This window comes from Staurois parvus, unplaced genomic scaffold, assembly GCF_062004578.1.
Source record: "Staurois parvus isolate SC_StPar_1 unplaced genomic scaffold, SC_StPar_1.0 ptg001133l, whole genome shotgun sequence".
In the NCBI taxonomy this organism is placed as follows: Eukaryota; Metazoa; Chordata; class Amphibia; order Anura; family Ranidae; genus Staurois; species Staurois parvus.
In genome coordinates this window covers 1,022,886-1,167,064 of record NW_028318929.1, presented here as the reverse complement: position 1 = coordinate 1,167,064, position 144,179 = coordinate 1,022,886, and the positions used below count along the sequence as shown (strand labels likewise).

The following is a 144,179-nucleotide window of genomic DNA, read 5'->3' as shown; positions in this document are numbered from 1 at the left end:
ACCACCGGCACATGCCCCTATACAGCCGCATCTTGGAATTGCAATCTAAGGGTGTATGTACACAGCAGCTGTGGGTCCCGGTGAAGTTTTCTTTATGGAGGCTCTGGATGCTGTATGGCTCTCATGCGGCTGTGTGTGTAAGCCAAACTGCAAAGGTAAGGCTGGTCTATGGGCAGGCTGGTTGCACTGAAGTTGATCCATCGATTGAATTCAGTACAACCAGCCTGTCTTTTTTTTTTTTTTTTTTTTTTCTCCTTTCTTTTCTTTGTACAATCACTGCCGGTGGCTGTAGCTGCCAGCAGTGATCATTGTATTCTGACGGCTGGAAAACCTCCCGCTGTCATAATACAATAGCATTGTGGGAGGGTTTCCCCCATCAAGCTATTTTCTTTCCTTCAACCTATTTTTGAAGGAAAGAAAAGTGTATAATGTATGGCCTATGCTGTGCCCCAGCAGACTTAGTTTATGATCTTGCACAGCACCACTTTACTGTAATGTCTTCTCTAATATCTCTGCCATTATCAGTTTTTATCTTTGTGATTTTTGAAGTGAGGACTCTAAAACCCCACACCCTATTCAATAGGGATTTTAGTTTATCATTGCATTGCACACCTATACTATTTTAACGATTCCATGTTTCGTTGTGTTAATATACAGTACTTTTGTTTTCATGGCTTTGTTAGCCAAACCTATTTCGGGTAGAACATGAAACGTGGTTACGCTCTGCAGCCCCTCCCCCCACCCCAACCTTAAACTTGGGTTCTTCTCTCCACAGCATCCTGCAGTTATTCATATTAGGCATGGCTGTACATGGCTCTGCACACACAGCCACATCATTTTAAGCTATAGACGAGCTGTAAATCAAATGAAAATTTGTGTTGTTCGTCAGGTCATTCGGTTTTTGCATCATTATTGTGACAGCTGCGATGTGCGATTTTCATGCCGCAATCAAAAGTGCTTGATCCAACATGCATTCTCTCTCTCTTTTCTCTCTCTTCTCTCTTCCCTTGCTCTCTCTCCCTTCCCTCGCCGCCCCCCCCCCCTCTCTCTCTCTCTCTCTCTCTCTCTCTCTCTCTCTCTCTCTCTCTCTCTCTCTCTCTCTCTCTCTCTCTCTCTCTCTCTCTCTCGTTTTGCACCTGTGAGGCACTGATTGAGGATGCAATGCTTTGCAGGTTCCAAAATTGCAAAAAAAAATCATGAATTTTATCAATTTAAATATTGGTGCAAATATTTTTTGCTAAAGGTAGATTTGGCATTTTATAAAATAATGAAAACTGCTATGAAACCACTTGAAAAGAAATAAATAAGTGTATAGAATACATGAAACCAGTGTAGGTGTACTGTATAGAGAAGCACTATTCTGATAAACGCCAAGCGAAAAAAAACAGTGCCTAGCATGCCAGGTCTCCTAGTATGCTTAGAACAGCAAGAGGGGTTGGTTACCAGATTACTGGTTCTCTTTAAAGAGTCCACAGTAGATAAGTAGTCATTTTGTGATTAAAGTCAAAACTGCTTTTATTTTTATGTATTTCCGACTATTCCGTGAAAGCACAATGCATTAAGACATTGTAATGTGTATGATACTGTATGTAACCTGATGTTTTTTGTTTTTATTTTGTACAATAATAATAATAAAAAAACAAAACTTGCATAATGTGTTGATGCCAGCTCTTGTGTCACTATTTTAAGTACACTGCTCAAAAAAATTAAAGGAACACTTTTTAATCAGTATAGCATCAGGTCAATTAAACTCCTGGGCTATTGATCTGGTCAGTTAAGTAGTAGAGGGGGTTGTTAATCAGTTTCGGCTGCTTTGGTGATAAATTAACAGGTGCACTAGATGGGCAACAATCAGATTGACATTTTTTTCCCCTTACTCCTCTTTCTTGACTGTTTTTTTCACTAGTTTTGCATTTGGCTAGGGTCAGTGTCACTACTGGTAACATGAGGCGAAACCTGGACCCTACAGAGGTTACACAGGCAGTCCAACACCTCCAGGATGGCACATCAATACGTGTCATTGCCAGAAGGTTTGCTGTGCCTCCCAGCACAGTCTCAAGAGCATGGAGGAGATTCCAGGAGACAGGAAGTTACTCTAGGAGAGCTGGACCGGGCCATAGAAGGTCCTTAACCCATCAGCAGGACCGGTATCGGCTCCTTTGTGCAAGGGGGAACAGGATAAGCACTGCCAGAGCCCTACAAAATTTCCTCCAGTAGGCCACTGGTGTGAATGTCTCTGACCAAACAATCAGAAACAGACTTCATGAGGGTGCCCTGAAGACCCGACATCCTCTAGTGGGCCCTGTGCTCACTGCCCGGCAGCATAGAGCTCAATTGGCGTTTGCCATTGAACACCAGAAATGGCAGGTCCACCACTGGTGCCCTGAGCTTTTCACAGAAGAGAGCACGTTCACCCTGAGCACATGTGACAAATGTGAAAGGGTCTGGAAAGCTGGGGAGAATGTTATGCTGCCTGTAACATCATTCAGCATGACTGTTTTGGTGGTGGGTCAGTGATGGTCTGGGGAGGCATATCCATGGAGGGACGCACAGACCTCTACAGGCTAGACAATGGCACCCAGACTGCCATTAGGTATCGGGATGAGATCCTTGGATCCATTGTCAGACCCTACGCTGGTGCAGTGGGTCTGGGTTCCTCCTAGTGCACAACAATGCCCGGCCTCATGTGGTGAGAGTATGCAGGTAGTTCCTGGAGAATGAAGGAATTGATACCATTGAATGGCCCCCATGCTTGTCTGACCTAAATCCAAAATAACACCTCTGGGATATCATGTTTTGGTCCATGCGCCACCAGGTTGCCCCTCAGACTGTCCAGGAGCTCACTGATGCCCTGGTCCAGATCTGGGAGGAAATCCCCCCAGGACACCATCCGTGGTCTCATTAGGAGCATGCCCCGACTTTGTCAGGCATACATACAAACACGTGCGGGTCGTACAAACTACTGAGTACCATTTTGAGTTGCTGCAATGGAATTTCAGCAAAATAGACTCACGTGCTGCATCATTTTTTTCACTTTGATTTTCGGGCTGTCTTTGAATTCAGCCCTCTGTAGGTTGATAATTTTCATTTCCATCAAACGATGGGGCATCCTTACTTTCCTGACACATTGCCCAATCCATATCAGTATAGATATCTAGCATGAGATTTTTCCCCATTGAGATCTGATGTGTTTTCAAAGCGTTCCTTTCATTTTTTTTGAGCAGAATATATCTAAACCCAAGAACAAAAATCAATTATATTGCAGCGTACGAGTCCTTAGAGGAGGTGGCCTCATTATGTTTTCAGGGCTAATTCACTTTGTATGTGTTGACAGATGTTTTACTGCATGGTAAAGCATCTGTCACAGCAAGGACACACAGGAAACAGTTGTTTCCTATACTGTCCCATTCACACTGCAACACAACCTACACAAGTGTACATTTTGTATAGTTCAAATAAAGCTTGTACAAAAAAAAGGGAGCCATGTAATGCGCTGGATTGTGCATCGCATCAAGGAGCCGGCAACACAGCGGCCAGAGCAGTAAATCGCCCCAGCTGCTCTGCGATTCAATGAGTATAACATGTGAGTCTAAAGGTTAAAGCTCCCCACTAGAGTTTTTTGTTTGTTGTGGGTTTTGTTTTGTTTTTTTAGTCCAAAAAGTAGGATTTTGTACCAAGCATATTAAATGTAATATCCAACGCATTTTGGGTGCCATACAACTGCTTCATCAGGGCTGCAATGTGTTTGAGTCCTAGAGTAGGATTTAATTCCAAACTCTAGTGTGATGTTTTGACTTACAGACTCAAACATTGCATTCACATCCTCAGGCTTCTGTGGCAGTTCCTTGGTGGATGGAAGCAGCCCGCATATCACTTTGTTGCCCCATCAATTAACCATTAGCACAACTATGATGGAATCCATTTCAAACATGAAAGCTCTATTCACTTAGCATTCTAGTGCCATCAATCGCCACTTTAAGCAGGCCATAGACTGGTTGAAAATCGCCCGATTTTTCGGCTGAAAAAAAATCAGCCGATTTTCGCACCGTTAGTGGGTTAATTGGTCGGCCGTTTTTTTCGGGATTTTGGCACATTTTTTCTATCGGTAGAGTTGGAAAAAAAATCGGCCGATTTTTGCGGCAATGATGGGCCGATCTTTTTACCGATTAAAAAATCTGCGCATGAGCCGTTACCAAAGAAAAAGAACATCTGTATCCATTTGTAGCCATTTCGGATACAGATGTTTCTATTCGGATACAAATAGATACAATGTTTGCAACCACAATTCTTATAAATGTCAAATCTAATAGCGGTGTCCCTGCAGAGAGCTCCGCTATTATATTTGACATGAAAAAGTATTGCGGTTGCAACAATGTATCTATGTGTATCTAAATAGAAACATCTGTATCCGAAATAGAAACAAATAGATAACATGTTGCAACCGCTATACTTTTTCATGTCAAATATAATATAAGCTCTCTGCAGGGACTCAGCTATTATATTTGCCGGCTGTAGACGGGACGAAAATCGTCCGTGTTTTTTTTTTTTTACCGTTGGTGGTAACGTCGGCCGATTGAACGACCGATTTTTCATTTTGTTTTTAAAAAACAGCTGGTTTTTCACCCGTCTATGGCCTGCATAAGCCATCATTTTTTCCAGGCATGTTCCCCCCTTTATGGTTACTTGGTTATCCTGCAGCTAACAAACTTCCTGTCTTAAGCCTAGTATACACGATCAGAAAATTGTACGAAAAATAGCGCTTTTGAAGCGATCATACAGTAATCTCATTGTTGGTACACAGCTTTCATCGGAAATTATTTGCGGGGACAAGCACGAAAATTTTTCTCATACGATACCAAATTGTTTAATCGGTACAGTTTTCATCAGAATATACAAGTAGATTACATCTGTTCTGAATTTTCTTTGTCATACAAGAATTTTTGTAACATTAGTAACATCTTCACTTTCTATATGAGACTAGCATGGAAAAAAAAAATGGACGATTACTCATCCAATATTCTCATTGTGTGGACTGGTCTTGAGGGTGACAACGCTCACTGTGCTGTATCTATGAAGGAGCAGCGTTGTCATCGTAGAACAGCGGAGGGTTGATTTACTAAACCTGGAGAGTGCAAAATCTTGGTTCAGCCAGATTTTAGAAACCTATCAGCTTCCAGGTTTTATTGTCAAAGCTTAAAATGTTACTAAACCCAGGATCCTGCATTCACTATATTTGGTCTCCCTGGGCCCTGCATTCACTATATCTGGTCTCCCCGGGCCCTGCATTCACTATATCTGGCCTCCCCGGACCCTGCATTCACTGTATCCGGTCTCCCCGGACCCTGCATTCACTGTATCCGGTCTCCCCGGACCCTGCATTCACTGTATCCGGTCTCCCCGGACCCTGCATTCACTGTATCCGGTCTCCCCGGACCCTGCATTCACTGTATCCGGTCTCCCCAGACCCTGCATTCACTGTATCCGGTCTCCCCGGACCCTGCATTCACTATACCTGGCCTCCCCGGACCCTGCATTCACTATACCTGGCCTCCCCGGACCCTGCATTCACTATATCTGGTCTCCCAGCATCCTGCATTCACTATATCTGGTCTCCCCGGACCCTGCATTCACTATATCCGGTCTCCCCGGACCCTGAATTCACTATACCTGGCCTCCCCAGACCCTGCATTCACTATATCCGGTCTCCCCAGACCCTGCATTCACTATACCTGGCCTCCCCAGACCCTGCATTCACTATATCCGGTCTCCCCCAGACCCTGCATTCACTATACCTGGCCTCCCCAGACCCTGCATTCACTATATCTGGTCTCCCAGGACCCTGCATTCACTATATCCGGTCTCCCAGGACCCTGCATTCACTATATCTGGTCTCCCCCAGTACACAGAACATGGAAGTGCAATTATTTTGGTAAATATAAACTGCTAAATACCTTTTCTCATCAGCAGTTAGAGCAGTCTGGTGACTTCTATCAGCGTCCAGCAGAGCACTTTTTAAAGCTTGTAGGAAGAGTTTTCATTTTGTTCTAGGAGGATGCAGAACCCCTGACTTCTGTCTGAACAGTGCTGATTGGCCTTGTGCTGATCACATGCACTCTCCCAAGAAACAGAAAAAATACCCTCTCTAGCAATACACATCAAACTGAGCATGTGCATAGTGTCTCCACACAGTGTCTTATCAGGAGATAAGGGGGGGATAATGGAAGAAGGGGAGGATCAGAGAAGACAGGATCAAACAGCACTTTTACACAATGCAGAGGATTAACCCGTTAGGTTCCACAGTGAGTATAACAAGCATGCTTTACTGCATATACAGACTGATTTTACTGTTGTAGGTTTAGTAACACTTTAATTGAACATGCTGAAGTTAGAAGCTGATTGGCTCCCATGCACAGCTGCACCAGATTTTGCACTCTCCAGTTTTAGTAAATCAATCCCCAAGTGCACCTTTTCCGTAACATAAAGAAGGGGGTGTTCTATAGTTCAGTGCGTGAACTGGTAGGGCTACTGACACTGGTTGAGATTTCAGTACAAGACAGGAAAAGTGAAGTTAGGCGTTCATTGGCTTTCTGGCAGGATCAACCGTTTTTTTTGTTTTGCTCTTGAACATGTATAACAAAATGCTTTCCATGGTATGTTTAACCTCCCTGGCGGTATTCCCGAGTGTAGCTCGGGGTATAGTTTCAGTACCAAAAGCGGTAACCCCGAGCTATACTCAGGCTTACCATGCGGCTTTGCTCCGGGATCCCTCGGTCACTTACCTTGTCCTGCGCTCCCACGATGTCCCTCCTGTAGTGTACTCCGGAGGAGTACTCCATCTGTCATCTGGATTCAGTTCCCTGCGAGCGTCGGGACGCACTGGGGACGGAACGGCGGGAAATTTGAAAATGACATATTGTGACATTCACTAAATACACTAAAATAATATAGTAAAATATTACTGTATCAAACCATTTCACATACATTTTGTCCCGAGTGCTTTGTCCGGCGCCCTGCCTGCATTTTGTCTGTTCTTTCTGCCTGGAAACTGAGAAATGTCCATGGCGTCCAAAAAGTGTCCCTTTAGGTCAAAAGCGGTTTAGATCAGCTAGAGAACAGCGATAGTAAATCAGAACCACTTGCAGAATTGAGTGATAATGATTCGTGGGGGAAATTCGTCATCAGACACTGAAAACAATTTTGCGACTTTGCTCAGTGATGTGCGAACTTGGCGCTATATTTCAAATTTCAGTGTTTTTGGTTTGATTATATTATTGAAATAAATGTATTATTATATTATTATTTTTTATGATTTTTTATTAAATTATAATTTATGATTTCGTGTTTTAAATTTTAACATACCCGGGATGTTTACTAGACTCTTGTTCGGACAGATTTCAGTGAGTTATTCCTAAAAATTACAGACCTACAATAAAAAAAAATACATATTTCTGTGCAAGAAAATGTACCGCTTTGAGCACAGAAATACGGACAAAATCAGACCGCTAGAGAGGTTAACAGACTAGAGAGGAGTAATCAGGACAAGTTCATTGTAAGGATTTACATACACTTTAATCTTTGCATGACAAACTACTCACATCTACTGGAGAAAAATACAGTACATACAAGCAGTAAGAGAACAGCGACACCCAGTACTAGTTATCTGTAGGCATCACCTAGCATCCAGTGTAACACCCAGCGTGCACTGCCCTATACCGATCCTTCAGAAGGTGCATGCACATACCACCCCCAGAACCATGATGTTTCCCACTGTGGCCAAAATAGCAATCCACAACCAGACCGTATCACTTGTCCGATGTCCCCTGTCTGCCTGATCTGTCCTCTGTTCTGGTCCTGTGCTGAGAGTAGACAACGAAGTCTGGAAGGACAGGTCCCCATTGTAGGAAGCATACAAAAATATCCCGCTCATTGTCGATAACTGCTGGGGACAAGAAGAAAAGGAAATACCAAGATAAGAAATACCAAAAACACCAATCAAAATATTACATTTAACAAATATAAAGGTCAATGGTCAGTGTACTCTAAAATAGTCAGTTTCTATGTGGTTGGTCCTTATTTCTACTAGTGTCCCCATTGAGGAGGAAGACCACACACTTTGCAATTTTTTTCTCTTTGGGGTCTGTTGGCTGCTCCATGAACCTGCCTGGAATCTCCCAGTGACTGAAACACAACACTGTGGTACAGAGCCTGCAGAAAGGAATTTGCTCTCTCCATTCTATTGTTAGGGGTTACTAAATGAACTTCCATCATGATGAGCTGAATTTTGAGAAAATATACCATCTCTTGACTTGTGGTTGTGTCACGGTCAGGGGCGGACTGACCATTTGAAAACTAGGGCACTGCCCGAGGGCCCGAGGTCAGTAGGGGGCCCCATGAGATGCCCCTGGTACCTTTTTCATAGGCTTTTTTGAGTTTGGGCAAGGACACAGGGGCCCCATGATCCCCTATTGCCCGGGGGGCCCCATGAGTTGTCAGTCCGCCCCTGGTCACGGTATTTCAATGCAAAATTCCCATTCAGCTGGAATGAAGAAAACACATTCAGGAGGCAGTAGTATCACCTTCTACACTAAAAGTGGGAGAGTCCTAAAAAGGCATTAACCACTTCTTGACCACGCTAAAGTCGAATGATGTCTACAGCACAATTGTCCAGTTCTGATAGGGCATCATATGATGTCCTCCCAGGTTGAGTCCACAGCGGCGAACATCCGGTGCTCTCTGTGATCGCTGTGTTCTCTGGACACTGCGTATCACATGACATGGTAAAAGGCCAATCACAGCGGCCTTTTACCATGTGATCAGCTGTGTCCAGTCATATCTGATCACCATGTAAATATACTAACCAGTTATCGACTGTATTTTCCTGAGGACAGTAATGGCAATAATCGGCAACTGTCAAAGGAGACAATATCAGTGCAACCCTAAAAGTGCCCACCAGTGCCCAAGAGTGCTGCCCATCAGTGTCACCAATCTGTGCCCGTTAGTGCCCTTCAGTGCTGCCTATTAATGTCAATCAGTGCCACATATCAGTGCAGCCTCATCAATGCACATCAGTGCGGGGAAAAATGTTTGCAAAATTTTATAATAGAAAGAAAGAAAATCATTTTTTTTTTAAATTTCAGTCTTTTTTCGTTTATAGTGCAAAAAATAAAAACCTCAGTTGTGATTAAATACCACCAATAGTAAGCTCTATTTGTGTGAAAAAATGTCATATGGGTACAGTGTTGCATGACCACGTAATTGTTATTCAAAGTGCGACAACACTGAAAGCTGAAAATTTGCCTGGGCAGGAAGGGGGTAAAAGTGCCTGGTAGGCAAATGGTTAAATATAAGTGTGCATTAAGTACAGAGTGCAGGGTTCATGTGTGCGCTACATACAGAGTGCAGTTTTTAGGTGTGCACTGCATGCAGAGTGCCGGTTTTAGGTGTGCACTGCATACAGAGTGCAGATTTTAGGTGTGTGCTGCTTACAGAGTGCAGATTTTAGGTGTGTGCTGCTTACAGAGTGGAGGTTTTAGGTGTGTGCTGCGTACAGAGTGCAGGTTTCAGGTGTGTGCTGCATACAGAGTTCAGGTGTGCACTGCGTACAGAGTGCAAGTTTAAGGTGTGCGCTGCGTACAGAGTGCAGGTTTCAGGTGTGCACTGCATATAGAGTGCAAGGTTCAGGTGTGCGCTGCGTAGAGTGCAGGTTTTAGGTGTGCGCTGTGTACAGAGTGCAGGGTTCAGGTGTGCGCTGCATATAGAGTGCAGGTTTCAGGTGTGTGCTGCGTACAGAGTGCAGGTTTCAGGTGTGCGCTGCGTACAGAGTGCAGGGTTCAGGTGTGCGCTACATATAGAGTGCAGGGTTCAGGTGTACGCTGTGTACAAAGTGCAGGTTTCAGGTGTGCGCTGCGTACAGAGTGCAGGTTTCAGGTGTGCGCTGCGTACAGAGTGCAGGTTTCAGGTGTGCGCTGCGTACAGAGTGCAGGGTTCAGGTGTACGCTGTGTACAAAGTGCAGGTTTCAGGTGTGCGCTGCGTACAGAGTGCAGGGTTCAGGTGTGCGCTACATATAGAGTGCAGGGTTCAGGTGTACGCTGTGTACAAAGTGCAGGTTTCAGGTGTGCGCTGCGTACAGAGTGCAGGTTTCAGGTGTGTGCTGCGTACAGAGTGCAGGTTTCAGGTGTGCGCTGCGTACAGAGTGCAGGGTTCAGGTGTGTGCTGCGTACAGAGTGCAGGTTTCAGGTGTGCGCTGCGTACAGAGTGCAGGGTTCAGGTGTACGCTGTGTACAAAGTGCAGGTTTCAGGTGTGCGCTGCGTACAGCATGCAGGGTTCACGTGTGCACTACATACAGAGTGCAGGGTTCATGTGTGCGCTACATAGAGTGCAGGTTTCAGGGTGCACAGTGTATAGAGTGCAGGTTCAGGGGTTCCCCCTTCTCCCCCAAATCACCCCCTCCCCCAATACAGTGCTCTACTCCCACCCCCAAATCCCTTTCCTTGACAGTACTGGATAGAGAACTGCGCCTGCAGAAGAGCAGGATAGGTTACTGAGGAGGAGAGTATAGTGGAGCTGTGGGGCCATGGGCAAAGGCTTCAGGAACTGTTACCACCAGACAAGCATTGCTTTCCAACTACCTATCTATGCAGAGAAGCGGCAGGTGGAGCACAATTGAGATCATTCTGTAGCCGGAATTAGAGGAGTGGGATCGGCAAATGCAGCCGCTTGCTCCTTCCGCCACCAACTTCAGCCTGTTTCTATTCCAAAATAATCCAAACTGGCTTCAAACTCCGCCTGGGTAAGTGGCTGCTGGAGCTGCATCAAATGTCCCAGGGTTGTTTCTTACACTTACCAAACCAACACTAACCTGCCTGAAAAATAGGATTGATTTTTACTGGCATAATCAGTCGGTCGCCGGGTCCCGGCCGATGATTCCCCACCACCACCCGGCGATCGCCAAGTATCATTGATGGGAGAAAGGTCTGTTTGTAAACAATACAGATCTTTCCCCTGTCAGCTCCTGCACACTGCTTTGTATGGCTCTGCATAGCAATGTACTTACACAGTAAAACACACACAGCACACAGTTAACCCTTTGATTGCCCCACATGTTAACCCCTTCCTGCCCAGTGTCATTAGTACAGTGTCAGTGCTTTTTATTAGCACTGATCACTGTATTGGTGTCACTGGGGATCTCAGTGACAGTCAGTTCCCCCCCAGTGTCAGAATGCCCACCGCAGTCCCGCAATAAGTCGCTGATAGCCGCCATTACTAGTAGGAAAAAAAAAAAAATAAAAACCCAGTATATATACCGCCATTTGTGGACACTATAACTTTCACGTAAACCAATTAATTTACACGTATTGGGATTTTTTTTTTTTTTTTTAGCCAAGACATGTAGCAGAATACATTTTGCCCTAAATTTATGACAAAATTAGATTTTTAACTGGATTTGTTTTATAGCAAAAAGTAAAAAATATATATTTTTTTTCAAAATTGTTTTAATTTGTTTATAGCACAAAAAATTAAAAAACCGCACAGGCGATCAAATACCACCGAAAGAAAGTTCAATTTGTGGGAAAAAATTACAAAAATTTCATTTGGGTGCAGAGTTGCATGACCGCGCAATTGTCAGGTAAAGTAACGCAGTGCAGTATCTAAAAAAAAATGGCCTGGTCAGGAAGGGGGGTAAATCCTCTGGAGGGCAAGTGGTTAATAAAAACCCCATTAACCAAACAAATGCTTTCCTTTGGCTGTGACCTCCTCCATAGATCCCCTGTACCTGCTCATCCACCAGAGAGAAGTCCATTATGGTTTCCACTGTATGGGATCTCGGGCACGGGTGAAGCGAGCGTTCATCAATCCACAATGGGTGAATGTGTGTCCATGATATCTCTCTCACATGAAGGGAATCCTCTGGCTGCAGTGTAATCGTAGTCTGTGTCAGCGGGGAGCGAGAGGCTCTTTAATTTGTTAAATCTCTCCAGATGTTCAGGGGCTGATTGCATTTGGCTTGTCAATAGGATTAGATGGAATATTTCTGGCCCTGGCACAGAGTCCAAACCAGAGAGGGCACAACCCAGAGGACATGCAGGCCGCCCAGGAGCTCACACAGTGACAGTGACATCTTATTTTCACACGGCATTCATAGCCGAGGGAACCATGGGGGCTGCTCAAAATATTGTTACCTGGCTCTCTGGTGTCCAGACTTCCCGAGTCATTGGCCAAGAATGAGAAAGCAGATGAGAGTCCATGTCTCCAAGTATTAAAGCCTTTGGATCGGTATGACAGCCATGAACTTAGCATTTTTCTAAAGGAGAAGACCGTTTTGGCCTAGTTATTTTATCAGAACTGGCAGGAGGTTGCCTAGGTTAACTGCCGCTTTTGCCACCCCTCCTCCTTTGGTTGCTAGAACAAAGACACAGCAGCCAACAATGCTATGGCCCAGCCAACAGTGTGCTAGCAACCAATGATGCTGTGTAGCTGTACATTATTGGTTGCTAGGAAGCTGGTGTCTGGGCTGCACAGCATCACTGGTTGCTAGGACGCAGGCAGTTGGGCTGCACAGCGTCACTGCTTGTTATGGAGCAGACAGTCCCAGCAAACAGCTCAGTAAAGCTGCTGTCCTAGCAAACAATGATGCTGTGTAGCTGTACATCATTGGTTGCTAGGAAGCTGGCGGTTGGGCTGCACAGCATCACTGGTTGCTAGGAAGCAGGCAGTTGGGCTGCACAGCGTCACTGTTTGTTATGGAGCAGACAATCCCAGAAAACATCTCAGTAAAGCTGCTGTCCTTGCAACCAATTATACTGTGTAGCTGTACATCATTGGTTGCAAGGAAGCTGGTGGCTGGACTGCACAGCATCACTGGTTGCCAGGACGCAGGCAGTTGGGCTGCACAGCATCACTGCTTGTTATGGAGCAGACAGTCCCAGCAAACAGCTCAGTAAAGCTGCTGTCCTAGGAACCAATGATGCTGTGTAACTGTACATCATTGGTTGCTAGGAAGCTAGCGGCTGGGCTGCACAGCATCACTGGTTGCTAGGACGCAGGCAGCTGGGCTGCACAGCGTCACTGCTTGTTATGGAGCAGACAGTCCCAGCAAATAGTTCAGTAAAGCTGCCCCGTCTGTACAAGGCAATATAGGAGTTGCAATAAGGATGAGGTGTTTGCTATGAAGGGCAATTCAGTGTATCACATGGCTCCTCTTTTTTTTTTACAAACTTTATTTGAAGTGTACAAAACATACACTTCATTCACAGCATTGTACAGCAGCAGGACGCGATGTGCGGCAATAAAGTGCCATCCAATTCTGTACAGTGCGCTGCAATAATATGCATTTCTGCATTTTAGCGCAGCCCTAGGCTGCACTGCAGTGTGAATGTGACATAAAGGGAACAATTGTTTCCTGTGTGTCCTTGCAGTGAGAGCCATTTTACAATGCAGTAAAATGTCTGTCACTGCACACTGTTTGAATTCAGCCTTAACATTATTATACAGTATTTATATAACGCCAAAGGGTTTGCACAGCGCTGTACAATGGCAAGGGGGACAGAACATGAGACAAGACAGAAAAAATACAAAACACAAGGGGTTCGAGGGCCCTGCTCTTTCGAGCTTACAATCTAGGAAGAGATTATTTTTTTCCCCACAATGCTTATAGCTACAGAGGTGAATGAGTTTCTGCTGCTTTTTCATCAGTTTTTTAACAGAACAAAAATAGGGCTTTGATCTATTGAAAAAAAATGGATGTTGACGGATGCAGATGTAAACGGATGATCATCTGTTTACATCCGTTTTGATGCATTGATGTTTGTTTTTCATCCATCAACAGATGGTTGAAAAACAAACGGAATGCCTTTAGAACCATTTCACAGGGGTGCACCGATGGGGTCCGTTTGTCTGTTTTTCAGACAGACTCGATCGTACCATGCATTGCCCTCTATGGAGCGGCGGATGCAAACGGGCATCTGTTTCCCATCCGTCTGGCAGATCAGATTGGATGACAGTTGGATGTAAATGGACTGGCAGTTCGTTTACATCCAAACCACCCATAGAGGAAAGCGGGCTGTGTCTGTGTCCGCTCTGCACAAGACCTGTCATCTGCCTGCTCAGCAGGAATCAGTGGACAGTACCCCCGCTGAGCAGGCGGATCTTCTTGGCCAAGTCCACCAGTGTGAAAGGGGCCTTACACAGGTATGTACAGCATGGTGATGATGTTACTGCTACTTTTGATAGATAATATCTGGGTTTGTAAAGGCATTTGGTGCATGCAAAGTGAATTTCTATCCTTTGTGGCTATTGAGGAATGGATTTCGAATAAAAATGTTGTGTCTGGAGTTCAGCTTTAAATACAGTCATAAACCCTAATACTTATTCCAATCAATACGAAAAAGAAAAAAAAAATTTGATGCAGTGTGCTTACCTCAGATTTAGTTCCCATATCAATAAATCATTTATGCGTCCTCTATCCTCCCCCTTCCTTTAGATTGTAAGCTCCATGAGCAGGGCCCTCCTATTCCTTCTGTATTGAACTGTATTACATAGTTACATAGTTAGTCTGGCTGAAGTTCATTAAAAAAAAAAAAGTTATAATCCTACACCCACAGTTGATCCAGAGGAAGGCAAAACAACCCAGCAAAGCATGATCCAATTTGCTCCTGCAGGGGAAAAAATTCCTTCCTGATCCCCCGAGAGGCAATCGGATATTCCCTGGACCAACTTTACCTATAAATGTTAGTATCCAGTTATATTCTGTGTATCTAAGAAACAATCCAGGACTTTTTTAACTGCTTACCCGCCGCCGTATAGTAGATATGCTGCTACACGGCAGCATGGGTGCGCAAAATCACATACATATACGTGATCTTGCATTTCTGGGTAGGGGGTACGCACGAGGCAGGCTATTCCACATTTTCACAGCTTTTACTATGAAGAAACCTTTCCGTGTTTGGAGATTACATTTCTTTTCCTCCAGACGTAAAGAGTGCCCCCTTGTCGTCTGTGATGACCTCAGGGTGAATAGCTCTACACCGAGTTCACTATATGGACCACTAATGTATTTATACATGGAGATCATATCCCCCTTATGTATTATACATGGAGATCATATCCCCCTTATGTATTATACATGGTGATCATATCCCCCCTTATGTATTATACATGGAGATCATATCCCCCCTTATGTATTATACATGGAGATCATATCCCCCCCTATGTATTATACATGGAGATCATATCCCCCCTTATGTATTATACATGGTGATCATATCCCCCCTTATGTATTATACATGGTGATCATATCCCCCTTATGTATTATACATGGAGATCATATCCCCCCTTATGTATTACACATGGAGATCATACCCCCCTTATGTATTACACATGGAGATCATACCCCCCTTATGTATTATACATGGAGATCACATACCCCTTATGTAATATACATGGCGATCATATCCCCCCTTATGTATTATACATGGAGATTATATCCCCCTTATGTAATATACATGGAGATCATATCCCCCCTTATGTATTATATATGGAGATCATATCCCCCTTATGTATTATACATGGAGATCATATCCCCCCTTATGTATTATACATGGAGATCACATACCCCTTATGTAATATACATGGCGATCATATCCCCCCTTATGTATTATACATGGAGATTATATCCCCCTTATGTAATATACATGGCGATCATATCCCCCCTTATGTATTATACATGGAGATTATATCCCCCTTATGTAATATACATGGAGATCATATCCCCCCTTATGTATTATATATGGAGATCATATCCCCCTTATGTATTATACATGGAGATCATATCCCCCCTTATGTATTATACATGGAGATCATACCCCCTTATGTATTATACATGTTGATCATATCCCCCTTATGTATTATACATGGAGATCATATCCCCCCTTATGTATTATACATGGAGATCATATCCCCCCTTATGTATTATACATGGAGATCATATCCCCCTTATGTATTATACATGGAGATCATATCCCCCCTTATGTATTATACATGGTGATCATATCCCCCCTTATGTATTATACATGGAGATCATATCCCCCCTTATGTATTATACATGGTGATCATATCCCCCCTTATGTATTATACATGGAGATCATATCCCCCTTAATCTCCTCTTCTCAAGAGAGAATAAATTCAGTTCCTCTAATCTTTCCTCATAGCTGAGCTCCTCCATGCCTCTTAATGTAATTTTACTGCCCCCCCCTTTATATTGTAAAGCTCTGAGCAAACTGTTGGCGCTATACGAATCCTGTATTATGATAATAATTATATGTTGTTGTTGTGCATTCCTTTGTTGAAGTACCATTTATCCACTTGTAATTAAGACAATGTCCACAGGGTGGCAGAGCCTGCACTATAACTTGTGTGTAGGAAGATCAGAGCTGGTCCTTGTGTGGATTTCATTTGCGGGAACATCTGTTGGAAGGTTGATTTGTGGCACGACTACAAAAATATTACATGGGTACATCAGGGGCGGACTGACAACTCATGGGGCCCCCGGGCAATAGGGGATCATGGGGCCCCTGTGTCCTTGCCCAAACTCAAAAAAGCCTATGAAAAAGGTACCAGGGGCATCTCATGGGGCCACCTACTGACCCCGGGCCCTCGGGCAGTGCCCGAGTTTCCAAATGGTCAGTCCGCCCCTGGGGTACATTATACATGTTCACAATTGCTTCGGTCTCTGAAGAGCAATCCATGTTCAGATTGCTCTTCAGAGAGCATTTGATGGGGTTGTATCGCCTCCTCACTGCCTGCTGTAGCCCCTTGAACCCCGGACTAGCATACACAACCCCGCACATTGCACACAGAGACAAGGCGCTTGCAGAGCAGCCTCATTCATTCCGAATTTTCGTGCATTTTGTAATCCGATGGTGCCACCATTGATTTTGAAATTTGTCCAACCAAGCCTTCAACTTCACCTCATGTTCGGCTGGCCATACATTATACAATTTTCTTGAGCATTTTGCTTTAGATTTACCAAAAACCATATAATAGGAGGTCAATTTTCCCTTAAGCCAGCCATACACGGGTCAAATTCCAAAAGAATTTTCTTTCGAAAATCATTTCTAAGAATTTTTGTTCGAATTGTGCACCATTAGTTGGCCACAGAAATGTCCATTTTTCGAGCGACCATCGCATTTGAATGATCGGGCATATTGGAAATTTTTTGAGAAACGAACAAATTTCTAACCCATGATGCGAGAATTGCGTGAGAAATATAATCGAAAAGGAACAAGCGTGAGCTGTGACCTGGAAAGGAAAGGAAAATTTTGGCCACGAAAATTCTTTTCTGTAGCAACATGAGGTGAAATTGAATGCTTGGTTGGTAAAATTTCAAAATCAATGGTGGCCCCATCGGATCACAAAATGCACGAAAATTTGTTTGGAATTCGACCCATGCATGGCCTGCATTAGATTTACCAAAAACCATATAATAGGAGGTCAAAACTAAACAACACTTTCAATTGTATCCAATTAGGCAGGCCCTTGCACTATATACAGTAGTTGATGGTAAATCTAAAGGAAATTGGGCAGAACATTGTAAGAAAATGGTATAGTGTATGGCCAACCTTACTACAGAAAATAATTTTCGTGGCCAAGAATTTTCTTTTCTTTCCAGGTCACAGCTCATGCACATTCCTTTTTTGATTGCATTTCTCACACAATTCTCCCATCATTGATCAGAAATTCCTTTGTTTTTCAAAACAGTTTCCAACATGCTCGATCACTGAAATTCGATGGTCGTTCAAAAATCGGCTGTTGCTGTGGCCCACTATTAGTGTGAAATTCGAACGAAAATCCTTAGGCTGGCCATACACTATACAATTTTCTGTCCAATTTCTGCCCAATTTCCGTTAGATTTACCTTCAACCTTGTAGTGCAAGGGCCTGCCTAAGGATTTCCTGTGCGAATCACATGCGATATGCCGCACCGCACAAGTGTGAACCCGGGCTGAATGTCCTGACAAACTGATTTTCTATTCCTGCTGGAATGGAAATTCTGCTGGTGAATGGGCAGTTTATGTCCCTCAGGGTGCCTTATGTGATGGGCCGGCGCTGTGCTCCTCAGAGGATAGTGGGGTGGTTGGTGTGACATCATTGGATAGTGTGACATCACGTACATTGGAAGCTCCCTTTTGCGATTGAGTTTTTCCTACTTCTAATCAACATTTATGCAGGCCATAGACGGGGAGAAAACCGGCCGTTTTTTAACAAAAAATAGACCGTTGTTACCACCAACAGTAAAAAAAATTGGCCAATTTTCTTCCCGTCTACGGCCGGCATTTAATTACTTCTGTCACTGCAGAGAGCCCCGCTATTATATTTGACATGAAAAAGTATAGCGGTTGCAATATTGTATCTATTTGTATCCATTTCGGATACAGATGGGTTTTTTTCAGATACAAATAGATACATTGTTGCAACCACAATACTTTTTCATGTCAAATATAATAGCGGACTGGAATTCTTCTCTCTCTTCTTCTTTCTCTTCTTTTTCTTTCTCTTCTTCTTCTTTCTCTTCTACTTCTTCTCTTCTTCTTTCTCTTCTACTTCTTCTCTTCTTCTTTCTCTTCTTCTTTCTCTTCTTTCTCTTCTTCTTCTTCTCTTCTTCCTCTTCTCCTCTTCTTTCTCTTCTTCTTCTTCTCTTCTTCTTTCTCTTCTTCTTCTCTTCTTCTCTTCTTCTTCTTCTTCTCTTTTCTTCTTCTTCTCTTCTTCTTTCTCTTCTACTTCTTCTCTTCTTCTTTCTCTTCTACTTCTTCTCTTCTTCTTTCTCTTCTTTCTCTTCTTCTTCTTCTCTTCTTCCTCTTCTCCTCTTCTTTCTCTTCTTCTTCTTCTCCTCTTTTCTTCTTCTTCTCTTCTTCTTTTTTCTCTTCTGCTTTTTCCTCTTCTTATTAATTTTTCTTCTTCTTCTTTTTAAAAAAAAAAATTTCTTGTTGCTAAACAGATTTCAAACGCATCAAAAACACAATACATGCTTTTCTGCAGTGTTTCCATTGAAGTCTATAGAACCAAAAAAAAAAAAAGTCCCTGACCCTTTCCCAAAAATACACGGGGTGAAAACGCGGAGCCTGTCCCATAGGAAATCATGTTAAATGGACTGTACTGCGTTTCTGCAAAACACAAAATGCTGCAGATAACGCTTATGTGTGAACCTAGGGTTATATTTATTCATGAACAGGTGGCCCCCCATGCCGCTCAGGAATAGGAAACATCGTGGTATTATTCCCGGCCACTCACAGCTCAGTATCCATCGCTCTCCAGCTCCAGTAATGATTAGCGCCTGGCCTAACGATCTCTGCTAATTAACAAACACATCATCTTCATTTGGGGTCTTCGATTTTCTATCAGTTTTCACTCGGATTCTTAATGCTTGGCTCTCCCCCACCCTCTGTTACATTGTTCTGCTCTGGGCCCTTGTGTTCCCCTAATGTCTTATTTTATTCACATGGCCAATAATCCAGATGCTTGTAAAACACACTTTTTTAAATGATCTACAAAAATAACCTGCCAACAAGTACAATAAATACAGCTTTCTTCATACAGAATTCACGCATAAGTCACCGGTCACACTGCTGCGATTTGTGTGTGATTTCTGAAGACTTTATTGCAACTTGTGAAGATGTTCAACGATTTCTTGCATTTTGCAGTGCGATTTCCAATACTGTATATTCTATGTAGGTGAAATCGCAATAAACTTCAAAAAAAGTAATGCAAGTACTACTTTAGAAATCGCACTGCAGCAAATCGCATGTTATGACACTGACATTCACACTAAAGCAGTTGTAAAGGCTGAAAGTTTATTACCTTCATACATTCTATGCATTACGGTAAAAAACCTTCTGTGTACAACAGTGCCCCCAGCCCTCTCAACACTTACCTGAGCCCCAGCAATGTGAATGACAGCCTCGGCTGTCCAGGATCTCTGCCTCCTCATTGGCTGAGACAGCAAGCGGGAGCCATTGGTTCCTGCTGCTGTCAAACACAGTCAGTCAGCCAATGAGTGGGCGGGGCCAAGCCGAAACTCATGTGTGAATGGACACAAGGACCAGCGGGCGCCCCCATAGCAAGCAGCTTGTTGTGGGGGCACCTGACAAAAAGGAGGAGCTAAGAGAGCCTGCGGGGGACTCAAGAAGAGGAGGATCCAGGCTGCTCTGAGAAAAAAATTTGATACAAAGGGAATGACAGGCACATAAATAGTGCAGGCCATGTAGTAAGTTAGTAGATAAATAATGCTGCAGATCAGGCAAGGGGCAATCCAGTAGGCACTGGGGCAGGCTGTGATAGAGTGAAGCAGTACTCTAGAGTGGGAGAACAAAGACAAAAAACACACCTCTACGAGTAGACTGTTATTTTTGTTGCTAATTTCCGTATATTCCCCCTCTTTATTCATCCTTTTCTGAGTTATTTTTGTTGCTAATTTCTGTATATTCCCCCTCTTTATTCATCCTTTTCTCAGTTATTTGTGTTGCTAATTTCTGTATATTCCCCCTCTTTATTCATCCTTTTCTGAGTTATTTTTGTTACTAATTTCTGTATATTCCCCCTCTTTATTCATCCTTTTCTGAGTTATTTTTGTTACTAATTTCCATATATTCCCCCTCTTTATTCATCCTTTTATGAGTTATTTTTGTTACTAATTTCCATATATTCACCCTCTTTATTCATCCTTTTATGAGTTATTTTTGTTACTAATTAAGTATTCTTGCACGGCAAGACCACTTACTGTTATCTCACATATATATTCTTATTATAGTCAAATTTACCACCCTAACTCCTCCCACAGTTTTTACACTACATAGACAGTAATATAGCGAAACGTGCGGATTGTTCCCAATTGGTGTGCTATTACTTTGTGGAACGTTTCACGGAATGGTTCACAAAATATCGGCATTTTTGTGGTGAAATTGGTCCCATAGGAATGAATGGCGGAATGTTCAAAACTAGAGTGGGAGCTGACAAAAGCTAGCGTGTGAGCTGAAAAATCAGGACATGATTTCTAAACTGCCATCACTCCCTCATTTTCAAGCCACTCCACCCAGTTACTCCGCCCACTCCAGTTGTAGACTACTGGTGGAGGCAAGAACACTTCACACAATTTCCCCAGAAATTGTAGCTTTTCTAGTTTACGTATATTCCCCCTCTTTATCCTTTTATGAGTTATTTTTGTTACTGCTTTATATTCATGTGTCTCATGATGATCTGTTGTTATTGTCTTTTATTATTTTTATCCTGATTTTTTTGAACATTTACATGTAATTTGTTACCATTCGATTCATCATGATCCCCAGACATTGTTCCTCTGTCTCATTGTAAACTGTTCCCCTTTGTTTTCCCCTCCCCATGGTCCTGTCCGTCATCCTCCTTCGCTCTATTTAGAGCTCTCTTTCCCCTCTCTGTCCCTATGCTCGATCTATGCCTGATGAAAGAGCGCAGCGGTCCCTGCGCATGCTCAGAAACGCGTCGCATCCCGATGACGCTAGGCACCAACGCCACCAGCTCTGGACATACCAGGGACCCAGCCAGGTTTTACCATCCATGCCTCTCCTCTTGCAGCGCCTCCTGATGATTGGCCGGGATCCTTTTTCCCAGAGGAGTCCTTACATCTGGTGACAGGTGTACCGCACCTTATTCCTATGAGCCTGTTTTACTATACTAAGCTGGGAGTTGTTAAACTTACTTTTTAACAAATAAACTGTCATAGCAGTCTGCACTGAGGCCAGGTTCACACTTATGCAGTGTGGTATATCGCATGTGATTCGCACAGGAACCGCACCGCATTCCTGTACAAATCACATGCGATTTGTGAGCGGTGCGATTGGAGCCAAATATTTTGTATGGCTCTAATCACACCGCACCCACACCAAAAATATGCAGGACCCTTTTTTTTGGCCGCACTAGAATTGGTTCGCATGGGTATTCATACCTATGGGATCCGATTCTGCACATCGCACCGCGTTTTGCAGACTGATTTCAGGGTGCTGGTAACTTAACACACACACCCGCAGTTGTTCGCATGCGATTGTGATGCGGTGTGGGATTTGCACAGAAAACATTGCAAATTCCACACCACATCAGTGTGAACCCGGGCTCAGAGGCGTTGTGCATTTTACCTTTGCTCCATGAAAAAACACTACACACAGCAGGTAAATATAGACGTTTGTTATTTAAAAAAAAACACTTTAATATTGGGCAGCACAGTGGCTAAATGGTTAGCACTTCCGCCTGCCAGTACTCAGGTCGTTGGTTCAAATCCCAGCCATGGCACCTCCTGCCTGTAGTTTACAAGTTCTCCCTGTGCCTGTGTGGGTTTCCTCCCACACTCCAAAGACATGCTGGTAGGTTAATTGGATCCTGTCTAAATTGGCCCTTGTATATGAATATGAGTTAGGGACTGATGTGAAGGTACAATATATATGTAAAGTGCTGTGTAAAATTGACAGTGCTATACAAGTACCTCAAATAACTAAAATATCATTTTAATTAGATCTGATTTCAATCTGCAAATCGCACCTGAAATCACACCGGTATGACCGGGCACCAACTAATGTTTCAGATATAGGTTGTAACAGTTGAGCTGATTCACCAACTGGCTTGTTCATGAATTTATCTCAAAATTCAGAGTCGCAGTCCTCTTGCTGCATTCTCCATAGTCTACAATTACTGTAATAGAAGACCCAAGCAACTTAACCACTTGACCTCCAGAAAGGTTTTACCCCCTTCATGACCAGGCCTTTTTTTGCTATTCAGCACTGCACTAATTTAACTGGCAATTGCACGGTCATGCAACGCTGTACCCTAATGAAATGTATAATTTTTTCACACAAATAGAGCTTTATTTTGGTGGTATTTGATCACCACTGGGTTTTTTTTTTGGAATGCAAAAATCAGCAGTTTTGTTACAATAGAGTTCAACAGAGAATCTGCTGAAATGCATGTAGTCACATTTTTGCCGCATTTTACCGCTTTTTACGTTTTTTTTCTGCTCAGCAACAAAAAAAAATCCACTTTAATAAAAAAAAAAAGGCAAACAAAACGCAAAGCACAATGCAAAAAGCATTTAAAAACTGGCTCAAAAGCAAAAAGCATAGGTTTGAACCAAGCCCAAGTGTACACTATATTGCCAAAAGTATTGGTCGGCCTGCCTTTACACACACATGAACTTTAATGACATCCCAGTCTTAGTCCGTAGGGTTCAATATTGAGTTGGCCCCGCCCTTTGCAGCTATAACAGCTTCAACTCTTCTGGGAAGGCCGTCTACAAGGTTTAGGAGGGTGTCTATGGGAAGGTTTGACCATTCTTCCAGAAGCACATTTGTGAGGTCAGGTACTGATGTCGGACAAGAAGGCCTGGCTCACAGTCTCCGCTCTAATTCATCCCAAAGGTGTTCTATCTGGTTGAGGTCAGGACTCTGTGCAGGCCAGTCAAGTTCCTCCACCCCAAACTCACTCATCCATGTCTTTATGGACCTTGCTTTGTGCACTGGTGTGCAGTCCTGTTGGAACAGGAAGGGGCCATCCCCAAACTGTTCCCACAATGTTGGAAGCATGAAATTGTCCAAAATGTCTTGGTAGGCTGACAACTTCACTTCACTGGAACTAGGGGGCCAAGCCCAACCCCTGAAAAACAACCCCACACCATAATCCCCCCTCCACCAAACTTTATACATGGCACAATGAAGTCAGGCAAGTACCGTTCTCCTGGCAACCTTCAAACCCAGACACGTCCATCAGATTGCCAGACAAGAAGTGTGATTGGTCACTCGACAGAACAGGTCTCCACTGCTCTAGAGTCCAGTGGCGGCGTGCTTTACACCACTACATCTGATGCTTTGCATCGCACTTGGTGATATAAGGCTTGGATGCAGCTGCTCGGCCATGGAAACCTGGTCCATGAAGCTCTCTATGCACTGTTGTTGTGCTAATCTGAAGGCCACATCACGTTTTGAGGTCTTTAGCTATTGACTCTGCAGACAGTTGGCAACTTCTGCGCACTGTGCGCTTCAGCATGTGCTGACCCCACTCTGTCATTTTACGTGACCTACCACTTGGTGGCCGAGTTGCTGTTGTTCCCAATTGTTTCCACTTTGTTATAATACCACTAACAGTTTACTGTGGAATATTTAGTAGCCAGGAAATGTCACGGATGGACTTATTGCACAGGTAACAACCTATCACGGGACCACGCTTGGAGTCACTGAGCTCCTGAGAGTGACCCATTCTTTCACAAATGTTTGTAGAAGCAGTCTGCATGCCTAGGTGATGATATTATACACCTGTGGTCATGGAGAGGATTGGAACACCTGAATCCAATGATTTGGAGGGGAGTCCCAATACGTTTGGCAATATAGTGTATGTTGATTGGTTTGTGTGAATGTTATAGCGTCTACAAACGTTGGTATAGTTTTGCAGGCCTGCTCTGCAGGCAGAAGAAACACAGAGATCATTCCCTCTGTACAGATCCCTGTGTTTGTCAACACAGGACAGGGTTGCAGTTACGTCCAGCCCCATGCTGCAGGGGGTCCATGTGGCCCCCCTGTATGCCTGGATAGGAGGAGCAGCAGAAGTGGCATGCAGGGAGGGAGAGGAGGAGAAACAGGCATTCAGTGGCTGCAAAAAAAAACAAAATGGAAAAAAATCTGCCCTGCCACTCCTCCTATCAGGCTTTTTTCTGCTGTCCCCATGTGCTCTCCGCCCCCCCCTCCTTTGCTTTTTCCCAGGCCCCCACAGCACTGTCAGGTTCCCCCCTCCCCTATCTCCCGCTACAGCGGGCACTCTGTCAAGGAAGGGGCCAGTTAATGTGTCATTTACAGGCCCTTTCCTTTTCTGAATGGACAGAGTCAGTGATCTGTACCGATCACTGACTCTGTCCATTCTTAACTGAAACATAGTATTTATTATGCTTCAGTTTGTGAATGGAGGGGAGGCTCTATACAACGCTATTCCTGTCCATCCATTCTGTGCAGCTGAGGAGATGTCCTCAATCTCCTTTCTCTGTCTCAAAGGTGAAACATCAGAGGTCTGTTTAGACACCTCATATCTCACCAAAGTCCCTCCAACTTGACTCCTAAAAAAAATTGTAAAAAAATAATTTTCAAATAAATTGTAAAAATATTTTTTTAAATGGTAAAACAAAATTAAAATAAACAAAAAAAAACGACTTACACTGATTGGTGGAACTACCAGGGTCACAAAGGTAACACTTGTGACTGGGCCTTGGCGCTCCACCACTGGGCTCGAAGGGAAGAGCTCCAACCGGGGGTCATGGGGGCCCTTCATGGTTTCTTGCACCGGGGAACATGAATCAACTGCCAGGACCTGCTAAGTCCCGCTGTATTCAATCACAGCAGAGCCAGCAGGCAGGGGCACGTGCCCTGAACCCGGAAAAAAGCCATGATGCACAGGTACGTTATTGTGCCTATGCGAGCCTTCCATCTGCAATATCCCATCCATGGGTCAGCAAGCTGTTAAAGGGTAGCTTCGCATTTGTGGGGAAAAAAAATGCAAATAAAAACAGAAATTGAACATATATAATTGATACACAAGTCACATTGTAATGTAAAAGGTAACTCCACTTTCGTGGGAAAAAATAGCAATGAAAAAAATAATACAGCATATACAATTGCAACGTAAGTCATATTTTAAATGGAATGTAAAAAAAATTTGCAACAAAGTTTGTTAAAATCTTTGCAGTGTACATTATTTCTCAACAAAAATGGAATTACTCTTCAATGTTATTAAGACTGACCTTTCCTTTTCAATCTGCAGCGCTGTGATTTTCTGTAAAATGCAATGCAATATGGCAACCTGATGGTGTACAGAACGCCCGCCCCAGAAATGTAATTTTCTGCTTGTGTGATTGGCTCACTTTTTTCCCTGAAGTCTGTACTAAGACACAAGTCAGCTTTTGGGCATTGCCTGCAACAAAAATATAATATTTGGTGTGATACTCCTAAAAGGAAATCACATCTAAAGGGATGCAGACCCTGACACTTTCCTCAGTAGAGCCCTGCAGGTGCAGCAGCTGTTTGATAATTATAAAGTCACTCCTATTCACATTCACTTTGCACAAGGACACAGACAAACATGCAATATGGCTACCTGATGGTGTACAGAAAGTCCCCAGAAATGTAATTTCCTGCTTGTGTAATTGGCTCACTGATTTACCCAGAAGTCTGCACTAAGATACAAGTCAGATTTTAGGCATCCCCTGCAGCAGGAATTCCAGTTTTGGTGAGCTACTCCCCAAAGATTAAACATCTAAAGGGATGTAGACCCTGCAGCTTTTGGGTGCATCATGTGATTATAATGAACCAGACCCTCCCATTTAAAATCAGTCTGCAATAGGTCTGGTGAAACAAACAGTTATTTCTTCACAGCAACAATAGGCGGGAATCTGCTACAAAGTTTGTTAAAATCCCAGCAATGTACATAGATCACCAGGTGGGGAATGTTTTTTCTTAACAAAATTGTTAATTCTGATGAGAAATTTGAAGCTTCAGCAGAAGCAATTCAGCACTTTACAGTGGGATTTCCATTATATTCAGTGATGTCCATTCACACCTCAGTGTAGTGTCACATGAAGCTTGAAGAAGTACATCAGCTTCTTTTAGGGCAGAGTCTCATGGTTTGGCTCCAACAGACTTCAAAGGAAGTGCCTGAGGAACAAATTTTTCACCTGTTTACTTGCCTAGTAATTAGTTTTTGATTGGCTAAAAAATTTTTTAAAACCTTTTAAGCCTGATACCTGTGCAAAAATGCCTACAAACATTGAAAAATGCCCCCAGTGAAAATGAGGACTTTGGAATCTAATTTGTCCATCTAAACGTCATGTAAATCTGCTATTTGCAATGACTCAAAATCCAGGCTATTCTCTGCAATTCAAATATATTGCATCATGGCCACTAGGTAGTGCTGACTATCAAAGGAAATACATTCGCTCATCAGTGCCACCTAGAGGTCATGATGCGCTATTTTCTGCATTCACGTATTTGACCTGCAGGGACTATAGTCTGAGAACATTTGACTTTGCCCCATTTGCACAGAACAAATTTCTATGCAGTTTTGATAGACCAACAGCTTTAAATAGCCATTACCATTCATGTGTGTTATGTGGAAACCAGATGTATTTAACTGTAGCCTTTTGTTTCTCTGTGTATTGTGGTTTTTAGAACCAGTTTTGTCAAATGCTTGTTGAAAAAAACTCAACCTGTTTTTGAGAGCTTACAAAAATATTTCAGCATGCTCAAAATTTCTGGAAGATTGGTTCATAAAAAAGCTTTCACAAATAGAATAGGTTTGGTGATGACAAGAACTTCCAAAATTTGCAATCTTTATAAGAATACAGTAAGCTAGAACCACCAGTTAGACAACACCTCTTAAATGAAATGTGGTTGTTGTGAGTTGTACCTCATCAATGCTCTTTGAACTGGCATGGTGAAGAGGACAACATCCACCCAAGACAGTTTGGACCACACCAATGGAGAAGGTCTCTGACTAATCTAAGGTAAGTAGAACGAAGTATCTACATTTTAGAGTTGTCATAAGAGTAAAAGGTGAAAGGAAATCTCTAAATGGTGACATATATGTTCTGGTGACAACTGTGTAAGATGGGAATACCCCTCACTAAGGGGAGATTTTCTCTCACTTCTTGTTGTATCTCGAAGACAGGATGTAGAGCCACCCAAGACAGTTTGGGCCACACCAATGGAGAAGGTCTCTGACTGATCTAAGCTAAGTAGAATGAAGTATCTATGGGATAAGAATAGTAAAGAGGCAACTGTGGTAAAAGTACTCTAAATTGCAAATTTTGACGTCTCTTCACCTCTTGAGGTTCTACTTTGCTCCATAAAGGCTGTCAATTACATTCATTTACCAATAGGGAGCTTTGAGGTGTGATCAAACTTGACTTGTATGAAAGAAGTCAAGATTTGCATACCATTTCAGCTGCCCATATCTCAGGATCTACAGTCAAATGTATCATGCAGGTAATATCTACTTTTACGTTTTTTCACCACGTGCTTAGTTTTAAACGTCTGGGATCATGACAGGCTTACCTTAATTTTTAATAAAGACAAATTTCAAACACTCTGAAAAATATTCTGGAAGTTACTTTGGAGGTGGAAATATAGTAAATCAAATTCCTTAAAAGCTAAATTCATATAAAAGGAAATTTGCCATGATTGGTTGATAATAGAGATGAGCTTGGGCATGTGTGGACGCTCTTCAGAACCGTAGTAGCTGAGCTCCCCAGAAAGCTGTCACCTGTACTGGGACAATTATCTGCAGCGGGGTCGCTCCCCGCCCTACAACAAGAGGTGCCATTGCGTGCCGCTGCAAGGCCTTGGCCACAAATGACTGGCCCATTACAGGTGACAGATTTCTGGTGGGCTTGGCCAAGTGGGTTTGGAAGAGCATCCAAACACTCCCAAGCTCATCTTTAGTTGAGTATTATTACAAAGTTCATTTTCTCTATTCTGCTCTCCAATTACTTCTATGGTCATTGTTAGACTGTCAGCTGTTGCTCCAAATTGGCCACACATGGATGCAATGCAGCAGTCATATACAATGAACTCAAACAATAGTTCGCAGCCTGTATAGTTTGGGATCACAGCTGAACTCCAGGAACTAGATAGGGTTGCCACCTCATCCTTTTAAAACTGAACACATATTAATTATACAGGTTCTGCGGCTAATTTATGCAGATAAGTTCTTCCGTGAGTTTAATTACCACCTTAATAAGCCACAGAACCTGTGCAATTAATATGTGTTCAGTTTTGAAGGGATGAGGTGGCAACAATATCTACCCTTGCAGTGCTCCCCATGCAGTGCAAGGGTAAATGATCATTTAGTCTAGAGGTGTAGGGATAACCTGTATTGCTTACTTTACACCTGGTTTCAACACAGGCCCTCCAGCTATGTGCTCAGTCCAATACAGTGTCCTCACTTACTTTGGGCTGCAGTTGCATGCTCATGTCCATACAGGGTTGATAGCCCTGCACTATACTTGATGATACCAAGGCACCACCCACGACCCGGAGCTTGGGGGCAGCACTGAAGCTTGCAAAAGCAAGGGATAGGGTAATAAATATACCATACACCTGCACTCCTAAATTAAATGAGCATTTGACCCTTGCAGTGTGAGGGAAGGGGGGGGGGGTGAGTGCCAGGGAAGGTTTTGTCTAATTCCTGGAGTTCATCTTTAAAATTAAATTGCGTCCAAGCTATGGAATTCATTTGTTTCAATCAATTAATCTGCACACCTGGTAAATTAGGACATGTGGCTGTGTTTGTACAGCTGCTGCGTCCCCATAGAGGAAAAGGTGGCTCCAGGCACATGAACTGCTAATTCACACTGTATGGGCCAAGAGGCCCCTAATTTTTATTGTTAAATATTTTTACGTTTTCATGCGCCAAGTCATGGGGGGGGGCTGTTTATCCATGTTTTTTTGTACCCAGCCCCTTTGTGACGCAGCATGTCCATGTCACCATGAGACTGCTGAACAATTTGGAAGAGGCAGCCAGCCCCCTGTTGATGTCCAAAGAAGATGATGGATATGAGGCAGCATAGAGGTGGATCTCTATGCAACATTTCTGAATCACCAGGCTTGTGAGTATGCTTTTGTTGAGTGACCCGGGTATACAGGTAAAAGAGGAGGGAGAATAAATAGGGAGAGGGGAGCTGAGTTCCAATTTAAAAATGTGTGAGACAGAAGATCAGATTATGCTTTTTCAAGGAATATAATATTTATATATTATAAATGTTATTATTGTCTGCTTACACAATGGAGATCTCACAATACAACACACATTTGTACAGCTTTCATTATGTGTTTGTGGCAGCAGCTGAAATCTAGTCTTCGTGGGCTACCGTCCTCTCAAAAAAAGACTGACAGCACTATGTTCTGTGAACTAATCTACATTTGGATGTTGGGGAACGAGCATGTGGTCACTTCCTGGAAGTAAATCATTATCTACAGTGTGCTCCTTGTATGTAGACTATATTGTCCAGACAATGGCCCATCACAGCCCTAGCACCAGCCCAACAGCAGATCTCCAAATGTTACCAATGGCTGAAGATTCAATCATCAGACTACGCTGTAAAATCCCAATGGCCATGGGCATCTATTTAGAGTTTGTGAAAAGACACCTGGTTATTTCCATTCTTGGTACATACAGAAGCTGCTATACAGTGTCCAGATATTTATGGTTCATGGCTCATCCATTGGGGCTCCTGTACAGTAGATGGAGCTCCATCAGTCACATCTTGGCCTCCAACATTTCCAGGAAAAGTTTGTGCATCGGGATTCTCCCCTCCAGTCTCATCTGGCAGAAAGTGCGCACAGCTTCATTTGCCGTCTGGCGGAGTAGCGGCAAGGTCATGAGGAGTTTACCAGAACGGTGTGGATCCTCGGCATGGTGCTCCCTCTCATAGTCCTGAAGGGCCTCGTGAAGACGATCTTGTAGGTTCAGGACAGCCTCCACATTCTCGATGCTGCTGGAATCTGGAAAACACAAGGAAAACCAATGTTATGGATTTGAGCACACAAGAAAATTCAGACCAGAACAAATCTAGTTTTAGACTGGGTTCACACTTCTGCGGTGCAGCATATCGCATGTGATTCGCACAGGAACCGCACCACATTCCTGTGCAAATCCCATGCGAATTCTGTGCGGTGCAATTTGAGCCATACTTTTTGTATTTTTCTTTGGTCTGCCCCAGAACTGAATCGCATGAGTGTTCACACCCATGAGATCCGATTCTGTACATCGCACCGCGTTTTGCGGACCGATTTCGAGGTGTTGTTAGCTTAACATACACACCCGCAGCGGTTTGCATGAATGGGGCGAGATTGTGATGGGGTGTGGAATTTGCACAGAAACCACTGCGAATTCCGCACCGCATCAGTGTGAACCCGGACTTAGTTCCACTGCTACAGGCATGTTGTTAAATATTTCTTATTCTTTTTAAATATTTTCAGTAATAACCAGTGTCAGACTTTCCCTCTGTGCAGGAGCTTCCTATAATAAAGACCTCACTGCTGCTCTCTAAACCCCCTACTGTAGTTTTCTGCAGGCAGCCTATAGTGGGTGGAGATACTGGGCTCCTCTCAGTGATCTGTACAGCAGAGTTTAGCTGGGAAAGGAAGAAGCAGCTCAAGGAACCATCCAGGTGGTTTGCAGTGCTCATATGTTAATAATCAGCATACTGATAGAAGGAGAGAGCAGAGTGAAAGAGAGATGAGCTAATCAGTCATCGTGTTTGCAATACTGCCAGACATACATGACCTGTTTTATAATTTTTGCTGTGCAATGTGTCCCACTCGCTCCAGCAGTGTTAGGTTAAGAAGGGCAGTACAAATATGAATCAACTGCCTGTTTATACCATTCACCCTGCCCCAAGTGTAAAGGAGGCGTTACTGCTGGTCAATGGTGGACAAGACATGTGGTAAATAAAATCAGGTCCCCTACACTTTCAGCCAGAACTGTGCTGTGTGGCAGTGCTGTGTAAATCTTAGAACTGTATAGACAGAAAAAAAAATGTAATTAGTTGTAGAAACTGAAGGACCTGTGTGCTGCACCTTAACCCCCCCCCCAGCCCCCCTAATACCTGAGCTCAATCTTGATCCAGCAATGTGCACAGGAGCCTCGGCTCTCCTTGGTCTCTCTCTCCTCATTGGCTGAGACCCTATTGAATCCCACTGCTGTCAATCACAGCCAGTAAGGAGTGAGCGAGGGGGGCAGGGCTGAGCGGCCCTCTGTGTGTCTCATAGACACACAGAGGCTGCTCGGGAGCGAGCACATGCGAGTGCCCCCAAAGCAAGCAGCTTGCTATGGGGGCACTCAGCAGGAAGGGGCGGTATCAGGAGTGTCGGCAGGGGGACCCCTAGAAGAAGAGGATATGTTTAATATTAAAAGTAAAAAAAACAGAAGCTTTAATATCACCTTAGGCAATGCACGTTGACAGGTGACACAAAGCACATTCACGCAACACACAGGAACAGAGAACGACTGAACTATAAAAAAAATGTTTTTCCATTCTCTGGATCCATTATAGTTAATGAAGGGATATTTTTTTTTAAATTGATGCAAAACCATTACACAGAGCAGATAAGTTTAACGTGTTTGTTATGTAAAAAAACCCCCAAGAAACGAGTCTTTCATATTAGTTTCATTGGCAGGTACAACAGCTCTCACATACAGGATATATTTCATCGAAGTGTTTAGCTGTGTGCCTGGAGTTGGGCTTTAAGGTTTGATTTTCAGTTTTGATTGGAGTGTACTGTTAAAGAGTAAGGCATTAGAATTTCCCCGATCAATACAAGTGATGGATTATTTAATAATGAGATGATCAGTCTTGTGGCTGTACAAGCAGTAATCACTTCTGCAGCAGGACAGACGCAGAGGTCTATTGTAACATGACCACAAATCTCTCCCAGATTTTCCCATTCAACCCACAAATCCTACATTCAGACAAGCTGTGTACAATGTTACATCAATTATGTCTTATTAATTGAGGAAACCTGGCCATGCAAAGCACATCAGCTATGCCGGGAAGATGCTTTCATCTCTGCTTGCCACAATTAACATGATGATGAAACTTTTCAAGGCTGTGTTGTGAGTGAGAGGTAAGTGGTCCTACAACATTGAAAATGAATAAGTACTCTTCCTGCCCCGTGATAAGATGATGGAGATTGTGGCTATTCTCCGTAGCCATCACCAGGAGGGATGTGCTGGAACTGGAGAAAGTCCAGAGAAGGACAATGAAGCCAATAAGGAGTCTGGAGTACCTTAGGTATGAGGAATGGCTGCAAACATTAAACGTATTCTCCCCGGAGAAGAGACGCTCAAGAGGAGACATGATAGCAACAAACAAATATCTTAATAGTGGTTCTAGCATAGAGAGGAAACTATTCAATCTCAGGTTGCTTAAGAGGACACAGGGCCACACACTGAGATTGGAGAAGTGGTTTAACCTTAAACTGTGTAAGGGGTTCTTTACTGTCAGAGTGGTAAGGATGTTACATAGTTAGTCTGGCTGAAAAAAGACAAAAGTCCATCCAGTTCAACCATTAAAAAAAAGTTATAATCCTACATCCACAGTTGATCAAGAAGAAGGCAAAAAACCCAGCAAAGCATGATTCAATTTGCTCCTGCAGGGGAAGAAAAATTCCTTTGTGATCCCCCGAGAGGCAATCTGATATTTCCTGGATCAACTTTACCTATAAATATTAGTATCCAGTTATATTCTGTGTATCTAGGAAATAATCCAGGCCTTTTTTTAAAGCAATCCACTGAGGTGGCCAGAATTCCCTTCCACAATTGGTTGTATCTGCAGGGAGTGTCGATAATTTAAAAAAACTCTTAGATGGGCATCTTAGCACTCACAATATACAGGGATATGGGAAATGGTATTTAGTTCTAAAGGCTCAAGGTTTTTTTTACCTTCATGCATGAAGGTTAAAAAACCTCTGTGCAGCATTCCCCCCATCCCCCCCAATACTCATCTAAGCCCCCTCTCAATCCAGCGATGTGCACTGGAGTCTCGGCTATCCTGGGACTCCCTCTCCTTATTGGCTGAGACAGAAGCGCGAGCCATTGGCTCCCACTGCTGTTAATCACAGCCAATGAGCAAATGAGAAGAGGGGGGTGGGGGCAGAGCCGTGGTTCCATGTGTGAATGGACACACGGATCAGCATAGCAAGCTGATTGCTGTGGGAGTACCTGACAGGAGGGAGGGGCCAGGAGCATCAGCGGGGGACCCGAGAAGAGGCAGAACCGGGCTGCTCTGTGCAAAACCACTGCACACAGCAAGTAAATATAGACATGTTTGTTATTAAAAAAAACAAAACACACGCACACATACATTGAATTGGATGGACTGGTGTCTTTATTCAACCTAACCAACTACGTAACTATGTAACACAATAAAACAGGCCTAGATATTTCAGATATATCAGCATGACCATGACACACGACAAGGGGCGGACTGACCATTTGGAAACTCGGGCATTGCCCGAGGGCCCGGGGTCAGTAGGGGGCCCCATGAGATGCCCATGGTACCTTTTTCATAGGCTTTTTTGAGTTTGGGCACACAACTATGTACTATGAACTTGAGGAACCCCAAACAAAGTAAAACAAACTAATTGGGGGTCAATGGGAAAAATTCTCCTTACATTGGTGATCATTGGTGGCCAGTAGAAAGAATGCAACCATTACAGTGGTGGTCAGAATGCCTCCCTTTTGGCTTGTTTTCATGAGTTTTGCCCTCACTTCTTAAAGGACTTTTGTAAGGCAGTGAGATGGCATTATGTTGCCTCCCCACTACTTCCTTTAATGGGTTGTGTTTGGTGGGCTGTAATGCCTGCCAAATGTGATGGGGGGGATAATGTTTGATGCTCTGTGTTGCAAAGCACTGCGGCTGTGGCATATGTATACTCTCGTCCACTGCCTTTGCAGCTTAAAAGAGGAGTGATTGGAGGGTGGTAAAAATGTGATTCAACCTCATGTTTTTACTTTCCCCCCCCCCCCCCATTTCAAGTGTAAACATAACCTTATAGAAAGTGAAAAGGGCCAATGTTCGCTAAGATGCAAAAGATCTTTTGGTTCACACATGTCCCATCTGTCAGTACTAGAACACAAGAATCCAGCTACAAATTCCTGTCTGGGTGGTATAAATATAAGAATCCTTCTCAACTGACATTGTGTTCTTGGGCAATTCCCTGCTGGAGGGGATGGATACACGATGGCATGTTTCTCCGAATTTGGTGGACACAAGGGCATTGTTAGGAATGTGAAAGACTCTAGACACCTTTGGGCACTTTGAAGGAAGCAAGAATTCTATGTGCCTAGTGTGACGTGGTCACATTGTGCCAACAGTGGGAGGGATTTAAAGAAGTATGGATGAATAGAACCTAAGCCTGCTACCACACATGCTACAGTCCTTGTACCCACCAAAAACTTAAAATATGTAATATCCAGGGGTCAAGAGTAAGTAATGTACAACATGCAGGGGTCAGGAGTATGTAATGCACAGGGGTCAGGAGATTGTATCGTACAAATTCCAGGGGTCAGGAGTATGTAATGCACAGGGGTCAGGAGATTGTATCGTACAAATTCCAGGGTTCAGGAGTATGTAATGCATAGGGGTCAGGAGATTGTATTGTAAAAATTTCAGGGGTCAGTAGCAGGGGCGGACTGACCATTTGGGAACTCGGGCACTGCCCGAGGGCCCGGGGTCAGTAGGGGGCCCCATGAGATGCCCCTGGTACGTTTTATAGGCTTTTTTGGGTGTGGTTTGAGTGTGGGCGAGGACACAGGGGCCCCATGATCCCCTATTGCCCAGGGGCCCCATGAGTTGTCAGTCCGCCCCTGGTCAGTAGTATGTAACACACAGAATGCAGGGGTCAAGGTATGTAACACGCAGCATGCAGAAATCAGGAATACACAACACACAGAGGGTAGAGATCAGTAGTATGTAGGTGCAGAGTGCAGCATGTAATGTACCGAGGTCAGTAGTCTGTAAAGCGAAGAGTGCAGGGGTTAGTAGTAGATAATGCATCAAAATACCAGCAACCCAGACTAGAAATTCATCATCCCCAAAACTAAAATTGCCAGTCTCACAGCACTGATATCCCCAATCCCCAGCACAGAAATCACCCCCTAGCATCAAGCTGCCCACTTCTTCTCTGCTGTATTATATGACATGTCAAGGCTAAGGAGGACCCCAGGTCTGCATTTCTTTGAAGTTTGACAGATAACAGGGCACAGCTGAAGGTGCATTTTACTGTACCCCCCTCTGCTCCACAGCAGTGTGTAATGAGGGGGCAGGGTTTTGCATTCCTCGTTCCCCCTCACTGGCTACGGGTAGCTGGCCGGTGAGGCAAACTAAAACTACCATGCTGTGCCCTCTCTCCTACCGGGAATAGAAGACAGGTATTTTGAAAATCCAAATCCTCAGCAAGTGGCTGGAAATTTGGATTTTTTGCCCACCCCCATCCTGGCATTCTAAGGCTGCCGCCTGAGCAGCCTTATGCTGGCGCTGGCCTTTGAGCAGGGTACTTTGCTATTATGCGTTAGTGCCTGTATAACAGCAGGTGACATAAACCATGGCTGTGAAGTGAAAGGCATCAACAACGTGGGGCCAGTCGTGGGAAAAGTCCATCCAGCACCCAAGGCAAGGATGCAGATTTGAACCCCCTCCCCCACTACTAATGCCCTTCTTGCTCTGCTGTGCCCAGGGCAGCTGTCCCTCCTGCCCAACCCTTGTCTCAGCCCTGCCTGGGGCATTCAGGAGTAGACTCAAGGGCTTGGGTGCAAGTATAGGTAAGTGTTGGGTCAGGGCATGTGGAGAGAGCATTTCTTTTGCAAAACCCCATACCAATATAAACTGTGCTGGGTTCCAATTGGTAAAATCCATGATCAGGGGCGGACTGACAACTCATGGGGCCCCCGGGCAATAGGGGATCATGGGGCCCCTGTGTCCTTGCCCAAACTCAAAAAAGCCTATGAAAAAGGTACCAGGGGCATCTCATGGGGCCCCCTACTGACCCCTAGCCCTCGGGCAGTGCCCGAATTTCCAAATGGTCAGTCCGCCCCTGTCCATGATGTGTCTATGCCTGGACCTCCACATCATCCTCCTGAATAATAGATTTTATTTGTTTTTTCATGTGGACAGTTTAGACTCAGGAGGAACACAGCAGAGATTTTATTTGATCAGACTCTAATAAAAACTCTAAATCGACCATCTTTTTTCAGAACATGTCAGGGCATGTTTTATGCAAGTCTATGTACAAGAAAGAGGTTCACAGCAATGATGTGTATTTATAAAAATGATGAACTGCAAAATAGAACCTATTCTTTATCTGTAGCTCAGATCTACAGTGCCACAAACGGAAAAGCCAACTTATATGAAAAGTGTCTATAGCCAAATAAAGCACTGACACATATCTAAATTAAGCAAGTCTATTTAGTGCATGGATTGCCGGAGGCTTCAAAACCTTTGATTACTCTGCGAGGAAAGAACTCCTCCCCCAACGCTTTCTTTTGTTCCAAACCATGCCACACACAAAACACCTCAGGACATTATTGATTGGTTGTGCCAAACTCCAAGAGGCAGCCATCGATAACACAGAGCTGTCTAGTTGTTAAGGCCAGTGGCAGCTGTCACTGTGGTCATCCCCTGGCTGAAATCTTATATCAAGATCGGTACTGGATGGAATTGGTCAGAGTGGTAGATAAACTAAAGGGAGATACCTATGGCTATAATTATCCAAAGAATTCGATGACCATTGGTCAATTCTGGATGAATTGATAAATGACTGATGTCCATGGAAACATTGGTGCACCGGTACACCCTAGTCTAATGCTTTTGAGGGAAAATTGGAAAGTATTGTTCCACAAAGATAAAAGAGTATGTGTGGTTCTCTGTATAGTGCATAGCCATGTATAAAAAAGAAAAAGACAGAAATTGGTCAGTAGTGATGGGTCGAACACCCTCCCTGTTCAGTACGCGGTTGAACATTTGAACCCACTGAAAATTCAACCGCGAACTTCAAACAGGGACAATTCACTAAGTGGTATCTTACTGCATCTAAGAATGCAGTAAGATACAGCACAGCTACTAAAATACTGAATGAGTTATATTATTATAGTATTGTGAAAACAATACTACAATACTACAATACTACATTCAGCTGACAGCTGAATGTGAAAATAATTTTTTTATTAAACGGCATGGGGTTTTACCCCCCCTCCCCCCGTACATGCCAAGCCCGTCGGGTCTGGTATGGATTTTGAGGGAAATCGCCCATGCCAAAATGTTCATAAAGCCAAACCCCATTGGTCAGTAGTCAGATCCCGTATGTGCATATCAAACTGCCAACTTATGTGTACTACCAACCTAAAAGGCGTGGTTCACCTTTTTCCAGAAATTAGTCTATACGGTCAAGGGACCCTGGTGGTTATTAAAAATCTGTGCAGCTTTGTAAAATAATCATTGATTTTATTGTTCTACCTGAAGGCCATTTGGGTCCGCTCAGAAGACTAGCTAAAAAACTCTTCGTTAGCAACCCTCACATTCTGCCTTGTTACTAGGATGTAAAAACCGTTGGTTTTCTCTTCTGCAGTGCTGGGAGTGAGCGTTCATGTTCTAACAACAAGTCAGGACATGGGGGATGCTATCTAGGAGTTTTTTAGCCATACTTCTGACTGGACCCAAATGGCCCCCTGTGATGGCATAGACTATTTTCTGGAAAAGGTGAACTTAGCCTTTTTAAGTTAACCTGTCCCTTTGCTTGTTTAGAGACAAGTAGCAGGTCCTGCTGATAGTCTATATCTTTTACTGCGCATAAATCTCTAAATTGTGAGCTATATGTAGCGCTGTGAATCATACATTTTTTATATACAGTCACGTCCATAAATATTGGGACATCGACACAATTCTAACATTTTTGGCTCTATACACCACCACAATGGATTTGAAATGAAACAAACAAGATGTAATTTAACTGCAGACTGTCAGCTTTAATTTGAGGGTATTTACATCCAAATCAGGTGAACGGTGTAGGAATTACAACAGTTTGCATATGTGCCTCCCACTTATTAAGGGACCAAAAGTAATGGGAAAATTGGCTTCTTAGCTGTTCCATGGCCAGGTGTGTGTTATTCCCTCATTATCCCAATTACAATGAGCAGATAAAAGGTCCAGAGTTCATTTCAAGTGTGCTATTTGCATTTGGAATCTGTTGCTGTCAACTCTCAAGATGAGATCCAAAGTGCTGTCACCATCAGTGAAGCAAGCCATCATTAGGCTGAAAAAACAAAACAAACCCATCAGAGAGATAGCAAAAACATTGGGCGTGGCCAAAACAACTGTTTGGAACATTCTTAAAAAGAAGGAATGCACCGGTGAGCTCAGCAACACCAAAAGACCCGGAAGACCACGGAAAACAACTGTGGTGGATGACCGAAGAATTCTTTCCCTGGTGAAGAAAACACCCTTCACAACAGTTGGCCAGATCAAGAACACTCTCCAGGAGGTAGGTGTATGTGTGTCAAAGTCAACAATCAAGAGAAGACTTCACCAGAGTGAATACAGAGGGTTCACCACAAGATGGAAACCATTGGTGAGCCTCAAAAACAGGAAGGCCAGATTAGAGTTTGCCAAACGACATCTAAAAAAGCTTCACAGTTCTGGAACAACATCCTATGGACAGATGAGACCAAGATCAACTTGTACCAGAGTGATGGGAAGAGAAGAGTATGGAGAAGGAAAGGAACTGCTCATGATCCTAAGCATACCACTTCATCAGTGAAGCATGGTGGTGGTAGTGTCATGGTGTGGGCATGTATGGCTGCCAATGGAACTGGTTCTCTTGTATTTATTGATGATGTGACTGCTGACAAAAGCAGCAGGATGAATTCTGAAGTGTTCCGGGCAATATTATCTGCTCATATTCAGCCAAATGCTTCAGAACTCATTGGACGCCGCTTCACAGTGCAGATGGACAATGACCCAAAGCATACTGCAAAAGCAACCAAAGAGTTTTTTAAGGGAAAGAAGTGGAATGTTATGCAATGGCCAAGTCAATCACCTGACCTGAATCTGATTGAGCATGCATTTCACTTGCTGAAGACAAAACTGAAGGAAAAATTCCCCAAGAACAAGCAGTAACTGAAGACAGTTGCAGTAGAGGCCTGGCAGAGCATCACCAGGGATGAAACCCAGCGTCTGCTGATGTCTATGCGTTCCAGACTTCAGGCTGTAATTGACTGCAAAGGATTTGCAACCAAGTATTAAAAAGTGAAAGTTTGATTTATGATTATTATTCTGTCCCATTACTTTTGGTCCCTTAAGAAGTGGGAGGCACACATGCAAAGTGTTGTAATTCCAACACCGTTCACCTGATTTGGATGTAAATACCCTCAAATTAAAGCTGCCAGTCTGCAGTTAAAGCACATCTTGTTTGTTTCATTTCAAATCCATTGTGGTGGTGTATAGAGCCAAAAATGTTAGAATTGTGTCGATGTCCCAATATTTATGGACGTGACTGTGTGTGTATATATATATATATATATATATATATATATATATATACCCATATGGAAGAAAAATATATTGAAAAATATTCTTCCCAAATATATTAACATATATTTGAAACACTAAAATTTTTGGCCATATTCAAAATATTTAAAAAAAAGTCTGAAGAATATATTTAAAAAATATATATTTTTAAAAAAATATATTTTTTTAAATATATTCTTAAGATTTTTTTAACATATAAAAAAGTAATTTTAACATATATTTTTACATATATTTGTACATGCAATCCAAAAATGTAGATCTTTATATTTAAATACATACAGTATATTTGAAATGTATTTTTAAAAATATTTTTCATATATTTTGTAATAAAAACGCATTTCAACATGCAGCGTGTATTTGTGTGTGAGTGTGTGTGTATATATATGTGTGTGTGTGTGTGTGTTTATGTATGTATTATGTATATATATGTACAGTATATATGTGTGTGTATATATGTGTGCGTGTGTGTGTGTGTATATATATATATAAATTTTAGTGAAATATATTTTAAAATATACTGAATATAGCCAAAATTGTAGTATTTCAAATATTTGTCAATATATTTGGGAAGAATATTTTTAAAATATATTTAAATTATATTTTTCATCCATGTGGTTATAGCCATATAGGAATCATATAAAAACCCTACAAACATCCAGAATGCTTATTTAAAAGTCCACCTTGTGTGTCAAAAATGTAGATAAGTTTGAAGGACAAAAAGCGTTGGGGCATGGCTGTACGGCAACCGGAAGCGACGCAAAAACCTGTGACTTATCATTTGCGTTAGAAGTGATGGGCGGAGAGCAGGTGAGATATTGATACTCCCGGTTTGAGCTTCTGACGCTGGCGGTTTGGGTGAAACTGCAGTCCTTCACATTATGTTGATGAGCATTGTACTTGATTTTATTTGTGAGTAGATATACTTTTTTAATAAAGTGGATGTTTTTTATGGAATTATGCTATCAGAGCCTTTTTTCTTATATCCCATGTGATTGAGTTGGGTAGTGGAAGAGAGATTGAACCACATTGTTCCTGTCACAACTGGAGATCTACTATCAGATACAAGCACACTATGCTGATCATTATTATGAGATTATGAGAGGCATGTTGATTTGATGAGTCTCAGTCTGTAGGGAGTGGTGTATCACTTGATCATGAGGTGTGAAAATGAAAGTTAGGTTTTTTCCTATTTGGCATTGAAGTTCTGTTCTGTGGAAGACACGTTTCATCTTTCCAACATATCTACATTTTTGACGCACAAGGTGGACTTTTAAATATATATTCTGGATGTTGGTAGATGAATCTAACATTTGCCCTGAAAGGCTGATCACATTTTAGATGATATATCAGGTGAGCAGGGTCGGACTGACCATTTGGAAACTTGGGCACTGCCCAAGGGCCCGGGGTCAGTAGGGGGCCCCATGAGATGCCCCTGGTACCTTTTTCATAGGCTTTTTTGAGTTTGGGCAAGGACACAGAGGCCCCATGATCCCCTATTGCCCAGGGGCCCCATGAGTTGTCAGTCCACCCCTGCAGGTAAGATATATAGCCATTATTGCTCAGATGCCATCGGCACCAGACTCACCACAATCCCACACCATATGGTGTGCATAGTGATGGGTTCTTTCAATTCTCAAAGGGAAAAATATATATTTTCATGAATTAAACAAAGCTTTTCAATGTGTTCAAGCGTACTTGTTATTATTTGCAATGGGGCATCTCTATGCAACCAGATTACTATGGTACTGTTCCTCTACAAAATAGGGGACAGTGAACAGGCTGAAAATGTAGAAATCAGATGTAATTATTTTTGAAAATAGACATCACTATCTCAGCACCTGAATTGGCGAGAGCCATGGCTTTTAGTGTGACAAATTCTTCTTTGTCTAACTTTGTCTTCCGATATTTCCTGACTAGCTGGAGAAGTACAGAATGAAGGTTCAAGAGGCCAGAGCTACGGCATTCTTCCCTACTCAACAAGAAGTTCTCCGCAACTGCCAGCTCATTGTCCAGCTCTAGAGAGCGATAGACGATGCCCAGGATCAAGACTTCCATCCAAGCGCTCTGCAGAAGAGCCATTTGATCTACCAGGGAAAGGACAGAGAAACCTAAGAGGAAGAAAAATTGAGGAAAAGACATTAGAATAGAAGATTTACTTAGTTTTGTAGAGCATTGTAAGGACACAATATTCCTTAAGAAGAATTTGAGGAATGGAAACTAAAAAACAATAGAAAGAAGTTAAAAGCAGGCCTCATTTAAAGTAATGAGAGGGGATTAAACAGTAACTTTTGTGTCACCAATTTAAACAAGACACAGTTGCTTCCAGCATGGCATTTTCAGCACTAAAACCAAGTGTACCCTCACCGTTACCTGACCCTTACCCCTAAAGTTTACCCTAACACTTAACCATCTCCTCAACAGATAACTTGATGCTAGCAAATGATAATCTTACAGTCCTGTTCACACGTTGTGCTTGGTTTGCTTTGTTTCAAATATTATACTCCATGTTGCTTTCTTGGTGCTTTAAAGCATCTCAAAAGCCTCTATAGAAGAAGTCTATGAGAAAGCTCACTAGCAGCACCTGCAGGTTTTGAGATGCTTTTATTCAGTTTTAGCTTTGCTTTGTTTTGGTGGTATTGCAGGTATGAGATACCCCAGGATGCACTGTGAAACCAACAAGTGAACTGGAAAGACATAATCAACAGCCACTTCTGGTTCATGTGTATATATTCTGGAAGTGTCTGGTGCAGACATCACATCTGGTGTGCAGTGGGGAGCAGCAGGAAGGTGGGCAGGGAACGCTACAGCAAAAGGTAAGCGGGGACTGGAGAGAGAGGACTGAGTGGAAAAGGATCAGCAGAGCTGGGGGACCAGAGCAGGAGAAACTAGCAATGTCACACATAGTGCTCAATATAGCGAGAAGGGATCGGTGACAAGAGAAAGAGGAGAATCTGCAAACCAGAGGATCAGCAGAGCTGGGGATTACTACTGAGTGAGGGATCAGCAGAGCTGGAGGTTTCTACTGAGCGATGGATTAGCAGAACTGGAGGTTACTACTGAGTGGGGGATCAGCAGAGCTGGGGGTTACTACTGCACAGGGGATCAGCAGTGCTGGGGGTTATTACTGCGCAGGAGATCAGCAGAGCTGGGGGGTTACTACTGAGCAGGGGATCTGCTGAACAAAGGTGCTAATAAGCTGGGGATTTGCTGAACAGGGTTACTAATGAGCTGGGAATCTGCTGAGTGGGGGTACTACTGAGCCAGGGTTCTACTGCGCATCTTTAATACAAATAGAAAATCAACACACATACACGGCATTTGCCAACCATCATTAAAGCTTTAAAAAAGCATCATCAAAGCATCACTGAAGCATCAAAAACACATAAAAAAGCATGATGAATAGGTAGGAGCTTTAATTTGTGTTAAAGTCGAAGCAAGTGTAAATGGGCCCTTACTCTATGAAATCATTAATAGGTTAATACTTAATACTTAACCTAAAATGACAGGGAAACATAACTTATTCCTAAAACGTAAAAGAGAAGTATGGCCAAAGCTTTTTCAGTTATAGTTCTCTTGTGGGTCAAAGAAGTACATTTACTTATGTCTCTCCTGTGACCCAGAGTCAGCTGATACAGCTGATAGCGGACTATTGCTGATATGGAGCAGATGTTGCAGCATGGAGGGGAGTATGTTTGTTTGTTTGCTTTTTTAAGAGCCCATACTTTTGTCACGTTCTGTCAGCTGACAGAGGAGGAGGAGCTGACAGAACGTGACGTCACTGCTGCTGGAGCCACGAGGAAGCCCAGTGACCATCTTTAATAGGGTCAGCGCTGCTTAACTCTGCATTAATCTTGACGTTATTGTGCAATACTACCCTGTAATTTTTTATATTTACTGGAATAAACGTTCTATAAAATACTACACTATGGGCACCTGTTTTTTGGCTCCCACTTGGAGCTATTAAACTTGCAGATCACCCCCATTGAATTTCAACATCCAGAGGAAGGGAGCCCTGTATCCAGGCAAAGCACCCATCCATCCTTAAGGGGACCTCTGGACCCAGCAGATTTCCACACTATCCCAAGACTTGATGACCAATCCATAGATGGAAACTCACCTATATATTCTGCCTACTTAAAGAGATCCTGGTGGTTATAAATTATATGCACATTACCTATGCGCTTCCGGTGAGTGCGCACTTTTACGATCGGTTCCTGTCACAAGCCTGTTTGAAATCTGCTGCTGAGTTGATCATCTATTTAATATACTACATGAACTTTCTGAGTTCGAATATGCAACCTAGTCTTAACCCCTTAATATTCAACCTAACCTTCACTTTTAAACCAATCCCCCAAGTACGATCCTATGCTAATTCAGCATTTAAAGAGTGAACTCAATAAACAAAGATTTGCTAGGTTATAGGACAACATCTAGAAGTGTTAATTGTGCCTAGTTAGTATTCTGAAAAATGTACCTTTTGTCTTGAATTCCTCCTACAAAATAGTGCACTTCCTGGTATGTGAGTGTGCCTAGGCACTCCTTTGTCTACATCCCCATAGCTGTATAGCTGCAATGTGAGATCCAAGTCACTGCTGCCAAAGACTGATGGTCTCAGGAGAAATGGAGTGAGATTTGGTGAGGTCACCACTGTGCTGCTCATTGTTCTCCTTGCTGGAGGCTCTGATATGTGAAGGGAAATCCCTACCTGACATGGTAAGTCCGTAAAGGGCGAAAAATTATCTGCAGTGAGAGGCAATACTGGTGACTGGTTCTTTACCCTTTGCAGCACTTCAGTTCCTCTTTAACATTCTCTCTACACGTGTACAGTCCCTGTGCCAATTACACAGCGATGAAAAACATGAAATATTCCATTTACACTGCTATGACTTTGGCTAAGCATGCTTGTAGACACATTAATGGACGCGGGGAACCTCTTGGCACCCAGACAAACAAGCTAATGGCAGATGGGAGATGGACTTTAGATTTTGGGGCATGGCGGTGAACTCTTCAGATCGCTCCATAAACTTGTAAGCTCAGATATGTCGAGTTTACAAGTTATTTTTTAAAAACAAAGATAGGGTAGGGTTTGGAAAGAAGGACTTTACTGCCAACATTCTGAGGGGAACAACAGTAACTTGTCCAACCACTCATTCTACCTGAAGAAGTTGACCAGTAGTGTTAAGGATCTTTCTTATAAATGGGATAACTGCCCAACTGTCATATTATGTCTCTGAGTACTTTTAATAGCATGGGCTAAGGACTAGTGCCCCTAACTCTAAACTTGGTGCTGATCAGATAGTCACTGTGCTGCCCTTGTTTATACGAATTACCTAGCAAGGCAGAAACCTAGGTTCTGTATGATATTCCACCTCCCCCAATAACCTCTACTGCTGCGAGGTTGGGTTTTTCTGAGGATATCAGCCTGAACCTCCCTTGGCCTGTCACACTCTGCTTTGCTTTTCAATTAGTTGCTCTTTGTAGTGTCAACCTCCATTACTTGCCTCTTTCAAACCGTGGCCATACAATTGTTTCTTTATAAACCTGAGTGCCGAGTTTAATTGGGAAATATTGGAGATTGCTATCACAGGAGAGGGCTCTGCCATGTCACACATGCTGAAGAGACCCTGAATACTATTAACTCGGAGATGATAATCTGTGTCCTTTTCTGAGGCACTCAATAGATCCTGCAGGATGATAGTGCAGAACCCGACCTAGAGGGGAACCATCACCCGCCACAATGCGTCTTGTTAACCCAACGTGTGGGGAAGGTAGAGTGGAGCAAAACTCAATTTACCCTGATGACAGAAGCCAGTCTGATTTTACGGCTACAAAATTATTTATTGCTTGAAAACTACTGTATCTCTGAAAGTTTTTAATTTCTAATCGTATGCTGTCTCTCTGGCACTGATTTATAACAAGCTAAAGGATTGAACTTTGGAACCTATTTATACTTTTTTCCAGTTCCCAACATATCAGACTTTGGTTTATTTTCCTTGACATAGTTGATCATTTTAATTCCTTCATTCACCATTTTTAGCCATTTTCTTTTGTGCTTTGACCAACACTCACTGGCCACTTTAATAGGTACACCTGATCAATTGCTTGGTAACACAAATTGCTAATCATTCAATCACATGGCAGAAACTCAATGCATTTAAGCATCTAGGTGTGGTGAAGACTACTTTCTGATGTTCAAACAGAGTATCAGAATGGAGAAAAAAGGGGATTTAGGTGACTGAACGTGGCATGGTTGTTGATGCCAGACGGGCTGGTCTGAATATTTTAAAAATTGCTGATGTATTGGGATTTTCACACACAACCATCTCTGGGGTTTACAGAGAATGGTCTGAAGAAAAGAAAATATCCAGTGAGCGGCAGTTGTGTGGACAAAAATGCTTTGTTGATATCAGAGATCAGAGGAGAATGGGCAGACTGGTTCGAGATGATAGAAAGGCAACAGTAACTCATGCCAATATGGACCAAAATCTCTGAGGAATGTTTCCAACATCTTGTTGAATCTATCTCACGAAGAATTAAGGCAGTTATGAAGGCAAAAGGGGGTCCAACATGGTACTAGCAAGGTGTACCTAATAAAGTTTCCGGTGAGTGTATATATATTACACACAGCACAGAGAAAAAAGAAATGTAAAAACATTAACACAAGTTGATGAGATTATTTGAATTAATGTGATCACTGATTACATTTATCTCTAAAAAAAACAATTTTAGAAAAACTATAGGATCCCTTTAATTCATTAGGTATTTTTTTTCTTAGCATTAATATTTAATGATCCCTCAGAGCTCATGTGAGCAGCACAGTGGCTAAATATTTAGCACTTCCGCCTGGCAGTACTAGGGTCGTTGGTTTGAATCCCAACCACAGCACCACCTGCCTGGAGTTTGCATGTTCTCCCTGTGCCTGCGTGGGTTTCCTCCATGTGCTCCGGTTTCCTCTCACACTCCAAAGACATGCTGGTAGGTGAATTGGCTCCTGTCTAAATTGGCCCTAGTATGTGTATGTATGAATGTAAGTTAGGGACCTTAGATTGTACACCCCTTGAGGGCAGGGACTGATGTGAATGTACAATATATATGTAAAGTGCTGCGTAAATTGACGGCGCTATATAAGTACCTGAAATAAATAAACGTGTCAATGGTGCCTTTTACCTGGAACATGCTTGGCCCAGCCAATGGTGACAAGAAGCTCGCGATTGATTAGCTCACACAGTGTAGTCAGTGTTCGCAGGTCGCTGTCTGGAAGGTTGAGGTCAGGGCTGGCAAATATTTCTCCGGGTTCGACCAAAACCAAATGTGACACCACTTTATTTGCTGTAAGAGATCATAGAGAAGGACTGTTAATTGAAAAGCTAGCACAGCCCAGCAGCATTAGAGTGCTGGTCTACTGATCAAGGTGTTGCGTTTTACATTAAGAGGTTTCAGTAAAAGTTCCTGAGCATACTGATCCTACTGTAGAGCTGCTGACCCAGGGGGGCTTAGATAAGCCACTCTCTGCTTTATATGGGGCACTTTTGTGTGTTAACTCCTCCAAGATTGAGTGCATGTGGCAGGGGTGGACTGACCATTTGGAAACTCGGGCACTGCCCAAGGGCCCGGGGTCAGTAGGGGGCCCCATGAGATGCCCCTGGTACCTTTTTCATAGGCTTTTTAGAGTTTGGGCAAGGACACAGGGGCCTCATGATCCCTTATTGCCCAGGGGCCCCATGAGTTGTCAGTCCACCCATGGCATGTGGGACCTCTGGAGGGGTGATATTCCATCCCTGGATAGGGAAGTTTGGTAAGATTGTCTGGAACAATGCCCTAAGTTTGTTATTTCCTGCAAGGATAAACTTATACAAGCTAGGTTTTTGCACAGAGTGAATTATACCCCCCCTGAAGTTCCATAGAATGTATCCAAACCGTGACCCTGTATGCCCCCACTGTTGACTCTACCCGAGGTCCTATTTCCATATGTTCTGGGATTGCTCTAAGCTTACTGCCTTACTGGTCTGAGGTTTTTGAGGTGATTAATTTTTGGCAGCAATTGTCTATACCAATTAGCCCTACTGGGGACTCATGAGGATGCTCAGCGTTCTCACCATACAAAATTGTTGATCTCCTATCTTTCATATCTATCATATACTATACGAAAAAGGAAATCTTTAGGAAGTTGACCTCTGCCGCCCTTTCTGTGGTGTCATCCTGGGAGGATATGTTTGATACAGCCCTACCCATGTATACATTAACCTATATAAATTGGGGCTGCCCCTGGAAGTACGATAAGGAGTGTTCCCTTTGGACATCAAGTTATGTATGTGTACACTACCTCGTTTAGTACACTGTGGGGAAAGTATGAATCTCTGTCTGGTGGCCATGTTTGCTTCCCCCCTCTTTCCCTTTTTTTTTTACCCACCCACTGCCCCTAGGGATGGTCTGGTGCTTTTACTGTGCATGTTACAACCTTGGTATGCATCACTGTGCTCTATATCACACTGGTAAGCTGACACTGCTTTGTCTCGTTGGACCTTCTTACTCTTTGATAAAATTGTCCTTTTAGATTTGTACAGCACTTAAGCATGTCATATTGTTGTGTTGTATACTTTATTATACTCATGACTGCAATAAAAAAATCCTGTTTTGTAAAAAAAAAAAAGTTCTTGAACATGAAGTAGTGTGTGTTTCTTAGATCCAGTGGAAGTGAAGAGAGTGCTGGTTAGGGAATAGACAGTGAATTGGAAGCAAGGTGTGCACCAGCCATACAAAAGTGGCTACACTGCGAGGAAAGTATGAATTTCAGTCTGGTGGTCATGTGAGGCATCAGAATGGAGTACACTCCCAGAGAATGATGTAAGAACCTTCTCATGATAATGAGGAAGCTGGTCCATTTCTGAAAGGGCTGGGACTAAGTCTCAGTTCTCCGTGCTCAGCAAATCTATGGATTGTTGCAGGACATAGCCTGAGGCACTGGCTAATTGTGCAGCCTGGAAGCTCCCAGTATAGTTCAAGAGATGAGACAGCATGTAAGTAAATGTGTAGCAATCCCCTCTTCACTTCATATAAGGCCCTCTGTGCTTGACATGAAAGTCTTCCACACTCCATGAATAGGGTCTTACATGCTAATACTTTTAGATGCTCCTTGATACCTACTTGTCTTCTTTCCAGATAGTGAGTGATGGGTGTTGAGAAAGCTGCAGGGGTCTGGAGCTTCAGCTTCCACTGGTCGTCTGTACTTTTGTCTCCCACCTCGAACCCGATCCAACCTCACCCCTAGGACCAAAAGTTTCATATCTTTAATTAAAAGTCATACTCAACACTGCATCTTTTTTACATCACTAGTTTTCATATCTGCAGTTGTGTGGTTTCCAGGGGCGGACTGACCATTTGGAAACTCAGGCATTGCCCGAGGGCTCGGGGTCAGTAGGGGGCCCCATGAGATGCCCCTGGTACCTTTTTCATATGCTTTTTTGAGTTTGGGCAAGAACACAGGGGCCCCATGATCCCCTATTGCCCGGGGGCCCCATGATCCCCTATTGCCCGGGGGCCCCATGAGTTGTCAGTCCGCCCCTGGTGGTTTCCCCTGTGTGCACTGAATATGGTGCTGGTGGATAAGGTGGAAACGCGTTTTTCTACCCGGCTTTCCATGTCGCTCAGTCGTGAATTCAGCCTAAGATACTCTTGCAGTCTGACATCTTGTACTGTTAAGGACATTACAGTACGGGTTAATTTATGTCGTAAACCTGATATAAAGGTCTAGCATAGTTCCTCTGCCAATCTCCCTCCCTTTCTACTATCCCTGTTGTTGCTGTCAAATTGGATATCACCCGCATTGATCGCAACAGATCTTTATATTGTGACTACAAAACTAGATACATTTTTACCTAAAATATACCTGTCATAAGACATTACGTAGGCTGCCATTGCTGACCTCTCTTTCTAAGAATGTTAGTTGTCAATCTTCATATTAGCTTTTTATTATTTTTACAGAAAGGGTGCCCTATCATCATCCACCCAAACACAATTAACGTTTTAAACAACGCCCCTATATCTTCATGTGACCTTAATTCATTTACATATTGCAGTACATTTCTAGCACACTGATAAACCTTCTACTTCCTAAACTCAGCTTTTGCCTCTATAGTAATCAATAGAGTCAATAGAGCTGTAAAGTGTTTGATCAAAGGTAATACTCTGGAGACTTTGAGAGCAGAGCTCTTCCACATTCTCTGTTGCATTACTAGTATTTACTAAGGGTCTAAAGGTGTTTGTGTTGAAGCCAACATTTTTGTACTTGTAATTCAAACCCAAATATCTATAGGAGACCCAAAGTCTTCTAATGCGCCTACCTTCCTTCATCATCCCAACTTTCAGGCACTTGCGATAGCGACAGGCTTGACAAGACTTCCTCCGTCGCTTGGTAATTTCACAGTCATTAACCACAGGACAACTGTATTCTATGTTACCTGAAGAACAGATAGGTACACAGTAAATACATAGAGTTTAAAGAGTTATGTGGATGAAGAGTAAATAATACCAAAATACAGTATCTCACAGAAGTGAGTACACCCTTCACATTTTTGTAAATATTTTATTCTCTCTTTTCATGTGACAACACTGAAGCAATTACACTTTGCTACAATGTAACATAGGGTGGCACAGTGGCTTAGTGGTTAGCATGTCTGCTGTGCAGTAAATGGATCATGGGTTCAATTCCCAACCATGGAGCCTCCTGCATGGCGTTTGCATGTTCTCCCTGTGCTTGTGTGGGTTTTCTGGTTTCCTCCCACACTCCAAAGACATGCTGGTAGGTTAATTGGCCTCTGTCTAAATTGTCCTAGTTTCATCTCTGGCCATGCAGGATCTCCTGCATGGTAGGGGTTGGGGAAAGACCTGGCAACCTACCCTGTAAAATAATTGCTAAGAGAATTCATGGAAAAGTTGCTTACAAGTGACAGTCCATGCAATTGCCAAGGGTCGGATACAACTGAATGGATAGATAGATAGACAATGTAAAGTAGTGAGTGTACAGCTTGTATAACAGAGGAACCTGTCCTGTTAACCTCTTGCCGTCCGCCTGCTGTTTATAAACGGCAGGGCGGTGGCAGTCCAGGGTCGGGTTGCCGTCCATAAACGGCACCCGCCTTTTCTAGCTGTGCGCGCTCCCTGGGAGCGCGCACCACCGCGATCCGGTGCCCGCTGTGTCCTCCGGACACAGTGAAACACCGATCGTCGGACGGGACCTCTGAACGAGGTCCCGATCATGTGATCACTGATTGGCCAATCAGTGATCACATGCAAAGTAGTAAGCAAGATGTCACTTGTGACATCATTGCTTACTATGTGTGAAATCTGTGAATGATCACAGAGGTCACATGGTACAAGGCTATTCACAACAGCCTTGTACCATGTGACAAGCTGTGACCAATCACAGCTCACTCAGTAATTCTCAATGACTGCAGGAATTCAGACAGAGAGAAAGAGAAATGATTGCTTTTACATCCTATATGGGTGTAAAAGCAATCAGTGTAAAAAAAAAAAAAAAAAATCTTCATCACCCTCCACAAGTAGTACAGTGTCACCATGGTGACAGTGTACTGCTAGGGTGACAGTATGTAAAAAAAAAAAAAAATAAAATAAAAAATAATAATATAAAAAAATAAAATAAAATGTAAAAAAAATGTTTAAAAATTATAATTTTTGGTTATAAACTAATTTGGATTTTTTTTTTACTAAAAAAATAACGGAATAAATTTTGGCTAAGATTTATGATGAAATATTTTTTATTTGCAAAATTTTATTTAAAAAAACACTTTTTTTCAAAATTTTTGAACATTTTCATTTACATAGTAAAAAAAATTAAAATCCCAGTGGTGAATAAATACCACCAAAATAAAGCTTTATCTGTCTCAAAAAAATGGTAAAAAATTCATATGGGTACAGTATTGCATAACCGCGCAATTGTCATTCAAAGTGTGATAGCGCTGAAAGCTAAAAATTGCCCTGGACAGGAAGGGGTAAAAGTGTCCGGACAGGAAGTGGTTAAACTGCTGTATGGTCTTGGCCACCATGCTGCTGCTCAGTTTCAGGGTCTTGGCAATCTTCTTATAGCCTAGGTCATCTTTGCCATGAGGTGCCATGTTGAACTTCCAGTGACCAATATGAGAGAGTGAGAGCGATAACACCAAATTTAACACACCTGCTCCCCATTCACACTTGAGACCTTGTAACACTAAAGAGTCACATGACACCAGGGAGGGAAAATGGCTAATTGGACCCAATTTGGACATTGTCACTTAGGGGTGTACTCACTTTTGTTGCCAGCGGTTTAGACATTAATGGCTGTGTGTTGAGTTATTTTGAGGGGACAGCAAATTTACACTGTTATACAAGCTGTACACTCACTACGTCACATTGTAGCAAAGTGTCATTTCTTCAGAATTATCACATGAAAAGATATAATAAAATTATTACAAAAATGTGAGGGGTGTACTCACTTCTGTGAGATACTGTATGTTGTGCTGTAACTTTAAATTATAGTCCAACAGGAAGGTCCATAAATCATGTGTAAATCCCCTTGAAAACGTTGTCTATGACGAAATGCGTCAAGGTGGAGCTTATGCTGACATCTTCATGCTGGTGTACCGATCTGCAGTCCATTTGTGTTGTCGCTCTTTTATTCTATAACGTGAGTACCTTTCTTTTCATAAACAAGCACACAATGCAGTTTTACAGTATGGAGCATTTGTCATTTATATCTTTGCTGGTACTAAATTACGTCCTGGCTGATGAGTCCTGTAGTTTGCATTTTCCTGAGATTGTGGCTGACAGACCTTTTGCTTCTTTGAGAGCTACAAGACCTCCTATAATGTAGACTCTTGTCTTTTGGTAAGAGGCTGGTCTTTTTGTATAGTGGTGGAATTCACTGGGAAGTCACAGGAAATCTTTGAGCCTCATTGGTTGACTTTATTCATTATCATTTTTGCATGATTTGCACAGTTTGTGGGATTTACACATGGTTTATGGGTGTTCCTGTTGGGTTATAATTTAAAGTTTCAACACAACATATTTTGGTAAAAGTTATTATTCGCGTTTGTATTTGGATGTGTTTTTGAGTGCTGCTGTAATATTTATGTTGTTTGCACCAAGTGTAGTTTATATAGTTACATGGATGAAGAGGAAGTGTGTAGTCGGTCACTATGCTACCAAAGTAGCCCATCCAGTCTAAACTAAGAGGCTGCTGTGAGCAGGGGCACACTGACCATTTGGAAACTCGGGCACTGCCCGAGGTCAGTACGGGGCCCCATGAGATGCCCCTGGTACCTTTTTCATAGGCTTTTTTGAGTTTGGGCAAGAACACAGGGGCCCCATTATCCCCTATTGCCCGGGGGCCCCATGAGTTGTCAGTCCGCCCCTGGCTGTGAGCAACACTACAAGAAGCTGAGGGCCTTATGTGACCACATGCCAGAATTTAAACATCACTAATTCAACGTATAGGACTAATGGCAAGCTTTTAAAGTGCTGACTGTAGTGCTTAGTGCTTGGACCTTGGAAGATGGGGTAGGCCCCATAACTTGTCCTGTTAGTGCAAATTAAAAACTATCATGAACTGTGTTGTTAAAGTGGAATTACAGTCAGGTTTTTGTATTGTTTTGAACAGTGGGAGAGATTTAGAACCTTCATCTGGTGTTTACTGTTGTCTGTGTTCCCAGCGATGAAATTTTCCCTCACTTCCTGTTCTAGTAGGGTTATTAATGGGTCAGAAAGTGGGGAGAAATTCTAATATTGAAAGCTGTCACCAGGGCAGAAGACAATGAGCTCCTAACAGGCAGTACAGTGGCTAAATGGTTAGCACTTCTGCCTGGCATCACTAGGGTCATTGGTTCAAATCCCAGCCACAACACAACCTGCCTGGAGTTTGCATGTTCTCCCTGTGCCTGTGTGGGTTTCCTCCAGGTAATCTGGTTTCCTCTCACACTCCAAAAGACATGCTGGTAGGTTAATTGGCTCCTGTCTAAATTGTCCCTAGTATGTGTATGTATGAATGTAAGTTAGGGACCTTAGATTGTACACTCCTTGAGGGTTAGGGACTGATGTGAATGTACAAAATAAATGTAACGCACTGCATAAATTGACAGCACTATATAAGTTCCTGAAATAAAATAACTAACTTCTCATTTTTAGAAGACCTTATTGGGTTTACTGCTATTTCCACCACTGCCTTTTACTCCAAATTTAGCCTGTCTTTGAACAGCTCTACATATACAGTACACATCCTAATAATGTTCAAATACCATTAGATGTGATCAGGGGTGGACTGACCATTTGGAAACTCGGGCAATGTCCGGGGTCAGTAGGGGCCCCATGAGATGCCCCTGGTACCTTTTTCATAGGCTTTTTTGAGTCTGGGCAAGGACACAGGGGCCCCATGAGTTGTCAGTCCACCCCTGGATGTGATTGTTGGGTAATTCAATTTTTCAATAGTCAAACTGTATCAAAGAAAAATGCAAATTGTGGGTTTTTTTCATAGCTTACAAATTAGATCAAATTGAGAAGTATGATGTGTTACAATCTTTTTTTTTTTCATTTTGGTTATGTAGCGTCCTCATAGTTAGGTTGCTGGTATGATTAAGGCAATTTAGTTTTTGGCTCCTCTGTAGCCAGTGGAGCAAAGTTTGGCTGTTCTGGGTTCTGCTGCTACTTCCCCCCGTTATAGTTCTATAATTGAGTTCTATAATTTAGTGGGTTAAAAGAGGCAATCCCTGGATTTGCATAGTCATACAGCCTGAGCAAATCCCTGGGGGAAAGAATGACCAGTAGGGGGCTGAGGTGTGTATAAATAGGCTGGGGCCTGAAACTGCATGGTCCTTGTCCTGGACAAGAAGACTCAGCCTAGAGGGCTACTGCTCTTCTGGGTATCTCAGCTGAAATCAACAGGAGATCATTGAGGTCCCAGCTCAGGGAGAGCTCATCTCTAATGCTTCTGTGAACAGTTTGGAAGATGTTCACTGGGGATCTGGCCTGGAGGCTCACAGTACAGTGTCTGACTGGCATTGGAAGGAGGCATCCATGTACACAGAAACACAGTAGAGGCCTGAGAGACAGAGAGATCCTAGTGCTATTTTTCCCTTGGAGATACTGCTCCAGAGTTGCTGGCTTAGGGCTTCTTCTATAATTGGAGTCCCCTGAGCTGTATGTCCACCTACTACTAGTCCAGGGGCGGACTGACCATTTGGAAACTCGGGCACTGCCCGAGGGCCCGGGGTCAGTAGGGGGCCCCATGAGATGCCCCTGGTACCTTTTTCATAGGCTTTTTTGAGTTTGGGCAAGGACACAGGGGCCCCATGATCCCCTATTGCCAGGGGGCCCTATGAGTTGTCAGTCCGCCCCTGTACTAGTCATAAGGGATGTTCACCCCGAAGAGTTTAGTGTCCTCTGTTGCACTTTGCACTCAATATGGAGCATCCAAAGTTCATCCTACACCCTAACCAAGTTTAACCAGCATTAAACTTCAAAAAGACACTCGTTGCCCAGTTATTGTATTGTGAGACTGTGGAACTGCTGTGTGCCTGGCGGCCATGCACCCAATAGGAAATAGAACCTAGGACAAAACAGCAACGGTCTGGGGACTCTGCTACAGTTGGATCTTTTAAAAGCAAATAGTAAATTGCACAACACATATGAATGAAAAGGGTTGTTATTTGGGATCATACTTGCAATTATAATTTAGATAAAAACACAGAACACTTCTGGCAGCATTGAAAGAAAATGTTCACGGCAATTACAAATTTCTGATCAAATCTAAAAAGAAAAATGCAAAATTGATTTGGGGGGGAGGAGTGCTAGTATAAGACAACTTTGTTCTCCAAAGTGATAATTCCTATAGTGTTGTCACAGGTTAAACAAAACAGGCAACTGGCCCATGGCCCTGTGTATGTCTATCCCCAACCCTAATTTACCCATTCTAGTCTGTCTGCTGAAGAATCATTTCCATGTGTTATGAACAAGAGGCTTTCCTAATCAGAACTTTAACAACATATGTTGTATGAAGTATTGTTTACATGGTGGGGGTTTCAGTTTATAAGGATATACTGTACAGTTGTGCTCAAAAGGTTGAATAACCTGACAGAAATCATGGAATGTTGGCATTTATATTGAAAATATGACTGATAATGCCAAAAAACTGGCTATTTAAAATTAGTGTCTTTCTATAAATAGTCAATGAGTTTGTTAGTTCTCACGTGGATGCATTGAGCAGGCTAGATACTGAGCCATGGCGAGCAGAAAAGAACTGTCAAAAGACCTGCATAACAAAGTAATGGAACTTTAGAAAGATGGAAAAGGATATAAAAAGATATTCAAAGCCTTCAATATGCCAGTCAGTACTCTTCAATCCCTTACTAAGAGGTGGAAAATTTGGGTATCTCTTGATACTAAGCCAAGTACAGATAGAGCAAGAAAGATTGCAGCCGCAACTGCCAGGAGAGTTGTTTGGGATACAAAGAAAAACCTACAGGTAACCTCAGGAGAAATACAGGCTGCTCTGGAAAAAGCAAGTGTGGATGTTTTGCTTTGGGTCGACTTCAGTACAACCAGCATGCCCATAGATTCACTGAATCTCAGTCCCTGCTGAACCGGCCAAGATTTGCTCCTTCTATAGTTGGCTTTAGGGACCTCAGATTGTAAGCTCCTTGAGGACAGGGACTGATGTGAATTTACTATATATACTATATGTAAAGAGCTGCATAAATTGTCGGTGCTGTATAAGTACCTGTAATAAATAAATTGATTGAACATATGAGCATGTACAGTGAAGGAAATAAGTATTTGACTTACACAGCCTTGTGTACGTCTACAATCTTGTCCCTGACATCCTTGGACAGCTCTTTGGTCTTTGCCATGGCGGAGAGTTTGGAATCTGATTGTTTAATTGCCCCTGTGGACAGGTGTCTTTTATACAAGTAACAAAATGAGATTAGCTGCACTCCCATTAAGAGACTGCATCTAATCTCAGCTTGTTACCTGTATGAAAGACACCTGGTAGTCAGAAATCCTGCTGAATGATAGGGGATCAAATACTTATTTCCCTCATGAACATGCAAATCAGTGCATCTTTTGTTAGACATGCATTTCTTTTGAATTTTTTGTTGCTCTTTTGTCCCTCAGTGTTACAATACACCTACCATTCGATATTTAGACTGAACATTTCTTTGTGAGTAGGCAATCATTCAAAATCAGCAGGGGATCAAATACTTACTTCCTTCACTGTAAATTAGATAAAATAATCTTGACACTTGAATAATGTGCTCACATACAACTACTATCCCGTGTTCTTGGTGCCTAAACACTACACAGATGCACGAGACCCTCTTCAGATGTAAGCCTGATATTCCGGTTCATCTCTCTCCTCCCAGATCTTCCCCCCTCATTCCTTTGGGGTATCTGCAGCTTATTTAATTACAAATGAGAATAAACAGAGAGAAAGTGGAGGAGAGGCAGAGCCTGGTGTATAACGGCAGCATGTCCCCTGGGGGGGCCGCGTGTTAGGATGTAAAGGGCCGCTCTGCCACTCAAATCTCACACACACTAATGAATATTGACTGCTCTCTTTTGCCTGACGGATGCCTCCTCGGGTTCCTGTGTCAGGATGGAACAGCATCCAGCCCTGTGGAAACTTGGCACAGCCTACCATCAATACTTCAATTAGGGGTAGTGGCCTCAATTGCAGCTCGGCAGTCGGGGGTTAAACCAGAAATTGTTATGAATGAATGAACAGAACCTAGACATATAAGGGGATGAATCAAATATGCCTCTTATAAAGACTTGTGTTTATTATAATCATTATTAGTGTCAATATCAGAATTCAGACCTTTTTAGAATAGCATAAATAGGGCCCATCCACCCTGAACCTCTTCACGCCGAATGTACGCAAATATGCGGCTTCTCAGTGGCTGGGCCTTGACGCTCCCAGCACATGGGTCAGCATCCCACGGAATTGTCCTGATCTCTCCTTCCGATCGGGACCTTTCCTCTCATGTGAAGGCCGTGACAGCCAATCATGACCCTAAACCCCGCCCCACCTCCCGGCGTCAGAAACCCCTTAAAGGCGCCAGCGCGAAGGGGTTAACTGATATTCCAGTTCAGGGTGGATGTCGGCAAGTTGAATCATTCACCAGAATTTTACAATAGTTGTACAAAACGTATACACCAAGTGGTTCAGGGGCTTAGGCTCCGTTCACACCTATGCAGTTTTCTTTTCATCCATTTTGCTGTACTTTTCGCAGTTCGTTTTGCGTTTTTGTACATGCATTTTTGGTGCGTTTTGTTCAGCTTTTTTTTATTGCTAAAGTGGGATTTATTTTGTTGCTGGACAGAATAAAAATGCAAACTTCGGCAAAAACGCACTGTCATGCATTTCAGTAAATTCTCCATTGAACTCTATTGTAGCAAAAACACTGCTTTTTGCTTTTAAAAAGTCCCCGACCCTTTCCAAAAACACAGCAGCTCAAAAAAGCATAGATGTGAACATGTTCCATAGGAAACCATGTTAAATGGACAGTAGTGTGTTTCGGAAAAAAACACTAAAAAAAACGAATTGGGGTGACCAGAGCCTTACAGCGGATGTAAATCCTTACATATACCCAGTCAAGTGACTATCCTCAGGTGATACAAAATGATGAAACAAATCCTGCTACATAAGTTGTACCTGTTTAGTCTTCTCTTCTCTCCATCCGTTCAAAGTGCCAAATTTATATAGCTTGCCTGAGCTGTCAGAAAGCAGGGGGTGGGGAGCTGAATTTACACACTGCAGAACTCAGTGAGAAGAGCTCTGAATGTTGATTGAAAGGGAAGAGACACGCCCTCTTCACAGAGCACACAGGAACAGAGCTGAGGCTGCGAATCACAGGCTGTGTGCTGTAAATCCCTCCCCATCACCTATTTTCTCTTGGTGTCAGGAAAAACTTGTCAGAAATGACTCATGTAGATAGCAGTTGAGGAAAATGGAAAGATAGTGATGGATCCGTATGTTTATTTTACTGGTCTTGTAATCTTAAGGTATTAATGTTGGTGTTAAATGTTCTGGCTCCTGTGCAAGCAGCTTCTACACCCCGGAGAATCTCCACAGTCTCCTTGGCTTGCAGTGTGATGTAAAAAGAGTTGGCTACACCACTACGAAGAGATCCAGATACAACTTTATTCCATTAAAGGTCCGGGATACAATTCAAAAAGTTGCCAATGAGTTTCTGGGCTCTAAGTGTCCCCTTCATCAAGGATTCATTGGCAACAAATTGAACAAACCAAAAGTGAATTGGACCCAGGGGCGGACTGACCATTTGGAAACTCATGCACTGCCCGAGGGCCCGGGCTCAGTAGGGGGCCCCATGAGATGCCCCTGGTACCTTTTTTCATAGGCTTTTTTGAGTTTGGGCAAGGACACAGGGGCTCCATGATCCCCTATTGCCCGGGGGCCCCATGAATTGTCAGTCCGCCCCTGACTGGACCTACAATGGTATCATGTCCAGTGTGAATTAAAAGCACAGGCCTAATCAGCAGTTTGTTTGGCCAAACAAATTAAGCAAGTCAAGCCCTGATGAAGGGGCACTTAGACCCCGGAAACGAGTTGACCACTTTCTGAATTGTATCCCTGACCTTTAATGGAATAAACTTGTAACTGGACCTCTTAGTGGTGTGGCACTTTAATTTCAACTCTTTTTACATCATACAAATAGCAGAGAAATGAGGCATCAGGGAGAAATGACAGAGTACTCTGGATTGAGACAAGTACACACTATAGAGGGATATACTTTGCTCATATTTCAGCAACCACTTTAAATGTCCTGTTTTCAAAGTTCACAGGTTACATTTACAAAGGCTTTTCATTCAACAGGAAGCCACATAGTTTCAGGGTTCTAGAAAATGTAACCTGTCCCTTATCCCCAACCCTAAACACTTAACTACCCAATATTTAATTCATAAAATGAAATCGTAACATGTAACATCTTAAGGGAAGCTTTTGTACTTATCTATTCCTGAAACATGCAACCCCTAAGGCTTCGTTCGCCGGGCGATTTGGCACAGAGCGAATGACAGTGGCAGGAATCTGCTGCGTCCAGGGGCGGACTGACCATTTGGAAACTCGGGCACTGCCCGAGGGCCCGGGTCAGTAGGGGGCCCCATGAGATGCCCCTGGTACCTTTTTCATAGGCTTTTTTGAGTTTGGGCAAGAACACAGGGGCCCCATGATCCCCTATTGCCCGGGGGCCCCATGAGTTGTCAGTCCGCCCCTGGCTGCGTCCAGCTGTCTGCTCACAGTTGACAAAAACAGCTGCAGGAATCAGCTGTTGTCACTCACACGGAGCCATGCAAATGTAGCCTAAAACACCTACATCCCAAACCTAACACTAACCTAAAGAGGTATTACAGCTCAAAAACAAAAATGGAACATATTGCAGCTTACAAATCCCTAAATGTGCTGGCTGCATTCATTTTCTTTTCTATTTTTTTTTTTGGCTTTTTTTCTTTATTTTTACCTGGTTATCCAGCCACTAACACATATCCTGTATTAGCCCAGGATCACACCAATGCGGTGCAGGAAACGCTGCTAATCCTGTGCGTTTCCCGCACCGCATTGCAGTGCATCACGTTCATGCGATCTGGTGCAGGTGTGAATGATAAATTAATGACACCCTGAAACAGATCACAAAATGCAATGCGATTGCCAGAAATCTCATTGCATGTGTGAGAACACCCATGCGATGTTATTCAGGTGCGGATTTAAAAAAAGGGTCCTGCACCTTTTTGGTGCGGATGCAATGCGATTTGAGCCATACAAAATGTATGGCTCAAATCGTACTGCACAGACATTTGCACGTAATTTGCACAGGAATATGATTTCTGTGCGAATTACATGCAGTGTCCCAGATTTAGAGGGACTTGACTAACAAATTAAAGCTGAACTCTTGAACATTTTATAGGCACTTACAGCAGCCATTATTTTTCTGTTTTGTGATATAGGTTTTACATACTGTAAGCGGAAAAAAGCTGAATATTGTAAGAACCCCTGTCAGTTGTAAATGGTTTCTCTCAACGCTCTAACTGCTACTTGCAGTGGATAGCTTGGTTTATTAAAGGAAGTTGAAAATTAACAGACTTACTGGCAGGATCACCAGGTGAAAATAAAGGGGAAAAAAGCCTGAAAAGAGAAATCAAATGCAGCCACCACATCTTGGAATTGATAAGCTGCAATAAAATAATATTTTTTGTTTTTGGGTTTGATACCATTTTAAGCTAACCTTCAAACTAGGCTATAAAATGAATTAACTAGTATACTGCATACTTGACTAATTCTGTGCCAGGAGCCTCTGTGCTGAGAGTATGCAGATCTGGTACCAAATGCTTTGAGATCCTAGCACCAGAATGAACTGATTCACGTCCACCATAACTGAGTTGAGAGTTTTAGCTGGACTGGACTGGACCTTTAACCATTGAGTCAAATGGCTACTTCTAGTTGCCTGATCATGTAAATGATCATTATACTGTTCAGAGTTATAAAATGAAACAAATAGGCAGCACAGTGGCTAAGTAGTTAGCACCTCTGTCTTGCAGCACTGGTTCGAATCCCAACCAAGGAACTACCTGCCTGGGTTTCCTCCAGGTACTCCAGTTTCCTCCCACACTCCAAAGACATGCTTGGTAGATTAATTGGCTCCTGTCTCAATTGAACCTAGTATTAATGTGAGTTAGGGACCTTAGATTGTACATTCCTTGAGGGTTAGGGACTGATGTAAATGTACTGTATGTAAAGTGCTGTGTAAATTGACGGCGCTATATAAGTACCTGTAATAAATAAAATACTTTAAAAATTGTAGTGACCCATTATTTTGGTGTTCAGTATAGGTAAGAGATCAATCTGCCACTGCTCTCTTCTCAATGAACTCCTAGCATCTGATTGAAAAACTCTGGGGTTCCACTGATTCGTGGTTGAGAAACAGTGACATACAGGGGTTTATTTACTAAAGCTGGAGAGTCCAAAATCAGACTCCCTTCTGCATAGAAACCAATCAGCTTCTAACCTCAGCTTGTTCAATGAAGCTTTGGCAATGAAACCTGGAAGCTGATTGGTTTCTATGCAGAAGGGAGTATGATTTTGGACTCTCCAGCTTTAGTAAATAAACCCCACAGTGACATCATGTTATAATTTAGCTCATTCATTAAACATGCCATAGGGAGTTGTACTAGCAGCCCACTAAAAAAGACTTCCTTTGGTCCAATCACAGATTCAAACTTCCTGGAAGATTTTAAAGAGCCACCTTGGTCAGCTAGGATGTATGTAGGTCTAGATGCCAAAGCCAATAGTGACCAATCAGATCTCTCACATTACTGATCACCAGAGCATTAAAAAATTGAGTTCAGATTGGATAAAACAGGTTTCTTCACTGCTCTAGTATATACAATAAGCTCAGCATCTCCTATAAAGAAAACCAGCAACCCCCTTTACACAAAAATTACAAAAGGACCTTGAACCTAGACAGAAGAGTAGATCCAATAGATCTTTAAGGAGGGGTGGGCTCTCTCTAGTCATACCTGCCCTTAATCTATCCATTTTATATGTGCACCTACTATGGAGGCACTGGAAATTTAAAGTTAGGACTGCTGTATATACAGAGGTCCCTTGGCGTGGGCACTGCAGCTTATGCATATATTTTCAAAAATGTGCAAACAAAACCCTTTGTTTTTAACCTAAACTGTTAGACAGGGCCAATTTGGTCGTTTTGCTGGCTGGCTGGGAGGTGTGCTGGGAAATCCTTTGCTCGTTTGTGATGTGCATTATCTTTCCATGTGCACCTTGCTGCAAAGGTCAGTTATAAGTTGGGGTGCTTGCCACTTTTTTGTACGGTAGGAGGAATTGGGTGCAGGGACACACTGTATACCATCGCTGCCATTGTGCTCTTGCTAGGCATCACATGTATCCCTTTGCCTTTAGGGAGGGGTACAGTCTCCAGTCATACCTTCCCTTAATCCATCCATTCTTATACTTGCTCCTACTATGGAGGTTCTGGAAATTTAGAGTTAGGACCACACATTATATAATACATATATACAGAGGTCCCTTGGTGTGAGCACTGTGACTTACACATATATTTGCAACGTGTGCAAACAAAACCCTCTGTTTTTAATGTAAACTGTTAGGCAGGACAATTTGGTTGTTTTACAGGCAGGCTTGTAAGTGTGCTGGGAAATCCTTTGTTTGTTTGTGAGATAGATTCAGATAATCCCTTGTTATCCATGTGCAACATAATATTATTCACAATAAATGGTCCATATTTGACCGTAGTATTGTGTACATATTGATCCTGTCTATCTTCGCCTTAGGAATGAGAGAGCTATGTCCAGTCACTTCATAACCAACAGTTAGATCACTTTTTCTTCTGTATATGTCTCATCTTTCACGATCGCTCTCATGTAAAACATTTTTACCCGTCAGTTTGATCTCCACTCTATTAGCAAGATTCCATTACCAACAAAGGAAGGTGGTACCTAAGGGGTTAACAGCTAATGGACAGGATACAACAGGAAGCAAACTATTGCCTTATCCCTTTCACTGGCCATATTGAGCCTTCACATGCAGATCAATGAGATTATTCCACCAATTTAAGGCCTCAGCTCACTTGCCATGCAAAGATCCATAACCTCCTGAGAGAGGAACACAACGTGAGAAATGGGAAAGTGTCACTGTACAGGAAGAGAATACACCATAGGAATACCTCCACTAGGTTGTGTCACCCACAGGAGGCACCGCCACCTAAATCTGTCTTCTCAACAATGAACAGAGATGGTGCCTGAAGTGTCGCAAGCCGTAACAGAGATGATCTTTGACTACAGTCAATTGAAATTTTACTATCCGCTTTGGAAACTTCACTTTAAAAAGCGATACTGATCTTTGGTTTGCCCTACTGAACTAAAACTCTTGAGCAGGGGTCTCCAAAATTTCTAAAGAAAGGTCCAGGTTATTGTCCCTCAGACTTTAGGAGTGCTGGACTGTGGCCAGTGAGAGCAGAAAATGCCCCAGCATCAGTGGGAGTATACAATGTCTCAGGCTTGGTGACCAATGGGAGTTAAAAAAATTACAAAAGCACACAGAGTCATTGATTGCAGAAAATAATGTATTGCAAAACTAGAAAAACAGTACAACAGGCCCGGTGAGGAAGCTCACCCAACCAGGACAACAGTTTGAAAAAAGGAGTCAGCAGTGTGTAGGCCCAAGCTGAAGTCAGCGTCTGACAAGGAGGGCAGAGTGCAGCCTGGCCAGTCTGACCAACAGGGGAGCTTCCTGAATATGAAGACATAGGCCCTATGCTTTTCCTACTCCTCCAGAACCTCTCCCTGCCGCTAGTGCTGTTCCTGGCAGACAGGTATCCTGTCCCTATTCTAGCCACCCACAAAATGTGCTCCAAATCCTGGGGATAGGGACTTAAAAAGACTCTGCGTGACCCAAGATGGCCACCAGGGTCACCTAGATCCAGTGTAACCAACTGGACAGAGGAAACTATGGAGAAACTCAGTTTCTCTTGACTTTCCTACTCCAACTGCATTGCTGCTACAGACAAGCACCACCTGCAGTGGAGACTGTAGACTGCCCCTGCCTGCATACAGAGTGCCTGTGGTTAGTAGAGGAATATTAACCCATCATTAGTATTAGTTGGAGGAATAGTGCCCTACCATTTGTGTCAATTGAACGAATAGTGCCCAATTGTTTATATCAGTAGGAGGATATATGCACCATTGTTGGTGTCATTGGAAGGAATAATGCCCCATCATTGGCATCAGTGGAAGGAAAAACACTCTATTGTTGGTGTCAATAGGAGGAATAATTGCCCACTAGTGGTGTCAGTGGAAGGAATGTTGTTTCATTATTGGTGTCAGTGGGATGAATAGTGCCTCATAACAGTGGGAGAAACAGTGCCCCAAAGGCCGGATAACAGCAATGGGTTGCATCCAGCCCATGGACTGCACTTTGGAGACCAATGCTCTTAAGTATGAACACATCACATAGAAGATAGAAATTGATTTATTGCACATAATTGTATATCTGATTTGCAGAGAACCTGCTATCCACTTATGCTAGGATATTATCCCTGTACGTGTTGTCCCTGCCTGTGACAAGCTAGGACAGGCAATGGTCCATACATAGCTTGCTTGACATGCTGTGATTTTGCCACTTCTGGGAAGGCTACAGGGAGCCTATAGTTGGACTACATAGCCAAGCCATCTGCCATATTGTGGCTCCAGAACTTACATCTTCAGCAGGGTAATCCTTGGAATCCTAAGAGTGCTGTGATTAGGTGATTTCTCTTCACCTGTTTAGTTATGAAGATGAATCAATAAACATTTAATTATGTTGTTATAACCTCTGGCCTCATCCATCAGGGAGCTGTCAAATATTATTGTGTCTGTGCGGAACCTGGGGAGGGCAAAATGGCAGTCGGATCAGCCTAGAATTACAGCTATAGACAGGCTGCCATGTCATTCAATACGCCATTAATATTCATGACAACTCTCCGAAAGCTTAGATCCAAGGCTGTCCCCCATAGGAGCAATAGCAAAGGAAGGAAAGGCTCCTTGTAACTGGCCAACCCCCTGTCCTGGACCTTGCAGCAAAGATAACCACAAGTTTATTACACTCCAGATATAGATGCGTAAATTTGAGTTACCTGGTGTAGAATCAATGTTTAAGGTGGACCCGTCGTTGAAAAATAGTTTGGATAACATAAGCAGACTTATGGCAGCACCACAATTTTTCCTTCGCCTCCTAACCTCCTAGGAACCCCTGAATCTTGGTACATACAATCAGGGCTGGGAAAAGGGGTGGGCAGGAGGGCTGCCCTGGGCACAGTGGTATCATGTGAGGTGGGGGGGGGGGGCACCACAAGGAGATTGGGGGGAGGGAATTTGTGTTGGGAGGGGTAGGCAGCTGGTTAGAATTGTTCTAGGAAGGGACATTTAGGGAGGCGTGCTAGGAGTGTTGATTTAGGGGGATTTGTGTTGGGAGGGGGGGGAAGAGGAATTGTGCTAGGAGGGAGGATTTGGGGAAGGGGGGTGCTGGGAAAGGGTGATATGGTAGAGTGGGGAAGGGATTTGTGCTCTGAGAGGATTGGTTTTTTTGGGGGGGGATGTGTACTAACAGGGATGATTGGAGGATTGGGGGGGGGGCTAATTTGTGTTAGGATGGGGGATTGGGGAAAGGGAGTTTGTGCTGGAGGGATTTGGAATGGGGGGAGAGGATTTGTGCAAGGAGGGGGGATTTTTTTTTGGAGGGGGATTTGTGCTGAGGCATATGGGGAGAGAGAGATGATTTGATCTGGGGGGGATGGAGGGCAGATTTGTATTGGGAGGAGGGGGAATTTATAATTAGGGGGTAAACATGCAGATTAGGAATGTATAATTAGGGGGTAAACATGCAGATTAATGCTTGATTTTTTTAGGGGGGGGATTTTTGCTGACACGTAATGCTCATCATACATCTTGGGAGGGGGGCACAATTTGGCACGTTCACCCTGGGTTTTAGATGACCTTGTCCCGGCACTGCATACAGTAAGCTAATACTATCTTTATCATAGAGTCAGAGATCTAGCCTGCCTTTACCTTACATCCCAGAATACAATTTGCACATTGTTACTCATCTGTAGGGAGGCATTCCCAATGGAATTAGTATGTCGGTACAATGATAAAATGGCAACAGAATAGCAACTGCATGTCAGCCTTACAGTGATGTACTAACATTCCAGTGACACTGTGGCAGTATTGTGACATCTTGGAAACATGATTGGTAGAAGGATAGCTGGGCACCATTGTGGCAGCCTTTCCATTTCATGGTGTTATTTGATCTGCAATACCTTTAATAACAAACCTTTATATCAAGGTTTGGCAGTCGAGATTAAGACCTTGGGAGAGATGGGTTCTAGTTTTTTACCCAGAAATTAAAGAAAACTCCCGTTACAGATTATCACTTTAGGTTGTACTATTAACCCTATAACCCAATAGAACCTTAATGTGATCTTAATGGCTGAAGTTTTTGTTACCTTAAAATGATTGTAAACCTCAGACATGAAATATGAACAAAGCCTATCCTTCTATAGTGTGTATTGGCTCAATTAAGAGAACTATATGTAATTCCTGTCTGTTGCCTCCTTCCCCTGCTATCAACATGAGTCCCTTCTGACAGGTTTTCCTGACACCAAGAGAAAAATGGTGACAGGGGAGGGACCTCCAGCAGATTGACAGGCTGAGCTCTGTTCCTGTGAGCTGTGTGGAGGAAGGTGTGTCTTTCCCCTCCAATCAGTTCTCAGAGCTCTCCTCACTGAGATCTGCACAGTGTAAATTCAGCTCTCCACCTTCTTTTTTTCTGAATTCTGAGACAAGCTTATAAATTAAGCACTTTGAAAGGCTGTAGAGAAGAGAATACCGCAAATAAACAGGTACAACTTATGTAGGAGGATTTGTGTAATCTCTGTGTATCACCTGTGGCCAGTCACTTCACTGGGTATATGTAAGGGTTTACAACCACTTGAATGCATTTTCTGCATTAGGTTAAAAAAAAACCTTCTGAATGCCACTGCCCCCCTCCCTATACTTACCTGAGAACGATCTCAATCCAGCAGTGTGCTCTCTCCTTCCTCACAGGCTCAGAGACAGCATTGGGAGCACTGATGTCAACTACAGCTAGTGAGGAGGCCCTCAGTCACCCGGTTGGTCTTACGTGTACACCAAGTGCGGTATTTGCCCACAGGTGTTCCATGCATCCCCATGCAGGCAGTCCCATTCTCGTCAATTGGCTCTCAAATTGACAGTCGTGTGGGTGCAGGACCTCAAACGCAGACAGTGAGCATTCCGAGACCTGTACAGATATCTAATTGGGAGAAAAGGTTGTGTCCGTGCAGCAGCTGCATCCCAATTGACGTAATGGGAGTGCCCGCATGGTGGTGCATGGAACACATGTGCATCCCTGTGTGGGCAAACATGGGTATACGCAGGTCATCAATAACCTTGATGAAAAAATAGCAAGAGAGAGGTCCCCCTGTAAGGATCACCAGAGGCTGGTGTGATGCTCTAGTCCAAGATTTTTCTACTAGAGTGGCTAGTAGAGAGATATGATATATATGAAACTGGCAAATGGTTTGACATGCAACCACCTATTCAGTACATTTTGGCTAGGATACAGTCTTTCATCATCAGGCCCAATGGAATATATTGGATTCCCTACCACTAAACAGGATATCGAGTCTTGTTGAGGATATACGACTGGGCAATGTCACAATATTGTGGTCTATAAGTGATATTATCTGATTATTATTTCAGGTACTTATATAGCACCATCAATTTACGCAGTGATTTACATATATATATATTGTACATTCATATCAGTCCCTAACCCTCTAGGACAGTGGTTCTCAAACTTCCTAATGCCATGACCCTTTAATACAGTTGCTCATGTTGTGGTGACCCCCAAACCATAAAATTATTTACCCAGTAATTATAATTCATGAGTGTCATTTTACCTCCAATACTGCTGCTTTCAACACAGTAGCTGCTTTTAACAGAGTAGCTACTTTCAACACAGCAGCTGCTTTCTACACAGTAGCTGCTATTTACACATCGGAAATATGTGTTTTCTGATGGTCTTAGGGGACCCCTGTGAAAGGGTCGCTCGACCCCCAAAGGGGTCGCAACCCACAGGTTGAGAACCACTGCTCTAGGAGCATACAATCTAAGGTCCCTAAACTCATACATTCATACATACACATACTAGGGCCAATTTAGACAGGAGCCAATTCACCTCCCAGCATGTCTTTGGAGTGTGGGAGGAAGCCTGAGTACCCAAGCAGGCACAGAGAGAACATGCAAACTCCAGGTAGGTGGTGTCATGGTTGGGATTCGAACCAACGACCCTAGTACTGCCAGGAGGAAGTGCTAACCACTTAGACACTGTGCTGCCCTGGTGTGTCTCTATCATAGCACTGCTCCCAACAGTTGTAATAATCTAATGAGGGATCCTTGTATGTATAACCAGTGAGGACCATGTGATGACCAACGCTGCAAGCCTTGTGTATTCTATATCATGCCTCTTTGCACTCTTGTATGTTATTTAATTCCTAATTACTAAAACAGAACTAAGTAACAATTTTTAGAAGGTAGTCAAATCAAGAAACCTAAAAAATGATTTAATAGCACAGAAATGTACATAGACCTTCAGAAAACGAGGGTTCTCACCTTGTATTGTGCGTTTGAAGAATGCTTTGCAGGCCTCACATGAAGCCACTCCATAATGATATCCTGAGGCCGTGTCTCCACACACTAGGCATAGTCGCTTGGGGACAGACCTGAGCACACACTGCATGCCAGAGTCCTCGCTCATGGAAGGTGGACTGTCTGCAAACAACTTTTCACTGGTATCAGGAAATCCAAGCAGTGCAGTAGGAGAGTCCAAACCCTGAGATTGTCCTCCTACAGAGAGCCCATAGCTGCTGCTGGTGTCTGACATTCCATCTGGGCTAAAGTAGCCACTTGTATCCATCTGTAGAGTTGGGCTGGATGGCTCAGCTTTGACTTGAAGGTTCAGATTGTGTGATATCCCACAAAGAAACCTGGAAGACAACAAAGAAGAGCATCATGAAACACCATCACTTTATGCATTGCTGGTAAAGTTTATTCCAAGATCACCTACCATCAAAAAACTAAGATATACCATTTTATATCCGCTTAGTTTCTCCAGAAGTCTCTTATTACAATTTGAAAAACAGTTTCTGTGCTGCTCATCAATGTTGCATTTGGGTGGGTCTACTTTTTGGTCAGATTATGTAGTCTGCAGTGACAAGGATGATTCTAAACATATGGAAACCTGTGCAGCAAACAACCCTTTAGAGTTATAGTACGCTGAAATGTGATAGCATATGAATTCTCAAACTGAAATATAGAATGTGTGGTGTTCTTAACTAACATTTTAGGGACCCTATCATTTGTGTATAGTATTACTTTCATAGTCATTTTTTATATGAATCACTCTTTTACATGCTTACCCTTCCATATTTTTGTTATTTTTGGTTTTGTGTTATAGATATTGCGTATGTAATGAACAAATATAGCTGCTTCCATGTAGATATACATTAACAAACTATACACAGAAATAAGGGTTTTTGAACACTAGCACATGGATAAGATGTGTACATAACGGTGGCCTACTTTAAAGTAGTTGAAAACCCTTACAGGTGATACACAGAGATGAAACAAAACTTCCTGTATGATTTGTACCTGTTTATCTATAGCCCTCCCTCCTCTACAGCCATTCTAAGTACAAATATTACACAGTGTATCTGAGTTTCCAGAGGCAGGGGGCAGGATCTGTCACATACTGCACAGCATAGAGCAGGGAGCTAAGTGTAATTTGAGACCTGAGTGAATGAAAGGACACCCCCCCCCCCCCCATACACAGACCCATAAGGAAACATGCACAGATGAGGCTCTCAATCACCTGCTGTGTGCTGTAGAGGGGGCAGGGCTGTCTCCTGGGATTGTCTGATATCAGCATAGACAGAAGTGACTCAAGCAGATAGCAGAGGAATAAGAGAGCAGACTGAAATCACACCAGGTACTTTGCATAGAGGCAAGTGCACAATATAAAAGGATATGGTTTGTTCATTTTTTTATTTCAGGGGTTTACAACCACTTCCTAAAGTATGTCTAACCCATGGAAAAGACATATATATATATATATATATATATATATATATATATACACACACACACACACATTTTTTTAGAACATTACTAGTAAGATCCCACCCAAAAATAGAGTATGCACTCTGTACCATGCCTATCCAAGACATAGATACAGTGGATGATGATATCACTTAGTATATGTAAACCCTTACCTTGTGAAACAACCCATACAGGGTAAAATAGGGCTGAAAGGCAAAACATTTCTGTTTACATATAAAAAAAACATTATAAATACCCTTTTCCCCCTTTTCTATAAGTGATCATATTATCTGTTCTTAGCTGCATACAGAGCTCAGGAGAGCAGGGGGAGGAAAAACAGCAGTACACTGTTCTTCCCAGTAAATGACTGGGGGGGGGGGGGGGGGGGGCTGTCAGGTCAAGTCTGATGTCTGATCACTGGAGGAGAGCAGGCCGAGTTCTAAGCACAGCCAGTAAAAGATGACCAAGCTGAGCTCTCATGCTCAGTGTGGTCAGTTTTTTTTTATTTTATTAGGAAAGCAAAGGGACTGACAGGATCACCAGGTATTTCACACAAAGGAAGAACTACAAAGAGAACAGGATAATTTTTAATACAAGTACATGGTACAGCAGGTACATACCAGGAATATTAAATGTTGGGTTTACATATTCTTTAAGCATACTAAGTATCCAATGCCCAGAGTCACAGTGATATCCTGTTATAACTGGGATTGGCTGGTTATTGCATTTCGGGGAAAATTTACATCTGATATTTACATAGATTAAATCTGTGCTCACCGACCACTTTATTGGTTATACCTTGCTGATGCCAAGAAAATATCCCCCACACCATGACACCGTTGATGCAAGGCAAGATGGATCCATGCTTTCATGTTGTTTACACCAAATTCTGAGCCTACCATCTGAATGTCACAGCTGAAAACGAGACTCATCAGACTAGGCAACATTTTTCCAATCTTCTATTGTCCAATTTTGGTGGCTAATTGAGTTACTGTTGCCGTTCTATTATCTCAAACCAGTCTGCCCATTCTCCTCTGACCTCTGACATCAACAAGGCATTTTTGTCCGCACAACTGCCGCTTACTGGATATTTTCTCTTTTTTGGACCGTTCTCTGTAAACCCTAGAGATGGTTGTGGGTGAAACTCCAAGTAGATCAGCAGTTTTTGAAATACTCAGAACAGTCCGTCTGGAACCAACAACCATGCAACGTTCAAATTCACTTAAATTCCCTTTCTTCCCCATTCTGCTGCTCGGTTTGAACTTCAAAGTCGTTTTCACCTTGTCTAGATGTCTAAATGCATTAAGTTGCTGCCATGTGATTGGCTGATTAGCAATTTGTGTTACCAAGGAATTGAACAGGTGTACCTAATAAAGTGGCCATTGAGTGTATATATTTTTTTATCTAAAAATAAAATCTTTGTATATATATATATATATATATATATATAGATAGATAGATAGATAGATAGATAGATATATCATGGCAAATACATAGCTTCTGCTCTTCACACTGCCATTAGTAGACAGAATTGACCTAAAGAAGACTACCTGGGACCTCGCTGCACCTCCTGATTGTCTGAGACCAGCAGGCCCACCCTGATGAGTCTCTGCATGGAAAGGGAGGGAGAGATGACACTGATAGGAGGGACAGAAGAGTCAGAGCCTATTATAAGAACTGACATGAAAGGAGAACCTGTCTCTCGCCTTCTTTACTTGACATCCTGATCAATACCGCTCGATGGCCTTTGAAAGAGATGCTTAACATGGATTCTGTCCATTTGGATGACACCCTCTAGAGAATCGGGGAGGCAGGGACAGGAACCTCCTCATCTCTCAGAACATCGCAGACCCCCATTTTGTTTATCTGAACAGCCAGCTCTGTTTTCTCCTTCAGTCTTGTCATTAGAGACCAAAAACTGGAATGAAATCTAAAGGGACCGTCCATCAATGCGATGCCGTATATTCACCACCCCAGTTATGGCTACGACATTCACCTCTCAGGTGCCCTCATTCCCATGTGGGATGATAAAAGAAGGCAGGGACTGATAACAATCAGATTTCACCCGCTAAAATCAACTAAACTGGTATCTGATTGGCTGATCTCCTTTATGTCATCATAGCTATCCCTTTCTTCTATAAAGAGCTTGTAGATAAGGAGGGGTGGGGGGACCCAAGCAGGGTTTTCTTTTTTACAACTAAGTTTTTATCCAGGGGTTTCATGTTAATGACATTAAACAAAATAACATTTTTGGAACTCAGACTTTTCTTAGCAGATGACAGTAAACATAATACAATGAAAGTATACAGTACGTAAATCTAACAATGGAAAGATAAATCATCAAAATTGTTAAGTGAACTTGAGTTCCTAAAACAGAGACATGGGGTGAAGTGGGGTTATACGAGATGGAATCAAAAGGTTTCTAGACTAGTTTGGGAATTCGCCAACAGATGGCAGCATAAGTCTGCATGCAGAGTCACAGGGAGCACCGACCTTCATAAGTCTGTGTTCCAAAATACATCGTCCTGTGTACATCGGGAGCTGTGCAAGTAGTGCTATTCTGACCATATGCATTACCACATCTGCTATTTCATCATGGACAGCAAGTTAGAACAAAGAGCAAATGTGAAATTCTGAGTGAAACTGGCCAAATCTGCCACAGAGACATTTGACATGATTCGGCAAGTTTACGGCGATGCTGCAGTGAGTCGTTTGAGGTGTTTTGAGAGACACACGTGCTTCAAGAGCAGAAGAACATCACTGGAAGAGAAAGAGAGATCAGAAAGACCTTCAGCGAGCTCAACCCCCAAAAATGCCCTCTTTCCGAAGATGAAGATGCAGCTCAAAGGTTGCTGTTTTGACAACATTGCTGAGATCCAGCAATTTTCCCAGTTTCACGCAGAATTTCACATTCGCTCTTTGTTCTAACTTGCTGCCTATGATGAAAAAGCACCAGTTGCACAGCTTCCGATGTACACAGGATAATGTCTATTGGCACACTGACTTATGAAGGTCAGTGCTCCCTGTGACTATGTGTGCAGCCTTGTGCTGCCATCTGTTGCGTGTTACAAAAATAACACAAAACTTTTTGATACCACCTCGTATAAAAAGGTACAAGGCTGCGTTCTCACTAGTGCGACTTTTCATGCAACTTGTGACGTGAAGTCGCATGACAAGTCGAAAACCATGTATTTCAATGGCTACCTTATTAATTGCTATGATTTAAGTTGCAGCGACCCCCAAAAAGTTTCCTGCACTACTGTAATGCGATGTTCTTGCAACTCGAATGCCATAGGGTGTAATAAGAAGAAGTAAGAAATAGGTCGAGTGAGAAAGTCGCACAGGAAATCGCATGAGTCGCACTAATGAGAACAGAACCTTAAGGCTGATTACTAGACAGAAAAAAAAAAGTGCAATATATTCTGAATTCCATTTATAATAGCACTAATGATATGCACATATGGGCCAGTACTCTGCTGATATGATTAGTGGGTCCATAAATGCTCCCCATGTCAATAAATGTGGGTAACCCTTGAAGAAACACTGCCACTGCCCCCATTTATCGCAGACACAGTATATGTGAACCCATTAACACTCCTCTCTCAAGCGATTCCCTTGCTGTCCCTCCCTCACAACTGGCTCCAAAATCACCGATGTTGGCTGGTGTCAGAGCCTAGAGGGAGTGGTGATGTCACCCCTTCTGTCATGTGTCACTGCTTGGGCATAGAGATTGGCAGCTCGGCCTATTGACTGTCACTTTGGAGGAGGTTGCTTGATCCCTCATACCGTAAAGCACGGGTGTCAAACTGGCAGACCTCCAGCTGTTGCCAAACTACAAGACCCATGAGGCATTGCAAGACTGACAGTTACAAGCATGACTCCCAAAGGCAGAGGCATGATGGGACTTGTAGTTTTGCAACAGCTGGAGGGCCGCCAGTTTGACACCCCTGCCTTAAAGCGTCCATATTTTGGCCAGGCTAAATGGCAGGGTATCCATGAAAAGTTAAGTATATCTGTAGAGGGGGACTTTTCATAGACACTGTCACTTTAGCCTAAATGCCTGAGATGTGATAATGCCTGATATCCATCTACCATCCAAAACGCACTCTCCACTCCTCACAAGACCTCCTACTCTCCAGTTCCCTGGTCTCCTCCTCCCATGCCTGTCTCCAGGACTTCTCCAGGGCTTCCCCCATCCTCTGGAACTCACTATCCCAATCCATCAGACTATCACCTACCCTCCTCACCTTTAGGCGCACCCTGAAAACCCATCTCTTCAGAGAAGCCTACCCCACCCTCACCTAACTGCTGATCTCCTCCGCTCCCCCCCACCACTCCATCCCCCCACAGCTATTTCCTCCTGTACCACTATCCCCTCCCTCCTAGATTGTAAGCTCCAAGGAGCAGGGCCCTCGAACCCCCTTACTGTACTGTCATGTATTGTCTCCCATTGTAATGTACAGCTCTGAGCAACCTGCTGGTGCTATATAAATACTGTATAATAATAATAATGTGTCTGGTACTGCTGGACTAATAGAGGTAAAAAATGGTGACAGTGACAGTGACACAAGGAAGCTCTCACCAGATAGTAGATTCTTGAATGTGTACAGAGGAATGCCTGGTACAATATTTCATCTCAATTAAAAGGACTTTTTGAAACATTTAAAGTGTTATTAAACCCAGGATTCTGTATTCACTATATCCAGCCTTCCACAGTACACAGAACATGGAAATGCAATTATTTTAGCAAATATAAACTGCTAAATACCTTTTCTCACCAGCAGTATATAGCAGTCTTGTGACTTCTATCAGTGTCCAGTAGAGCACTGGTTAAAGCTTGTAGGAGGAGTTTTCATTCTCCTCTGATTCTGATTTCATTCTCCTCCTATGAGGCTACATGACCCTTGACCCTCTTTCTCAACAGCGAGATTTGCCCTGTGCCACATGCACCCTCCCAAAAACAAAACACAATGCTCAAGGCCTGATTTCTGTCTATGGATGAAAGCTGTGTGGAAAATGTTAACTGACTGGCTGTGCAGGACTATAGGGGGACCCATATTTAACAGCAATCTCTAAGGGGGTAGTGCTGCACAGCATTTTTGCATGCATATGATTGGATGGAACAGGGGCGAACTGACAATTCATAGGGCCCCCCGGGCAATACGGGATCATGGGGCCCCTTTGTCCTTGCCCAAACTCAAAAAAGCCTATGAAAAAGGTACCAGGGGCATCTCATGGGGCCCCCCACTGACCCTGGGACTTCAATGTGCGTTTGTAGTTTGGAGGTGTTTGATCCCCTCTGGGTTGACATTTTTGTACAACTTTGTACACAATAGAGTGTGTTAATGAACAGAAGAGCACAACAAGCTATGCTCTGTGATCTGTTTGCCCTTAGTTGGCAATTTGCTGTATATGCTGTTGTAGCACCACCCCCTTAGAGTAGCTGAAGTTTGGGTCCCCCTATAGTCCTGCACATCCAGGCAACACACATTTTCCATACAGACTTGCATCCAGGAGCAGGGGCGGACTGACAACTCATGGGGCCCCCGGGCAATAGGGGATCATGGGGCCCCTGTGTCATTGCCCAAACTCAAAAAAGCCTATAAAAAAGGTACCAGGGGCATCTCATGGGGCCCCCTACTGACCCCGGGCAGTGCCCCAGTTTCCAAATGGTCAGTCCGCCCCTGGGATGAAAGTCAGCAGAGTGTCATCTCATTCACTAAGCTCCCTTGCAAAATGAACAGCCTATTTGCCTTTAGTAAATCACCCCCTTTGTTTCAGGAACTCTCCACTGATGGTCATATAATCAAAGATCTAGGCATCTGGTCATGTTATCTCTACCAAAAGGAGGTTCACCGATCTGACCACTGACCCTCCCTTTGGCCAAATGCCTAGGTTGTGCAGTCTAAATAAGGCCAACCATAAAGTAAACCAATACCACCAACCAGCTCATATGGACTTCTGCACATTGCGCTTGTGTTTGTATTTTAATTTTCTTCTTGAATAAGCCAAAATATGGTATATCTATGATCCCATATACAAGGCTGGAGACCTTTTCTATCATTTTTTAAGTTTTAGAGAAAAGAATACAACATGGAATCATGTCTAAACTACTAGAAATTGTAGACATACAAAGTATAACCAACAGTCAGATTCTAGCTTCCATTTCACAAAAGTCATATTCCAGTGCTGATCAAGGCTGGCCATACATTATACAAGTTTCTTATTAAATTTACCAAAATCATAAAATATGAGCTCAAACCTAAACGCTTTCAATTTGTATGCTATCAGGCAGGCCCTTGCACTACATAGTTGAAGGCAAATCTAAAGGAAATTAAATAATGAATGGCCAGCTTTAATCTGATTGGTTGATGCAGTTTATTTATTACAGGTAATTATATAGCACCACCAATTTACATATATATATTGTACATTCACATCAGTCCTTAACTCTCAAGGAGCGTACAATCTAAGGTCCCTAACTCACATTCATACATACACATACTAGGGCAAATTTAGACAGGAGCCAATTAACCTACCAGCATGTTTTTGGAGTGTGGGAGGAAACCGGAGTACCTGGAGGAAACCCACACAGGCACAGGGAGAACATGCAAACTCCAGGCAGGAGGTGCTGTGGTTGGGATTTGAACTGACGACCGTAGAGCTGCCAGGCAGAAGTGCTAACCATTTAGCTGTGCATGTTTGTTTGAGCCCCGGTTCACACTGATGCGGTGTGGAATTCGCAGAGTTTTCAGTGCGAATTCCTCACCACATCAGAATCGCACCCCGTTCATGCGAACCACTGTGGATGTGTATGTTAAGTTAACAACACCCCGAAAGCAGTCCACAAAACAAGGTGCGATGTGCAGAATCGGATCGCATAGGTGTGCATACCTATGTGATCTGATTCTAGTGCGGACCCAAAAAAAGGGTAGACATACAAAGTATAACCAACAATCAGATTCTAGCTTCCATTTCCCAAATGTCATATTCCAGTGCTGATCAAGGCTGGTCATTCTTTATACAAGTTTCTTTTTAAATTTATCAAAATCATAAAATATGAGCTCAAACCTAAACGCTTTCAATTTGTATGCTATCAGACAGGCCCTTGTATGCAGGGGTGTATTTACCACAAGGCAAACAAGGCATTTGCCTAGGGCAGCATTTTTCAGGGGGGCAGCACTGCTCCCCCGAAGAAGGGACACATGCAGCATGGGGACCAGGTGGGATCTGATAGAGGCTGAGGGCTGCTTGTCTGGAGCTGTGAAGGTGCATGTGTTTCTCTCTCTTGCTGGGGGTGGTGGTGTTGGTTGGTGTCAGGCTCTCTCCACGAGGGGGGGGGCGATTTTTGTGTTGCCTAGGGCAGCACAAAGCCTAAATACACCACTGCATGTATGGCTCCAATCGTACTGCACACAAATCACATGTGATTTGCACGGGAATGCAGTGTGGTTCCTATACGAATCACATGCGATATACCGCCCCGCACATATGTGGACCCTGGCTTAGATGAGTATTCCTCCCTACAAACATTAAGGGCCAGTTCACACTACATGCATTTCAGTTGTTTTTATTCTGCAACCAAAATGCACAGAAAGTAGGTTATGTGGTTGTCAATGCCATAGTTCACAGAACTGTACTGGAACGCGGTAAAACGCATCACAAAACGCACTGGAACGCACCAAAAACATACTGGAATGCACATCCCTATTTAAAGAAAAAGAGAGAGGAAAAAATGAACTGTAATGCATAAAAACGCACTGGAATGCAGGCAAAAACGCAACAAAACGTGCCAAAAATGCATCAAAAAGGCACATAAAAAAATGCATCCGGACTGCGTTTCTATAGTGTGAACCAGCTCTCACTCACATTTTCTGTAAGGTGGTTTTTATATGCAGGTTTTGAAATTTACTGAAATGTAAAGTGTAAGTCTAGGCAAAACTTTTTCTGTACTTTTGGATGCTGAAGAAAAGGATAAGAAACCCTGTCAGTTGTTTACTGCTATGTAGGGGTCAGTTAGGGCTTGTTCAGATGTGCGGTAGCCACTCAAGGCTTTACACGTTACACAGAAATTAAACCCCCAGTCACATTTGGCCAACAGTACCACTGTCAAATGCGACCCACTACAGTAAAGTACACTGCAAGCAATGGAACTGGAATTGTTTCAGTATTTTTCACTGTTTGAACGATCTTTTCATGCACATATATCTCCTTCTCAAAATGAAGAATTGATTATATCGAGCCAGGCCCTCTGACTTTTCTTGTACCAAATTGTATTGTGACTGTAATGTCTGCTTTCATGTTGTAAAGCGCTGCGCAAACTGTTGGCGCTATATAAATCCTGTATAATAATAATACTAATAATATTAATTCTACATGTCATGTACTATATGTGCATTGCCCTTGCCTGCAAAGCCATTTTGATGTATTGTGGCCCCATTACATATGTATTTAGGTCCATGTGGTAGAGAAGGTCTTCAATGTTTACTAAGAGAAGGAACACAGGGACACAAGCTTGGAGAGAATGTATGGCTTTTGTCTGGATGTTTAACAAAAGGTCCCGATGTCTTTGGCTATAGTTATGCCAATGATTTATGAGCATTTAATAGACACAAAAAAAAAAAATCAAGATTACTAGATTAGATAGTGGTAATCACCCAACAAATCTAGATGCTGGTGTGTAATTGAGAGTTTTTAGAAAATGTTTTTGGTCCTCATTCCCAATATACCTGTACATTTATTCATCTATCTCTGCACAGCAATTCCATATACAACAAACTGTATGGAAGGCAGAGACATTTTTCATATATCACACAATGTTGCGGACATTATTTGCTTCCCTTTTAAACACACACACATATGTATATAAATATATGTATGTACTGTATGTATAGACAGAGATAAGTAAACAGAAATATACATATATACAGTATATATATATATATTTTTTTCTGTTTATACAGCTAAAGCAAAGTTCTACAATAAATATATAACTACCGTATATACTGTGTTATATTTATTAATACCATAGAGCTCTTGTCCTGCTGAACTGCAGAGAACATTGTCCTGCTGAACTACAGAGAACATTGAACCATGTGTGCTACTGCAACTTCCAGCATTTCATTAGGTAACTGTTTTGATTTGTAGCTCCCGACACAACAGTCTTGAGGTGTATTTCAATATAGTTTATATGTCATCTATAAAATACTCCATGGAGAAAATGCCACAGCTATGTACATGGCAATCCTAATGTTTTCAATGGATATTTGTAAAATGTACAATTCCTTACGCCAGCAAGACATTAACAATGCCCTGTATTCCTGACTCCGGCAATGTACCAAGTGATGCCCTGTATTCCTGACTCCGGCAATGTACCAAGTGATGCCCTGTATTCCTGACTCCAGCAATGTACCAAGTGATGCCCTATATTTCTGACTCCAAAAATGTACCAAGTCATGCCCTGTATCCCTGACTCCAGAAATGTACCAAGTCATGCCCTGTATTCCTAACTCCGGTAATGTACCAAGTGATGCCCTGTATCCCTGACTCCAGAAATGTACCAAGTGATGTCCTGTATCCCTGACTCCAGCAATGTACCAAGTGATGCCCTGTATTCCTGACTCCGGCAATGTACCAAGTGATGCCCTGTATTCCTGACTCCAAAAATGTACCAAGTGATGCCCTGTATTCCTGACTCCAGTAATGTACCAACTGATGTCCTGTATTCCTGACTCCAAAAATGTGCCAAGTGATGTCCTGTATTCCTAACTCCGGTATTGGACCAAGTGATGCCCTGTATTCCTGACTCCGGTAATGGACCAAGTGATGCCCTGTATTCCTGACTCCGGTAATGGACCAAGTGATGCCCTGTATTCCTGACTCCGGTAATGGACCAAGTGATGCCCTGTATTCCTGACTCCGGTAATGGACCAAGTGATGCCCTGTATTCCTGACTCCGGTAATGGACCAAGTGATGCCCTGTATTCCTGACTCCAGCAATGGACCAAGTGATGCCCTATATTTCTGACTCCAAAAATGTACCAAGTCATGCCCTGTATCCCTGACTCCAGAAATGTACCAAGTGATGCCCTGTATTCCTAACTCCGGTAATGTACCAAGTGATGCCCTGTATCCCTGACTCCGGCAATGTACCAAGTGATGTCCTGTATCCCTGACTCCGGCAATGTACCAAGTGATGCCCTGTATTCCTGACTCCGGCAATGTACCAAGTGATGCCCTGTATTCCTGACTCCAAAAATGTACCAAGTGATGCCCTGTATTCCTGACTCCGGTAATGGACCAAGTGATGCCCTGTATTCCTGACTCCGGTAATGGACCAAGTGATGCCCTGTATTCCTGACTCCGGTAATGGACCAAGTGATGCCCTGTATTCCTGACTCCGGTAATGGACCAAGTGATGCCCTGTATTCCTGACTCCGGCAATGGACCAAGTGATGCCCTGTATTCCTGACTCTGGTAATGGACCAAGTGATGCCCTGTATTCCTGACTCTGGTAATGGACCAAGTGATGCCCTGTATTCCTGACTCCGGTAATGTACCAAGTGATGCTCTGTATTCCTGACTCCAAAAATGTACCAAGTGATGCCCTATATTCCTAACTCTGGTAATGTACCAAGTGATGCTCTGTATTCCTAACTCTGGTAATGTACCAAGTGATGCCCTGTATTCCTGACTCCAGTAATGTACCAAGTGATGCCCTGTATTCCTGACTCTGTTAATGGACCAAGTGATGTCCTGTATCCCTGACTCCAGCAAAGTATTAACCGATGTCCTCCTGACTCCAGCAATGGATTGTTGGCCCCAGAAATGCCACCCATCCTTAACCCAAAAGGCACTAGCCAAAATAAAGACCAAGATAAAAAGTGCATTCACCTATCAAAACCAACCAGAACCCAACTTTCACTGTTCCCATCAAACTAATCTGTGGAAAGCTGAAAATCGACAATTGTTTAGGTAGTGGCTCATCACGTTTAAGCCCAAATTCTCTAAGTCTCTACATCTAAGGAAAAAAAGATACCATTCTCATCCTCAGACTGATAAATCAGGAATAAATACAGATTAATTACTTCAAATTAGTTATCCTGATGCAGCAGCATCCTAAAACAAGCCTGGACAGAGAGAGAAGGAGTGGTGAATCCCCTGAACAGCCTCCCTGCAGAGGTGGTAGCATAGTGATGGGGCCAGTTACTTACGAAGGAGATGAATGCTTCTCTGTCTGGGTGACTGGCATGTCGAGCCAGGCTAACTCTAAGTAATCCATTGCAGGGGAGATGCAGAATCCTTCCTGGGCAGACAAGACCCCAAGCTGTGAAGAGTCTCCTGTACAGAGAGATGGGAGAGCCGGACCACTCGCCCTCCCTCCCTCCCTCCTCTCTGGATTTGCATAGAGTCAGCTGTAAGGGGGGGACCAGACACATAATTGGAGATGCACACACATTGGTCTGTAGGGAAATATTAAGCAGTTTAACAGTAATAATAATTATAGTGAGCAAATTAAGAAGCCAGATCCATCCCCCGACATGTAAGCTCTGTGATGGATTGTTTAGTACACAATTTAATGGCACTTAGACAGAAAAAAGAGGAGTAGAGTGTCTCCAACCCATCTATTTTCAGTGGACAATGGCCTTTATCGAATGTGGTGGGCTGCAATTTGGAAGTACAGTAAAGCTGGCTGTGCACCATTAGAGTTTCTCAACAAATTTCATTTTCAGAATGTTCTTTGATTTTCTAATAGTGGGGTCAAATTGCTGATCGTTTTTGACCACAGTGATGAAAAAAAAAAGAAAGCAGGATGGAAATATTTTATTGAATGTAGGAAAAATTCTATAGCTGGCCATACGTGGATTTTGTTTTTTTTTTTCTTTAAGTAAAAAAAAACAAAAAAAAACAAACAGATTCCAGTTTCCCCCATCCACACGAGTGAGGTGGATGGAGGTACCCTCCTCACTGTGCTATTGTATTCTGACAGCAGTGACTAATCCACTGTCAGAATACACTGATCAGTAGACGTGTGCAATTCGTTTTGTTATGAATCAAAATTCAGACAAAATTTCTATTACCCTCAGATTTGGATGTATCCGAATCACAACAGTGAAAATTTTCAAAAAATCTGAACTAAATATAACTAAAAACAACAAATTATTATTATACAGTATTTATATAGTGCCAGAAAGTTTGCTCAGTGCTGTACAGAGTAGTGGGGGACAGTACATGAGACAATACAGTAACAAAACAATACATGACGGGATCGAGGGCCCTGCTCCTTGGAGCTTACAATCTAGGAGGGAGGGGATGGTGGTACAGGAGGAAGTGGCTGTGGGGGATGGAGTGCTAGGAGGAGTGGAGGAGATCGGCTGTTAAGTGAGGGTGGTGTAGGCTTCCCTGAAAAAAATGGGTTTTCAGAGTGCGCCTAAAGGTGAGAAGGGTAGGTGACAGTCTGATGGATTGGGGTAGTGAGTTCCAGAGGATGGGGGAAGTCCAGGAGAAGTCCTGCAGTCGGGCGTGGGAGGAGGAGACCAGTGAGCTAGTAAGTAGGAGGTCTTGTGAGGAGCGAAGAGTACAGGTTGGGTGGTATTTGGGTATCAGGTCGGTGAGGTAGTTTGGGGCAACATTATGAATGGCTTTGTACATCAATGTTAGTAGTTTGAATACAATGTGTTGGGCAATCGAAAGCCAATGGAGGGAATGACAGAGGGGGGTGGCAGATGTGGAGCGGTTGGTAAGGTGGATGAGTCTGGCCGCTGAGTTCAGGATAGACTGAAGCGGGGATAGTCTGCGATGAGGTAGGCCGGTGAGGAGGGAGTTGCAGTAGTCGAGTCGTGAGATAACAAGGGAGTGTATTAGTTCTTTAGTAGTGTCTGGGGCTAGGAACAAGCGTATTTTGGAGATGGTGCGGAGGTGGAGCCTGCATGAGTTTGCCAGCGATTGGACATGGGGTTGGAAGGATTTTGGCTTGCGGGGTGGGACTGATGGTGGCGTTGTTGGTCGTGATGGAGAGGGTGGAGGTGGGGGCACGGGCTATGGGGAAATTAGGAGCTCGGTTTTGGAAAGGTTTGAGGAAGTGGAGCGACATCCAGTCTGAAATGTCGTTAATTCGTATTCATTCGTTTGTAACTTCAGGGGGGTTTTGAAAGTTCAATAATATGTGTTACACTCTGTAATGTTATGATTGGCCAAAGTCGCAAGCAAGTTGCATCGAATTCACAAACAAGTCACTGAAATAACATCATGAATGAATCCGAATCTTCTGAAATAACTTCAGAAAATATGAAACGATTGGGAACAATGAATGTACCGAATGAATCCAAATATACAAAATGAATTTCGAAAATTAATCATTCAAACATAAGGAATGTGACAAAACTAAATGATTGCCTTAAAGCAGAACTGCACTGTTTCTGAGCACCACAGGCCAAAAGCACTATTTAATTCATTTTTAACATTCAAAGCAAACTCCCCCATCCATGTCTCCATGCTTTATTTTGTTGAGAAATCACTTTGAAAAACACCCCCTAGCATTCCTGGCCGTGGCTATCTTGAGTAAGGGCAAACGATTCGTGTAGCATTTACTTCCTGGAATCCATCTGACCTTAGCTCAGGCAGGAGGGTGTACTTAGCTGAGAAAACTCCTCCTTTCCTCCTAAAGACTCCTAGGATGTATGACTCTGTTTGCCTAGGCATGGAAACTAGGAAGTAAATAAAGAAATGTAAAAAACAGTTTAAACACGTAAACATAATATATTTTCCTATCTATTTACTAATGCTGGCAGCATAAGGATTCAAAATAGTCAATGTTGACAGAGAGAGTGAAGTTTCACTTTAACAAATGAATCTGGAATGCACATCTTTACTGATCGAATGAAAATTTTCCAAGTTTTCTGCGGGGACTGTCATAGATGGATTTGGCCGATCCTTGCTAAAACATCTGATTTTTGATCCACCTATGGCCAACTTAACAGTCCATGCAGTTTTTGTTGGAGAAATGTATTTAATTCTGAAATTGAACATTAGAAGTAAATACATTTTCAAGTCCTTTCAAATAACATTCATCGAGTCTCTGATGGCATTATTGAATGCAGGGCTGCTGTTAGAAACTGTGGGGGCCCCGTACAGCCAACCTGGCCAGCTCTCCCCCCCCCCCCCCAACACAGTTTACTATGCTTCAGTTATGAATGAACACAGTGAGTGATTGGTACCGATCACTTATTGGGTCTTTCAGGAAAGAAAGGGACTGATAATTGTGACATATTTACCAGACCCTTCCCCCACTCTCTATCCTGTAGGATCCTATTGTGTGCTTGCAGGTGCCGCTGGAAAGGAGAGGAGGGAGGCCAGCAGCACTGTCGGGGCACACATGGGAACCTGGGCAGCATGGAAAAATGTAAGGTGCACAGGGGGGGCTACGGGTGCAGCAGGGGGGGGGCAATAACTGGAACCAATCCCCTGTATGGCCCTCTCTGCGGCAGCTGAAAGCCAGATTTCCGCTGCTGCAGAGAAAGCCATACAGGAGATCTGTTCCAGTAATCCAACCCCCAGGCGTGGCAATCACCCTCCTTGCCCACATCTGATTCACCCAGCTGCCTGGGCCCCCCGTGGTGGCCAGGGCCCTATACAGGAGGACTGGTGGCACCCCTATATCTACGGCCCTGACTAATTGTACTGACAAGATTTTTTGTTCAAATCTTCTATGAAAATCTACCAGTGTATGGCCAGTTTAACTTATAATAATCAATCCGAAACCACTTTTTTGATTGTTCCGAATGTCTTGGTAGTCACAGATAAGCAATTTTCACGCTGGAATGGATAGATAGTGAGGGAAACGCTCAAAAAGCAGGGCCATAAAGGGCAGAAGTCTATGTGATGGACTATGGGATGTAGTATATTTGTTACCTCTTCTGTGGAGAAAAGGAAATGATTGGTTAGGGGTCCAATGTATAAAAAAAATTCCCTATGAGGATATTTTCAGCATTTACATAGGCACAGCGAATTACCACTGCATTGGACTGCATGGAGCCTGCGTGGTTCCAAAACATCGCACTCTTGTTTGTGATGTGATCATACTTCAATAAAAAAAATGCTTGGACTCATCTTGAAGATCTGTGGTGTGCTGGCAAATATCCACACTTTGTTCCAAGTTAGTAACTCGGAGGTATTGAACACAGACAGCCAGGCAACTGAGATTTTCAAAAAGAGGTCAGCAATGGCAGTCTACATAGTTTTGTCACAATGCTTTAAGAGAGATGAAGCCAGAATGTGATTATATCCTCCAAGTTAAATGTCAGTTTTGGGTGGAGTGAAACAAGCTATATACAGTATCCATCTCCTTATAATTTTTTTTTTAGATATTTATAACTAAGAGAGAGATTGGGGCCCATTTCACCCACACCTGACCTCTGGGGATTTATAAGTCCACAGGTAGTTTAATCCGTCAGATTAGGGTCAATCGCAAGTGATCGGCTTTTCTCTCCAGGAGACTGTCAGGCCAAAAAAAAAATCAAGTTACACTTATGGTAACGTCTTTTCCAGGAGTCTTTCAGGCCAGCACTCTGAGAGACCTCGGCTCCTCCCCATCTGAGGAAACACCTCCACCTACAATAAAAAAGCTCCACTCCCCTCTGACCTCAGTTCTCCAAGCATCCTCCGGTCACCTGGGGAGACACAATGCGAGACAACATAATCATAATAAGCCATCTTCACATAACCAATATCAACACGGGTGGGAAACCGGTGCTGGCCTGAAAGACTACTGGAAAAGAGGTTACCGTAAGTGTAACTTCATTTTTCCACTACCGTCTTTCAGGCCAGCACTCTGAGAGGATAAGCGAGTACTCACCCCTCGGGCGGGCTAACTGCTTGCAAGACCTTACGACCAAAGTCCTGCTCCTGCACCGAGACCAGGTCCAGTCTGTAATGCTTGGCAAATGTGTCATAGCTGGACCATGTTGCCGCTCTGCAAATCTGCCCTGGGGAAACCCCTGCTAGCTCTGCCTGGGTAGCCGCCACCGCTCGGGTGGAATGTGCCTTGATACCCTCCGGGACCTCCAGGCCTTCCGCCTGATATGCTCCTGCAATTGCCAGCCGCAGCCAGCTGGCCAGCGTCCTTCTAGACGCCTTCTTGCCTCTTCTAGCCCCCTTAAAAAAAACAAAAAGGGATTCGGTGCTTCTGAACTCCCTAGATTCCTCTAGATACTGGAGAACGCACCTTCTTACATCCAAACAATGATACCTCTCCTGATCAACCCCCACCGGGTCAGGAAAAATCGAGGGAAGGACAATGTCCTGTTCCCTCTGGAAACTCCGAGCTACCTTCGGAATGAAGGACGGGTCCGGTCTGAAAACGATTCTGTCCGAAAAAATACGGAGATAAGGTGTTCTGATCGAGAGAGCCTCCATCTCGCACACCCTCCTCGCCGTGGTAATCGCCACCAGAAAAGCCGTTTTAATGGTGAGCTCACTTATCGGGCAGGACTCCAGGGGCTCGAACGGAGCCCTAGTCATCCCCCCGAGCACCTTGGCCAAATCCCACACCGGAAACGGTCTGGACCTCGGAGGCCTCTGCCTCACCAGAGCTTTGAAAAACCTACTCACCAACGCCTCCCTGGCCAGGGGCGTCTCTAGGAACACACTGAGGGCCGAGACCTGGCCCTTGATCGTGCTGACAGACAATCCCTTGTCCGCTCCCGCCTGCAGGAATTCCAACACGGAAACCAAACTATGGGTTGCCACTGCCGTCCGGTCACACCAGGCTGTAAAGCAACCCCAGACCCTACCATAAATGGCCTGGGTCTCCTCCTTCCTACTGGCCAGTAATGTCGCCACTACCTTAGACGAGAACCCCTTCTCTAAGAGGAGCTGCTGCTCAGAAACCAGGCCGTTAACTGTAATCTTCCCACGCTGGGGCAAAGAACCGGCCCCTGTGTTAACAAATCCTCTCTTGGTGGGAGCTCCCAGGGTGGACGAGAGGCCAAACTTTTTAGGGTCGCAAACCACGCCCGCCGCGGCCAGAAGGGAGCTATCAGGATTAACGAGGTCCCCTCTGTCCTGAATTTCCTCAGGACCAGGGGGAGCAAGGGAACCGGGGGGAAGGCGTAACAAAGCCGGTAGTCCCACCTCTGACCTAATGCGTCCACCGCTCTGGACCCGTCCCAGCGGGATAGAGAGAAGAAATTTGGGACCTTGTTGTTCCTCCCGGAGGCAAAAAGGTCCACATCCGGGGATCCCCACCTCCGCACAATCTCCTGAAAGACATTGGGGTTCAAGGCCCATTCCGACTCCCTGAGCCGAGTCCTGCTCAGGAAGTCTGCCTTCTGGTTCAGCTCCCCTTTTAAGTGTATCGCAGACAGGGACGCCAAGTTCACCTCTGCCCAGGACAACAGTGTCGCCGCCAAGGCTCCGAGGGCCTTGCTCCTTGTCCCTCCCTGCTTGTTTATATAAGCCACTGCCGTGGCATTGTCCGTTAGGACACGCACGTGCTGGCCCGTGACCCACGCCTGGAAGGAGTGCAGAGCCTCCCACACTGCCCTCAATTCCTTCCAATTTGAGGATTTGGCCTTCTGCCCCAAGGACCATTCCCCCTGAGTCACCAAATTTCCCAGGTGGGCTCCCCAGCCCCTGGCGCTGGCATCCGTAGTGACCTCCGTGGATATTGGAAAGCACCACAACAGCCCCTGAGTTATGCTGGACGATCTCCTCCACCACCATAGAGACCTCTTCACACTGGGGGGAACCAGGACCCTGCGTTCTAGGGAGTGACTCCTCCTGTCCCAAACCCTCAGGATTCACAACTGGACGGGATGCATATGCAGACCTGCCCACTGAACTGCCGGAATGGACGCTGTCAGTAATCCTAGTACCGACATGGCCTGCCTTATGGATATCGACCTGCTCCCCTGTAGTAATCTGACCCCGGCTTCCAACTTGGTGATTTTTTCCAAAGTCAGGCTGGTCTTCTGGTCTACCGAATCTAGAGCGTAGCCCAAGTAAATCACTTTCTGAGAAGGTACCAGGCAGGACTTCTCCAGATTCAAAATCCACCCCAAGCTTTGTAGATGGCCCCTCACTATAACCAGGTCTTGCCGTAAGTGAGCCTCTGAATCTGCGAAGAGCAGCAAATCGTCCAGATAAGCCACCACTGAAATCCCCCTCAAGCGAATAGAAATCAGTGCCTCCGACAGAACCTTGGTGAATACTCTTGGCGAGGAGGAAAGGCCGAATGGAAGAGCCCTGAACTGCCAATGTCGAATTCCTTCCTCCCCCCCCACTGCCAACCTGAGGAACCTCTGAGAGGCTTCCGCCACGGGCACGTGTAGGTAGGCGTCCTTCAAGTCTATGGATGCCATGAATGCACCTGGCGGTATTAGGGACCTGATTGTAAAAATGGAGTCCATGCGGAACCTCCGGTAACGCACTGACCTGTTTAGGGGTTTCAGGTTCAAAATCAGTCTGAACGCCCCAGACGGCTTTTGAACCACAAACACATGGGAATAAACTCCCTTCCCTCGTTCCTCTACCGGAACCCTGGAGATGACCCCCTGGGACTCTAGAATCTCTAAAGCGCCCACCAGAGCCGCGTCCTTCGTCGGATCCCTTGGACGGGTCGTCACCAGAAAAGTCTCGGGTGGCGGCCTTAGAAACTCCAACCGGTAACCCCTTCAGATGACATCCAAAATGAAGGGGCTGGTGACCACGGCTTCCCACTGTGGGAGGAATGCCGCCAATCTTCCCCCCACAGGAGGAACCAAGTCACCTTGGCTTTTGGGGCTGCTCAGGAGGGCAAAAAATCGCTCCCCCTCTTCCCCTACCTCTCTGTCCAGCAGACCTACCCTGACCAGGCGGTCGCAGGCTCAGCCTTTTTGCCGGGCGGGCCTTCCGTGTCCCCCCCTCCTGCATTTTCCTCTTGAGGGGGAAAGACTTCTTCCTATCAGCTGTACGGTCCAATAACTCCTCCAACCCCGGGCCGAACAGACAGTCTCCTGTGAGGTGGATGCCGCACAACCTAATTTTCGAAGTGATGTCCCCCTGCCATGTTTTTAGCCACAGCGCCCTTCTGGCTGAATTGGTCAGGGCAGCAGACCTGGCCCCCAACCTCACCGACTCTGCGGAAGCGTCCGCAATATACCCAACTCCTTGCAAAAGGGTCTCAAAAGAGGCCAAGATTTTTTCCTTGGGAGAGTCTGCCACAATATGGGCCTGTAATTGCGTAAGCCAATACTCTAAGTTTCTGGCTACCACTGTCGTAGCCATGGCCGGCTTCAGGTTGTACAGGGTCGAGTCCCAGGCCTTCCTAAGGAGAGACTCCGCCCTTCTGTCCAATAAGTCTGGTAAGACCCCCATGTCCTCAAACGCCAGGTCAGTTCTCCTGGTCGTTTGGGAAAAGGCTGCGTCTAGTCTAGGGCTCTTGTTCCAGACCGCCTCCGGGTCTTCCGAAAACGGAAATCTCCTTCTCAACGCCTTAGAGAAGAACGGCTTCCTTTCCGGGTCCTGCCACTCCTTCTTAATGGTGTCCACCAAAATGTCATGCACAGGAAATATTCTGTGCTGGTGCTCCTCCAACCCCTGATACATTTGGTCGTGGAGAGATAAGGCCTTAACCTCCTCCTTAATGTCCAGGGTTTCGTATATAGCCCCCAGGAGCTCATCTACCTCCTCTAGAGTCAATTTGTACCGGGAGGGGCCCCTCCCTTCCTCCGAGGGACCCTCCCCCGCCGATTCCTCCTCAGACTGGGAGTCCCCCACTGGTTCCTCCCCGGTCATAAGGGGTTCCCGACAACTCACCGAAGCTACCTGGGGGGGGGGGGGGGAAGTGTAGGTAATGGGAGGGCAAACCTCTCCATGAGGGATTTGAAGGAGTCGAAGGTGGTAGCCAACTCCTTCACTGACCTGGCTAGGTCCCCCTGTTCCGGCTTCTCCTCCCTCACCAACCCCTGTATACATGGGCCACAAAGAACCTTTCGCCAAGATTCTTTCAAAACTTCCTTACAGGAAGGGCATCTCCGCTTGGGCTCCTGGTGCCTAAGTTTAGCTCGGGCCTTGCCCTGAAAGACACAAAAGAAAGGGGGGAGGAGGGAAGCCTAATCAGTCCAACACTAAACACCCCCCCCCTGCTCCTTCCTGGCAGAGCAAAAAAGGGCCTGCAAATCCGCAGACCCCTTGCCCCACCTTCCCACTGCTAGGGGCCAACAGGTAGGGGAGGCCTCCACTGAGGCACCTTACATGTGACTGGCTGGTGCTGGCATCTCCTGGTCCCGGTGCCTCCGACATCCCGTACCGGAGGGTGGTCGCCTGGCGCTGGTCTGTCCCCCAGACCACTGTGCACCGCACCGCCTTTTTAAATTTTGCGCCGCCGTGGTGTGAGGGCCGCAACCGGAAGCGGAAGTTGCAGCCCTGGGCGAAGCCCCGCCCCTTCCGCCAGAAACCGTCGTCTCCCGACGTCCGACCCGGCAAAGTCCTCAGACCGCCAGCATGGGAAGGAGCGGAACTCCCCCCGATCCTCCCCAGATCTCACCACGGCCACCCCGACGCCCCCCCTCGCTGGAGAGGGTCGGGGGGCGAAGAGCAGGCAAGTGCTTTGTCCCGTCCCCCGGGATGCACTCTCACTGCCCGCAGCCTGCCTAGGGAGGATATGCAGCCGGACACTCCGGCCTTCACTCCCGGCTGCGTCGGGCCTCTCAGCCGGCTATCCAGCCCTCGGCTCCCCTATCGTCTGCCCTGCGCCTCCTTGTGTCTCCCCACCAGAGGAAACACCTGAACAGAGGTCAGAGGGGAGTGGAGCTTTTTTATTGTAGGTGGAGGTGTTTCCTCAGATGGGGAGGAGCCGAGGTCTCTCAGAGTGCTGGCCTGAAAGACGGTAGGGGAAAAATAAAGTGGTTGTAAAAGCTGAAGGTTTTTTTTTTTACCTTAATGAATTCTCTGTATTAAAGTAAACAAACTTTCAATTCTCAGGATCCTCTTCCTCCAGCCCCCCTTTTCCAAATACTTACCTGAGCCCGATATCAATCAAGTGTTGTGCCCGAAAGGAGCAGCACTACTCTCTCCCTCCTCACTGGTCTTAGTTAAAGCAGTAGAAGCCATTGGCTCCTGCTGCGGTCAATAAAATCCAGTGACAAGAGAGCAGGGGTGGGACTAAGCCACACTGTGTGTGTCAATGGACACAGAGGGTGGCTCGGGATCCAGCCTGCACGTGTGCCACTATAGCAGTGTTTCTCAACTCCAGTCCTCATGGACCCCCAACAGGTCATGTTTTCAGGATTTCCATTATTTTGCACAGGTGATTTGATCAGTTTCACTGCCTTAGTAATTACCACAGCTGTTTCATCTGAGGGAAATCCTGAAAACATGACCTGTTGGGGGTCCATGAAGACTGGAGTTGAGAAACACTGCACTATAGGAAGCAGCCTCTTATGGTGGCACACAGAGAAGAGGACGAACCCAGAGCACCGACGGAGGACCTGAGAAGGAGGAGGATCAGGGCTGCTTTAAGCAAAACCACTGCACAGAGCAGGTAAGTATAACATGTTTTTAACCACTTTACAACTGCGCTATAGCCGAATAATGGGTACAGCACGGTTGTCCAGTTCTGGGAGAGCGTCATATAACATCCTCCCAGAACACGCCTCTGCGTTCACCCAGCAACTGTCTGTGATTGCTGTGTCCTAAGGATACAGCTGATCACATGACAAGGTAAAATGCCAATCACAGTGGCTTTTTACCACGTGATCAGCTGTGTCCAATTCCGTTAACCCCCCTGCCCGCAGATCCCCACAATCACTGGCCTTGGTTGGGGGGAAGAGGCCCTTGTTCCCATCAACATGGGGACAAGGTGCTTGGGGGGGGGGGGAGCACCCCCTGCCCCAAAACACCCCCCTATGTTGAGAGCATGTAGCCTGCTATGGTTCAGGAGGGGGAAAGATGAGTGAGCGCTCACTCGCCCCCCCCCTTTTCTGACCTGCCGGGCTGCATGCTCAGATAAGGGTCTGGTATGGATTTTTTTTTTTTGGGGGGGGGACCCCACACCATTTTTTAAAATATTTTGGCATGGGAGTTCCCCTCAAAATCCATTCCAGACCGGAAGGGCTTGGTATGGATGGGGGGGGGGGGGGGGGACGGACGACTCCATGTCCTTTAAAACAAATTGCTGACAATTCTTTTGACATTCAGCTGTAAGCAGGGAACCCCACTGACAGCTGAAATGTGAATGAACATTTCACTACTAAAATACTGCATGACTTAATATAACTCATGCCGTATTTTAGTAATTGAGCGGTATCTTCATACATACTCAGATGCGGTAAGATACCGCTCAGTAAATTGTTCAACTTCGAAGTTCACGCTCAAACTTTCATTAGGTTCGAATGCGAAACAAACTGTTCAGCCCATCACTACTGCTAGCAGTAATGATTGTGTTCCATGCCGGCAGAATCCCATAGTGCTGCCAAAGGGCAGGCCATGGTGGAAGGAAAGAAAAAGCCTAGATTGAGTCTTCCCTGCTGCGTATTGTATTCTGACAGCATTGATAGATGTAAGTACATTTCCATTCTATGGCTTCATTCACACCATCATACATGTTTTTTGCATGAAATGCAGGTTCTAGCTGGAAGTGATAGCGGGTGTGATCCAGTGTAAAATACTCACCTAAAGTACTCGCATTTAGAAGCGTATAATTCTTCTGATAATTTTATGTGTGCATGCGTAAAATCTGCAGTTATGCAAGGGCCCGCATAAAGCTGTGTCCTAGTGTTTTTGTGCACATTTTTGGTTGTAGGCCCAGCAGTTTTTTGGGCCCCATCGATAGTGCTGCCTTTAGATGAGCACAAAACTGCACGCCATGGGGTTAAATGTGGCCCTTTGCTTGATTTTAACTGGCCCTTGGGGCACTATTTCTCCCGATGACATCAAAAGAGGGGCATAATTCATGCCACGGATACCAATAATTAGGCACTATTCCTACCAATGACCCCAACAAAGGGGCACTATTCCTCCCACTGACACTAATGATGGGGCACTGTTCCTTCCCGATACCAACAATGGGGCACTATTTCTCCCACTGACACCAATGATGGGGCACTTTGCCTTCCCTCTGATACCAACAATGGGGCACTATTCCTCCCACTAATACCAATGATGGGGCACTTTGCCTGTCCCTGATACCAACAATGGGGCACTATTCCTCCCACTGACACCAATGATGGGGCACTTTGCCTTCCCCCTGATACCAACAATGGGGCACTATTCCTCCCACTAATACCAATGATGGGGCACTTTGCTTGTCCCTGATACCAACAATGGGGCACTATTCCTCCCACTGACACCAATAATTGGGCACTTTGCCTTCCCCCTGATACCAACAATGGGGCACTATTCCTTCCACTAATACAAATGATGGAGCTCTGGTTACTCCCATTGACATCAGGGCATTTTCTACTCTCATTGGCCAAAGTCCTGCCCCCCTCAAAGTCTTAAGGACAGTACACTAGCCCTTTCTTTAGAAACCCCTACTGTACACTGTATGTATCTAAATGCAATATGTTAGACGCACGTGTGAATGAGCCCTATGACATGAATACATTCATTGTTTTGTAAGCAAACTAGAACAACATATATACAAACATATATTTTATATAAAGTATAGAATTAGGCTCAGGAGTTTTCTATCCATCCAATCAGAACATTGATACTCTATTCAGGCGTCCCCAAACTACGGCCTGTGGGCTGCATCTGGCCTGCTACAAAGTTTAACCAGTCAGCAGCAACTTTAATTTGATGGGGGCTTCTAATGTGAAATGGGGGCCCTAATGTGAAGTTATTTCTTGTATTTTCTTGTTTCATTCATTTAAAATTTTATCCATTCCTTTATAAAACTATTTTTTCAGCCCACGTATTGTACTATACCCCATACTAAAAAGATTGGAGAGCCCTGCTCTAATGGTTAGTGGGGTCAAAGTGATGTTCATTTTCAGCTGTACTCATTAGAAAAGTTGAAGACACAAGATGGAAAATTTTTCTTGAACAAATGAAATTCTAACTGTGAATGTGGTTTTTGTTTGAGAAAAACTGCATACCTTGTAATGTGTGTGTTCTAAATACAAAACAAACCTGTTTAATATGTCTGGAATTCAATTCAATGAGCAGGTCTAGATAACATTTTAAAAGAGAAGTGTGTGAATGTAAAAAAAAACCCCCAAACATTTATACTCACCCCGATGGCTGCAGCTACACTCAGTTCTTGGGTTCGCTCTGCGCACAGAGCAGTGACGGTCATCCACTGGCTCTGTGCTCTGCCCCTCCAGAGCTGACTGGGCTGGGGAAGGGGTTGAGAGTGGCTGGTTCAGGTGTGCTGAGAGGCTGAGCCAGCTGCTTGTCAGGTATCTGGGTGGATCATGACATTGTTGTCAGGATCCCTGCTGAGCCTGGACCAGCTGTGTGACATCAGGGTGACAGGAGTGTAGAACTAACTGCACACCTATGGCCCACAGGAGAAGTATGGCCAAAAAAGCTTTGGCCATACCTTTATTGGCTTTCAATTTTAATTTGCATGTACCATTGAGGGTTTGTTCACACCACAAACGCACATAAACAAATGCAGAGACAATGCATACACATTGATGCAGTGTTTTTGCACTACATTTTACTGTGTAGTTTTACATACATTTTTTCTGCACCGGCCACATCATGGGTCAAAATTCTAATATCTTTTTTTTTCTATTATGACAGGCAAGTTGTGTTCAAAAAAAACAATTGATTACTATTTGTCCTAGCACTGAGGCTGTGTTGAGCAAGCAGCTTAAAGCGAAGGTACATTGCACCTGAGCAACACAAACCAAAATTGCTATTTAATTTAGTTTAAAACAAGTAAATATAATATATCTTCCTATCTATTTACTAATGTTAGCAGCATAAGGATCAACAATAGTTAATGTTGATTGAGAGAGAAGTTCCACTTTAAAGAACAAAGGACCTGTGTTAGGCTGGCCATACATGGATCGCTTTGTTTTGTTTTTTTCTTTTTGATCAGCCAGCGAGGACTCCTTCACTGTCAGAATACACTAATCACAATTGCAGCCGTTAATCAAATGAAAATTTTCTAACATAGTTAGATCTTTAGATTGACTTCTGTCAAGTGGAATTGGCCATAAAATGGATAAAAATTTGCCATGTCGTTACCTAACTTCGATCCATTTATGGCCAGCTTTATTGAGCCACGAGTGAACCAGTGTACTAGTGTATACATAGGAATGAATTTCCACCATTGAAAGCACACAACTTTAATATCTGAGCAGCACCTGTTTACTGAGATCACCTTTTTTTCAGTGCATGGCAACCTCTTTTTTTCCCTGGGTGTCCTATTTAAAATTGGCAGTAAGGGAGGGAAGTTGTCATTTGCAGCTCCTTCCTCCTGCTGATTCTTTTGATTTTAATCATAGTATACATATCTTGAACTCATGGGTCCACTTCCTCCGTTGTCCTGAATTCTGCAGCATTTTCCTGTCATCCCAGGGGGTCTTGAAGACTTGCCCCTAGGGGGCAGATCCTTGACATCCTGGGCTTACAGGAAGTGGGCTTAAAAATACTGAGTGTCATTCAGTCTGACAGCAGAGCAGCAATGGATTGCAGAAAGGCGAGTCTGTGAAGGACAGCACAAGAGACTGCATATTACAGAACTGCTCTCTCTCTTTTTTTTTTTTTAAATATCAAAATCCAAAGAGATATATATATATATATATATATATATATATATATATATATATACACACACACACACACACACACACACACACACACATATATATACATACACACATATACATAAACATATATACATATATACATACACAGTTGTGTTGAAAATAATAGCAGTGTGTTGAAAAAAGTGAATAAAGCTCAAAATCCTTCTAATAGCTTTTATTTCCATACACACAAATGCATTGGGAACACGACACATTCTGTTCCAAATCAAAACATGAAGAAAAATAGATCAAATTTGTGTTGTTTCTCTAAAAAAAATTGAAGAAAAGTGAATATTAGACTGTTCAAAAAAATTGCAGTGTTTGTATTCTTCTTTACAAACTCAAACATTCAACAGGTATTCCAGCCCAGGATGATTGGACTACATTCCACAGTTCTTCTCTATGTCTTGGTTTTGCCTCAGAAACTGCATTTTTGATGTCACCCCACAAGTTTTCTATTGGATTAAATTCCGGGGATTGGGCTGGCCACTCCATAACGTCAATCTTGTTGTTCTGGATTCAAGATGTTGCACGTTTACTGGTGTGTTTGGGGTCGTTGTCTTGTTGGAACACCCATTTCAAGGGCATTTCCTCTTCAGCATGACCTCTTCAAGTATTCTGATGTATTCAAACTGATCCATGATCCCTGGTATGCGATAAATAGGCCCAACACCGTAGTATGAGAAACATCCCCATATCATGATGCTTGCACCACCATGCTTCACTGTCTTCACAGTGTACTGTGGCTTGAATTCAGTGTTTGGGGTCGTCTGACAAACTGTCTCCGGCCACTAGACCCAAAAAGAACAATCTTACTTTCATCAGTCCACAAAATGTTGCACCATTTCTCTTTAGGCCAGTCAATGTGCTCTTTGGCAAATTGTAACCTCTTCAGCACGTCTTTTTTTCAACAGTGGGACTTTGCGGGGGCTTCTTGCAGATAGCTTGGCTTCACATAGGCATCTTCTAATTGTAACAGTACTCACAGGGAACTTTACACCTTCTTTCATCTTCCTGGAGCTGATTGTTGGCCGAGTCCTTGCCATTTTGGCTATTCTTCTATCCACTCGAATGGTAGTTTTTCGCTTTCTTCCACGTCTTTCAGGATTTGCTTGCCATTTTAAAGCATTTGCGATCCTTTTAGCTGAGCAGCCTATCATTTTCTGCACTTCTTTATACGTTTTCCCCTCTCCAATCAACTTTTTAATCAAGGTACGCTGTTCTTCTGAACAATGTCTGGAACGACCCATTTTCCTCAGAATTACAGAGAGAAATGCACTGTAACCAGAATGTACAACATTTGCTGCCTTCCTTCCTTAAATAAGGGCAATAATTGCCACCTGTTTTTCAAAGAATGAATGACCTCACTATTAGAACTCCGCACTGCTATTATTTTGAACATGCCCCTTTCAATTAGTGATTCAATTACACCGAATCAGCAGCATGCATGTCATGACTGTTGGGTCTGTTGGATTTCTATTACTCTACTACACCTTCTAGTAAATTATTTGCCATGAAGAAATAGAATTTCTATCAAAAACAGTGATTGATCAGGTTAGTGATGTCTGACTGCTATTATTTTGAACACAACTGTATATATATCTATCTGTCCTCCTGCTTTAACATGAACTTATCAAACACTTTAAACTTTTAAAGTAAAAGTTCTTCCTATGAGAAAACACCACAAAATGCTTGCTATCATCTCTATTCACAGCATTCCTTGATCTTATATATTTTTATTTAATTATTACAGGTACTTCTAAAGCACAGTCAATTTATTCCGTGCTTTGTACATTCACATCAGTCCTCAAGGAGTTTATAATCTAAGGTCCCCAACTCACATTCATACACATACTAGGGTCAATTTAGATAGGAGCCAATGAACCTACCAGCATGTCTTGGTTTTTCTTCCTAGTTGTAATGCAGGACAGAAAGTGAGAGTGAATCTTCAGAATGGAGACACGGGCAGAAAAAACAGAATTCATTTTAAACCCCTACAACTATTTGTTCAACTTAATAATACAGAAAAGCAACCAACATAAGCTGCAATATTCCCTTCATCATGTTGTTGAAGTGGAACTCCACTCATCTGAGCAGCACAATCCTAAAATGCAATTTCATTTTTAATTTAAAATTCAAAAATTGTATTTAAACTTTTTTATATTCAACGCAAACTCACCCATCCATCCATGTCTGCATGCTTTATTTTACTAAGAAATCACTTTGAAAAACACCCCAATTTCTGACCATGGCCATCTTGAATAAGGCAGATGATTCATGTAGCATTCACTTCCTGGAATCCATCTGCCCTTAACTCAGGCATAGGCTAAGCCAAGATCCCTCCCTCTCCTCCTGAAGACTCCTGGGATATATGACATTTGCCTAGGCATGGTAAACAGGAAGTGACTCAAGAAATGTAGAGAATGAAGTTCCACTTTAAGCAAGGAGAATCCCACATATACACTATATTGCCAAACGTATTGGGCCAGCCCTTCAAATCATTGAATTCAGGTGTTCCGATCACCTCCATGGCCACAGGTGTACACAATAAAAGCCCCTAGGCATGCAGACTGCTTCTTCAAACATTTGTGAAAGAATGGGTTGCTCTCAGGAGCTCAGTGTATCCAAGCGTGGTCCCGTGATAGGTGGCCACCTGTGTTATAAGTCCATCTGTGACATTTCCTTGCTACTAAATATTCCACGGTCAACTGTTAGTGGGATCATAACAAAGTGGAAGCAACTGGGAACTACAGAAACTCAGCCACCAAGTGGTAGGTCACTTAACATGACAGAGCAGGGTCAGCACTTGCTGAAGCGCACAGTGCACAGTCAATAGCTAAAAGACCTCCAAATGTCATGTGGCCTTCAGAGCAGCACAACAACCGTGTGTGGAATGGGTTTCCATGGCCGAGCAGCTGCATCCAAGCCTTACATCACCAAGTGCAATGCAAAGTGTTGGATGCAGTGGTGCAAAGCACGTTTCCACTGGACTATAGAGCAGTGGAGATGTGTTCTCTGGAGTGACCAATCACGCTTCTCTGTCTGGCAATCCGATGGCCATGTTGGGTTTGGCAGTTGCCAGGAGAACGGTACTTGCCTGACTGCATTGTGCCAAGTGTAAAGTTTGGTGGAGGGCGGATTATGGTGTGGGGTTGTTTTTCAGGGGTTGGGCTTAGCCCCCTAGTTCCAGTGAAGGGAACGCTTAAGGTGTCAGCATACCAAGACATTTTAGCCAATTTCATGCTCCCAACTTTGTGGGGACAGTTTGGGGATGGCCCATTCCTGTTCCAACATGACTGCGCACCAGTGCACAAAGCAAGGTCCATAAAGACATAGATGAGAGAGTTTGGGGTGGAGGAACTTGACTGGCCTGCACAGAGTCCTGACCTCAACCCAATGGAACACCTTTGGGATGAAAGAGCGGAGACTGCGAGCCAGGCCTTCTCATCCAACATCAGTGCCTGACCTCACAGATGTGCTTCTGGAAGAATGGTCAGACATTCCCATAGACACCCTCCTAAACCTTGTGGACTGCCTTCCCAGAAGAGTTGAAGCTGTTATAGCTTCAAAGGGTGGGCCAACTCAATATTGAACCCTACGAACTAAGACTGGGATGCCATTAAAGGTCATGTGCGTGTAAAGCCAGGCGTCCCAATACTTTAGCCAGTATAGTGTACAGCCTTCTAACATATGCAACACAACAGTTCCCTCTTAGGGATAAAAGCAGGTATTACATATAAAATTGAAGACAACTGGGCTTCTGTTTGGAAAACAAAAAATAGGAATAAAAAACAGTATAAAATATATGGTTCATGTTTATGGGTTATAAATGATGTTAAAGTGTTCGGGTCCCTTCTTGATTACTCCCACTGAATAACTAAACTTGACAGGCTGTATAATCAATGTGTGTGATTTGCAATAATCAACATTGCTAACTGACCCCCAGATGAAAACCATTTGACTATCTTTCACTGTATCTCGTCATATATTTTTCATTTACTTTGTAAAATTTTGTATAAAAAACAATTGATAAAATCTGATTTTAAAAAATGATTTTTTTTCTACAAAATGGTAGAGCGAGTAATAAATTTAGGAACATTATTTACAGCTCAACATCAGCTAAACTTTTTTTTTTTTTTAACTATATAAAAGAGTTTTGTACTGGATTAGAACAGGAATAAAAAAAACTTCAATAAAACAAATCAAACACATTCCTTATAAACTAATAATCAGAGTTCCCCCTTACATCAGAGTTCCCATCAAAGTCCCATTACATCAGAATACCCCCTTAGATCAGAGTTCCCATCAAAGTCCCATTACATCAGAGTCCCCCCCCCTCCCAAATCATGTTCCCCATCAGAGTCCTGTTTAATATCAGAGGACCTAATAAAATCTTGCAGCATGCTGTATTTGAACCACGGGCCATAGTTTGGACACCCCTGATCTAAATCGTCTGTTGTAAGCAAAAGTACCAATTTATTTTACTTACAAAATAGGTTGATAAAGTGTAAAGGCAGCATTCTGAACTAGCTAAAAAAAGACAACAAAGTAGTGGATTTTGTCTTAGGTCCTTACACAAAGAACTGATGTAAAGAACACAGGATCCAGATTCACATTCAGAATACTTTATTAATCTTCCTGGTATAAAAGTTCATGTGCAAAAAAAACAACACGAGTATGGTTTATGTAGTGTGAGTGTAAAAATTATTCTAGCTCCGAGAATGCCAAATATTCACATAATCAAATCTACTATTCAATGGGGGTAGGTGTGATAATATGCATGCAGATGCGTATTTGTATATACTGACCAGTGATGGAGATTTTTGTAATTTTTTTTTCACTGATCTAAATGTGGCACTAGTTTACCAATATTTACTGGTCTATGTGTCCATTATTAGCAATAAGCTGCACTCACAACAACAAAAATAAAACTCCTAAAAATGTGTCATTTTTGGCTCCCGTGAGCAAGAGCCCTTATACAGCAAGTACAAACTACAAAAGAGATTAAATTAAAGAGAAGAAAAACATAGCTGTCAACAAATCTAATGATGTCAACAATATCTACAGAATTTATACAGTATATATTATGTGTCCAATTCCTACTTGTAGCACTATCTGTAATATTAAGGGATTCCTGCTCTTCCATACCTCACAAGTTTCTGATATATGAAATATAGCGACACCTATTAGTGCAAAATATCTTGGCAGAGAACACACTATTGCCACCACATCCCTGATTGCATACACTATGAAGGATTAAAGCACAAAAGATAATTTGTTGAGCTCAGTGGTGTTTTTACTTTTTTAACCATTACTTTTCCTTTACACCAGTGCTGAAAAATAACTGATGCAGTCCAGTAAAAGCTAGATGTAATGTTAAAATAAATTGTGTTTAAAGGCCAACTTCAAGAAACCTGAAAATTCGCCTTTGCAGTGGGGCTGTGCCCGGATGGCAAAGGTTAATTAATCATTTAGGTCTAGAGGAAAAGAAGATCTACAACCCCAATTCCCAAAAAGTTGGGACCGGGGCGAACTGACCATTTGGAAACTCGGGCACTGCCCGAGGTCAGTAGGGGGCCCCATGAGATGCCCCTGGTTCCTTTTTCATAGGCTTGAGTTTGGGCAAGGACACAGGGGCCCCATGATACCCTATTGCCCAGGGGCCCTATGATCCCCTATTGTCCGGGGGCCCCATGAGTTGTCAGTCCGCCCCTGGTTGGGACCAGGGGCGGGCTGACAACTCATGGGGCCCCCGGGCAATAGGGGATCATGGGGCCCCTGTGTCCTTGCCCACACTCAAAAAATCCTATAAAAAAAAAAAAAATAAAAAAAAATAAAAAAAAAAAGGTACCTGAGGCATTTCATGGGGCCCCCTACTGACCCCGGGCCCTCGGGCAGTGCCTGAGTGCTCGAATGGTCAGTCCGCCCCTGGTTGGGACACTCAAGTTTATTTGCTAAAGCTGGAAAGTGCAAAATCAGGCTCACTTCTGCATAGAAACCAATCAGCTTCTAACCTCAGCTTGTTCAATTAAACTTTGGCAATAAAACCTGGAAGCGGATTGGTTTCTCTGCAGAAGTGAGCCTGATTCTGCACTCTCCGGCTTTAGTAAATAAACCCTACTGTGTAAAATCTACATAAAAACCAACCCCCACAGCCACTTCCTCCTGTACCACCATCCCCTCCCTCCTAGATTGTAAGCTCGAAATAGCAGGGCCCTCGAACCCCTCGTGTATTGTATTGTCTCATGTTTTGTCCCACTCGCTAATGTACAGAGCTGAGCAAACCCTTTGGCGCTATATAAACACTGTATAATAACAATAATAATAATAATAAAAAACAGAAGGCAATGATTTGCAAATTTCATAAACCTATGTTTTGTTTACAACAGAAAATAAGAAAACATGTCAAATGTTTAAAACTGAGAAAATGAACAGTTTTAAGAAAATAAGGTAATGTTGAAATTGATGGCAGCAACACGTCTCAAAAAAGTTGGGAGACGGCAACAAAAAGCTGGCAAAGTAAGTGGTACTAACTAGGAAGAGCTGGAAGAACATTTTGCAGCTAATTAGGTTAATTTGCACCAGTTCAGTAACATGAATGAGTATAAAAAGAGCATCATAGAGAGTCAGAGTATCCCAGAAGTAAAGATGGGCAGCAGTTTGCCAATCTGTGAAAAGCTGCATCTAACAATTTCAGCATAATGTTCCTCAATGTAAAATTGCAAAGACTTTAAATATACCACCATCTACATATTTACAGTACATAATATCACAAAAAATCTCTGTGTGCGAGGGATAAGGCCAAAGTGGATGTCCATGATCTTCAAGCCCTCAGACAGCACTGCATTAAAAGCAGGCATAATTCTGCGATGGACATCACTGCTTGGGCTAAGAAATACTTCCAAAAATCACTTCTTGCGAATACAGTTTTCTGTGCCATCAGAAATGCAAGTGAGAGCTCTATCATGCAAAGAAGAAGCCATGTCTGAACATGATCCAGAAACACTGCCATCATTTCCAGGCCAAAGTTCATTGAAAATGGTCTGTTGCAAAGTGGAAATGTGCTCTGTGGTCAGACAAACTGAAATTTGACATTCTTTCTGGCAACCATGGGGCACCGTGTCCTCCGGACCAAAGGGAAGACGGACCTTCTGGTTTGTTATCAGCGCTCACTTCAAAAGCCTGCATCTCTGATAGTATGGGGGTGCATTAGTGCGTATGATATGGGCAGCTTGCACATCTGGAAAAGCACCATCAATGCTGAAGATATATCCAGGTTTTAGAACAGAACATGACCCCATCCAGATAATGTATTTTTTCAAGAAAGGCCTTGCATATTGCAGCAGAATACTAGACCGCATACTGAATCTATGACAACAGCATGGCTTTGTAGTAGTCCAGGTGCTTAACTAGCTAGCCTGCAGTACAGACCTTTCACTAAATATTTGGCGTATCAAAAAAAGAAAAAAAAAAAAAAAAAGTATGACAAAAGAGCCAGGACTGTTCAGCATGTGAAATCTTATATCAGGCAAGAATGGGACATCATTTCTCTCCCAAAACCCCAGCAACTGGTCTCAGACATTTACAAGGTGTTGTTAAAAGAAGAGGGGATGCTACACCATGTTAAACATGACCCTGTCCAAACGTTTTGGGAATTGGTATTGTACTTTTTAGCTTTTTGTTGCCCTGTCCCAACTTTTTTGAGACATGTTGCTGCCATCAATTTCAAAATTACTGTATTTCTTTCTTTTCTGTAAGTGAAGGATATTTCAGAAGGAAAAGGACAGGTGGATGTTTTTCCTAAAAAAAAAACCCAAAAACTAAATTTGGGAATTATGCGGTTTCCTCTCATGATCCCAAGTTTACCAGATTTTACCCAAATTGGCTGTTTTTCTCAACCTTTTTACATGGAAGAACCTTTGAAATAACTTTCAGGTCTTGGGGAACTCCTGCTAATATTATCTACAGATCACAGTACATTAGTTGATGATCAGTGGGAAGAATTTTCCTTATATTGGTGATCAGGTGGAAGAATGTTCCTTACATTGGTGATCAGTGAGAAGAATTTTCTTTACATTGGTGATCAGTGGGAAGAATTTTCCTTACATTGCTGCACAAACGAAAATGGAGAAACAAATTGCTACTCCTTGAAAATTTACACAGGTACAGCAGAAGGCAAGCAAAGTATAAGAAAAACATAATTTATTCATATCAAGTAAAATGAACATGGTGAAAATTTTTAAAAACCCTATATGGGGAGAATACATAAATATCACTCTAGGAGGACCAGAAATACACACCCATGTTATAATAATCATGCAATTCCAATCTTGTGATGTCGTAGTGTTGTGCAATGTAGAGGTCTTGGGGGTGAATGTAGGGGCCCATGGGAACCATACCACCCAAAAACCACCAAAGAAGGAAGCAGGTCAACTACCAAAGGGATGCGTCACAAGATGGAAGTAGGAGAAGCTTTAGGGATAATATGGTTCCCATGGGCCCATGTCCACACTCAAGACCTCTACATTGCACAGCTGCTATGCCGCTAGAAAATTTGTTGTACTTAATAAATTGCCCAGTCCTAGAGAAGCAGGTCTCGCCAAGAAACATGTTGACATGACACGATTGGAATTGCATAATCATTATAATGGTTAAAGTGTCTATTTCCTGCCCTCCTAGAGCGATATTTATGTATTCTCCCCATATAGGGTTTTTTAAAGCGTTCACCGTGCTTATTTTAATTGATATGAAAACATTGTCATATTTTGCTTGCCTCATGTTGTACCTGAAATTCCATTTTCATGGAGTAGCAATTTTGTTTCTCCATTTAGGTTTGTGTATAGAGTAGGATGTGGTACAGTGGTAGCTAAATGTGATCTTTTCCTTACATAGGTGGTCAATTGGAGAATGTTCCTTACAATGAGGGTGAGTGAGAAGAATGCTCCATTGGTGGTCAGTAGGAAGAAAGCTCCTTACATTTGCAGTGATTGGGAAGAATCCTCCTAAGAGACCGCTACAAATATCACTAGCGTCAGTGATTACTTATCTGGGAGTTAGAGACTTATTGCTCAAGGAACCTCTAACATCCTCTGGAGTAACTCTAGGTTTCCACAGAACACTGGCTGAAAAAGGCTGCTATAGGAGGTATATGACCAAGGCAGTGCTAAAGACTCTGAGATTCTTCAGGTGCAGAGACTAATTTAAAACACAGGTAGAAAAGTGTCAGTGCCATATAAAAGAGTAATGTAAATAGTTATATCTATTGTTAGCGGTATATACATAGTTGAGTGTGCGTCAAAGAACAGAAATTTAAAAATTACTTATAACATTGTGCACTTACATGTTCAGTTAGGATTATGCTGAATAAAGTAGGGACTTGGTACCGTGTGAATCCAATGATTCCAGTAGAGATGGAGACAAGCAGCACAGCAGCGGACAGAAAGTTGCCAGTCCAACAATGATTAGCCCACCTGTTTGGCAAAGGGAAGCTGGTGTTAAGGATGTCAACCTGTTCGATCCAGTCAATCTCCAGTTTTTTCGTCCATCACAGAACACTGACCAGATCTGAAATTGGTGCCATCCTGTTGGTTAACTGATTAAAAGGCCCGCCATACCATGATGAAGCTACCACATTAGAGTACCAGACCTGAGCAGATCTCCATGTTGGGTCCATCTTGAAGGGCTGAGAGTCTGCCTTATGTGTGTACATGTGTGGCGGGGACATGTCTTCGCCCAGAATGTGTGTGAGTGAAAGTTGGCAGGCTTCTATTCTGGATCAGGTCAGTGGGATGAGATGTTAATTTAGTAAGGGATAATCTGGGAGATTATACATACCTCTGGAAAACAGGGGCCGCTGGAGCTTTATGCTGAGCTAGCCACTCAGCCCCCACCTAGAGAGAGAATCCGTAACATCCTGTCTAAACATAACACCTAACACTGCTGATGATGGAAGGATGTTACAGCGTGAACAATTAAAATAAAACCGTCACAAACATAGGGAATAGAAAACTAAAACATGCTAAAAAAAAATAAAAAAAAATTGTAAAATATATATATATATATATATATATATAGTGTTGATTTCTGTATTGACCACATTTCAAAATGATTAGTTGGTCCAGGGACATAGGTTGACAGAGTTCCAAAAAGACAGCACTCCCTGCAAAGTAGAAAGTAAATACTTATCTCTCCTACTGCACATACTGCACAACACTGCTCCAATCTAGAAAAATAATTCCTCAAAATCACTAAAAAGTTTGACATTTCTAGGAGTTTTGATTTCTTGCACCACACTGCGCTCAGTGAGAGATACTTGTGAGATTAGTGGCATTTGACAGCGCACAGGCATTTGGATGTCTGTCATTTGCATTTTAAATTTAGCACTAGAGTAGCTTCCAGTTATTTATGAAGGATCACCATCTACTTGCTAGGCTGAGATGTGGGCTTAGAGATGACACAGTCATGTAAATCCTGGTGCCTATACAGTTCTTGGTTGTATTCAGGAATGTCTGGCAAAGAGTAGCCCCTGCTGCAGCCTCTCAGCTTGTGATTTCCTGCAAAGTGAGGGAGTGGAGACTGAGGAAATGCTTTCACCAGCCTGCAGCTGACTGATTACATCATCTCAGCCTAGTTGCATGGTCATCACACTGACCTAGTGACCTCAATATTTAGTTATAGTACTGGAACAATTGTGCATATTATGGACTTCAGTATGATGTTGCTTGTTGCATGCCCAGTTTGCAGTGACAAAACAAAACTGCAAGAAAAAGCCAAGCACACAAGCTTAATATACCATTAAATGTGTTTTGTTATATTGCATGTTTGAGAAGTGCAAAAATGCGTGTTGATCCTACTAGAAAACTAGTCAGCAGACAACTTTTGTGCTGTTGACCTGCGCTGACTTTTCTTTACCGGTTATATTGTTCTGAGGACTACAGGACCCCACCCATCTGTGTTATGGACAAGGGGATGTCACAGTTGTCCTGATACACTAGGATGAGCAAGCGTTGTCATACTAGAACAGAAGTATTTTGCTGGCAGAGCCCCCAGGTAAAAATAAGAAAAAAAGAAATTCAGCAAAAATACCACCATGCTCTGCACATCTACCAAGCAGACTCCTGCCTATCAGATGGAAGCATTCACCACCTCGTCAGTTTGCTTCCACACACCCCCCCAGTAACGGCACCCCAGCTATGTATCCCATTCTCCACTTGCCCATCTTAGCGGGTGCCTTTAGGTAGGGAGCAGAGCTGACACACGCAGGGGCGGACTGACCATTTGGAAACTCGGGCACTGCCCGAGGGCCCAGGGTTAGTAGTGGGGTCCCATATACCTTTTTCATAGGCTTTTTTGAGTTTGGGCAAGGACACAGGGGCCCCATGATCCCCTATTGCCCGGGGGCGCCATGAGTTGTCGGTCCGCCCCTGGACACACGTCCCCTCTCCTCCCCTTTTTGTTGCGTACCCAGAAGCGACGTGTAAAATGTCACATCAGGATCACCATCTCAGTGCATTAGATTCAGTAGATAAAAAAAAATCTCAACACTGTAAAAAAATTAAAGTTACAGTCAACAGTTACTCCCCCCCCCCCCCCCATTTTTTTTCTAGGCCCCACCCCCACATATATGCATACATCAGGGCACCTAGGCATGAAAATATTGATTTTGATACACGCTACATATCGCTGCGCACGTCGAACTGGGAGCTATATTTCTAGCTTCAGATCTTCTCGTAACACCTGTTGACCTATAGGGGGCTTTTAAAGTGTTGCCTATGTTAAATATAGAGTACTGAAGTTTGTCACCTTTTCACGTGTGAGCGCAAATGTAAGGTTTGACATGTTGGGTATCTATTTACTTGATACAACCACATCTTTCATATATTACAAAAAAAATTGGATGATTTATTGTGTTTGTGTGCCCTCAAAATTAACTAGTGTATTTTTTACTGATATTTCGCATTTCCTAGACCTTTGTGACACAAAAAAAATTGCAACTACCACTATTTTATTTTCTAGGGTTTCTGCTTTCCGAAAATATATCATGTTTTGGGGGGTTTATGCAATCTTGAAGCCTAATTTTTTAATCGTGTGCACAAAAACGGCTCTGGCAACAAAAAGGGTAAAGCTGAACTCAAAAGAATGATCTATTTTTAAGACGTACATTGGGTGGCTTGGTAACAGTTTTGGTTACATGTAGCTGGGAATTCTCAAACTCATCATAGTAGTCCCTGCCACATATATTAAGTGCTGTCCAGTTCCAGGTACTTTGTAGCAAGTCCGTCTGGTACACTGAAGACAGAAAGTCGCTTGCTTGGCACCTCCAGCTTTCTAACGTTTTGTGTTTTTTTTTTTCCAAAGAATACAAAGTGTTCTCTGATGGCCGAGTAGAATGATGTCATTCGCACCACCTTGTCCAATCAGAGAATGCCTGGAATTCATTGAAAAAAAAAAAAAAAATGTTTGCTGAATGGCGGAGATGAGATTCACTGTCTGTAGGGTATCAGGTGGGAAGTTGCTGCAGCAACACTGAGAAGAGGACAGCGCTCACCGTTATGTAGCTGGATATTAGAATCTCCATCGGCCCGCCAGATGTGACATATCCAAAATCACATGTAAACAAGCTGCCCCAATGCAAGTTTTAAAATGTGATTATTTCTGGAGTTCAGCTTTAAGGGCTGCATTAGCAGTTCACCAATTGCAATTCGTTTCAAATGTTACCCAGAACTGCATTTTAAAATGACAGCTCTATACTGTACATGAAAGACGATTGGAGGTAAATGTAATGTGCTACTTCTGCCTACCGTCATGCTGTCCTTCTCCAGATACGGTTCTCTGAAAACTGGGACTGGAATGCAGCGGGACCATTATCTCAGTGCTTCTGTTCCATGCACTTTCTACATCTAGTTTGTGATTTTCTGAATGGAATCTGTTGTAGCAATGAAGGTCCATAGGGTTGCTATTTGCAGTGACTAAGGGTCCTTTCACACGGGCGTTCTATTTTTTTTCAAAGAAAAAATGGATCCATTTTCATCAGTTTACATCAGTTTTTCATCCGTTTTACAACCATTTTTTTTTTATAGAAGAAAAAGAATGGATGTTAACGGATATGGACATTAACGGATGTAAACGGATATTAACCACTTGCCTACTGGGCACTTTTACTCCCTTCCTGCCCAGGCCAATTTTCAGATTTCAGCGCTGTCACACATTGAATGACAATTGCACGGTCATGCAACACTGTACCCAAACAACATTTTTTATTTTTTTTGAGACAGCTAGAGCTTTCTTTGGGTGGTATTTAATCACCACTGGGGGTTTTATTTTTTGCTACACAGACTAAAAAACTGAAAATTAAAAAAAAAAATGTGGTTTGTTATAAAACAGTAATTTTTCTCCTTCACTGATGTGTGCTAATGAGGCTGCAGTGATGGGCACTGCATAGATGGCACTGATTGGAACTGTTCAGCGGCACTGACAGGCAGCTCTGATGGGCACGGATACATGGCATTGATGGACACTGGTATGTGGCACTGATGGGGCTACACTGATCATCAGGACAATGATAATCAGTGCCTCGATGGTCAGTGTAGATGTCCCCCTCTGAGGACTGCTAACTGGCATTTCCTTGTTTACATGATTGGACACAGCTGATCACATGACAGAGCCTGTGTCATTGGCTCTTTACTCTGATCGGTGATCTGCTGTGTCCCAGCAGGGACACAGCACACCACCGATCACCGGGGCACGCATGTGATATGATATGATGTCCTCCCAGAAGAGAACTGCCACCTGTCCATCATTTCCTTATATAGTGGGCAGGAGGCAGTTAAAGTGTTTTAAAGGCAGAAGACCATGAGTAGCGGCTGTCTCCTTTATCTCTGTTCACTAGACATCGAGGTAGCAGCGGGAACAGTTGGCTCTTGCTGCTGTCAATCATAGTCTGTGAAGAAAGAGTGGGGGTGGGGCTGAGCCACACTGTGTGTGTCAATAGATACACAAAGCATGGCTCAGGATCAAACCTGCATGAGTACCCCAATAGTCAGTGGGTGACTTTAAGGGCACTAAGCAGGGGGAGCCAGGAGCACTGGCGGGGTACCCCAGAAGGGGAGGATCAGGGCTGCTCTATGCAAAGCCAATCACTTTAAAGTCTATACAAATTTGTTCAGAAGCCCAACTCCAGCCAAAGTAAATAAAATCCTGATGGTGGTTCTAAGTTTCCTCACTAGGAACTAGGTGCCCCTCTTCACATTGGGGAGGTCAATAAATGTATTCCCATGGCACACCATACTGGAATCAAAAATGGCGCGGGTGCTGTGCCAACCAACTGGAACTGTGTAACATTGGAAAAAAATATTTTGCCGTCACACCTTCTGCACACAGAAAGACCAACTTTTCTGCATCATGATGAAATCACACCATAGTGCGATGTTCTAGAGCCAAGCAGGACACATTTATCAAGGTATAGGATGACTCCTCCTTCCCTTCCTGTTCTGCCTGACACCTGTCCAAAAGACAGGAAGTGGGGGAGATTTTTCTTTACTTTCTGTTCTTAGGCCGGCCATACATTGGTGTAAATTTGACCAATTTTTCTTCCGAAAATCAGACCTAAGAATAATTGGCTGATTTTTGCTCTGTTAGTGGGTCAATGGCACCAGACATTTTTCGTGGTTCCCCCCCTTTTCGGTGATAGGGCATGTTGAAAAATTAATGAAAAACAACTGATTTTCGACCCAATGATGGTCAAATCGTATGATTGTTTCTCCGAAAACAATATGAGCATGAGCTGGAAGGAACAGAAGTTTCGTCAGTTATATGGGGTGAACTCTATGACTTGGTTAACCGATTTTCGAAATCATTGATGACACCAATCGGATTACCGAGCGAACGCCGTTTTCAATTTTCGGATGAAAAATCGTTCAGAATTCAAACTATGTATGGCCTGCATTAGACTCGACTCAGGATGTAACAAGAAATCTCCATAATGGAATTTAGAAATGAATAAAAACCTGAATGGCCAGTTCACACATACGTCAATACCCTGTATTTATGCGCCATTTACTCAGCATTTTTAAAGCCTCATAACCGCCCTTCAACACCTGCCATGAATATTACAGTGGCACCACCCAGTGCTGTTTACAGAGGAGGGATAGCATTGTGATAAGAAATTAAGCAGCATGGTGCTTTCATGAGGCATCCACACTTGTCAGCTGCCTGCATTGATTCCAATGGTAATGCTCTGTAAACGCACCTTAAAGTGGTTGTAAACCTCACACAATAAATATGAGCAAAGCATATCCCTCTATAGTGTGTACTTGTCTCAATTAAGAGCACCAAGTGTCATTTCTGTCTGATGCTTCATTTCTCTTCTATTAGCATGAATCACGTCTGACAAGATTTCCGAACACCAAGAGAAAAATGGTGACAGGTGAGGGACGTCCAGCTGGTTGATAGTCTCAGCTCTGTTGCTGTGTGAAGGGGGGGGGGGGTCTCTTCCCTCCCATTAGCTTTCAGAGCTTCTCCCACCAAGTTCTGTAGAGTGTAACTTCAGCTCTCTGCCCCCTTTTTTCTGGATGCTCAGACAAGCTTTATAAATTCTGGAGTTTGAATGGATGTAGAGAAAAGAATACTCCAGATAAACATGTACAACTTATCGAAGTGGATTTGTTTTCTCTGTGCATCACCCGACGACAGTCATTTCACTGGATATATGCAAGGTTTACAACCACTTTACCAGCACCTATAGTGTGTTAGTGAAGCATTTATAAAGTGTTAACTGGGCCAGAATGCACTGGGAAATAATAGCGCCCAGTTCTCTTGGCCGTGGTCCAGCAGATTACAAGCTCATTTGCAGAGTGGCATATGGTATACACAATATCTCTTTGATCTCGTTAAAGGATGTACCTGTAACACAAGCATGTGACTAAGAGCAGTTTACATCCCACACATCTTGCCCCAGTGGCCTATTTCTTCAGGGAACCCTTATCCTGCTCCTCCATCCTGACAATTTCAGCAACATCTGGATTCTGAGATGTAGCCCAGAATGTGAACACAAGTCCGTTCCACAACTTGGCGTTACATAGAAGAGTGAGTGGAATCTACTTTGGTTCAAAGTCAGAAAATAATTTTGCAGTGCTATACACCTATATCATGATGATGGCTAAATGGTATACAGGAACCTCCATGCCATCTATCCAATTTTTCTACCATCTGTCTTTAACCACAAGCCTACAGGGCACTTATACCCCCTTCCTGCCCAGGCCAATTTCCAGCTTTCAGCGCTGTCGCACTTTGAATGACAATTGCACGGTCATGCAACACTATACCCATATGAAATTTTTATCTTTTTTGTGACAGATAGAGCTTTATTTTGGTGGTATTTAATCACCTCTGGGATTTTTATTTTTTCTTAAACCAAAAACCACTGAAAATTTTGAAAAAAAAAAGTTTTAGTTTTTGTTATAAAATTCTGTAAATAAGTGATTTTTCTCCTTCACTGATGCATGCTAATGAGGCTGCAGTGATAGTCACGGATAGGCTGCACTGATGAGGATGCACTGGTAGGTGGCACTGATGGGCACTGAAAGGCAGCACTGATACATGGCACCGATTGGCATTGATAGGTGGCACTGACAGGCGACACTGAAAGGCAGCTCAGATGGACACTGATATGTGGCATTGATGTGCACTGGTAGGCACTGATGAGCACTGACACAAGGCACTGATGGACACTGACACAAGGCACTGATGGGGCTACACTGATCATCAGTGCACGTCCCCTCTGCGGAAAGCCGATTACCGGCTCTCCTCTCCAGCTGTCAGCGTGACAGCTCGAGAGGAGAGAAATGCCAATAACCGGCATTTCCCTGTTTACATGTAATCAGCTGTGATTGGACACAGCTGATCACATGACCGAGCTGACATCTTCGGCTCTTTCCGCGATCGGTGATCCGCAGTGTCCGCTGACGTCCTTCCAGAATGACAGAACCACCTTGCGTCCATCATATTACTATATGGCGGGCGGGAGGTGGTTAAAAAGGTATTAAACCCAAAATGCAATATATTGCAGCATACCAATCATTACATGTTGTGGCTGCATCAGTTTTCCCTTCTTGGGCCTTTTTCACCTGGTAATCTGGCCAGTAACACACCTCCTGTATTAGAGTGCCCCCACTCTGTATGAAAGAGCGCAGAGGGCACCTTTGGATGGCAGTATTGGCAGACTATGGTGAGAGTTTACTGGAAATGTTCTTGATGATACTTTGATTTTTGTACCTGTGAAGCTTTGCCATAAAATAGAAAAAAAAAGCCAAACCCCCTCCAGCTCACACGTTATAAGTAGCTATAGCAAACCGCTTTTTCGCCTTTTGGGATAAAGGTTTTACATAAACGCTAATCATTGTAAACACTCCCGGTTGATAAAAGGTTTGTCTCATCTGTGTAAATGATACATTCTGCTGGACAGCTTGTTTTTTTCAGACTTTCTACTAAAGCAGGGGTGGGCACTCTAGTTTCTCGTGTGGCCCGTGGAGAAAATAAGAATGTTGTGGAGGGCAGAATTTAATTCTGCTCAATATTAATTTTTGACCTGGGAAGGTCCATAAAGTATTGCTCATGAAATCGGTCTCTTTCAGATGGTCTGTTGGGGTGTGGTAAGAAACGGGCAGCTGAGCTGCAGTTTTACCACCCAGTGACCATTTACTTAAATTGTCAAATAACAGCCAATAGGGGCTGTTCACATGCCACTGCACTTTGCTTCATGGCGGTGACATTTTTACCTCGAGAGCAGTTTCACAGGTAGCGCTGCTTGTCAAACTTGCACACTGAGTTTGGATAGGCTGTGACGCAACCACGTGCCTTGCACTCAATTGTTGCACATTATTAATGCATTACAGGGTTAAATCAGGCAGTGAGGTGGCAATATAACACCTCCTCACCACCTATCAAATGCCCTCTGAAAAACCCTGTGACTGGAAGGAAAGAGCCAGAGATCAGTACCGTGGGGATGTCTGACCTGGAGTGAACAGGTACACAGCTCCCAGTTTATTGCATGCAGGCACTAAACAGGAAGAACTTGACTGGGTAGCAGAGTGGTGGGAGAGAGTTGGAATGTCTCCTAAGCAATGATCTCCTGCCAGAACTGAGCCTCCTTGAGAAAGCAGACAGGCTCAGGGAGGCATGCTGACAGTGGAAGCAACAGGGGAAAGACAGGGGCAGCCAAAGGCCCAGATGAGGTCCTGGGGCTGCAATCTGCCCAGGTCTGTGCTAATGACTTGATGTGAAGTGCTGTGCTAAAGTCTGTAAAACTGGGTGCAGTGGGCTGGGGGCTTTTATACGGTCAGTTGAAACTACTTGCAACACTTCTAGTAGAACTATGGTCAAACTACAAAAACATTCTATAGAAATGCTATATTTTTTGTTTTTATATATAAAAAAAAAAAAAAAAAAAAAAAAAAAAAAGGGAAGAAGAAAGAAGGAGGCACCACTTTGATCCAGCTATATTCCCTATTCCTGCAGTTCCATACATCTGCAATTTTAAATAGTGTAAGCTCCACACAGGGTTGATTATGTCACTCCCATCATCATGTGGCAGCATTTTAAATTGGTAATTAGCCACTGAGGCTTGAGCACTATGCCATAAGAGGAAGTCATTCTCCCCCATGCTCGGAGGCACCAGATATTTTGCAGTGACTGTGATGAAGGATGGAGTAGCGAGGAAGCACAGCAAATATAGCATAGCTGAGGGGAAGGTGGGGCTTTCATGAGCCTCCATTACTTTGTCCTGGGTGGGCACAGAGTGATAGGGTATTAGAACAATGCCAAATATAATCTGTTGCTATAGGGAATACCACTAGTTTGAAAATAATCCCTCATGCAGATAAGAGAGGAAATGGTGCCTCTTAGAGACCTGTAGAGAAGGGTCAAGGTGAAAGGTTCAGGATCCCATTCTTAGCAAAGCACTAATATAGCTCAGCTCGTCAGAATATGCAAAACATAGAATGAGGAGGGGTGAGGAGGGATTACTTCAGGATCAGTTTAACGAGATGCAGAGGATCAGCAGAGTTTAAATTAGGTGATCAGTAAGTAGGCTGGCTTCCCTTGCTTTTTTCAAGAACTGCAATACTAATAAATTTCAAACTACACATATCTTGTTTTAATAAAATATTTAATTATAAAAAGATAACTTCTACTTTTACCTAAAAGTAATAAATACAGTGGCAGGATGACCACCATTGTTTCACCCCGTCCTCTTACTGTGTGTAAAAAAAAAAACAAAAAAACAAAAAAAAACACCTCAAGCACCTCTTTACTGCATCATCTGGTGTGCGAAATTTAGAGTGAAATTTTTATCTTACCTGTAAAATCCTTTTCTTGGAGTACATTACAGGACGCAAGTTGATATTCAGGAACATAGGGTTATGCTGCCATCTTCAGGAGTAGGACACTGGCAAACAAAGATGTTATCACAGCCCTGCTTAATCCTTCCCACTCCCAGCAAGCAATAGTGGGTGAATCATAAGGAAGAGAAGGGAGGGACCTGTACCCTGTAATGTACTCAAAGAAAAGGACTTTACAGGTAAAAACAAACAAAACAGTATTTTTGTTTTATCTTACATTACAGGACACAGGGTGGTATTCAGGAACAAAGAGGACGTTACCAAGCAATACAACTGAGTGGTGGGCAACACAGCAAAACAAAACACTAACAGGTGCACGCACATAACAGGTTAACAGAAGGCGTTCAAGATGGCTCACAGAGCTGCCTGAAGAACCATATGGTAAAATGTAAACATCGGGCCAGGTAGCAGCCTTGCAGATCTGAGAAACAAGTGCCTGATGCCAGAAAGCCCAAAAAGCACTAACAGACCTAGTAGAATGTGCTGTGATAGGGAAAGGTGGAAACTTGCTCTTACGTCCATGATAGCTTGTTGAACCTACCCAGAGATGGCGACCAAACCAATAAAGCCAGCAAACAGTGAGGAGGGATGGTAAACTGGGACAGCAGAACCAGAGGGCCCAGAAAGGTTAAAGCAGAAGTGCAACACAGTCCAAGTGCTATTTCTGCCTGGGCCAGTTTAGTATGATGAAGATCACCAGAATGTCCTCAGTCTGTCCTGCTGAGCAGACAAGGAAGGAGTTTCAGCAAAAGAAATGCTTAGATCAGGCTGAGCTGATCCCACAAAATCACAAGGGTGTCCACAGTAAGGGTCAAGGGATCCCTGGATCTGGACACAAAACGCTCCAATTACTTTTTAAACCAGGAAGCCAGGAGGTGCAGCTTAGTGCCCCCCATACCCACCCCACAGGTCTTGAAACACCTCCACGTGGAGAGACAATTCCCTGTAGTCTGGATGTTGATAATGAAGGATGCTGGCCTGCTAATTTGCCACTCTTGGAATATGGAGGGTATAGGACTGGTACATGAAGTGCCACTAAAACGAGAATCAAATTTGCCGGCAATGAAACTCCTGGTACCCTCTGGTGGCAACGGCTATGGCACTTTCTGACTGAATCCTGGTCAGATGACTCCACCATGGAAAGACCCAGCATTGAAAGGATAAGAAAATCAAAAAGCAATGTGTTGCGCTCCACTAACAATGTGAAAATATATAAACATACATAATTATGAATAGATAAAGATGAGATATATGAGTATTAAATAAAGTGGATAAGTCCAACATTAATTCAGCCGCATGATGTTACAATCATGCTGACGCTGTGTGCGCATCTTTGAATAATATGTGACTTTAATTATTTTATTTTATTTCAGGTACTTCTATAGCGCCATCAATTTACGCAGCGCTTTTACATATATATTGTACATTCACATCAGTCCCTAACCCTCAAGGAGTGTACAATCTAAGGTCCCTAACTCACATCCATACATACACATATTAGGGCCAATTTAGACAGGAGCCAATTAACCTACCAGCATGTCTTTGGAGAGTGAGAGGAAACCGGAGTACCCGGAGGAAACCCACGCAGGCACAGGTTTAATGTGTCTGAATGGTGTAATAAGTGATGTATAGACCACCAATCTTTAAATTATGTGCTCCTTCACCAGTTGTGCTCTCCCCGATGTTTGAGTGAGGTCATAAAAGCTTGTGCCCCTTTAATTGGACTCAGATGAATAGATGAATGTATCCCGGTTTCCCAGATGGATGGATGGATGAGTGGAGTATTTCCCTTTTCCCAGCAGGGGGTCTTGCTGCTTCCTAGAGGCAGATGGATGGAGTTATCCTTCCCACTAGGGGGTCTCTTCACTCCCTTCAGATTTTTCTCTCCATGTGCACAAGTACCATGTAATTTAAAAATAAAATATAGTGCCTTATCTTCTTTTTAAAATATTTATTAAGCAAATGTAGTGCACTTACATGTAATTTGAATTAAAAATGCTTTTTTTTTTTTTTAACAAAAATACAGGATCCGCAATGTGTCGAATTAATGTTGGACTTATCCACTTTAATTTGTTTTATTTACTTCTCATATATATCTTCTTTATCTATTCATAGTTATGTATGGATATATATTTTCGCATTGTTAGTGGAGCGCGACACATTGCTTTTTTATTTATGGTGACACACAATTATGAGTATCTGTGTAGTGTAGGCAGCCCACTTATTTATTTTACATACTTTTTTTGCATTTAATTTATTGCATTTACTTCACTCAGTTTATTTAATTTCCATTTTTTGGTGGAATTTTATTTACCAACTGTTTTTTTATTTATATATTCACTAAAATAAATATCAATTTTATTTATAGAATACACCATAGTAGCTCACAAGAACCACAGATATCAATGAAAGGATAAGCGAAATGCTCTGAAATCCGGAATTTTGAATGGGAGACCAGCTTCCCAAAGAGATCAAGTCCCTTGGACCAAAAGAGAGTCCAGGTCTTTTCGCTAGCCTTACATGCTGGCATCCATCTTTATGACTTTACAGCAGAGGGACAGGAAAGACTTCCCCAACTTCAAAACTCGATTTATGATCCACCAACCCAGAGCAAACTGGGTCTTGGGATGCAGGCAATTGTGCTAATCCCAAGTCCTCTAGTCACACACAGGCAGAATGTTGAGTTGCAGCAATCTGGAGTTAGATTGAGTGTACGGGAGTGACTTAAAATAAAATCATTAAAAGGAACACTAAAAACTTAGGTTTAAGAAAAAAAAATCGATTCAAGTATGTATTCTTAAATCAAAAAAGTACCTTATATTAAATCTTGGCCTCTTTCAAATTCCTTTCTTTGGGCTGCTGTAATCTGGCTTCCTGTTAAGAGAATACTTTTGTTCTCCATGGGTCCCATCGTATGTCGGAACATAGCCACCCTCTCTTGCTTACTCCCGAGATAAATTAGGGACTATGGGATTTGTAGTGTGCATAGAGCAATGCATATGACCACAACTAACTTGCACGGCTCGTTCCAAAGAACAGAAATAGAATGTGAAGGGGGAAAAGAGCACAAAAAAAAAAAAAAAAAATACCCAAACGATCATGGAAAAAGAAAATGACAGGGCCATTAAGCAGTGAATATGTATGGATTATTTTTGGAGAATATGGATCTTGTTGAAGCCTGGGACCTTTACACAGAAATGGAGAGTTAGTTGGCCCCAGGACAGAAGCATAACCCTCTAGTAAAGAACCTTGGTGCATTGAATAGATCAAAAGGCAAGGAAACAAATGGGTGATGTTGAGTGCCTACTACTAGCATACAAAACACTGATAAGACGTTCACTAAAGCCCTGGTTCTAAGGAGGCAATGGTTGACTTGATAGATTCCACATGGCATTTTTGAACCCGAACGTAGGTGTTGAGCACCTTTCCGATACAACATGGGTTGAAGGCTGCTGCTGGGCTTGGGGACCATATGTAGTTGAGTAAAACTCTTGAAACTAACACTTGAAAGTGGAGCTGAGCCAGAGGATCGTGAAGGTCTGCCTGTCTTTGTTGCATGTTGGAAGGTTTGGCAACATGAAATGAGGCTGTAGGAGAAACTAACTGCTATCCCCTGTTGACCACATTCTGGACCAAAGGAATATCCTGGGTCCAGGTACCTGCAAGGGCCATCAGATGCCCCCTCAATACACAAATGGGGGTATCGCATCATTGGGAGGAGGATTTTGCCACAGCCTTGGAGAAATTGAGTTCAGGGCTTGCAATGGAACTAAGTTCCAGGATTAGTTTTTGACTTGGAAGTCTGTGAGGAACAAAAGTAACTTTTCAGAAACAGAGGTAGAGATTTTCACAGACTGAGCTACAGGAAAATCATATAAATTCTGAAGAGGCAATGAGGATTCCAGCTTGCAGCCCTTTTATGCTAATTCTGCGGTCATGACTAAAATATATTTTTCAAAAAACCCTGATACCGTAGCATTAAATTCTTTTCTGGTATAAACCTCAACTAAAAGGAGTTAGGGGAGACTCAGAGGAGTGCTGTCAATCTGCTAAGGAGCAGAGATCCAAATTATCAGTGTAACGTTCCTCTATGGCTACAATACCACATCCCCATGATACTGTTGCTACTGCACTTTTATTAAATCTGCTAGAAGAAAAAAAGAGCTGAGAGAATAAATTCATCTACCAAGGACACTAGAAAATAGCTGTAGCTTGTTGGGAAAGGAAGGGGTTATGCAGGGTTGCCCTAACAGTTGTGCCAGTCTCCCGAAGGTAGGAACATAACCATGGTTCCTGAACATCAACCTGTATCCTGTAATATATACGATAAAGAAAGCAGTTTTCACTTCATACCGATTTTCTCCCTAACCGTTTGAAAACGCTCACACTGCGAGTATTGTCCATCTGAGCACTGCTGTTATCGCTAGAACTGGTCACGCGGGGAATCCCCACAGTCCGCTTTATGGTTATCTTAAAAGCTGTTGGGGGTGGCTTGCTACTGCTAACTTTGCTGTCTTGCGCTTCAGATTGCGGCTTTCCCAAACGCTTCACCAGTGCAGCAGAGGGCACTTTTCTCTTTCTTTCTTCCTCTGGGTTGGTTCTCTTGATTGTACCAAGCCTTTGTGCCAAGCTGATCTTTGAAGTGGTGAGCTTGGCAGGGGCACTTGCAGGGGGCTTTGTGGCAAGTCTTCTAATGGTGGTGATGGCAGGCTTTGGCTCAGAGCTTGTGGCTTTGGCCTTCACAGTAACCCCAGGTGTAAGCTTCTCTCTAACAATGGTGGTAGCCTTTTTCTTAAGCACACCAGCATACTGCAGAACACTGCCATCTTCATCACTCTCTGCTGAATGATCTTCACTGAGTGCATCACCCAAACGGCTAAAGACTCCAGTGGGCTGTAAAAACACAAGGTAAGCCATGAATACATAGGCATGATCAAAAGTAACCAACTACCTCTAAAGCACTTTGTACTCACCTTTGTTCCAGTTGTTGTGTCCACTTTGCTCTCTGCCCCCAGTCTGTCAAAGACGGACGTTCTGGTCAAACCTATAGCATGTTCATAAAATAAACAGAAACAACTAGAACTGATGTATTCTTACAGAGATTGCCATATATTTTATAAAAGGTTGCCCCTACTTCTGTGAGTCACAGGAGTGCAGTCAGTTCTGCACTCCTGTGACCCGTTTTCAGCCGACAGCAGGCTAAAGTCCGCTGTCAGCTGACGTCACTCAGCTGGTCCCAGGCTCTTGATGAATCCTGACTTTAACATCGGGATCCACCCAGATGACTAGACCAGCAGCTGCTGCTGTGAGCCGCTGGGAGACTAAGCCAGACGCTGCCTTCCACTCCACAACCTGGTGCTCCAGTGAGTGCTGGAGGGGCAGAGTAGAGTCGGTGAGTAACCGTCACTGGCTTTCTGTTCAGTAGTCTCTGGTCACTCAGTTCCCGATCTTAGAGGTAGTGGGGGAACAATGCTGCATCCACTTCCATGAATATGATTATTTTTTTTTTCTTTTTAGAATCCCGAACTTCTCTTCTAATAGCCTGCAATTTGCCTGCATTCCATTAACAGAAAAGGAAAAACTAGTCACACCAGTTTACAAACACCAGCCTACCTCTGAGGCAGCTGGTTCATCTGGCAATGCCGGTTAGGATGGCTAAATCTCCATCGCCCCACACTGGGAAAACTATCTGATAGCTGCATGGACTTGATAAGTATATGGAACCTATCTTTAGCAACTTTATCATTTGCTTTGCATGTTTCCCAAGGCTTTGGAAATGACGGCCCATTCTATATATGAATGGCCAATTTATGGGATGATTACCTACATTACAGATGGGCAGTGATTCTATACACCTGTGGAGAACCTCTCCTCCGGGATGAACATATCTAGCTTACAAGTGGGGGATGTGCTAGCTCCTTACAAGTATGTGAGGGAGGTCTTAAATGGGACACACTATCCACCTCTGGACGGCGTACCCTATGGTGGACGCTAGAGAGAGGTGTTAAATATATATATACACATATGCAACAACCATCTCCCTTTCTTTGCACTATACCTGGGATCCGCTCCCCCCACTCTCTACAAGCTTGGAAGTCCATACACTATTGTCTTTGCACATTTTGAATCTGATATGGTAGAGGGGAGACTCCGTTGGAGGAAATTCATCATAGAGACAACCGCCTTTTCATTGGAATCACAGGCCCTTGTTATTTATGGTGACCCACTCATGGAACTGTAGAGCTACCATTGCTATCCTAAAGATATTGACAGCACTTTGGGATTACAACCTTGCAGATTGATTTTGGAAGATCTTTCATCAATGCAAACCCTTCAGTTATAGGGGATACTTCAGTTTCCATACATCATGAATATCTTTATCATTTACAAGTGTTTACAATGATTAAGCAGTACTCTGACAGTTTATATTATATATAAGCAGCAATCAGTCCCACTATTAGTACATTTGGGGGATTATGGAGATGCTTTTAAGTGTTATATGTGCTGTTTGCACAGTAAAGAGAATTGTTTATTTTGCTCTGGCCACAAATATTTATATATATTTCCAGGTAAAGTTTCTTTACATAAAACCCCACATAATTCTGGTTGTGCCTTAAACTAATTTTTTCATTTTTTGTACAAAATACGTCCATCAAAGAAGACTAGTTTTGTAGCCCTGTATACTCTCTTCACAACTTTTATAAAATAACCCTCCAGACTGGATATCTCATCCAATAAACAGTTTGAACTGGCACCATAAACTCACTTTTAGCTGCCTGTTCTTCCAGAATTTTCTTTGTCCGAGCTGTGGTCCCCTTTGGCATATTAATGATATATTTCCCTTCAATCTCGGCAGTCACCCTGCGACGTTTTACTGGAACCTCTGCAGTGTCAGGTGCAGGTGAAGACACAGCTATAGAGAGAGGATGCGCATAGGTCAAAAAAAATCAAATGCTATTTGGCATATACCCATGTCTTATACCTAGGCAATAATACTTCAATAAATAATCATTTTTGTTTGCCTGAATTTAAACACAAACTACCTGACTGTGCGTTCTTCATAGCCACTTTATTGGAAACTGTAACGGAGATCTTCGATGTGCTTGTTTCAGGTCTGCGGACAGGGGTTGAGGGAGGAGAGTCTCGACTTAGACTGTTTGCAATCATTCTTGTGGCTGCTAACAAAAAAAAAAAAAAAGCAATGAGGAAAAAAGCATTTTCAGTCTAATGCAGCTTTCTAGAAGAACCGTTGGAATAATTTTCAGGTACATGAGCATCAGTTAAGTGAAGATATGATATTCAAATTAATAAAGAATGTGGTACATTTCACAAACCGCATTTTTCGCTTCATAAGACGCACTTTTTCCCCCCAAAAAAGGGAGGAAAATGTCAGTGCGTCTTATGAAGCGAATATGGAGCGGCCGGTCTGGTATTTCCACCGCCGCAGTGTCAGAATACAGGGCTGGCCGCTCAGCTCTGCAGCGGGACCTTACCTGTTCCTCTATCCAGCGCCGCGCTGTCTTCCCGGCTTCTGTAGTGTGGGCGCTCAGCTTGACAGCTGGGTGCCCAGTGCGCATGTGCGAGAAGCGGTGCGCTTTGTGAATGGTAAGGCGACACATGACAGGTCCCAGAAGCCGCCGACCCATCACAAAGCGCAGCGCTTCTCGCTCATGCGCACTGGGCATCCGGCTGTCAAGCCGAGCGCCCACACTACAGAAGCTGGGAAGACAGCGTGGCGCTGGATAGAGGAACAGGTAAGGTCCCGCTGCAGAGCGGACACTAACCAAAGAACAACTCCGCGGAAGAGCGGGTACCTGTCAAATTCAGGTACCCGCCCCCCCCCCCTCCCCAAAGGTCAGTGGTCATCTCCTGTACTGTGTCCGCAGTCTCTGGTCATCTCCTGTACTGTGTCCGCAGTCTCTGGTCATCTCCTGTACTGTGTCCGCAGTCTCTGGTCATCTCCTGTACTGTGTCCGCAGTCTCTGGTCATCTCCTGTACTGTGTCCGCAGTCTCTGGTCATCTCCTGTACTGTGTCCGCAGTCTCTGGTCATCTCCTGTACTGTGTCCGCAGTCTCTGGTCATCTCCTGTACTGTGTCCGCAGTCTCTGGTCATCTCCTGTACTGTGTCCGCAGTCTCTGGTCATCTCCTGTACTGTGTCCGCAGTCTCTGGTCATCTCCTGTACTGTGTCCGCAGTCTCTGGTCATCTCCTGTACTGTGTCCGCAGTCTCTGGTCATCTCCTGTACTGTGTCCGCAGTCTCTGGTCATCTCCTGTACTGTGTCCGCAGTCTCTGGTCATCTCCTGTATTATGTCTGCAGTCCATTGGTTTAGAATATTTTTTTTCCTGTTTTCTGCCTCTAAAACCTAGGTGCGTCTTATGGTCAGATGCATCTTATGGAGCGAAAAATATGGTATTTATAACATGGAGCAGATAATTTTCGAATACGCATCAGTTCTGCAGAACAATACCATTTTCTGCAAAAATCCTAAAATGAAAACGAATAGCAGGAAAAAAAAATGCAGTGGAAACTGTAGTGTATCCTTTACATTGGTGGTCTAAGAAAAAAAAAAAAAAAAAAAAAAGGCTTTTCTCGGATGTCTGCACTGAGAAGTTAAAGTAGAACTAAAAGGCAAAACTATTTTTCATATTGGATAGAGTAATGGAGTTGTATAGCCCGTCAGTTTATTTTTTTCCCCATTAGTGAGTTTCAGCTTTGGAACAGGAAATTAAGGGAAAAATAGCAAGCAAGAGGAAATCCCTGTGAAAATAAGTGAATCCAGGTCACCAGAACTAGTGTCCCCATTGGAAGATTGGAGATATTACTTTTCTTGGGACAACCCAAAATGTGGGATTTTCTTTTACTTTCACTATTAACCACTTGCCCTCCTGAGGATTTACCCCCCTTCCTGATCAGGGCAAATTTTGAACTACGGCGCTGCGTTACTTTAACCGACAGTTGCACGGTCACACAATGCTGCACCCAAATTAAATTTACGTCCTTCTTTCCCCACAAATTGTGCTTTCTTTCAGTGGTATTTGATCGCCTGTGTGGTTTTAAATTTTTTGTTCTATGAAAAAAACAAAAAACACAATTTTAAGAAAGAAAAAAAAAACTACTATATTTTTGACTTTTTGCTATTAAACATGTCCACTAAAAAAAAAAAAAAAAAATGTAAAATAAATCAATTTCGTCATAAGTTTAGTCCAAAATGTAGTCTGCTACATGTCTTTGCTTTAAAAAAAAAAAAAAAAATCCCAAATACGTGTAAATTAGGTTATATGAAAGTTACAGCATTTACAAATGGAGGTATATATACTGGAATTTTTTTTTTTTTTTTTTAACGAACAATGGCGGCGATCAGTGACTTATAGCAGGTCTTCGGCAGACATTCTGACACTGGGGGGAACTGACTTGGTGTCACTGACATCCACAGTGACACCAATACAGTGATCAGTGCTAAAAAAACAAAAAGCACTGACAATGTACTAATGGCACTGGGCAGGAAGAGGTTAGCATGAGGGGCGATCAAAGGGTTAACTGTGCACTGGGTGTGTTTGTGCTTCACTGTAAGCACACAGCTTTGTATGGCTGTGTACAGCAATGCAAACCAGTGTGCATGAACTGGCAGGGAGGAGAACTGTTTTGTTTACAAACAGTTCTCCTCCCTGTCGGAGATCCTCGGCAATCACCAGGTGCTAGTGAATAATCACTGGCTGGGACCCAGTGATTGTCAGCCGCAAATAGCGGCGTGGGTAGGGCGCGCACACCCCTACCCGTAAAAGCAAAATCACATATACACTAATATTATACATATATCGCACCTGTACTATAGGGCGGTAGGGAAGCGGTTAATAATAGTAAACAAGCCAAACAGAGAGGCTGAATCTCCATAACTGGGTCATATACAGCAATAAAAATATAATAGATGTTCTAATCCCTCTCCACTCTATCCAAAACTAAAAAGCTTTGGCTTTAGTTACACTTTAAAATTTCAAGTAATCCCTGCAACTGTTTCATGTTTGGTCAATGCTCTCCAAGGCAAATCCACTTCTAAATGGATGCAGATTACATTAGGTAGGTTTGATGAAATCGGACCACTCCCCTTCCGAAATCACTTTCAAACAGATATGGCAAAAAAAAAAAAAACACAATTTCTTCAACACAGAGAAAAAAAAAGTATGACTCTGCAAAGACGTTTGATAAAATCCTTGCATTATATACTATGGTATATAGTTCACTTCAGTGAACAGAACTTTAAAGACTACACAGTTAAATAGTGTTCCAAGTTACTTACGGCTATTAGCATTCCTCCGTAGTTCATTCTGCATGCTGATCTGGTTAGGAGCCTCAGTCAAAGCTTTACAAATATCCTGTAGGGGGCACAAATAAAAATAAACTTAGCTAGTTAAATCCAACGAATGGCTCTCCTTATATGCTGCAATTCTGTTATTTTTTGCCATTATATATTTTTTCACATACAACCCATCGTGTCTGAAGTCAGGTTATTTAAAGAAAACTCATACTTTCCCCACGCAAAGAATGCTGGCCCCACCAGCAGCATGCTCTCTTTCCATTTGTCAGGTTCTTCTTGGTATGGAGGAGTATGCAATTCTCTCCCCTCCCAAGTGCTAATGCTGGTGCCTGACAATTAGTTGTTCAGGCACACAGTGCTGTCACATGTGGGACAAGGAGAGATCTCAGACCCAGATAATCTCTAAGTTGCGACTAAGAGCTTAAACGGTGCTAATTTTCCCTTGCTTCAAATGGCTGAATAGAGCGAGGGGGTGCAAGACAGGGTAAGCATTAGTGGTGCACTGAAATAAAAATTCTGGTGCTGAAACCAAGAATTCTAAATGCACTTGGCCAAAACTCGAAATGCGCAGTTCTTAAAAATATATTTTTTTTAAAAAAAAATACACTGAGAAAAACAAAACAAAAAAAAAACCCCCACCACAATATATACCCCAATGTATTTGTAAAATATGAAAGAGGATGTTATGGCAAGTAAATAGATACCAAACATGGCACACTTTATAATTGCGCACGCTCGTGGAATGGCGTGAAACTACGGTACTTAAATATCTCCATGAGTGATGCTTTAAAAATTTTTACAGGTTAAAAGTGTAAAGTTACAGAGGAGATCTAGTGCTAGAATTATTGCTCTTACGTTCGTGGCGATACTTCACATGTGTGGTTTGAACACTGTTTACATATGTGGGCATGGCCTACATATGGGGGCACTTTAAACTCTTTTTTTTTTTTTGCACTGTCCCTTTAAAACATTTTTTAATCACTTTTATTCTTATCACAAGGAATGCATGCATCTCTTGTGATAGAAATAATAGCACAGCCATACAAAGCAGTGTGCTTACAGTGAAGCACAAAAACAGCCCTGTATGTAAAACGGCAGACAGCACACAATTAGCCCCCTCATGTTGACCCCTTCCTGCCCAGTGCCATTAGTACAGTGTCAGTGCTTTTTATTCGCACTGATCACTGTACTGGCGTCACTGGGTATGTCAGTTCCCCCCAGTGTCTGAATGCCCGCTACAAGTTGCTGATCGCCACCATTACTAGTAAAAGTAAAGAAAAAAATCCCAGTACATATACACTATTTGTAAACACTATAACGTTCATGTAAACCAATTAATTACACATATTGGGATTTTTTTTTTTTTTTAGCAAAGACATATAGAATACATTTTGGCCTAAATTTATGATGAAATTTGATTTAATTTTTTTTCACTGGCCATATTTAATAGCAAAAAGTCAAAAATATAGTTTTTTTTCCTCAAAATTGTCAGTCTTTTTTTATTTAACAGCGCAAAAAATAAAAAATGAAGCACAGGTGATCAAATACCACGTAAATTTAATTTGGGTGCAGCATTGCATGACCGCACAATTGTCAGTTAAAGTAACGCATAAAATGGCCTCGTCAGGAAGGTGGGTAAATCCTCAGGAGAGCAATGCTAGTTGCAAAATACATTCAAGCCACCAAAAAAAAACAAAAAAACACAAAACACAACAGTAAGGGCTCATGCAAACCAGAACCCTGTTCTCTGTTCCAGATCAACAAGTGGCATTGTGCATTGTTAACCCCTTATGAGCCTTACCTTTACCATCTACACGTGAGTGGTTTTAATCATGTTCACCATTAAATAACAGACTACACTCAGAGGCGCTGATTTTCTCTCTTTACCTACTCCAGAGTCACTTGCTTCACTCTACAACAGCTTGCCGGGTATCCCCAGACCGTTTGGTTCCCCTGCCAGCTCCTCACACCACACTCAACCTATAGACTATGCGGACTGCATATTCCATGCGCCTGTTACTCCTTTTTTACTGCATATACAGACTGATTTTACTGTTGTGGGTTAAGTAACACCTTAAAAGATAAGTTTTAAATTCAGGCATTGTTACAAATTGTGCTAGCTCCTTTGATTTATTGTGTGGGAGGGAAGCTATAATGCTTTCGCCAATCATAGTATACAACTTTACTTGTAAAATTAACGTGTAAGTCAACAGAAACTGCCCAAAAAAAGCTGAAAAAATTTGGAAAAGGTAGCTTGCTGCCCCAGGTTTAGCTCCGACTTCATTAATTCTGAATAGATTATGGTCTTAAAGAGCTGGGGAATGGCTGGTGTGTCCTATATTGGAGGGCACCTGGGTATTCATAAGTGATAAGCCAGTTATATTGTTTATGACTGTATGAAATAGATGTAGGATTTATAAAAGGCAAGGCACTGAAAGTGTTTTCATTTTTTGGTCTTGTTTTAGTGTTTAGTTTATTTATACATCTGTATATATAATTCAGTAGCGATATTGGATTTTTTTCTTGTAAAAGATGCGGTTTGGGTAATTATATTTTTGGAAGGTTTATAATTATACTAACATTTAACTGTAATGGTAAAGAGATTGGATTGCATGATTTTTGGTTTTGTAAAAGAAATGTCTAAATATTAATAAAAAAATTGAGAAAACAAAATTTACTTAAAAGTAAAATGATCACATGCAGGCAAGGAATTCGCTGTTTTGCCCATTGGGACCCAGCTCCTACTGTTTTGCATTGCAACTTAACAAAAGAAGGCAATGTGACTGTTTGGTATGGAAAAATTGTCATGAATAAACAAGTTGAAAAACTGGTTTCTCAAGGAGGAGTTAGCCAAAAGGTATAAGTAATAGGGAGTAATTCTCAAAAGAAAAAAAGTTACACCCAAAAAAACCCCAAAAAAACAACATAGCTAGGGTTGACTTCATGGTCAGCTAGTGCTTAATAGGAGGTCAAAACAGAACAACTACATTTTCATCATACCTGTTGGTGAACTACCTTTGCATGTTTCAGTATGGCAATCACATCTCCCACCACCGTTATGCCCAACTCATTCATGATCTCCTTGTTCAAATCCAACAGCATGTTCTTGCTGATCCTATGATAAAAAGGAATATGCATTTCACAACTGTACACATCCCAGCTCTGTATGAATGACAGCATGACAGCATTCCCCTCCTTTCCCTATTGACATCGCATTTGCTTCTACATAGACACCGATGCCAATCCAGTAATTACAACCCTTTAAAAAACAAAAAGGGGCACACCTGATTTAAAACTGAACTTCAGCCATTTTTTTTTTAGAGCAGGGAAAGGCTCAAACCTCAGTCAAGTGTTTCTGGTGTTTCTACTTTGTGGATATTTCTGTTCCAGTAATGTCATGGGACATGAGGGGATGGAAAGTCTCCCTTAAAAGACACCAACAATAATGAAACCAGACAGTGCTTTCCATTCCTCCCCTACTCTACCTAAAAAGTAAATGTTTTTGGCAGAAGTTTCAATTTTAATGACACACAAACATTGGAAATCAATTTGGGGTCCTGAAGCAGTTAATTCTGGGACACACAGGTATTTTTTTTTTTCCTTCAACCCAGCAGGCTGAACAAATTGAAGAAAAAAAAAAAGAAAGAAAAGGAAAACCTGAGGAGGAGCTCACAAGGAGCTTGCTGTACTAACTATGTGATGTTAGTACAGCGATCTACCCGCTGAGCTATTGTGTTCTAACAGGGGGAACTGCCTCCCCCCACCACCAGAACACACCGGTAAGCATTCACAGCCATTGGCTGCATGCGCTGATTGGATACTGCTCAGCTGCTGGTTTTACAGCATGCTTCGACAAAAGCTAGACGTAAGGTAAATAACAAACATGTCATACTTACCTGCTCTGTGCAGTATTTTTGCACAGAGCAGATGTGATCCTCTTCCTCTCCTCAGGTTCCCGCGCTGGTGCTCCTGGCCCCTCCCGCCAAGTGTCCCCACAGCAAGCAGCTTGCTATGGGGGCTCCCAAGCCACTGCTCTGTGTGTCCATTCATTCACACACACTAGTGCGGCTCAACCCCGAGCCCCACTCTCTCCTTATTGCTTTACTAGCTGTGACCAATGCCTCCTGATGCTGTCTCAGCCAATGAAGGAGAGTCCTCGGAGAGCCTAGGCTCCCATGCACATGGCTGGATCAAGATGGGGCTCAGGTAAGTATTAGAAGTTGCTGGGGAGGGGGGGGGCTTGTGCAGTGTTGGGCTGCTGGACACAGGTTTTTTACCTTCATGCATAGAACCACTTACAACCACTTTAATCTGTAGAAGAAACGCAACTGAAAGTTAAAAAAATGAATAAAAGAACTACATTAACCTGCTGAGTGACCTGCGCAAAAAAAAAAAAAAAAAGTATAATTACCTGCTCTGTGCAAGCCCCGATGCTCCTCTTTTTGGGTCCCCTGCTGGTGCTCCTGACCCCTCTTTGCCCCCCATATCACCACAGCAAGCCCATTTCTATAAGGGCACTCATGTGGCCTCCCTCCCAAGCCACACCCAGTGTCCACTGACAAACAGAGCAGGGCTCTGCCCCATCCCTGCTCCCTCCTCGCTGGCTGTTAATGACAGCAGCAGGAGCCAATAGGGAGCAGTGCACTGAAGGCTTTTTACCTTAATCCAAAGAATGCATTAAAAAGGTAAAAACCTTCAGCCTTTAGAACCACTTTAACAAGTGGCACTAAACTCCTAAAGTACCTCCCTCAGCCTCCTCCAAATACCTATTTTATGTTGCTGTGATCTGACTACCTGTTGGAGGGTGGCCACAATCAATCTTTCGCCATAGTCTCGCTGTATGTAGGAACATAGTCGCCCTCTCTTGCTCACTCCTGAGATAGACTGTGACATTTTTCACATGCATAGAACAGTGCACAGTTCTATGCAGAACAGTGCAACTAGCATGCACTGTTTATTCCAAACAAACAAGTGAAAGAGAAAAGGAGAGGTGCGGAAGTTCACAGAGGATATTACGGGGAGACAAACACAGTAAAAACCAATTTTATGAAATATAGATTACTGGACCCTTAAGTAGTGTATGTGTATGGAGGATAATGTTTAGTGTCACTTCAAGTCCACTTACACTATGATGCTAACCATATTAAACGTACCAGAAAACATTTTTTGATTCATCTACAAACTTTAGGAAACACAAAGTTTATGAGCTAAAGAAAAGTTTGGGGCCTCATCCAAACAAACATTTTAAACCGATTAGGGGTTATATGCTGGATATACAGTAGGAGGGCTGCAGCTCAAAGTTTGACATGCCTGGCATATTATATATGTTTCACTTTAGGAAAATGCAGCTTCTAGAAGGGTCTAGTGTTTTGCCTGTAGAATCAACTAATGTTATGCTTTGTGCCAATGCAGAGAGGATTATTTTAGGCTCAGCACTTACAGGCAGAAGAAGAAGAAGAAAAAAAAAAAAAAAAAAAACACACCTGTTTTGTGTTTTTGAGAGCAGAAAAAAAATTCTAAAAGCACTCCTAAATGCTAGTACAAAAAAAAAAAAAAAAAAAAAAAAAACGCTCAAAAATAGTGCTTTTTTTTCTGCCAAGAGCACTGACATTTTTTGGGTTAGTGTGCATGGACCCCTAAAACTAGATTTTCACTTTGACTAGAAGGATCTTGATTCGGGTTAGACAATGGAGTGGAATAGCTGGCTCTTCTCAATACTCCTAATGCTTTGTTTTCCCACATGGCTGTGTAGTGATATCCTCTCACCTGTTGTCCACAAATGTCACAGCATAGTTGACAGCAGGTCCTGCAGGAATGCCAGCTTCCTTGAAGAAGCTGATCCACTCTGAGGTGGCTGAAAAAAAAAAGAAACCACTGTAATGTAAACGTTTAAGCCCTGTTCAAATCTGTGTGTTGAATGAACATTGCAGACATGTTTTATAGGCATTACCATTGAACTCTAACTGGCAATTTGATGGAAAACACATGAAAGATGCGGCAAGCAGGATATTTAATGCAATGCACGTAGTATTTTTTAATAGGAATGGCCCCCCCAAGTAGAAAAAAGTAGCCAAAACTACAGTGCCATGAAAAAGTATGTGAGCCTTCTTGTAAAGAACAGGATTTCTGCAGTAATTGGGCATACAGCATGACCTGATCCTCATCTAGGTCGCAAGAATATACAATGTGCTTAAACTGATAACACACGAACAATTCTATTTTCTCATGTCTTTGTTGAACGAACCCATTAAAGGCAATCTTTCTCCTTTTTTTTTTTTTTTTAAATAACAAACAAGTCATACTTACCTGTTCTGTGCAATGGTATTGCACAAAGCAACCCCGAATCTCCTTCTCAGGTCCTCCTGTCGAGTGCCCCTAGAACAAGCTGCTTGTTCTGGGGGAACCCATGCAGGCTTGCTTCTGAGCTGCTGCTCTGCATGTCCATTCACACACAGAGCTGCGGCTGGCACCCCCCCCTCCTCATTGGCTCACCAACTGTGAATGACAGCAGCGGAAGCCAACAGCCCCCACTGATGTCTCAGCTAATGAGGAGGGAGAGTCCCCAGAGAGCCAAGGCTCTTGTGTACATTGCAGGGGCTCAGGTAAGTATTAGGGGGAGCTGGGGGACTGCTGCACACAGGTTTTTTTTAATGGTGGTGCACCGAAATGAAAATTCTGGTGCCGAAACCGAAACTTCAAAATGCACTTGGCCGAAAACTGAGATTTTTAATAATTTTATTCTTATCACAAGGAATGCATGCATCCCTTGTGGTAGAAATAATTAGTCACACGTCCTCTTTATGGAGACTTATTGACCCCACATCTCTCCTCTGCAATGTAAAGCAAGATCGAAAAAAGCATTGATCTACTTTAAAAAAAAAAAAAATAGCTGGAACCGGAAGCGACATCGCTCCGGTCCTCCAAGGGCATAGAGATGAGTGGAAGCCGTCTTTCCTACACTAATCTCTATGCCCAGCGCCGGGATTGTTCGATGGTTTCTCAGGTAAGACTGAGAACTACCGAGCGGTGGTGAGGGTTTTTCGTCACCTGTATCAGTGCTTTTTTTCATATCATCCGAAAGGGGTGTTTTCGGCCGAAACGTTTTGGCCACCGAAATTTTGGTGCATCCCTACATAAGAAGCATCAGTTGATGTAAACCATGCCTTGCAAATTAAGATTAGTTGATCTGCCATATCGAAGTGTTTAGGCATCTATCAGTCAACAGTTAGAAAAAGTGTCTATAAATGGAAACAGTTTAGTACTTTGACTACTCTTCGTACAATTGGGTGTCCAGCCTGAATGACTCCTAAGGCACAACGCAGAATCTTCAATGAGGTAAAGAAGAACCCACAAGTAACAGCTAAAGGTTTGAAGACATCACTGGAACTGGCAAACATCCCTGTTCATAGGTCTACCATACCCAAGTCTCAACAAGCAGGGTGTCATGTCAGGACACTTTATATTGACACTGTATAATAACTAACTGGTAGTGCCTGCTTGTAGATTTTGTTATCACTATGCCTAGGAGCCAGGAAACCTGGGGCTACCAATCTGTATAGGTCAGTGTGAAGTTCCTCCACAGGGAGGGGCTACTCTGGCCTGTACACCCCCACACAAGAGGAAATTTCCACATTGAGCACCCCATGTCACAATTTAAAGCTAACCTGTGCTGAAAGAAATATGAAGGGCACCATGCTGACTTATGGTTGTCATGCTGATCATTAACACTTTCCAAATAACTCAGAACAAGAATACACATCAAAGTATGATTTCACTTGTTGCTTGCTTGTTCAGACTGTGGTTGAAAATATTGAATCCAGAAACATCCAGCATCTCCAGAAGGCGATCTGTAAAGGCAACCTCCACATTTTCTCAGTACAAATTGCTTTAACTAAAGGACCTTCAGCTCTACATCAGTTCATAAAATGACTTCACATCTTCCCCATTGAATATCATGTTATATTAGTTGCAGTGCAGGAATTGTAGCAAAAGCCAGTAGCTAGTTAAACAATAACAGAAATACTGATACAATGTGTCTTACCCATAGTTACAGAAGCCATGATGTGTCCACTCAATGGATATCTGAAATGCAGACAGGGAACATTAAGATCCAAAGTGCATCTTTTATCCAAACGTACACAAAAATTGTTCCATACAGAAAGATGAAGGACGCAAGGCAGCAGTGAACACAAAAGATATGGAAGATGATCAATACGGAAAGAGTTCAGTGGGTTGGCCAGGCCCCCCCCCCCCTCATAGCCACACAGGACAGCAGCTGAGAGACGAAAATAACTCCTGACTCCAATGCATAGCTAGCTCCTCTATTTATGGCCAGGACAGGGATGAAGCTCTGACACATGCAAGCATGGAAGCCTCACGATAAAAAGTGTAGAACCTCGCTCCATTGCTACCAGATTTCCGTATTAATTTTCCCATCCTGTGCGATAAATATGAAAGGGAGAATCTGATTGGCTGCTATGGGTGTCAAGAATAATTCTCCCAGCAGTAACCGGTGATTATAGGGTACAGGTATTACATACTGCCCAATGCGGACTAAGATCAAAATGGTGTTGGTGCAGAAACACAGAATGACGGCAGAAAAAGTGCTCCATCGAGTTCGCCCCTCCCCCTTTTTATTTTATTTTCTTCTGTTTTTAACTTTTTTTTCTACGTTTAGACCTGTTTGTGCCAAGCATGCTTGATTCTAAAGGGTTTTTTAACCACTTGAACACCGGGCACTTTCACCCCCTTCCTGCCCAGTCCAATTTTCAGCTTTCGGTGCTGTCGCACTTTAAAATGACAATTGGCGGTCATGCAACACTGTACCCATATTACATTTTTTTGAGACATATAGAGGTTTCTCTTGGTGGTATTTAATCATCACTGGGGTTTTTTTATTTGTTGCTAAACATAAAAAGACTGAAAATTTTGAAAACAAAAATTATGTTTTTCTTAGTTTCTGTTATAAGACTTTGCAAATAAGTAATTTGTTTTCTTCACTGATGTGCTCTGATGCGGCTGCACCGATTGGCGCTGTAGCTGTGTTTTGGCTATTGTGTGGTCGGCAAGCAGTTAAACATGTCATACTTACCTGCTCTGTGATGGTATTGCACAGAGCAGCCCCAATATACCTCTTCTGTGTTCCCTCGTAAGTGCTCCTCCCCCCTACCGAGTGCCCACATAGCAAGGCGCTTACTATGGGAGCACTCGTGTGTGCTAATTTCCGAGGCTCGCTGTGTGTCCACTTACACACAGAGCATGGCTCGCCCCCCCCCCGCACCCTCCTCACTGGCTATGATTGACAGCAGCAGGGGCAAATGACACCTACCACTGTCTCTGAGCCAATGAGGAGGTGGCGAGCTACTGCTCTTGTGCACATCACTGGATAGAGATTGGGCTCAGGTAAGTATAAGGGGCGGGGGGGAGGTTTTTTTTACCTTAAGGCAGGGGTGGGCAACTGTGGCCCTCCAGCTGTTGGTGAACTACAGGTCCCATCATGCCTCTACTTTGGGAGTCATGCTTGTAACTGTCAGTTTTGCAATGCCTCATGGGACTTGTAGTTCTACAACAGCTGCAGGGCCACAGTTGCCCACCCCTGCCTTAAGGTAAAAAAAAACCTTCAGCAAGCAACTCCCCCCCATGCTGGTGATTCCTCTAGTGCAGAGGTTCCTAACCTTTTTTGAGTCAAGAACCCCTTTAAGAATCTAATGAAAGATATGGACGCCTCCCCAGAAATATTCACAAAAACATAACTTTGCATGAAACTGAACATCTGTATTTTATTTTTTTTCTGTATTTAATTTGATTGCTTCAGACATACGGCATAAAATTATTTATTCAAAATTTGTGTAACAAAAAAAGAAAAAAAAAAAAAAACACTCCTTTTCATTAAAAAAAACCCATTTTTTTTCAACTGCTACCTGACTGCCCAATAGTAGAAGTACTGCTTACAGGACGGCAGGGATGCACAAAATCACATATATATATATATATATACATATACACATATATACACGTGATTTTGCGTTCCTGGGTAGGGGGCGCGCGCGCCTTACCTACGCCGCTATTGGATGCTCGGCTGTCAATCACCGGGTCCTGGCCGCCAATTCTCGGCCAGGATTCTGTAACCGTTGGCAGAGCTGATAAGGAGAGTTCTGTATGTAAACAACAAAAATCTCTCCCCTATCATTACGAACAGGCTGCTTTGTATTGCTCTGCACAGCAATATGTGGTTGCATGACCACACAATTGCCAGTTAAGGAGACGCAGCGTGGTATTGCAAAAAATGGCCTGGTCAGGAAGGGCGGTAAATCCTCTGGAGGGCAAGTGGTTAATCTGACCCTCACGGACCGCCTGAAACCCATCCATGGACCGCAGGTTAAAAAAACCCTGCTCCAGTTAAAACTAAGGATCAATATAGGGGGATCGGGACCTCCTTCCTTCTGCGGGTGATCCCTCTAGTGATAACAAAAGATCTATATAAAGAAATCAGGATCTCCTTCCTCCTGCTGGTGATCCCCACTAGTGATTGAACTCAGAATTCTATTCACTTTCACATCCATTTTATGGTATAGTGCAAAAAGTCCCTAATGCAGGCCATAGACGGGTCATTTATTGGCCGAATTTTCGTCCCCATGAAAAATCGGCCGATATTCACGCTTTAGTGGGGCCAGCCCGTCGGCCATTTTTTGCAGGTCTTCTCATTTACTTTTATCGGTCATGCTGGAAAATCCACAAAAAACATCCGTTTTTTTGTGGACATTGGTGGCAGCATTGGCAACAGCACCGACTGATTTTTTGTTTATCGGCCGACAATTTGGCCGATAAACGGCCCGTCTATGGCCTGCACAAGTTTTTTCAGTATATAAAATGTCAATTGTAACAAACCAAAGATAACCAAATAGAAAGGAGCACTGAAAACACGTCATGGTAAACAGTCCTGTGATATTAGATATCCTTGGCAGCACATCTGCTTGGTTTAAAGGTTTATAGAAATGTATAAAGGACAGAGTGTTCCAGTATGAGTACCAGCAGCCATCTCAAGGCCAACTGAGATTTACATGTGGCTCCCATGCCAGGGCAGCAACATAAAATGAAAAGGTAAGTTTGCTTCAGAAAATTGAGTCAGATACTGTTATAAGAAACACACTCTCAAATAGGCAAGGAACTACTGGCAATACATTTGGATAACCCAGGGGTGGACTGACAACTCATGGGGCCCCCGGGCAATAGGGGATCATGGGCCCCTGTGTCCTTGTCCACACTCAAAAAAAGCCTATAAAAAAGGTACCGGGGCATTTCATGGGGCCCCCAACTGACCCCGGGCCCTCGGGCAGTGCTCGAATGGTTAGTCCGCCCCTGGGAGAACCCCTCCTATTTAACATACTTTTGTCATAACTTCACAAAAGAAAATTCACCCAGTTTCAACATTCTGCAGTCCCTGTACAGCAGGGCTGTAGTGTGAGAAAAAGAAGCAGGCCTTCACTCATATGAAATTTTTAGCATTTTTTTTAATACAAGAGCTTTCTTTTAGTGGTATTGAATTGTCACTGGAGTTTTTATTTTTTGCACTATAAAACAAAAAAAAAGAGCAAAAAAAGTGGGGAAAAAAAAGTTCTTTGTTTCTATTAACAAATTTAGCAAACAGGTAATTTTCTCCTTCACTGATGTGCGTTGATTGGCAGCACCGATATGAAGCAATGATGGCCGGCACTGACTGACAGTACTGCTAGGCACAGATAATCAATGCCCTAATCATCAGTGCAGATGCCCTCTGACATTTTCCGGTTATCGGTAGTACTTTCCTCACACTACGACAGCATGATTAAAGTGCTGCTGATAGCCGGCAACTGTATTTACTTTGTGATCTGCTTTATCATTGGACAGAGCTGATCACGTGGTAAAAGGCCGTTGTGATTAGCCTTTTACCCAGTCATGTGATCAGCTGTTTCCGTAGGACACAGCTATCACTGACAGCGCCGGGTGCGCGCCAGAGGGCGTAAAGTGGTTAAAGAAAGAAAAAAAAAAAAAACGGAAAAGGTGAACCAACACTGCACATACTCCCCACCCCAGTTCCTGCTGTACTTAACCCATCCAACAGTCCGGAGATTTGAAATCCCGCAGGGATCACTGGAGTAAGAAGAGGGAGGACCAGGGGTTGGGGAAGATGTACACTTACTGGCGACTTTATTTTACACCTGTTCAATTGCTTGGTAACACAGACTGCTAATCAGTCAATCACATGGCAGCAATTCAACACATTTAGGCATGTAGACATGGTGAAGACAACTTGAAGTTCAAACCGAGCATCAGAATGGGAAAGAAAGGGGATTTAAGTGACTTTGAACATGGCATGGTTGTTGGTGCCAGAAGGGTATTTAAAAAACTGCTGATGTGTATATGTGAGTTAGGGACCTTAGATTGTACGCCCCTTGAGGGTTAGGGACTGATGTGAATGTACAATATACACGTATGTAAAAGTGCTGTGTAAATTGATGGCAATATAAAAGTACCTGAAATACATTTTTAAAAGAAATAAAAATGTTTGGTATTAACTCGGCGTAATATTTTTTATGTTTTTCTAAATGTTTGCATCTGAAAAGCCACTGTGCAAATACTGTGAGACATAAAAAAATTTCAACACCCACCATTCTATTCTCTAGGGCAGAGGTGGGCAACTGTGGCCCTCCAGCTGTTGGTGAACTACAAGTCCCATCATGCCTCTGCCTTTGGGAGTCATGCTTGTAACTGTCAGTTTTGCAATGCCTCATGGGACTTGTAGTTCTACAACAGCTGGAGGGCCACAGTTGCCCACCCCTGCTCTAGGGTCTCTCCCAGAAAGCGCTCTCCTGCGCGCCTCTGTGATCGCTGTGTCCTATGGACACAGCTGATGACGTGATGTGGTAAAAGGCCAATCACAGCGGCTTTTTACCACGTGATCAGCCGTGTCCAATGACACACTGATCACAGGGAAATGCAATTACCGGTTCTCGGCTGCACTTTCCTCACGCTGTCAGAATGTGGGGAAAGTACTGCCGAGAACCGGCAGTTTTCAGAGCAGGGATCGGTACCGATCATCAGGGCACTGATGATCAGTGCCCTGATGATTGGTGCCCAGCAGTGCCACCCACCAGTTCCGCCCACCTGTGCCCAGCAGTGTCACCCACCTGTGCCCAACAGTGCCACCTATCAGTACCCATCATCAGTGCAGCTTATCAGTGCCACCCACCTGTGCCCATCAGTGCTGACTATCAGTACCCATCATCAGTGCAGCTTATCAGTGCCACCCACCTGTGCCCATCAGTGCCGCCCATCAGTGCTGACTATCAGTACCCATCATCAGTGCCGCTTATCAGTTCCACCTATCAGTGCCACCTCATCAGTGCAGCCTCATCAACGCACATCAGTGAAGGAGAAAAAATTACCTGTCTGCAAAATGTTATAATAGAAACAAAAACTGTTTTTTTCAAATTTTTTGCATTTTTTTTTTGTTTATAGCACAAAAAGTAAAACACCCAGCAGTGAGCACATACCATCAAAAGAAAGCTCTATTTGTGAGAAAAAAACTGACAAAAATTTCATATGGGTACAGTGTTGCATGACCGCGCAATTGTCATTCAAAGTGTGACAGCGCTGAAAGCTGAAAATTGGCCTGGTAAGAAAGGGGGTATAAGTGTCCGGTAGGTAAGAGGTTAAAAAAAAAATATATGTTTGGGAGTTCCAAGTAGTTTGCTAGCAAAAAATACAGATTTGTACATGTAAACAATAGGCGTCAGAGAGGATTTGGTCTTGAAGTGGTTAAGACACACTCATGGACTTAGATTAGAACTAAGCGCCCCTCCCCCAACAGCTTTCCATCCTCCATGCTGGGATTTGTGGTCTCACACCTCCAGGCAGCACACAGCTGGAAGCAGGACAGGAGATACAACACAAAGCACGCTGCCGGTACCAGAACACACGGAACAGCGAGAGAAGCGAACAATAACAGCAGCCACATTACCTGCTCAGTCCCCACGACCGCCACCTCCACGGCCTGCACTCTTCTTCCTGTGTCCCCAACCGCTAACTACCTCATCCTCCCTCCGCCAACCAGAAACCGACCCGGGCACTCTTCTCTCTGCTCATTGGTAGATACAACCATAGAACCCGCCTCCCTCCGCTTGCTGGTGTTGGGAATCGTAGTTTTCACATCACGTCGGCTTGCGTCATGCCGTCGGAGAAGCGTAGGGAATTCCTTTAGTACGTAATGACCAAAACACAGCCTGCCGCCATTTTTTCCCCTGACCTAGATTCCTGGCGTGTTGTTTGTGAGCAGATCCTATTGTATTGGCTGTGTATGCGGGATGTGCTAACAGATACATTGCTTGTTGCTGATAGTAACCAATTGGAGTCCACTTATTCTGCCAGCAGCCTGGTGTTTAAAATAAAATGAGAATTCTGATTGTTTGTTAGCAGGAATGTATTAGCTCACCTTTGATCACGAAAGCTGTGTGCCCCCAGCCTGTGTTGTGCCAATACCATCATAGGAGACATTTCCTGAGCTCAGCTCTAGGTAGTGTCATATTGAATGCTGCATCCTTATCAAAACACAGGCTGCTGCATGCGTGCACATGCAAAAACCACCCACATCCGTGCGGCGTGTACATGCAAAAACCACCCACACCCATGGGACGTACACCTGCAAAAACGGCTCACACCCGTGCGACGTACACCTGCAAAAATCGCCCGCACCCGTGCAGTGTGCACCTGCAAAAACCGCCCACACCCGTGCAGCATGCCCATGAAAAAACCGCCCACACCCCTGTGACATGCACATGCGAAAACCACCCACACCCCTGTGGCATGCCCCTGCAAAAACCGCCCACACCCGTGCGACGTGCACATGCAAAAACCACCCACACCTGTGCAGCGTGCACATGAAAAAAACGCCACACGTGTGCGGCGTGCACATGAAAAAAATGCCCACACCTGTGCAGCGTGCATATGCAAAAACCACCCACACCCGTGCACATGCAAAAACCGCCCGTACCTCTTGGTGTGCACATGCGAAAACCACCCACACTCGTGCAGTGTGCACATGCAAAAACTGCCCGCACCCGTGCAGCGTACACATGCAAAACTGCCCACACAGGAGGCGTGCACATGCAAAAACCGCAAGCACCCGTGCCGTGTGCACATGCAAAAACGTCCCGAACCCGTGTGACGTGCACATGCAAAAACTGTCCACACTCATGCGGCATGCACATGCAAAAACCGCCCACACCCGTGCGGCATACACATGCAAAACTGCCCACACTTGTGCGGCTTGCACATGCAAAAACCGCAAGCACCTGTGTGGCGTGCACATGCAAAAACCGCCCGCATCCGTGTGACGTGCACATGCAAAAACCGCCCGCATCCGTGCGACGTGCACATGCAAAAAACGCCTGCATCCATGCGACATGCATATGCAAAAACCGCCCGCACTCGTGCAGCGTGCACATGCATAAACCGCCCACACCCGTGTGGCATGCACATAAAAAAAAATATCCACACCCGTGCGGCGCAAAACATGCAAAAACTGCCCGCACCTGTAGAGCGTGCCCATGAAAAAACACCCACACCTGTGTGGCGTGCACCTGCAAAAATCGCCCGCACCCGTGCATCGTGCATCTGCAAAAACCGCCCACACAAGTGCAGCGTGCCCATGAAAAAAACGGCCACACCCGTGTGGTGTGCACATGTGAAAACCACCCAAATCCCTGTGGCGTGCTCCTGCAAAAACCGCCCGCACCCGTGAGACGTGCACATGCAAAAACCACCCACACTCGTGCGGTGTGCACATGCAAAAACCGCCCACACCCATGCGGCGTACACATGCAAAACTGCCCACACTCATGAAGCGTGCATTTGCAAAAACCGAATTACATGGAGTGTCCTGCAACGCATTAGTGTGAACCCAGTCTGAGTCCCCTGTAGCTTTTTCATAGCATAGGGAAACTTATTAATCTGTAGCAGCAAAGGTCTTGAAGTCTTTTTTTGTTTTTTTTGGTTTTTTTTAACAGTCCTGGTTTTCAGCCTTAAATCAATGAATTAGTCAATTGGATTAGTTTTTATATTATGAAACAAAAAACATCCTTTTTATTTCAGGCTTTTTTAATTTTTTTTTTTAATTTATGTACCTGCCTTCTTCCCTCAGACCTGCCCGTTTTATCAGGGATACAATTGTCTATATAAGATACAAGTCTGAAATGCATACACTGTCACCAGTGCAAGATTTGCAAACCGTGCCTTCTATGCATCAGCCATTGAAAATGATACTGTGTACTTAGTTGTGTTGTACACTAGCAGTCCTGAAATCAGCTATGTAGGATCAATCTTCAATTACCTATCTTCCACTGGAATCCAAGATATTGTTTTCAGTCCTAATACAATGCAAATGAATGCATAGAAATGCAAAGAAGAGCACGTAAACACCAGGATGTGGACTGACCATTGGAGGGCCCGTGGTCAGTAGGGGGCCCCATGAGATGCCCCTGGTACCTTTCATTGGCTTTTTCATAGGTGTTTTAGGTGTTGGAGAGGACAAAGGGGCCCCATGATCCTCTATTGCCTGGGAGCCCCATGAGTTGTCAGTCCGCAGCTGGTAACCACGCATAAATGCTTCGCACCGGAAACACACCATTATGGCATAAATGGGCCCTGACTCTTGTGTTTACACGCACTGTGCTGAAAAAACTTCTGACCATCTCTTATATCATGTCCACAATCTCTGACCATTTCTTGTATCATGCCCACAATCTCTGACCATCTCTTGTATCATGCCCACAATCTCTGACCATCTCTTGTATCATGCCCACAATCTCTGACCATCACTTGTATCATGCCCACAATCTCTGACCATCTCTTGTATCATGCCCACAATCTTTGACCAACTCTTGTATCTTGTCCACAATCTATGACCATCTCTTGTATCATGTCCGCAGTCTCTAACCATCTCTTGTATCATGTCCACAATCTCTGACCATTTCTTGTATCATGTCCACAATCTCTGACCATCTCTTGTATCATGCCCACAATCTTTGACCATCTCTTGTATCTTGTCCACAATCTCTGACCATCTCTTGTATCATGTCCGCAGTCTCTAACCATCTCTTGTATCATGTCCTCAATCTCTGACCATTTCTTGTATCATGTCCACAATCTCTGACCATCTCTTGTATCATGTCTGCAGTCTGTGACCATCTCTTGTATCATGTCCACAATCTCTGACCATCTCTTGTATAAAGTCCACAATCTCTAACCATCTCCTGTATCATGTCTGCAGTCTCTGACCATCTCTTGTATCATGTCTGCAGTCTTTGACCATCTCCTGTGTCATGTCCGCAGTTTCTGACCTTCTTTTGTATCATTTCCACAATCTCTTACCATCTCTTGTATCATGTCCACAATCTCTGACCATCTCCCGTGTCATGTCTGCAGTTTATGACCTTCTCTTGTATCCTGTCCACAATCTCTGACCATCTCTTGTATCATATCTGAAATCTCTGACCATCACTTGTATTATGTCCACAATCTCTGACCATCTCTTGTCTTGTATCTTCTCTGCAATCTCTGAGGGAGCCTGGAGAGGAGTCAAGAGCTGGACTGCTACCGAGACTGTGGAGAGGAAAATATAGGATGAAACCAGAGCTGCTAAGCTGGAACCTGGAGAGGACCATCTGATTGAGCCCTGCACGGTGCACCTGAGTGCAGGTCAAGTGATGGCGGCGCTTGGCCAGTCTGAGAGGTGGTCATTAATGTACAGTAATGGGGGAGTGAATACAGTAAGGTAAGGGGGGGAGGGCAGTGATGTAAAGGTTCCCTTTCTATCAG

General features: G+C 43.4%; 2 protein-coding genes and 1 long non-coding RNA gene across 4 annotated transcripts; all 3 read right to left on the bottom strand.

Moving 5' to 3' along the window:
* Nucleotides 1-7,547: 7,547 nt before the first annotated feature.
* Nucleotides 7,548-12,009, bottom strand: LOC149439341 (uncharacterized). The gene is made up of 2 exons (XR_016307832.1): nt 11,776-12,009; nt 7,548-7,936 (listed from the first exon to the last, which is right to left on the bottom strand). It is a non-coding gene; the product is annotated as an uncharacterized LOC149439341 (long non-coding RNA).
* A 17,757-nt stretch (nt 12,010-29,766) lies between these two features.
* On the bottom strand, nt 29,767-108,142 carry LOC149439340 (estrogen-related receptor gamma-like). The gene is made up of 7 exons (XM_089659121.1): nt 105,957-108,142; nt 69,390-69,763; nt 50,471-50,587; nt 49,275-49,394; nt 47,298-47,459; nt 41,969-42,238; nt 29,767-30,549 (listed from the first exon to the last, which is right to left on the bottom strand). Coding segments are annotated over exons 1-7 (1,290 nt in total). The 5' UTR covers nt 105,959-108,142; the 3' UTR covers nt 29,767-30,304.
* Nucleotides 108,143-115,761: 7,619 nt separating this feature from the next.
* Nucleotides 115,762-140,406, bottom strand: CUNH19orf47 (chromosome unknown C19orf47 homolog). 2 transcript variants are annotated; one of them, XM_089659119.1, is made up of 9 exons: nt 140,326-140,406; nt 134,368-134,408; nt 132,093-132,180; nt 129,327-129,441; nt 126,309-126,384; nt 123,054-123,188; nt 122,777-122,923; nt 120,984-121,054; nt 115,762-120,903 (listed from the first exon to the last, which is right to left on the bottom strand). In XM_089659119.1, the coding sequence occupies exons 2-9, from the start codon at nt 134,384-134,386 to the stop codon at nt 120,358-120,360; spliced, it is 1,197 nt and encodes a 398-aa protein (XP_089515245.1). In that variant the 5' UTR covers nt 134,387-134,408; nt 140,326-140,406; the 3' UTR covers nt 115,762-120,357. The 2 variants fall into 2 exon arrangements, with proteins under 2 accessions (XP_089515245.1, XP_089515246.1); XM_089659120.1 differs by having other exon boundaries at nt 123,054-123,185.
* Between the last annotated feature and the right edge of the window lie 3,773 nt (nt 140,407-144,179).

Coding starts and splice junctions, on each gene's coding strand:
- LOC149439340 (XM_089659121.1), bottom strand. Junction 42,239..47,297: donor CTGGGCCAAGCATGTTCCAG/GTAAAAGGCACC, acceptor TCTTCCTCTTAG/GTTTCTCTGTCCTTTCCCTG. Junction 30,550..41,968: donor CATGGCTCTCGCCAATTCAG/GTGCTGAGATAG, acceptor TGTGTTTTCCAG/ATTCCAGCAGCATCGAGAAT.
- CUNH19orf47 (XM_089659119.1), bottom strand. Junction 126,385..129,326: donor CAAAGGTAGTTCACCAACAG/GTATGATGAAAA, acceptor TGCCCCCTACAG/GATATTTGTAAAGCTTTGAC. Junction 122,924..123,053: donor TATGAAGAACGCACAGTCAG/GTAGTTTGTGTT, acceptor CTCTCTCTATAG/CTGTGTCTTCACCTGCACCT.